The sequence below is a fragment of the Equus caballus genome, chromosome 5, assembly GCF_041296265.1.
Source record: "Equus caballus isolate H_3958 breed thoroughbred chromosome 5, TB-T2T, whole genome shotgun sequence".
NCBI lineage: Eukaryota > Metazoa > Chordata > Mammalia > Perissodactyla > Equidae > Equus > Equus caballus.
In genome coordinates this window covers 84,274,479-84,418,657 of record NC_091688.1, presented here as the reverse complement: position 1 = coordinate 84,418,657, position 144,179 = coordinate 84,274,479, and the positions used below count along the sequence as shown (strand labels likewise).

General features: G+C 42.0%; 1 protein-coding gene across 1 annotated transcript; it reads right to left on the bottom strand.

The window, feature by feature from the left end:
- Nucleotides 1-38,751: 38,751 nt before the first annotated feature.
- LPAR3 (lysophosphatidic acid receptor 3) lies at nucleotides 38,752-111,438 on the bottom strand. The gene is made up of 3 exons (XM_001917815.6): nucleotides 111,195-111,438; nucleotides 87,818-88,574; nucleotides 38,752-40,573 (listed from the first exon to the last, which is right to left on the bottom strand). Exons 2-3 carry the CDS (start codon nucleotides 88,551-88,553, stop codon nucleotides 40,248-40,250), a joined length of 1,062 nt encoding a protein of 353 aa, XP_001917850.3. The 5' UTR covers nucleotides 88,554-88,574; nucleotides 111,195-111,438; the 3' UTR covers nucleotides 38,752-40,247.
- Nucleotides 111,439-144,179: the final 32,741 nt, after the last annotated feature.

Sequence of the window (144,179 nt, the reverse complement as noted above, 5' to 3'; positions counted from 1 at the left end):
TGTTTGGGGCAGAGCCCATCAGAGGGAACAGCCGATGCTCAGTAGAAGGAAGAATCTGGCAGAGAGCACTATGGAGGCTAAAAACAGCCATTATTAAGTGCTTACTGTGTATGTATCAGGCACCTTGCATACCTTATGTGTTCCTTACGTACATCGTCTCATTTCATGGACATAACAGTCTGAGGACACAGGTACAATTATTCTCCCATCTTACATATGATGAACGGAGGCTGAAGGATGACCTAGATAGCCTCAGATCACAGAGTCAGGAAACGGTAGCGCTGAGGCTTGAGCCTGCGTCCAGTCTGAGTCCGAACCCCCAGCTTCCTAACCTCCAAGACCTAGAGCTCGGTGCTGCCGGGGCGGCGCGCACCCCAGGCCCACGGGGCTTTATAGGCAGGACGGAATTCTTCTGAGGCTGCGTGCGCCTGGAAGATGCTTTGCTCATCTCGTAAACTGCTTTCTTTTGTGACTGTTTTCTCTCTTACTTGGAAACATTGTCCAACCAAAGCTGCTTCTCAGGGCGGCTTCCTGAGTCTTTGCTGCTTCACTGTTTTACGAGGTAAATGTGGTTGCTACCAGCCTGCCCATGAATGCCGCCCTGGTCCACAGCTTTATTTCGGGGCTTCCCGGGGCTACCAAAAGTTACACAGCTCTTTCAAGAATCCGGCATCTGGGACTCACGTTTGTAAGGTTGCTTCATTCTTATGTTAGCCCTGAGGTCAGAAACGAGTATCAAAGTGTAGCCATCTTGGTGAATGCTTCATCCATTGGAAGCACGTGGACGCAGTGTGGTAGAGTAGAAAGAACAGCAATTTGGAATCAGTCCGTTTGCAGTTTTGCAGCGTCAGACAAAAAAAAAAAAAAAAAAAAAAAAAAAATCCAAACCACAACAATCTGCATTATTTTGAGCGGATTAATCAGGAGTCCTCTTTGAACCTCAGGGTCCTCATCTAAAAAATGGGAATAAGCATGGCAACTTCTTTCCACTGTTTTCAACAGTGACAACATCCCCACGAAAAGATGCTTCTCGTGAAGAACCTCCTTCACGAGAAGAGGAAACAAAGACTAAATGCCTGGGGCGGAGCCGGTTCCTGCCTCCTCCATGTGAAATGCCCGGATGCTATAAAATCGCCCTGGTAGCTATCCACGCGAAAACAGTTTTGTTTGTTGGCTCTTCTGCTGGCTTCAAGAGGCAAAGCAAGGTCACCTAAGGATGTCCCAGAAGGCAGAAGCAGCATGGAAAGCACCCTGAATCGAGACGAGTGGGAAACTATCTCCATAAAAATATTTTGGATTTGAAAAAACGACCCAAAATTCAAATGTACAAATGGGTGGCTGTAAATGTGATGAGTGGTTAAGTATAGCTTCTGAGCCAATCCCTTTGAGTTCAGATTGTGGCTGTGCCACTTACTAGCTGTGTGACCTTAAGTAACTTAATTGACATCTCTGGACCTTTATTTCACTCTTTGGAAAATAAAATAGGGATAATAATAACACCTACCCCAGAGTTATTGTGAGATTTAATAAGTAAATGTGTAGACACACACAAAAACACACGCACACAGAGTCCCTGACAAATTAAGCAACATTTACGTGTTGGCTGTTATTATAAGGAAAGGACTAGGTAAGTGCTTGTGCTTGATACTGGTTTCGAGAAAGAAAGAAAAGACAAACTTAAGGATCTTCCAGCTAAAACCACCTGGTTTAGGGGCAAAAAAAAAAAAAAAAAAAAAAAAAATCCAAGCCATGGCAAAGGTGCTATCAATTATGCAGGGAATGGCATGGTCTGGGACAAGCAGTCCAAGATGAGCCCAGGAACAGCAGCTCCTCTGCTGAAGACACGCGGCGGCTCTTGGTTGGTGCGGATTATAGTGCAGCTCCCGCCCCTCCAGTCGCAGAGGACGAGGAACGTTGGGCGTGCACTGCCTCGCCGATAATTAATTTCTCCGGGGCTGCAGTAATCGGGGGACTCGTTAACGTGGTTCAACCTGCCTGTCATCTGGAGAGCGAGCTGTACACGGGAATGCGGCCGCACTCAGAAGCCTTAAAAATCCTTCCGCGCGGCAGTAGGAGGGGAGAAACCAGACTGTCCCTAAGGAAGAGAAAAAACCCACAAGGGCTTCTTTAATCACATGAAAGAGGAGCGATTCTAACTCAACAGCAGCAGAGGCTCCCTGCGGCTTTGCAAAATATTGTCATGTGAACCCGGTTGTCCCTCTGCTCTAGTACAACGTTGAAAGATGCCGTGCTCCATCCGTATTGGTATTCGGCCCAGCAGGGAGCGTAATCCTGAAGGCAGGTTCGGGGCCCTTCCCCAGGGGCCGCCCCGAGGTCCTGGGGATGTGCGGCAGGAAAGGCCGCGGAGAGGAAGTGAGGCTCCCGAAGTCCCCCCTTCTGGAGGCTTGGCTGCCCGGCCAGGCTCGGGGCAGGGGCCGGTGGCTTCTCTAGTTCTTCAAGGTCAACCTCAGGGTTACACGCGCTCTCCTTCGCTCTCATCTTCACCTCCCGTGAGGAGGTGCTTGAAACCGCGCCCATTCCCTCTTCCCTGTGAAGTCGGCACGTTTCAGAGGATCCCTTTCGCAGGCCCAGACCTTTTCTGCCTGGCTGTTTCTATTCAACGAAGGTATAAAGTGCTTGGAACAGTACCTCGCTCGCTCGCGGTGAGCCCTCTGTGAGTGCTGATGGTTAACACTGGCAGACAGCGGCCCACGATTTGGGGCTTCTGTCCCTCCGGTTTTCCACACTGACAATTATTACTGTACAAGTCATCGCACAAGCAGTCATAGCATCTTGATTTGTGACTCAAACCTCCCTCCTCCTATTTGTCCATCCTCATCTTTGATCCACTTGGGTCAGTTAACACCTACTCTCATTTTTACCCTCCCCCAATGTGGGGGGGGGGGGAAGGGCTGGGCCTCAGTTTACACCCCGCCTCCAGAGTAGGACATGGCTCCAGTGGGGATGGAGATTAGCCCACAGAAGGCAGAGCTCCTTTCGGACTTGACAGGAATCTGTGACACACTCCTCCTCCGCGGGGAAAACAAACATTTCAGCCACTTAACGCAGGAACTGCCCCATTTGACCCTACCCTCATCTCTCCCAGGGGACCTTAAATAGGAGACCCTCCTATATGACCACAGGCAACCTTTCCTCTTAAGTTCAGTTCAACAAACATCTGCTGAGCACCTACCATGTGCCAAGCTCAATGCCAAGTGCCAGGAATACAAAATGAATAAGACGTGTCTCTCCTCTTAGGCAGCACAGTCTAGAGATTGTCACACCCAGAAACACAATTCCAATAAAGGGGAGCACAGAGGAGGGCGCGTCACCCAACCTAGGCTTCCTGGAGGAAATGGGAGCTGAGCTTGGTCTTTAAGGACACAGGTCCCAGGTCCTGGGGAATGGGTGGGCATTCCAGACACTGGCATGGGACATCGTGACATCTGCCTTCAAGGAAAGCACAGTGTGTGGCACCTGCTCACTGAGCTGGCCCATGGATTCGGGCTATGCTGGGAGACAGCACCCAGCAGGGGCTGAGGCTGGAAGCTGGTGCGCCTCGAGTGCCAGGCCATTATCCCCTAAGACCTTATGCTACAGGAGTTTGAGGCAAAAGGCTGACAAGGTGTCCATTTTGTATCTTATTTGCTGATTATTCCATGACCCAGAGGAAGCCTCTGGAGAACGCTGCAGAGTTGAGCTGTGAAGGTCGCAGTTTTAGACTCTGGTATTCCAAGGAGCTGTTCCTCAGCCATCTTAGAACCAAGCTGCTCCTTTGTTAAACAAATTTGATAACTGGATATTTAATCTTGACATACTTGGTCAAAAATTCATAGGGTGAAATTTTCAACTTCTACCTTAGTTCCTAATCTGTAGACAGAGCTTTTGACTTCTGTTGAAATGCTTTCTCCTCTATGAAGCTTTCCTGTTAGCAAGAGTTTGTTCCTGCATCCTGCCCTTAACCCCTTAGGATGCAGTGTCACGACTGGAACACAGCCCTGCACATCAGAGTACACAGTGCGATTTGCACACTTATGGGTCTGTATCACAATATGCCAGCCTGGGCCTGGATCAGCTTCTCAGAGACGATATGCTCCATGTCACAGCGTACGGAAGAATCTCACTTCCAGGCTTTGGCACAGGCTGGGCCAACACTGAAATTCTAAGGAGTGGTGTTTATTGCAATACCGAGTTTTAAACCTGAATCATACCTCACTCCTTAAGATTTTTGCTACGCTTCAATGATTTTTCTGAAGATTAATAGAATAATGGGGAAAGTGCTTACAAATGCTCTTCCTCTAGTAAGCCCTTGATGATGTTGTCTGTGCTCGTTATTAACAAGCATTGTTCTGCTGAAGAGTTAAGTCACTGACACCCCTGGGCGTAGACAGAAATTTACCTTCTGTGAGAAATGAGTTGGGCTTTTTAAAAAAATGTTGATTATTTTGGCTTCATTTAACTCGTATTGTTCTTTAACATTTGTGTTTATGTCTTGTCCCCCTAATTAGACTATAAGGACTCTGAGGACAGTGATCTTGTTAGATTTCTATCTTTATATTCCTCACAGTGCTTAGCACCCTTTCTTGTGTGTAATAGACACTCAATAAATATGTCTAGATTGACTAGATGCACACAGAGTTCTATAGGTGACTATTAAAGTGTTAATCACCACAACACTTGGGGATTGATTATCATCCGCTCCACAGTCCTTTTCTTTGCCGCTAGTCCTTGCCTCAAGAAAATGATCAGGATGCAGGTCCTGGGGTGGGTAACCAACCCAAAAGACTGTAAACTATGCCAGCTGACCGGTCCCCACACCCCAGCGTATCAGTAAGTCACTCTTCTTCACACTTTGCACTGGCCCAGCAGAACTTGTGACCTTCTCTGACCCCCAGGCTCAAGGGAACCATGTGCAGCACCAGTTCCCCAGGCTGTTTATGGTGCTAAGGAGCAAATGACTTCCACATTCAGGAGAAGCGCTGGGGGCCGGCCCTGTGGCCAAGTGGTTAAGTTCGCGGGCTCCGCTGTTGTGGCCCAGGGTTTCATCAGTTCAGATCCTGGGCACGGAGATGGCACTGCTCGTCAGGCCATGTCCCACATGCCACAACTAGAGGGACCTGCAACTAAGATATACAACTATGTACGGGGGGGATTGGGGAGATAAAGCAGAAAAAGAAAAGAAAAAGATTGGCAACAGTTGTTAGCTCAGGTGCCAATCTTTAAAAAAAAAAAGAAGGCAGGAGAAGTGCTGAAGAGGCAGCCGCTTTCCTAGGTCAGCCGCAGCAAGTTGGGGCAACTGAGTTGGCGCCATCCTCCCTTTAAAATAATAGGCCATTCAGTCTTGGGGAGAGAAATGAATCAGCAACCCCAGGGCCATTCCAGCAGCCCAAACAGCTGCCAGCTGGGCAGCCCATTGCAAACAACCAATTAGTATGAGTCCCACAAGCTGATTTGAGCAAATCCAGGCACCTCTCCCTGTAGAAACTAGCAAGGCACACATGTCTGCACGGAAAATGAAGTTGTTCCACCTTCCGTGGCGCCGTTCCACTCCAAGGAACAAGCTTTATTTCTCTCAAAACTTGGCTTCCCTTGACTTGCCAGATGAAAAATGATGAGAAGTGCCTGAAATCATCTGCTCCGGGAAATGAATCCAAGCTCAGCGAAAGACCGTTGGGCTGCTTTTTCAAAGCACATCCATCAGCCTGTCTTATACGTGAACTAGGATTTTGCTACCAGGTAAAGACAATAATTATTTCAATTAGCAATTGTATTCGATGTAAAAGATAATGAGGAATAAAGATGCTAGACCCAGCCCAATGACTCCCTCCGTATGTTTCTCTTTCCTGTTCTAGTTGAGCGAGCAAATAAATGCAGAGTGAATTCAGCTGTGCGATGACAGGGGCTTTCCCCTCAGATGGACTGAGTCATAATTCATCATTCACTGCCTGATGAAGAGGCTGCACAGCCCCGGAGACTACACAGGCATGAGATGCCAACAGTGCTTGGTCTACCCTCGGTCCAATACTGCCCTTGGTGCATGGGGACCCTTGTAGGAAATGGGACACAACAAGGTTGTATGGTAATTAGTGAAACAATAATGTAAGATATTTTCAGCTCCATTGCTGAAACGAAATAAGGAAATCCCAAGGATCTAAACTATTTTCACTCAACATCATCTTAGACCATTCTTTTGATGTTAAATATATGCATTTCTGGACCGGGAGGAAGGGAAAGAGAGGGAGTGGGAGATGGAGCGAGAGCAAAGGCCACCTTGTTCTGGGAAGACTTTGACCAAACTAGGCTAATACAGCAGAAAAGATAGGCAGCTGATAGTCTTTTTTGCACATGTAGCACATTTGAAGTTTCTGCTTTCATTAGTGCCTCTCTGTGTTATCTGAAAAGTCTATCACTAAGCAAAAACTGACAGCGCTTCAAGGAGTAATTGCCAAATCCGTGATCAGAGTGGGAGATTTAACATACTTTTCTCAGTAATTGAGAGATCAAACAGCCAAAAATAGTCAGTAAAGTTATAAAGATTTTGCACAACATGACTAACAAGTTTGACGTAAAGGACTTTTAGAGAGCGCTGCACTGAGCCACTGGGAAATACACATTCTTTCCAAAGTCACAGATTACATTTATGAAAACTGATGATGAATTAGGGCATAAAGCAAATTTAAAATCTCGACAAATGTCAAGGAATCAGTCTCAGAAGACTGCATCACAATTAAGTTAGAAAATAGTAAAAATTATAACTTAAAACCTCCATACATTTAAAAGCACACTTTTTAAAAATCCAGAGCCAGAAAGCCGATCATGATTGCCAGAGGCTGGGAGGAGAGAGGAATGTGGAGTGACTGCTCAGCGGGCTGGGGTTTTCTTTTGGGGTAATGAAACTGTGTTGGAACCAGATAGAGATGGTGGTTGCACAACCCTGTGAATGTCCTAAATGCTGCTGAATTGTGCACTTCCATGTGGTTAACTTTGTGTTATGTGAATTTCACCTCAATAAAAAAAGTGCTCATATCTCTGTGTGTTTAAATCCTAACTTGGGGATACGTGGGTGTGCACAGTTTGTGAAACTTTTTCAAGCTATACACTTAATTCCATGTACACTTTTCTGTGTCATATGTATGTGTTTATATTTTCTATATTATCCTTCTTCAATAAAGAGTTTAAAAATCACATTACTTAATAACTCCTAGGTTAAAAAGAAATCAGATAGTAGTACTTTTTATAAAGTAGAAGAAACAAGAACTGAATGATACTACACTCAAAATTCATGGTATATAGTGAATTCATTCAGATGGAGGTAAATCAGTGTGATGGAAGATGACATGAGTCCTCCAGAGCACCCATGAAAGAAAATTTATAGCTTTAAGTGTTTCTTTGGAAAAACTAGAAAGGTTGGGGCTGGCCAGGGGTGTAGTGGTTAAGTTCGTGTGCTCTGCTTTGGTCGCCTAGGGTTCGCAGGTTCAGATCCCCAGTGTGGACCTACACACCAAACAGAGGATGATTGACACAGATGTTAGCTCAGGGCCAATCTTTCTCACCAACCCTCCACCCGCCCCAAAAGAGAGAAAGGCTTAAAATTAATAAGCTAAGCATCAAACGAAAGAAGGGAGGGACAAAACAACAGAATATTCCCAAAGGAAGTAAAAAGAAGGAAATAACCTCCTTAAGTTAAAGAAACAGATAACAGATACAATAAAGACAATCGACAAAGCCAAAAATGGACTCTTTGAAGAGACCAACCCCTGGAAAAATTGAATAAGGAAACAAGAGATTATACATAGAGAGAGAGAGAAGGCATAAATAATATTAGGAATAAAAAAGGAAAATACACAAAGGTCAAAAAGATACTAGAAATATAAGATGGAAAACCTTATGCCAGTAAGTTGGAAAATGTGCATTTTAATTCAGAAAAATTCCTGAAAAAATATAACTTACTAAAGTTGACGAAAGAAGAAAGCACAATCAGCAGTAAAAATTTTCCCACAAAAGAAATCTTAGGCTTTGAGAGTTTTCTTTGTGAGTTCTACAAGACATTTCAATTATAGCCTCAGATTATAACCAGTATGTTAAATAAGCAGGATTCAAGGGATGTAATCAAGAAACTTATTATGCTGTTTTCTCCCGCTGTCCCTTTAAATCTTCTCAGTGAAGGTAATCCTCTGCCACTGGATGAAAACTCAGGGGAGCCCCTTGACTTTTACGGTTATTACTGAGTAATAGAAACGCCTATATTTACTTTTAGACATAAACTCAGAATCACATTAATAACTTAAAATGTCCAGTATAATATAATAAACTAGGCTTTCAATTTAAAAGTTCAGATTCTCTCCACTCCACCGTCTCTTCCCCCAACCAGGGGCTGTGACGGGCTCACCACTTGTTTTGGGGAAAGGAAACAGAATCAGTGTCTTCTCTTTCTCTCTCTCACCTTCTCAATCAGCCTCTCCCCTCTATCAGTCAGGGTCCAATCAGGAGACAGAAAAGAGACCAGTTATCTGAGGAAGAATTTAATATAAAGAATTATTAACGAAATGTAAGGTTGCTAACCGGGTAACTGAAGAAACAAGAAAACAATTCTAAGGTATCATAAATGTAGCAATTCCGAGAAGCAGCTACCACGCCCAGGGCTGAGTGAATAAAAGGAAGAGCTTAAAATTCTTAAAACTTCAAAGCACAGACAAGGAGTCTCGCAGAGCTGAAACTTGGGCTCCTGAGGAGGAAGTGCTGCTTAACCGGTGCTGGTGTCTCCGAGCTCAGAAGAAAGAGCCTGTGAGGCCAGGACCAGACTCTGAAGAGGAGGTGCTGGCCAGCGTGTAGGCATGTCTCGGGACGAGCGGTGGATGCAATGAGTCCGGTTTTGCCTGTTTTGTTGAAACTGTGGATTGAATCAGCTGCTGCTATGGAAGGAACTGCCACTGATGGGGTGAAGTGGTGGTGCAGGAGTGACAGTCACAGGGACCGTGAGCAGACTGGAAGTTCACAGGAGCAAAGCAGGGAGGGGCATATCTCTTCTGCTCCTTCAGTCTTCCAGTCTGTCTCTAGTACCCCATTTGGCAGAGCCCAACAGGGAATGATAGCTGGCAAAGCAGACATGTGGTTTGCAGAGTTGTGGCCCTAGCATCACAGAACAGAGAATAAAAGGACGGGGGCTTGATGCTGAAAGATGCCAACTTAATAACTGACACACCCCCTTCACTCACTGCTGCTCCTCATCGTCTCCAGGTTTGGGAGACAGGGAAGGAAGGGAGCAGAAAGTCTTCACTTGACTGGTACTGTTATCAGAGTGCTTTGCTCTTTCTGGACCTGCTGGGAATTTGAAGCTGATTCTTTCTCTCAGGGTGTGCTTTCATGTGAACTTTGGAGAACCTATTTTGTTACCCCATCACTGCTGATTTCCTTTGATCTGAATGAATGCACTGTATTCTGGAAGTTGCTTATTAACTCCCAATTAATGCCAGAAAAAGCTGCATCCACGTCCAGCTTCCCGTGTAATGAAACCTATTCACCTCTCCAATGACCTGACTCTATTTGAGACAGTCTAAGATGACCTCATGCCAGCTCTTTTGTGCATACCTTGCTGTATATGAGCCAAGGAAACGTTCACGCATTCTTTGCCCAGGCAAATTTTGGGAATGCAAGCAGATTCAAGCCCAACAGCACCTTTCTTTTGCTCCATCACCAAAGCAGCTAGCCAGGCCCATTCTTACCTTTTGTATTCAGAGGGGAGCCAGACCCAAGTCCATTGGAACTGCCTAACTGCAAAGGACACATATGGAGTTCTCCAAAGGGAACTGTTGAATGCCTTCTCAATTGGCTCAATTCATACCAGTAACACTTTCCAAAGAAATCTTGAAAAATCTCCATCTCCACTCTCTCAAGGCTTTTACATGCTTGAGAGGATGAGGAATTGATAATGTCAAGAAACTGATTCCTGGATCTCTCCTTTGAAAAGGCTATCTTGGCCTATCATCACGCTTCGGAAGTTTATGCCTTTTGAATCTTGGTGCTTCAATTGAAACAATTTAACATCCTCTTGCACTAATCTTAAATTCTTCCAATTTGTCCTATGAGATTAGTATAACATTGATCCTAAAATCAAACAAAAGAAGAGTAGAAAGGAAAATTATAGGTCAATCTTATTCATAACCAAAGTTGCAAAAAGAAACTATTCTAAACAAAGTCTTAGCAGTCAAATCCAGCAGAGTATGAAAAAGATAATTCATCATGCTAAGTTGGGTTTATCCCAGGAATGCAAAGTTGGGTTCACATTATAAAAATAATCAATGTAATTCATTACATTAATAGATTAGAGAAGAAACCCTTTGATCATCTCAAAGATCCAGAGGAAGCATTTGAGAAAAAGCAAACTAATTTGTGATAAAAATCTGAAACTTATAATTAAGAAGGTAAATTCTCAAACAGAATAAAAACCAAAAACAAAAACTTATGGCAGACATCATTCTTTTTTTTTTTTTTTTAAAGATTTTATTTTTTCCTCTTTCTCCCCAAAGCCCCCCGGTACATAGTTGTATATAATTCTTTGTGGGTCCTTCTAGTTGTGGCATGTGGGACGCTGCCTCAGCGTGGTTTGATGAGCAGTGCCATGTCCACGCCCAGGATTCGAACCAACGAAACACTGGGCCGCCTGCAGCGGAGCGCGCGAACTTAACCACTCGGCCACGGGGCCAGCCCCCGGCAGACATCATTCTTAACAGTAAAACTTACAAGTATTCCCTTTAAAATCAGGAACAAAATGAGATGCCCAATATCATCACTCTATTTGACATTATTCTAGTCATTCTCATGAGTAAAATTTAAAATTTAAAAATGAAAATAAATAAAAGGTATACAGATCAGAAAAAAGGAATAAAATAATCATAATTAGCAGATGATAAGATTGCCTATAGAGAATATCCAAAAGAATCTATAGTCAAATTATTAGAATTAAGAAGAGAATTTAGCAAAGTGGCTCAGGATACAAAAAACCAATTGCATTTCCATACAACAGCCATAAAAGTTATAGTAAGATGTTTTTAAAAGATACTATTACAACAGAAACAAAACTATAATAAAGTAAGGGCAAGACCTTTATGAAGAAAAACGTTAAAGAAGATCTAAACTAACAGAGAGATATACCATGTTCATAGGTAAAGAGATTCAATGTTATAAATATGTTAACTCTCCCCAAACTCAGTGCAATTCCAACCCATATCTTAATAGTTTATCATAGACCTTATCAATCTGGTTCCAAAATGTATGTGGAAGGGCAAAGGTCCACGAATAGTCAAGATACTTTTAAGGAATAAGAATAAGGTGCGTGTGTGTGATGGGGTTGAGGTGGGGCTTGCTCTGACAAATAGCAAGACTGATAAATTGATGTAAAGACAATGTGGTATTGGAACAGGGATAGACAATAGACCAAAAGAGGGAACAGTGAGTCCAGAAATGGATCCCTAAATATATGAAGACACCCACTGGCACTGTAGAGCAGTTGGGGGCAGACAGGATGGCAGGGAATAAATTGTGCCGCAAATAGTGTGGGAACAAGAGTTTATGTATATTGGGAAAAATGATATTGGATTCGTCCCTCACACGATATATAAAGTCCAGGTGAAATAAAGACTTAAGTGTGAAAGGAAAAAATCTTAAAAATTTTATATGTCAATTTAGAAGAATATTTTTGACTTGGGTAAGGAAGCATTTTCTAAAAAAGACCCTGAAGATACAAACCATAAAGGAAAAGATTAATAAATCAGAGAAGTTCAAATTATGAATTTACTTTTATCAAAAAACACCATAAAGAGAGTGAAAAGACATGCCAAATATTGAGAGGGCATATTTGCCATGCATATAATTAACAAAAGATCAATATTCAGAATCCATGAAGAACTCCTAAAAATCAGTAAGAAAAATACAAACAACCCAACAGAAGATGAGCAACAGGAATGCAAAGGCTTTTCCCAGAAGAGGAAGCATGAATAGCCAGGCAATATATAAAATGTAGCTTAATTTCAAGGAAAAGCAAAACGAAATCACAATGAGAGATATTTTCACACCCGCCAGGTTGGTACGTATTTAAAGTCTGACAATTTTAAGTGTTGGCAAGGCTACAGTACAATGGAGTCTTCTAAACAGTAGCCATGGGTGATACAATCACTTTGGAGAATAATTTGACATCATCTAGTACAGGTGAGACGGCACATCTCCTGACTTCTAGGAATATGCCTTAGAAAAACTCTTGCACGTGAGCACCACCTGATATGTTTAGGCGGCATTGTTCGTATTAACAAAAAATTGAACACTACTCAAATGTTCACCAACAGGAGAATTGTGGTATATTCATAAAATGGCTGTAACAGTGAAAATGAATCAACTAGATGACTGAATTTCAGAAACAGAATGTTGAGAGGAAAAGAATACATGAAATATGATATTTTAATAAGCTTGGAAAACAAGCAAAGCAAGCAATATTTTGTTTAGCGATATATATATATATATGTGTGTGTGTGTGTGGTAAACAATAAACAGCAGCAAAAGGATGATATAGCTGTATTTGAAGGCCATGGTTATCTGTTAGGGAGGGGCCACAGGCTGTGACTGGTGAGCATCTCGCAGATGGTACTGCCACATAAAATACAGGGGCTCAGACAACTTTGAATTTAAGCAATAAATAACTTTTTTAGTATAAGTATGTCCCAGATATTGCGTGGGACATACTTATACTAAAAATTATTTATTGTTTATCTGAAATTTAAAGTTAACTGGGCATCCTTTATCATTGTTGCTGTTTGTTTTTTACTAAATCTGGCAACCCTATTCACAGGAAGCTTCAAAGATACTTATAAAGTTCTTTTTCTTAAGTTGGGTGGTAGGCTCATGGCTGCTCAATTTATGGTCTCTTTTTTAAAAGCAAGTCTGTGACTGTTTGTAATTTTACTTGGTGGGTCCAAAGGTTTTGCTAAAAAATCAGCAGTAGTTATAGGCTGGGCTGGGTTGTCAGGTGCTGGTCATCCCTGGCCACCTACCTGGGGACACATCAGATTGCTTGTGGCTGGGCGTTCTCCTTATTGCTGTCTCTGTGCTTCTGTTGGTGACTACACCCTGCCCCACGACTAAAAAGCAGCTGTTGGAATCGGTTAAGTAGACTATCCCATCATCTTCCTTTCACAGCCTCTGGAAAAATGGGGTGCTATGCAATGTAGGATCCACTTTAAGCTCATGTTCTAAGCCATGAGAGATTTTTTAGCCATCAAAGAGCCTTCCTATCTCCTCAGCTAAAACATCAGAAAAGAGATCACAAAGAACAACCAGATTAAAGAGGCTGTTTGTTGCAAAAATCACTTGCCTAGTCCCATGGGAAGGAGCTTACCAGAGGAAGAAAAGGCTTCCATAAAGTTTAATTGATGAAGACTCAACATCTAAAGACTTTTCTTGAAGCAAGTGCATAAGCAAAGGGTAAAGACTTTGCAAAGAATACTAAGGACCCCAAAACAAGTCAGACATTCCAGCATCGCACAAACAGCATGGGGGTACGGTGTGGGGGCTGGTCAGGCCACACAGAAGAGATTCCAACCAGATGTGCCCTGAAAGAGCCCCAGGACAGTGAGCAGCTCTGTCCTGCTCATGTTGTACTCCCAGTGCTTAATCCAGTGACTGGCAGAGAGTTGTCCTCCATAAATGTTCGTGGGCGGAATGTATGAATGCGTAATGAATGAAAGAAGTAGCAAAGGGAGTATTAAAGGTTGTCATCACATCCTTAGAAAGGAGGCCTTCAAAGTCACATCAGAATCTGCTGATTCTCTTCTGTATTTCACTGGATACAGGTATGTAAACTGTTTATTGTTCTGATTACAAAGTGTGGGTTCATAAAGCTTGCATTCAAAGAACCCCTGGATGAAACTCACAAATCTATTCGGGTCGAGAACCTGGTATCCAGAGTGGACAGAACCAAAGCAGCAGCTATTCCTAACAGACGGTCCCAACGGTGTTCCTAACAGACACCAACCTAACCAGGCCTGCTTCGGCCTGGCTCTGCTTAGTCACCTGGCACCAGTGCTCTATACATCTCTGGTTCCTTCTGGAAGACCTCAAGGGATGATGGCCAAACTTCTGACACTTTTCCTTTTGACATAAGGTACTGATACACTGGCCTTCTCCATCAATTCTTGCATTTAATCATTCATTCAGTAAACATTTCTAAAGCATGTGCCAGGTACTGTGCTAAGCCCTGAAGACTTAGAGGTAGGATTTAAGAGCACTTACCAAGTCAGGCACAGTGGTTAGCCATTGCTCAAATTATCTAATTTGCGGCCCCACACAATAGGTACTATTATTATCCTATTTTACAGATGAGGAAGCTCAGAGATGAATAAGACATGGTCAATGGCTTCAAGAAGGGAAAGAGACATTTGCAATACACTGTTGTGAGGATTTCCCAGAATACCATAGGAACATAGTGTATATGTGACCTGAGATGCTGTCGTCCCTAACCACCTGTATTATTATCTATTGCTGTATAACAATATTACCACCCAATTAGCAGCTTAAAACAACACACATTTATTTTCTCACAGCATCTGTGGAGTCAGGAGTCCAGGTATGGTTTAGCTGGGTCCTCTGCTTCAAGGTCTCTCACGAGGCTGCAATCAAGGTATCAGCCAGGGCTGAATTCTCATCTGAAGGCTTGACTGTAGAAGGACACACTTCCAAGCTCCTGTAGTTGTTGACAGCATCCAGTTCCTTTGGGGCTGTGAGACTGAAGCCTCGGTTTCTTGCTGGCTGTCAGCTGTTGGCTGCCCTCAACTCCTTGCCATGTTGCCCCCTCCATAAGGAAGCTCACAACATGGCAGCCTGCTTCCTCAAAGCCAGCAAAAGAGAGGGACTCCTAGCGAGAGGAGCACTACAGTCTTATGTAACACAATCTAGAAGGGCCATCCTATCACCTTTTCCCTATTATATTAGTAAAGTGAAGTCACAGGTCTGGCCACACTCCAGGGGGGAGGGCTTACAGAAGGGTGTGAATCAGGAGACGGGAAGAACAGCAACCACATTAGAGTCTGCCCGCCACCACCCTTTGCTCTTCTTCATCTGCCCAGATTAGCTGCCTCTCCAATCAGCCTCCAGAGCCACCAAGGCTGCCACATGCGGCTATGCATTCACTTGACTGCAACATGAAAGACTCCCACCCCCACCTAGGGTTGCGCCCTACACAACCTGCATAGCCATACACAGCAGCCCTGCCACCTCCATCATAGTGTTTATAACACTGCACTGTGATTATCTGTTTACTTTTCTCTCTCTTCACTTCACTGAAAGCTCCTCGAAGTCAGAGACTGGAACTTTTATTTTTATATCCTCAGTATGGCAAGTGTCAAATAAATGGAAGAAAGAAGGTAGTACATCTACCTCACTTGGGGTTGTCGGGAGGAGGCGTGGGGAAGACTTCACAGAGAAGACACAGGTCTGCTCTTCCTTGTCACTCAGCTACAGCTGGACCCTGAACTTCCCTAAAGACACTTCAGGAACAATTTCCAAGGAGACATAATAAAAGTCTTGGTTTATTGTGCTTTGGTTTCCTATTATGTAATCTCCATGAAGATAAAAACAAAAACACCCTGTTGATTCAACCCAGCAAAAACCAGTGTCCTTGTTCTCTTTATTTGGTAGTGGAAGGTAGCAAGTGGGATGTTGCCTATTTTTCTGGAACTGGAAAGTAGAGCCCAGAATAGAGAAAGAGCACTAGGCTGCCTGCGGTCCAAGTCTGGACGACACCCAGCTCTGGGGCGCACCTCCCTGCAGGGCTTGCTGAGCGATGCCATCTGGGCAGTGCCAGCCACATGCTCCTCCTTGCCACCTCACTTCTCCCACTGCCCCAATGCAAGCCCCTGGAGCCCCCGAGAGCTCTGAAGTGAATGTGATGGAAGCAGGCAGAACTAAGGACAGTCTTAAAACTGGTTATATATTGTAAGGTCATTATCAAGTCTCCTTTCAGGTCTTTCTTCATATAAAATGATTTCTGTTTCTTTATGGTTTCCATGTCATAGGCCTTATGTCATCTGCTGTGATTCTGCTGAGGACTGATAATGGTAATGTTAAGACTGACACTGTGTCTCCCAGGTCACAACTGCACACACCCAGGCCTCTGTCACTTGGACCTGACCAATGGCCAACTTGGAAGCAACGGGAAATTTTAGGAGCAGCAGCCACATAAGGAAACCAATGATCCATGCAGCAGTGAAAGGAATTAAAGTACTAAGACCAGAAACGGTTACCACTTCAAAATGACCATTCTGTGGTTTTCTCTGTGGGGACAGAGTTGGTTCCTCAAATTAAACTAATAAAGAAACAAAAACTCAAACGCTTGCCTGAAGGCCACTCACCACCCTGTCTTGGGGAGGAGAGGCAGGGAGGAGCGGAGTCAAGCTTTGATGGAACTCATGTTATCTGTGCAGTCACGAGAGGCCTTTGGACCTGATGTTCCTCCGTGTGCCAAGGAACACTTTGACTCAGAACAAAGGTGCCGACCAGCGAAGTTCATGGCCTCTGCTGTTCCCCCACAGCACAGGTCACCTTCACACCGTCTGGACGCTGAGTTGCTTCTGCTGCCCGCTTCCCCTGGCGCTGTTCCTGAAGGATGGCATAGCTAGAAAGTTTCTTTTATGTGGCTTCTATGAAATGGGAGCTTTTTGGTGCCCTCGAGTGGTTTTGAGGCAGTAAAAACTATTCAGAGGTTAACGTTGCTTTTAAATATTAATAGTCAATTTATTAAAGTTACAGATCTAAGAAACGAATTTTTCCTGCAGCTTTTAAGTTCTGCATCAAATCTTATTGTTCTTTGTATGTTATATATAGCCTGTGATGTTTTTTTAAACTATATTAAAGGCCTTTGAATAAGATGTGATCCTACTTTTAAGCTTAGCTAAGTTAACACCTTCAAGCATTTCAAACTGCATTTATAAAATCAATGTGTTCTATTTCTTTTTTTCTATTACTTCAATGTTTTGATTGAACTAACAACTTTCCTGAGTACTCAAACGACACAGAACACTAATAAATCAACCTTATAAATGGGGTTAACCTTAACTTCTTTTAAATATTTCAATACTGTATATAAACTTAGTAAAATTATAACTTAAAAATCTAAAGCAGTTATTCACACATTATAAATTGGAGTTTAAAATCTGTTCATTTTAATATTAGTCAAAATTGTCTTAGACGTTACAGGCATATGAAATACCAAGTATATGCTTCTCCCTCACACAAAATATTAATACACGACAGGTTGATTTCCTTAAACACATGCGTAGTTAAATCTAAACCAGCCTAGGGATTGAAGGATGCTTACACTCTGTTTTCGTTTCTTAGGGCTGCCGGAACAAATTACCACAAACTGGTGGCTTCAAACGGCAGGAATTTATTCTCTCACGGTTCTGGGGGCTGGAAGTCTGAGATGAAGGTGTCAGCAGGGCCCTGCTCTCCAGCTCTGGCGGCTGTCGGCATTCCTTGGATTCCTTGGCTTGTGGCCACATCACTCTAATCTCTGCCTCCATCTTCCTGTCACCTTCTCTGTGTGTCTCCTCTTCTGTCTCTAAGGACACTTGTCATTGGATTTAGGGCCCACTTGGGTAATCCAGTCAGGATGATCTTATTTCAAGATTCTTAATTTTGTTACTTCCAGAAAAATCCTTTTACCAAGTAAGGTAAGATGTGCAGGTTCTAGGGACGTGGACATGGACATATCATTTTAGGGGCCACCATTAAACCCACTACACCTGCAAAGGAGCTGTCATTCCAGTGAATCACGGTAACAGCCAGAGGTGGCAGCCGGGTGCTTTTCTGGCGGCAACACTGCTGGAACATACTAGTTCTATTTATAGTATTGCTATCAATGCCCTTCAGATGTGGTTGTCTCATAGTTGGTGGCCCTGAGTTCACATCCTATTTTACTGAATTTTATTTTGTTACTTGTATTTATTTTTTTTATTGAGGTAACATTGGTTTTTAACATTGTATCAATTTCAGGTGTCCATCATTATATTTCAATTTCTGTGAAGACTACATTGTGTTCACCATCCAAAGTCTAATTGCCAACCATCACCATACACATGTGCCCTTCTACCCCTTTTGCCCTCCCCTTCCCCTCTGGTAACCACCAATCTATTTTCAGTGTCTATGTGTTTGTTTGTTATATCTGCCACATGTGACTGAATCATATGGTATTTGGCTTTCTCCGTCTGACTTATTTCACTTAGTATAATGCCCTCAAGGTCCATCTCTGTTGTTGCAAATGGCAAGATTTCATCTTTTTTATGGCTGAGTAGTATTCCATTATATCTATCTATCTATCTATCTATCTATCTATCTATCTATCTACCACATCTTCCTAATCCCTTCATTCATTGATGAGCACCTAGGTTGCTTCCAAGTCTTGGCTATTATGAATAATGCTGCAGTGAACATAGGGGTGCACAGATCTTTTCAGATTAGTGTTTTCATGTTCTTTGGATAAATACCCAGAAGCGGTATAGCTGGATCACCTGGTAGTTCTATTTTTAATTTTTTGTGTGTATGTGTGAGGAAGATTGGCCCTGAGCTAACATCTGTGCTAGTCTTCCTCTATTTTATGTGTGATGCCACCACAGCATGGCCTGATGAGTGGTGGTAGGTCCGTGCCTGGGATCCGAAACTGTGAACCCTGGGTGGCCAAAGCAGAGCGCATGAACCCAACCACTATGCTACCGGGCTGGCCCCTATTTTTAATTTTTTGAGAAATCTCCACACTGTTTTACATAGCAGCTTCACCAATTTACATTCTCACCAGGAGTGTATGAGGGTTCCATTTTCTCCACATCCTCTCCAACACTTGTTCTTTCTTATCTTTTTAATAATATGAGTAGAGTTTGAGAGAGAGAGGTCTCGACAATAGATATTAATTTGGGAGTTGTCAGTATGTGGATGGTATTTAGAGCCATGGGACTTGATGAGATGACCAAGAGAATGAAGATAGATAGAAAAGAGGACTGCACCAGTGGCAAAGCCCTCCAGCACTCAGAAGACAGGGAGAAGAGCAAGACCGGCAAGAGAGACTGAGAAGAGGCAACCAAGGGAATGTGGCCTCCTGGAAGCCAAGGAACTGTATCCTGTATGGTGCTGGGGTCTGCGCTTAAATTGAGAATGTTCTCCACGTGATGACAGGGAGCCCCTTGGCAGACCAGGTTACCCGTGTTGAAGCCCTCCAGCTTCCCCTAGCTCTTTCTCTCTAGCTGAACATCTTCCGCCTTTCTACATAGACTTCTGTAGGGGAATAAAATGGATTTTAATAATTAAAAAGTAATAAAGGGAATAAAAATCAAGAACTATACCGCAGGATAGTAACAATAATTTTTTAAAAGTATAGCTGTAACTAATTCACATAATCTACACAAAATGTGCACATCGCTTGCAAATGCCCTTGCAATCACTGGTTCTTAGGAAAATTCCAGTTGGCCCCATAACAATAGTGAATTTTATACCATACCCTGCAAGTTGTGCAAAGGCAATCCAAATGGCACTTTGTGGTAGTCATAAATGTGATCAGGCATTTTGGACAGTGTGGGTAACCACTGATGATTAGCCCCTTTCTTGCCCCATGAGTATCTTCTGGAAGAGCCTTAGTCACTAGTGTAAGCTCTTTCTGAGCTCAGGGTCCATTTTACTTCCCTTGGTATCTTTCTCAGTGCCCAGCACACTGTCTGACCCATGATATATATTCTATAAAAGTTTGCTCAGTTGAATGAATGAATGAATACTGTATGCTGCATTAATGAATGACTTGAACTAAAAAGCCTTTCTGGTTAAGAACTGAAATGCAGACAAGCATAACAATTATACTGAGAAGTTGCCTTGGGCCATCCAGTGGCAGAGTGGTTAAGTTCCCGTGCTCCACTTCACCAGCCCAGGGTTCATGGATTCAGATCCCAGAAGCAGACCTACACACCACTCAACAAGCCATGCTTGTGGAAGTGTCCCACATACAAAATAGAGGAAGACTGGCACAGATGTTAGCTCAGGGACAATCTTCCTCAAGCAAAAAGGGGGAAGATTGGCAACAGATCTTAACTCAGGGCCAATCTTCCAATCTTCCTCACCAAAAAAAAAAGAAGTTGACTTTTATATTGAATTTATTGCATACTTTTTGATTGGATCATTTATACTTTTTATTCTATAGCATAAAAACTCAAAAGAGTAGGCTTTCCACCCCAAGACAGGTAAGATCTTTCCAGCTTCTTTGAACCACATGTATTTCCAAAAGTAATAACTAGATAGAGGGAAGGGAGATTTAGCTTTCTAATTAGCACTACTGTTGAGGACAGATGCTATTTTATTTTTCACGTCTCTTTCTTTTGCCACCATTTTAGGAATTATGATTTTTTTTTTTTTTTTTTTTTTTTTTGCTGAGGAAGATTCACAGTGAGCTAACATCCATACCAGTCTTCCTCTATTTTTTAGTATGTAGGTTGCCAGCACAGTGTGGTCGCTAACAGAGTGGTGTAGGTCTGCACCCAGGAACCAAACCCGGGCCACAAAGTGGAGTACACCGAACTTAGCCACTAGGCCACTGGAATTATTTTTTGATACCCTTGACGTTAAAAAAAAATCTCTGTGAGAAGTCAACCAAGCAATGTCATCGCTGAGTACCCCACACAGGTGCATATGAGAAGCTCTATCACTGGCCAAAGGGGCATAAGATAGAGTTACTCTGCAAACCAATCAGAAGGACCATTTCCATGAGCAGCTGCCTTATTAGAGGCATAATCAAGTCTACCTAGGGCCTTTTTCCGTGGGAGAAGCGAGGGACATAAAGATTCATTTTGTCAGCATGTTCCAGTTTTTCATATGATTCTTTGCTGTCTCCAGGATTTTTTTCCAGCACTCAAACAGACAGCTACAAAATTGATAGGCTTAAAAGCCAAATAAAATAAAACACAGTAGCCTACTTTATCATTTATTATTAGCTATTTATTAGGAGCAGTGCTGTGTTGGGATATCGACCCTGAGATTAAAGCTAGAGAAATATAGGTTCTAAGATTCCGCAGACACATAAAGCTCCCCAGCCAAGGTGACGGATGATAATGAGATTATACTCAGAGGCCATCTTTTATCTCAGTAGAGCCCAACAGGTATCATTTTTTAAAAATAATGAATTGTACAAACACCGCAGGGAACATTTGCCTACAGTTCTGCAATGCAGCTTCCTCGGGCCCGAGTACATTGGCAGGCTGCCCAGCTGTGTGGCCACGAGGACAGACACTCCCTCGATTATTTATGTGTTGGCTGGTTGGTTGAATCATTTGTTCCTTCTTTTGCTTCAATCCACCTGGCCACAAGAGGTGCCCTTCTCCCTGAACGTTCCTTGTATTCATCGTGGTCTTCCTTGCATCCCTGCTTTTTTTCCCAGAGTATCCTTCCAACTGGGAATCTTTCTCGTGTCTCCAAAATCAAAACCCTACTCACCTTTAAAGCACAGGCCAAGTCTCACATCCTCCACAAAACCTTAAGCAAAAACTTTAGAGTAAATTGGCTCTGGATCTAAATCTTGGCTTTGCTGCTTATTAGTGATGGAGCTGAGGGCAACTGACATCACCTGTCTGAGTCCACTTATTTACTAGTAGGGATTAAAATTCTTATCTCCAAATTCTTATCTAATATTTCTCTTGTTCGGGGCTAAGCATATCAAGCGCAGAGCATGATTCCTAACCCACAGCAGGCACTCAATCAATGTTAGTTTCCTCTCTCTGGATCCTTTTCTCTGTTAAAGTCACAGCCGACACTTGGGTAATTCAATAGATGCTGAATTTTTCACAGCAGGATGTCCTGGGTCTCAGGCTCTTCTGTGAACCTTTCCTTTATCTTCACGCTTTGATCTGTGGTTCTGAACCCTGGCTGCACATGGCAGTCACTTCGGATATACCCATGGCTGCGCCCAAGCCCTGGAGATTCTGATTTAATTAGTTGGAATAGAGCCCAGACATTGCTTGAGAAAACAATTCAATTGTCTGTCTACACCACAGCTGCAGCCAGGCAACTGGATGGGCTGGAGGGAAACAGACAAATTTATTCAATGGTCTTAAATCTGTGCCCACCAGCCTCACTGCATTGCCTAGGTCTGGCAGTCCTTCTAAGCCCCTCATCTGCTCACTGTCCCCTGGACAGTGATTTCTCCCCTCCTCCTCTCTGCTCAAACCTCCAACTCCTCTTGCCATATTGCTACTCTCCACTAAGGATCTGGAGCACTCACTGGCTGACGACACAGGAGGGAAGAGTGAACGCATCCCTGTGGTACACCTTCCAGCTCCCTGCGTGCATCCCCTGCCTTCCCTCCTCCCCCTGTTGCTGTCAAAGACTAGGTCCTCCACTTATAGCCTGGAACCCACTCCTTCCAGCAATTATCACCCTGACTGTCCTGAAGCATCACTTATTCCCCCTTTACTGGATCATTCACATCAGCAACAAATATGCTATCATAATCCCCATCTTAAAATAAATCCCCCCCTTGACCTCACATGCCCTTCCAGCTACTGCCTCATTTCTATGGTCCTTTTTTAGGAAAAGAAAAAACAATCATTTGAAAATAGCTAGGGGCTGGCCTTGTGGCTGAGTGGTTAAAGTTCCGTGGGCTCTGCTTTGGCCGTGCTGGTTTGTGGGTTTGGATCCCAGGTGCAGACCTACTCCACTCACCAACCATGCTGTGGAGGTGTCCCACGTACAAAAAAATAGAGAAAGATTGGCACAGATGTTGGCTCATGGCTAATCTTCTTCAAGCAAAAAAAAAAGAGAGAAGGATTGCCAGCAGAGGTTAGCTCAGTGTGAATCTTCCTCACCAAAAAAAAAAAAAGCTAGTCCTCACTTGTCTCCAATCCTCTCCTTCCAATGTCCTTTGAACCCCCTCTAATCAGGCTTTCCTCCCCACCACTGCACTGACACAGCTTTGTCAAGGTCACCAAAAACCAAGGCCAAATCAACAGTCAATTCTCAAGCCTCAAGTTGCAGCATTTGACACAGCTGATCACCCCTGAGGCTCCACCCACTCTTGGTGCTCTCCCAACACCACTGGCTTCTCCTTCTCCGTCTCCTCAACTGACTCCCTTTTCTCTAACCTCAACCATTGCAAATCCCCAGGGGTCAGTTCTTGGACCTGTTATTAACTCTATCCACACTCACTGTCCATGTGATTTAGTCTAGCCCCATGGCTTTAAATACCATCATGTCCTGGTAACTCCAAGATTCACATCTCCAGGCCAGACCTCTCCCCTGAGCCACAGACTTGTTTTTTCAGCTGCCTTCTCAACATCTCCACTGGGCTGCGTCTCTGCAACATCCAATGTCACGCTAAAGTTGAATTCTTGATTCCCACCCCTACCCCCAAATCCGCTGCTTCTCTATCTCAGTAAAAATAAATCCTGCTTATGTAGTAATTTGAACCAAAACCCTTGAAGTTGCCTTAAGACGTCTCTCTTGCTACCACATCCAATCCATCAGTAAATCCTACATCTTACAAGTTTTTCAATATTATTAGGTTATCCATACCCATAATTTAAAATTGCCAAATAGCATTCCATCAAACTGCTTGACATAGAACACGTATACTCTCAACAACCACCCTATGAGATGGGCAGAACTACGATCCCCATTTTAAAGGTGAAAAACTAAGGCACAGAGAAACTTGCCCGAAGTCACACGGCTAAAAAAGCTGGGACATAAATCTAGGCAGTTTGCTTCCAGAGTCCATGTGCTTGACTACAGTGCTTTACGTTTATCACGTGCTTCAATATTGACATTGTTTAGAAGTTTCCAGTGTTACAAATCATGCTGTTTTGACTGCCTTTGTGTACAAAGCCTTTCTTAATTTAGAATCGTTTCTTTAGCATGCATTCTCAGAGGTTGAATTGCTCAGAGAGCACAAACATTCCTAATCCCTACAATGGCTAAACTATTAGTAGTAAACTCTGGCCCTTTGAAATCTGAAGTTCTATACAGTTATTAGGAAACTTTTTCTGAATAGAGGAGAAGCTGTAAAGAAGAACTTAGATGGCGAAGTTCGATCCTGATTTAGTCACTTAAATACTCATTCAATCCCAAGGTTTCAGTTTCCCCATTTGTAAAATCAACATAATCCCTATATTACAACTTCCTCACAAGGACGAGGCCTTTGTTTCTCTGGAGGCCTTCTAGCAAGAGGAAACTGTAGTGTTACTTTCCCCCAAACAAACCTCCAACTCTGAAACTTAGATCTATGACCGTTCCACTCTACAAAGGGGTTGATCCAGCGTCTTTTAGGATCACGGAACACTCAGCTCTGACTTTTAAGTGATTTTGCACATCTGCATTTTACACCTCCCTTGGCTCACTCCTGATTGCTTACAGACCCTCTTCCACTCACCATCTGGAAACCTAAAGGAAAGATTAAGTACAGCTCTATTTGCCTTGGTTGTATATCAGCTGTGACCACAAATATTTTATTTCTCATGCTCTAATCTTAACTTTGATATCACAGGTTTAGATAGTAAATAGCCAATAATAAGTGAACTGTGCTCTTAGGTCCTTTATTGTCTTATTCCCATTTATCCTTCAGAAGACCCACATACCATGATGTGGAAGCTGTAAATTACATGTACCAACACTTTATTTTTTAGAGAATTCTCACCCCTTACTCTAGAACTGGTTATATTATCTTCTACTCTCCATCAAGAAAAACTAAAGGACCCTTATCTCAGAAAGGGGACAATCTCAGAAGCCAAAAAGACCCCTCCCCTTCCTTTTTTATTTCTCTATGTGCTGGACTATCTGTTGGCAGTCAGCTGCATTGCTGATCCTTTCTATGGTCTCCCCTGAATCTGCAAGGTTGGAAGCCTGGGAACTACATTTCCCAGAATAGAAAGCCAGAAATATCCCAGTTTAGACTCTGCCAGTGCCAATTATGAGAGATGAGGAAGGCAGAGGGTAAGCAGAAGCCATATCCTTCCCTTAGCAGCAGATGTGAGATTTTGCAGCGGCCTCTGGGTGTCCCTCCACAAAGCACCTGCCTCAGGAGGCAGTTTCCAGAAGCTCCTGACTGGTGTGGCAACAATTCCCAAAAAGTTAGCTGCAAATCTGAGCGCTAACTATGGGCTTCTCTTCTCTTTGCTCCTCCAGCCTTTCCAACTGCTTTATAAGCACCTAATTGCCTATTTTATATCACTTCCTGCTTCAAGTACCCAGAATGATTTCTGTCTTTCTAACTGAAGACTGACTGATATGTCCCATCTCCTAATTTATATAAACCAGTGGTTGGGCACTCACCCAACTAAGAAAAACACAAATCTAGTTTAGATTATCAGAACCAGATCTCCAACTCATAAATTATAAACTGATTTTAACCCAAAAAGTATCCCCTGTGTGAGATTTCCTTTTCTTTTGCAAGGTCTTGGAGAATTCTATATCAAAATGGATTAAAGACTTGAAAGTAAGACCTGAAAGAAAACATAGGCAGTCAGCTCTTTGACAATCAAAGATAGCTCTTCGGTCTTGGCAATATTTTTTCAGAAATGTCTCCTCAGGCAAGGGCAACAAAAGAAAAATAAACAAGTGGGACTACATCAAACCAAAAAGCTTTTGCATGGTGAAGGAAACCATCGACAAAATGAAAAGGTAACCTACTGAATGGGAGAAGATATTTGCAAATCATATATCTGATAAGGGGTTAATATCCAAAATACATAAAGAACTCATACAACTTAACATTAAAAAAAAAACAAACAATTTGATTAAAAATGGGAAGAGGACCTCAAGAGACATTTTTCCAGAGAAGACATAGACGGCCAACAGGCACATGCAAAGATACTCAACATCACTACTCATTAAGGAAATGCAAATTAAAACCACAATGAGACCTCATATCTCACACCTGTCAGAATGGCTATTATCAAAAAGACAAAACATAACGTGTTGGTGAGGAAGGAGGGAAAAGGAAACTCTCACACACTGTTGGTGGGAATGTAAGTTGGTGCAGCCACTATGGAAAACAATATAGAGGTTCCTCAAAAAATTAAAAATAGAACTACTATATGATCCAGCAATGCCATTTCTGGATATTTACCCAAAGGAAACAAAAACACTAATTTGAAAAGATATGCACCCTTATGTTCAGTTCAGCATTATTTACAATAGCTAAGATATGGAAGCAACCAAAGTGTCTATCAATAGATGAATAGATGAAGAAGATGTGATACACACACACACACACACACACACACACACACACTGGAATATTACTCAGCCATAAAGAAGAATGAAGTCATGTCATTTTCTACAACATGGATGACCTAGAGGATATAATGCTAAGTAAAATAAGTCAGACAAAGACAAATACTATATGATTTCACTTATATGTGGAATCTAACAAACCAAACAAACAAACAAATAAAATAGAAACAGACTGAAGACGGTGGGACCAAGATGGTGGCCTGAGTAGTCTTCTTTGTCTCTCCCCCTTTGAATCTACAACTAATTGGACATTCATCGCTTAACAAAGGATATCTATATAGCATCTCAGGACGCTTGAGAGACCCATGCTGCTATACACTGGAAGGCGGACAGACTTCCCCCCAGGAGGAGGTGGAGACAGGTGAAAACTCTCCGACCCCGACCCCCGAACAGCCTAGTACCTGCAAGCGGCTTTCTTCCAGTGGATGCCCCCAGAACATTGCCACACACCAAGGGCAGGAGGGTGCGCACACCAGAGGAGTGACGGTGGAAACAGGTGACTACAGCCCTACCTTAGCCCCCCGTGATTACACCTAAGCCCAGGGGGAAACTCCAGAGTCCCACACCAGAGGCGGCAAGGAAAGCCTCTACTCGCCATTAGCGGAGAGGCCCTGCCCAGCATCCACAACGCTGGGAGCCTCCTGAAGAGAATCCTGAATGGGGTAGCAGCCCGCCAGCTGCCGCCACCGGTCTAACAGACTGCAGCTGTCACCAGGACAGGGCACGGGGCTACTGGAGATCTCCTGGGAGAGGACTGGGGCTGGGTGGAGTTCCAGCGGCCAGCTCTGCGGCCCAGGGGGAAACTCCAGGGTCCCATTCTGGCAGCAGACAAAGCCTTTACTTGCCATTAGCGGAGAGGCCCTTCCCAGCATCCAGAACGCTGGGAGGCTCCTGAAGAGAATCCCGAATGGGGCAGCAGCCCACCAGCTGCCGCCGCTGATCTCACAGACTGTAGCTGTCCCCTAGTCGGAACACGGGGCTACCAGAGAGCTCCTAGAAGAGGACTGGGGCTGGGTGGAGTTCCAGCGGCCAGCTCCACGGCCCAGGAGGAAACTCAGGGGTCCCGTTCTGGCAGCAGGGAAAGTCTCTACTCACCATTAATGGAGAGGCTCCGCCCACCATTCAGAATACCGGGAGGGTCCCGAAGAGGAGAATCCCAGGCAGGGCAGCAGCCCATCAGCCGCCACTGAACTCACGGTCTCTGGCTGTCCCCCAGACAGGGCAAGGGGCTCCCCGAGATCCTGGGGGAGAGGACTGGGGCTGGGTGGAGTTCCAGCAGCCCAGTTCTGTGGCCCAGGGGGAAACTCTACAGTCTCACAGCAGCCTCAGTGAAAGCTTCTGCACAGCACTAGTAGAGAGGCCCCGTCTGGCAACCACAAGGCTGGAAGACCCTGGGACAAAAGTAGCATAGCTAGGTGAGCTAACCACAGACTGCAGAAGATGCCCATAGCTCTGCTGTGACCTATAGTGGACAAGTGAGATTTTGTGGGCTCCAACAGTGACAGAGCTGCAAATATAGGTGATCCTGCCCCTGGCCACTGGGAAAGCCCATAACACCACTGCAGACCCTAAGGAGGGAGCACGTCTAGGTGGTCTGCAACAGTAGGCACCAGCAGCCTGAAGCCCCCTTGTGACTGCCCCCACAGCTGAAGAGGGACCCCACAGGACCACTGTGACTAAGAGGAGGGGCCCAGGCCCAGTTAGCAACAGCTGATAGGGTTCCTGGTTGGTGCAGTATAAACAGCTGTTCCCCCACCACACCAGTAGAAACAAGTGGAAGCAGTAACTAAACTCTATCTCTATGCAGAGGCACAAATCTATACCATCAAGCAATATGAAAAAATATATTAAATCTCCAGAACAGAAGGAAAATGACAAATACCCAGAAAACAATCCCAAAGACAATGAAATACATAACCTAAATGACGATGACTTCAAAACAGCCATCATTAAAAAACTCAATGAGTTAAAAGAGAATTCAGATAGACAACTCAATGAGTTCAGGAGCCATGTCACAAAAGAGTTTGATACTATAAAGAAGAACCAAACAGAAATACTGGAAATGAAGAACACAATAGAGGAGATTAAGAAAAATCTGGATGCACTGAACAATAGGGCTGATAATATGGAGGATAGAATTAGCAGTTTGGAAGATAGGAATATAGAAATGCTGCAGGCAGAGGAGGAGAGAGAACTAAGACTAAAAAGAAATGAAGAAACTCTCCGAGAATTATCTGACTCAATTAGGAGATGCAACATAAGGATTATAGGTATACCAGAGGGAAAAGAGAAGGAGAAGGGGGCAGAAAGCCTGTTCAAAGAAATAATGGCTGAGAACTTCCCAAACCTGGGGAGAGAGATGGAACTTCATGTGACAGAAGCCAATAGAGCTCCAAACTTTATCAATGCAAGAAGACCAACCCAAAGGCATATAGTAGTGAAGCTAGCAAAAGTCAACAACAAGGAGAAAATACTAAGGGCAGCCAGGCAGAAGAAAATAACCTACAAAGGAACTCCCATAAGGCTATCAGCAGATTTCTCAGCAGAAACTTTACAGGCTAGAAGAGAGTGGAATGATATATTCAAAACTCTAAAGGACAAAAACCTGCAGCCAAGAATACTTTACCCAGCGAAAATATCCTACAAATACGATGGAGAAATAAAAACTTTCCCAGATAAACAAAAATTAAGGGAGTTCATTGCCACAAAACCACCTCTTCAAGAAATGCTCAGGAAAACCCTCATACCTGAAAAATCAAAAAAAGGAAAGGGGCTACAAAACCAAGAGCAAAGGAGATAAGTAGAAGGACAATAACTGAAAGCAGCAGCTCTCCATCAGAACAGGTTAGCAAAAGTTAAATAAAACATTAAAGATAAAAGGAAGGGAAACACCAAGAATAAATATAACCCTGTCATTTTAACCACAAACTCACAACACAAGAAAGAAGGGGGAAAAAAAAATCTGACAATAGCAACCTAGAAGGGGAAGAGAAAGGGGATAGAAGGTTTTAATTTAAGGAAATAAGAGGCTATCAGAAAATGGACTATCTCATCTATGAGATGTTTTATACTAACCATCTGGTAACCACCAAACAAATAACAAGAATAAAGACACAAATTACAAATAAGAAGACACCCAATACAGAAATTTACATATCTGAATTAGTAATCCAAAAATCATGGGACGAGAAACAAAGGAAATGCAAGAGAATCGGAAAACAAGAGATAAAATGGCAGTGGTAGGCCCCCACATTTCAATAATCACTCTAAATGTAAATGGATTGAACTCTCCAATCAAAAGACACAGAGTGGCAGGATGGATCACAGAACAAGACCCAACAATATGCTGCCTCCAGGAAACACACCTCAGCCCCAAAGACAAACACAGACTCAGAGTGAAGGGATGGAAGATAATACTCCAAGCTAATAATGAACAAAAGAAAGCAGGCATTGCTATACTAGTATCAGACAAAGTAGACTTCAAAGCAAAACAGATAAAGAAAGACAAAGAGGGACAGTATATAATGATAAAAGGGACACTCCACCAAGATGACATAACACTTATAAATATATACGCACCCAACACAGGAGCACCAAAATTTGTAAAGCAACTCTTAACAGAACTAAAAGGAGACATCAACAACAATACAATAATAGTAGGGGACATCAACACACCATTAACACCAATGGATAGATCATCCAGACAGAAAATCAACAAGGAAATTATAGAATTAAATGAAAAATTAGACCAGATGGACTTAATAGATGTATATAGAACACTTCATCCAAAAACAGCAGGTTACACATTCTTCTCAAGTGCCCATGGAACATTCTCAAGGATAGACCATATCTTGGGAAACAAAGCAAGCATCAATAAATACAAGAGAGTTGAAATAATATCAAGCATCTTTTCTGATCATAATGCTATGAAACTAGAAATCAACTACAAGAATAAAGCAGGGAAAGGTGCAAAAATGTGGAGACTAAACAACATGCTACTGAACAAACAATGGATTATTGAAGAAATTAAAGGAGAAATCAAATATTATCTGGAGACAAATGAAAATGAAAACACGCCATACCAACTCATTTGGGACGCAGCAAAAGCAGTCCTAAGAGGGAAATTCATTGCAATACAGGCTCACCTCACTAAACAAGAAAAATCTCACATAAGCAACCTCAAACGGCACCTAACAGAATTAGAAAAAGAAGAACAAACAAAGCCCAAAGTCAGTAGAAGGAGGGAAATAATAAAAATTAGAGCAGAAATAAATGATATTGAAACAAAAAAGACAGCAGAAAGGATCAATAAAACAAAGAGTTGGTTCTTCGAAAAAATTAACAAAATCGACAAACCCTTAGCCAGACTCACTAAGAAAAGAAGAGAGAAATCTCAAATAAATAAAATTAGGAATGAGAGAGGAGAAATCACAACGGATACCAAAGAAATACAAGGGGTCATAAGAGAATACTATGAAAAACTATATGCCAACAAAGTGAACAACCTAGAAGAAATGGACAAATTCCTAGACTCTTACAACCTCCCCAAACGGAATCACGAAGAAATAGAGAATCTGAATAGACCAATCACAAGTAAAGAAATAGAAACAGTAATCAAAAACCTCCCCAAAAATAAGAGTCCAGGACCAGACGGCTTCTCTGGAGAATTCTACCAAACATTCAAAGAAGATTTAATACTTATCCTTCTCAAAATTTTCCAGAAAATTGAGGAAGATGGAGCACTCTCTAACACATTCTATGAAGCCAACATCACTCTGATCCCCAAACCTGACAAGGACAACACAAAGAAGGAAAACTACAGGCCAATATCACTGATGAACATAGATGCAAAAATCCTCAAGAAAATTCTGGCAAACTGAATACAGCAATACATCAAAAAGATTATACACCGTGATCAAGTGGGATTTATACCAGGGACACAGGGATGGTTCAACATCCACAAGTCAATCAACGTGATACACTACATTAACAAAATGAGAAACAAAAACCACATGATCATCTCAATAGATGCAGAGAAAGCATTCGACAAGATCCGACATCCATTTATGATAAAAACCCTCAATAAAATGGGTATAGAAGGAAAGTATCTCAACATAATAAAGGCCATATATGACAAACCCACAGCCAACATCATACTCAACGGACAAAAACTGAAACCCATCCCTCTGAGAACAGGAACAAGACAAGTGTGTCCACTTTCACCTCTCCTATTCAACATAGTACTGGAGGTGTTGGCCAGAGCAATTCAGCAGGAAAAAGAAATAAAAGGAATCCAAATAGGCAATGAAGAAGTAAAACTCTCACTGTTTGCAGACGACATGATCTTATATATAGAAAACCCCAAGGAGTCCATAGGAAAACTATTAGAAACAATCAACAGCTACAGCAAAGTTGCAGGGTATAAAATCAACATACATAAATCAGTAGCATTTCTATACACTAACAATAAACTAACAGAAAAAGAACTCAAGAACTCAATCCCATTCACAATCGCAACGAAAAGAGTAAAATACCTTGGGATAAGTTTAACCAAGGAAGTGAAAGATTTATACAATGAAAACTACAAGACTTTCTTGAAAGAAATTGATGATGACATAAAGAGATAGAAAGACATTCCATGCACGTGGATTGGAAGAATAAACATAGTTAAAATGTCCATACTACCTGAAGCAATCTACAGATTCAACACTATCCCAATCAGAATCCCAATGACATTCTTTACAGAAATTGAACAAAGAATCCTAAAATTCATGTGGGGCAACAAAAGACCCAGAATTGCTAAAGCAATCCTGAGTAAGTAAAACAAAGCCGGAGGCATCACAATCCCTGATTTCAAAACATACTACAAAGCTACAGTAATCAAAACAGCATGGTACTGGTACAAAAACAGGTGCACAGATCAATGGAACAGAATTGAAAGCCCAGAAATAAAACCACACATCTATGGACAGCTAATCTTCGACAAAGGAGCTGAGGGCCTACAATGGAGAAAAGAAAGTCTTTTTAACTAACGGTGCTGGAAAAACTGGACAGCCACATGTAAAAGATTGAAAATCGACCATTCTTTTTCACCATTTACTAAAATAAACTCAAAATGGATCAAAGACCTAGAGATTAGGCCTGAAACAATAAGTCTTCTAGAAGAGAATATAGGCAGTACACTCTTTGACATCAGTTTCAAAAGAATCTTTTCGGACACCATAACTCCTCAGATGAGGGAAACAATAGAAAGAATAAACAAATGGGACTTCATCAGACTAAAGAACTTCTTCAAGGCAAGGGAAAACAGGATTGAAACAAAAAAACAGCCCACTAATTGGGAAAAAATATTTACAAGCTACTTATCCGACAAAGGGTTAATCTCCATAATATATAAATAACTCACACAGCTCAACAACAAAAAATCAAACAACCTGATCAAAAAATGGGCAGAGGACATAAACAGACATTTCTCCAAAGAAGATATAAGGATGGCCAATAGACACATGAAAAGATGCTCATCATCACTAATCATCACAGAAATGCAAATCAAAACTACACTAAGATATCACCTTACACCCGTTAGATTGGCAAAAATATCCAAAACCAAGAGTGACAAATGTTGGAGAGGTTGTGGAGAAAAAGGAACCCTCATACACTGTGGGTGGGAATGCAAAGTGGTGCAGCCACTATGGAAAACAGTATGGAGATTTCTCAAAAAGTTAAAAATAGAAATACCTTATGACCCAGCCATCCAACTACTGGGTCTCTATCCTAAGAACCTGAAATCAGCAATCCCAAGAGTCCCACGCACCCCTATGTTCATCGCAGCATTATTTACAATAGCCAAGATGTGGAACCAACCTAAGTGCCCAGCAACTGATGATTGGATAAAGAAGATATGGTATATATATATACAATGGAATACTACTCAGCATAAAAAAGGACAAAATTGTCCCATTCGCATCAACATGGATGGACCTTGAGGGTATTATGTTAAGCGAAATAAGCCAGACAGAGAAAGACGAACTCTATGTGACTCCACTCATAGGTGGAAGTTAACATATAGACAAGGAGAACTGATCGCTGGTTACCAGGGGAAAGGGGGTGGGGGTTAGGGGACGGCACAAAGGGTGAAGTGGTGTACCCACAACATGACTAACAATGATGTACAACTGAAATCTCACAAGCTTGTAAACTATCATAATCTTAATAAAAAAAAAATGAGGGGCCGGCTCTGTGGCCGAGTGGTTAAGTTCGCGTGCTCCGTTGCCCAGGGTTCGGATCCTGGGCACAGACATGGCACCGCTCGTCAGGCCACGTTGAGGTGGTGTCCCATGTCCCACAACTAGAAGGACCTGCAACTAAGATATACAACTATGTACAGGGGGGGTTTGGGGAGATAAAGCAGAAAAAAAAAAAAAAAAGATTGGCAACACTTGTTAGCCCAGGTGCCAATCTTTAAAAAAAAAAAAAAGACACCAAGAGCATAAGCAACAAAAATAAATGTATAAATTGGACTTAATCAACTTAAAAACTTTTGTATGTCAAGACACTACCAAAAGAATGAAATGACAATCCACAGAAAGGGAGAAAATATTTGCAGAAGATATATCTGATAAGTGTCTAGTATCTGGAATATATAAAGAACATTTATAATTGAACAATAAAAGAAAAACAATCTAAAAATGGGTAAAGGACTTAAATAGACGTTTCTCCAAAGAAGATGTACAAATGGCCAGTAAACACATGAAAAGATTCTTAACATCATTAGTCATAAGGAAAATGTAAATCAAAACCACAGTGACATACTACTTCACACACACTAGAATGGCTATAATGTAAAAAAATTGAAAAATAAGAAGTATTGGCAAGAATGTGGAGAAATCAGAACCCTCATATATTGCCGGTAGGAATGTAAAATGGTGTGGCCACTGTGAAAAACAGTTTGGTAGTTCCTCAAAAGTTAAACATAGAGTTACCATATGACTCAGCATTTCCACTCCTGAGTATATACCCAACAGAACTGAAAACATAAAAACTTGTACACAAATGCTCATAGTGGTATTACTCATAATAGCCAAAAAGTAGAAACAACCCAAATGTCCATCAACTGATGAATGGATATGTATATCCATACAATGGAATGTTACTCCACCATAATAGGGAATGAAGTATGGACAGATGGTACAACATGGATGAACTTTGAAACCATTATGCTAAGAAAAGAAGCTGGACACTTCCATTTATACGAAATGTCCGGTAGAGGCAAATCTGTACAGACAGAAAGTAGAATTCTATTTGGATGGATGAGGGAAGAACTGAGGGGTATGGGTTTCTCTTTGGAGTGATAGAAATCTTTTGGAATTAGATAGTGGTGATGGTTGCACAACATTGTAAATATATTAAAAACCACTGGATTGTACTCTTCAACCTGGTTCAAATGATGAATTTTATGTTATCTGAATTTATTCTCAATAAAAGAAATTTAAGAAAAAAAAATAGAAACACACTCATAGACACAGAGAACAAATTTGTGGTTGCCAGACGGGGGGGGGGGATGCGGAGTTGGGTGAAATAGGTGGAGGGGATTAAGAGGTATAAACTTCCAGTCATGAAACAAATAAGCCATGGGGAATATAGAGCATAGAGAATATAGTCAATAATATTGTGACAACTTTATAGTGGGACAGATGGTTAAGTAGACTTATTGTGATGATCATTTAATAATGTTTATATGATGATCATTTAGTAATGTTTATAAATATCGAAACACTATGCTGTACCCTGAAACCCACATAATGTTGTATGTCAATAATATTTCAATTAAAAAAAAGAACATGCCCCTCCCAAGGACAGCTCAAAGGGCCTTTCCTCCCATACCCTCCACCCCCCAACTCCCTGGCAGGCCACCCAGATGGGACGTGGGATCCAACTCAAGTGATCCGGTCAGTCAGGGTCGCTCCCAATAACGTAACTGAGGAGACTCGCCATCTTGGGCAGTCAGTGAGAAAGCGCTGGACTTTACAGTCTTGAGGAGTCAAGGCCTGAGTCAGCTGATTCCCAGGAAAGCCAGAGTCACCCGGAGCAGAAGTTACGGGGGAGCAGGAACAATGTGCAGATGCTCAGAGAGGACAGAGGGGAGTAGCAGAGAAAAAGATGGGGACAGTTCCCGTGAAATCCAGCTGCACTTCCTGAACTTTGATCCCATCAAATTCCATTAACTCTTTTGATAAAACCCCTTTTCACTTGGGAAAAAACAAAAAAACCCAAAGAATTATACTACAGAGGCCAGATCTAAAAAATACACCACCGCTATCACCAATGTTCAGAGGTGATACTTCGAGGACGGCTGCATCCACACACGTCCATCCTTAGTATTTTCAGCTCCCTTTCACTTTATTTCCTGCGGATTACTTGTATATATGCTTGACTTACAATGTTGTTAATTCTCTTAAGGGCACGGACTAGGAAATGTTCAAACATGTCGGTAAAATGTAGAAATCAATGTGTGGGTTTCTATTTGCCTTGGTGGAGTAAGGAGCAGCTCACACATTTCGAATTGAAGCTCATTTGAGCCTCCATAAGCAGATAATCGTCTCTTAGCTTCTCCATGTTGATTAACAGTTCCATTCTATGCCAGAAATCCTTTCTCCCTATATCGATGATGGATTTACCATTACACGTCACATCTGCCCTAATCTCATAGATTTTAGATGGCCTCCCTGATTCTCACCCACACTTGAGAACCCCTGCAATAAATGAAAACAGAGCTCCTTTTCTTTAAAATCTCCACCCAAGGAGTGAAATCCAAAGAACCCAAAGACTTAGAGCTCCTTCCACAGTTCACACCTGGGAGGTGATGTATAGAATCACAGAATCCTGGAGCAGAAAAGGTCCTTAGAGATCATTTAAGCCCCTGATTTAGGAAATCAGCAATTGTATTTAAAGCTGCATAGACACTTTAAGGCACAACAGAAATCAGAACCCAGGTAGTCCGAATTTCCATCTAGTGCTGTCTTTAAGATGGTTGTCATGGACATTTGTGTGAGTGGTGAACTGAGCAACTCTACATGTGCCAGTCATACTGTGAACATGCATATGGATTAGTAGTTTTATGACTGTAAATATTAGTGTATTAGATGATTTTCCAAAAAATGCAAGTAAAGTGCCTTGAGGAGGGGATACCATTTTCTAATACGCACAAAGATGTAACACAGGCTTGTGATAGGCAGCCCCCCCCACCTTTTCTTCAATATAACCTTATGACTAACATAGAATGTGCAGACTCTAATCTCAGTAGCAAATACAATACAGATGCAGTTTACAGAAATTTGAATTACGCAAACTTGAAGTTGCTTGATATACAAAAATTTTATAAAGTTTTGCTGCATCAAATTGCAACTCTCTAAAGAGCTGCAAGAATTCCCAATTCTAAAACTGGCTGACCCAGTGAATTGCAAACTGTGTTTACGGACTGGCGTGCAGAAATGCTGCACTCTACAGTATCATGTGACCCACACTCATGTTGACCAGCACCAGAGCCTCCATATGTAATTCTAGTGAGCATTATGCTATTGTTTGCACTATAAACCTTTAGCTCCGAAGTTACATATGATAAAACACTCTGAACCTCTAACCACTGCCATTAATAGTTTGCCATCTGTTAATTTAGGAGAGAGCACACTCTAAAAAGCACTGGAGAGGATGCTGTAAAAATAAAATACAGCATTAGCCCCCACCCCCAAAAAACCCCAACACCACAGCAACAGCATCTCCCATCTTCACAGTATTCCTCTGTGAAAACTAGTCTTAAATTATGAATATTTTAAATTACGTGATGTGTTCAGGAGAGCATTCCTCACACAAAATGCAGCTTCCCTTACTTTAAAATATTTTCATGTCTGTAAGTGATTCTAGTGCCTGAAAGACAATGTGGAAAACTGGAAGGGGCCCTAGGGATTTCCAATTTAATATCACATTTAGTGATCCACCAAGGGCATATAATTCTCTTGTAAGCATCCTAGAAGTCAGACCTGTTTTTGCGTGTTTTTAATTCTTTTTGGTACCCAGATGCATCATAGTGTAGAATAACCCTTTGGCTATTTTTACTCCAGTTCCAACATGGCTTGAGTTTGTCACTAAGTCACCTTCATGGGTGTCTTCACAGGGCTTACCTTCATTATGCCTGTTCAATCAATTAAAAAAGAGGGCCAAGCGTCCTTGTTGCTCTCCTTCCCTGAATGATTACAGGATTAATGAGCTTGAAAGCACAAAACACTTTCAACCTCGTGGGGAAATTAGTCTACAAACACAGGCCATGGCACGCCTTGTAGTCTATGAGGAGCCACATCCGCAGATGAGCGGAGCTGCACCCTGAGGTACCCAGCCCCCCACCGCCTGATGCTGCTGCTGCTGACACCATGAGTCCTTGGTCCTGGGCCATCCAACTGCGGGCTACGCACAAGCTCAGGGTGCTGGTGAAGCAGGGGAGTTGAAATTTCTAAATTTTTTAGTATCTATAAAAAGCATCAAAGTGCAGATTATGAGGAAAACAAGAGCTCTGTGGGAGGCTTACATTTACTCTGTTGTTCAGTATTGTTCTTATTTGGAATTACACAAACGGGGGCAGGATGGTGTCATAATCATTCTAGGGCTTAGGGCTTCTATAGGTCACATTATGACCCCAAGTCTACAACCTACTTTATAAAAAAATTTCATCAAGAAATTTCAACAATTTATTTCTAAAAAATTCTTTCTTTCCAAGCAGGTAATTTTCATGGGAGACTAAATTCTCCCAGGAATACAGATTTATCAGATCCCTTTGGAGGGTGCTACAAATCTATGAAAATAAAAACTTACTCGGCTAGGGAGTAGCCCATGCTCTCAGGCAAGGGCTGTTCCGAAAAGGTCCAGTCAAATTTTTAGAACCAGCATCTCAATGACTTGCAGATAAACTTGGGGTCCTAGAATTTGAGGAGAAACATTCTTCCTTCATTTCTTTTCCCAACTAAGATGGGTTTGCCACGTTCTTGGTGAGGCCTGTGACCGCTGGCACTTGTCATTTCCAAAGATACATGACTTCTCTACTCTCGCACCATCGCTGAGATATGTGTGTGCATAAAAACAAAAGCTATATATTTCCACCTCGAGTTTCCACACTTGGATCCCCTTCAGAAACCATTCTGAATATGACACTCTGCTGAAGGGCACTAAAAACGGTGCTTTCCTCAAAATAAAACCTTTAAAGATCCCTTAGTGGCTATTCGGGGACTGGAATTCAATTTCAATTCTCCACCCTTTGGCCAGCTGTAGATTCGAAATGCTTACATAAAATATTGAGAGAATGTACTTCATGGCAAATCTGATTTTTCTTCTGCAACAGAAATGTGTGCTATAGTTACCACAAACTATATTTTTACTTAGACAATACACAAAGAAATAATGCACTTCAACAAGAGAGAACAGATTCTTTTTTTATTTTATTTTATAGGTAGCTTTGATATAAGCTTCAGGTAAACCCATTTACTACACAGAGTTTGTAAATTTACACCTTCAAATCATAATACTCTCTATTTTAGGCTATTACATCTAAAAGCATGACTTCTCAAATCCTTTTATTACAAGTAGTTCTTGCACATAAATGATACACCATAATAGCAAAAAAAATATGTAAACTTCTTTTGCAAACTACATAAATACTATAATACCTGCCTTAAAGTTCTTCTTATTTTAAAATCAGAATATACTCTAAAATGCTTTACACAGAAAACTTTGGTCAGTAGCCTATGTGTATGAAACATATTTTTTTTTTTTTTCTTACTGACTTGCCTTTCATGTTGCCTACTTAGGTCTTGGAAGGAGGAGAATTTAAAATAGAACCCAGATCAAAATTCAGTCCACAAGCCAGACAAGTACCACAGCATGTCGATAACTATGGGCAAAATATGAGACGTAAAAATTATTCCACACACTAACTCTGGCAAGCCACCAGTGATATGGAGGTAACTGAAAATAAGGACTCAAGTCAAGCGCATATTTGATCCTATATGGAAGGAATTCAGCCCACTTGTCAATATACCTTTTACTCTGCTGTACGTCTGTTTTCAAATGCATCACCTCTTTCTCTTTTATTTTGGAGCAAAACAGGTCATTTCTACGCCTATAGTCCTAGCCTCGAAAGTCTCAGTGGCCAGTGAAACTTATTTCACCATCACTGTCCTTGACGTCTTGAAACAGTAATTGAAAATGCATAAATATAAAGGTGCGTATACACATGCGTGCATGCTTGGAGGACCACATCAAGGCCTTCTTTTCCTTTTGGGCTTCAAGAGAAGTTTTTAACCTTTACCTTTTTTTGCTATTACACTTTAAATCTTTTTCCTCAGAATGTTCTTTCAGTTAAAAATCAAATTTTATCTGGAGCCCTTACTGATTTGTTATTCTGAGATTCCTATTGAACACCTAGCTACTCGCCGTGGTTTCTTTGAGGAAAACAGTATTGCTGAAGCATTTTTAAAAATTTTAAATGCACGCAGAAAGAACTACATAGGCTTTCTAAGCAGCTACATAAAATGGCTCAAGTAATAATGTTATTATTTATCTTGGCCTGAGCCCTTTGACAACATCATTTTAAAACACAAGGAGAATGGCTACAAGATGATGCGGAGCCCAGCGGGCCACCTGGCCGGGTGCTCCCAGCAGTACACGGGACATCCACCAGGAACCCACTGTGCTGTCTGCCCTCTTTTCTGTGAATTTTCTCTAAATGCCTTGTATCCTCTCTTTACTGCCCATCCTTTTAAACTATGTAACACAATTTTTTTAAATTGTCCAATGATTCATTCAGACCTCAAATAACACTGTACGTGGGCTTCATTAGAGACAGGTAACCATTCTCAACAGCTCTGCCCCCAGAGGGGCCGGGTGGGCGGCGGGAGGCGGTCCGCATCCTAGGAGCCGCTCTTGCAGACCGTGCCCTGGCTGATACTGTCTTCCATGTACTGGCTGCCCGTGTCGCTCCTGCTGAGCACCGTGGAGGGGATGCAGGAGGGGCGCCTCTCCGGGTTCTTCTCCTGAGAGAAGCAGCAGGTCATCTTCTTCATGGTGCTGTACATGTCCTCATCCTTGTAGGAGTAGATGATGGGGTTCATGACGGAGTTGAGCAGCGCCAGCAGCAGGAACCACTGCTTCACGTGCTGCACGCCGCACTGCCTGCAGTTCAGGCCGTCGAGCAGCAGAACCACCAGGCCCGGCGTCCAGCACACGACAAAGGCCCCTGGAGGGGGAGAGAAGGAAGCAACAGGCGCTCAGACCTCAGGCTGCTTACAGACGTTTCTTCTCGCCCAGCCTTCAGTCAGCGGCATCAAGGGACCTTAAGGATTGGTTTTGACAACTGCAAAGCAAGCTTCCACCCTTCCTCTGAGCATTGGAGACCTGGGCTTGTTAGAGGCAAACAGCTGAGAACCTCCTTGACTAATAGCCACCTTCTTATCTGTTTGCACACGTCTGTAATTAGGGGCTTACATTTACCTCCTGCTTACTAAGCACTACATAGACCTTACCTATGTTAGTTCTCTGATCTACAACAGCAGTTGGCTGTAGTCATTATCCACATTTTGCAGATGAGAAAGCCGAGGCCCGATTGTATATGGGGAGGCCCCACACACTTACCCCTACACTCTGCTGTTCTCTAAATCTGGTTTTCTAAATGCTTTCCTGAAAATAAGACACATTGCATCTATGACATTCTCCTAGTGTTTTAACTAAGACAACTGCTCAAAAATTTTATTCTGTATAAATCCATGTTGATGCTTAATAAGCACGATATTATTTTTGACATATTCATAGGCCATCTGCTTAATAATCTGCTCTAGATTGAACATTTTTTGTCTGAAATAAATCTTTGTCCTTCATAATGAGATAGAGATGTGCTTTTTAGCACATTTATTTAGCACAATTTTAGCACCAATTACACATGAAGGGTAGTCTCTTCTGAGTCTCTAGCCATCTGATCATACTTAGCTTACCTCCAAACTTTCTGACATGTTTTTCCTAAAATATGCAGCATAGCTTCAGTATTCTCCTTAGTCGTCATAACGTCAGATAACTGTGACAGGTAACATTTATATGGTGAGCCAGGTGCTGGTATAAACACTTTCCTTTATTAACTCATAGAACCACACTATGAGGTACACATCATTATCATTCCAGGAAACTGAGGCACAAGAGAAGGAACTTGCTCACAATCAAATAGCTTGTAAGGACATCTCATTTTGAACCTAGGCAGTCCTTCTCCACAGGCTGTGCTCTTGGCCACTATGTGACCTGTCTCCATACTGTGAAGTGGTTTCTTTCTCCACAGTCCTTCTCATTTCTAAATGTCCTTGTGCATCCCTTCAGCAAATATTCATTGCGATCTTACAATGTGCCGGGAGCTGTACTAGACAGTGAATGAGGCAAGGACTGCGCACACCGGGAGCTAAAGTGCTTACAGGGGAGACAGAATAAACAAGCAATCTGTAAACCACATCACCAACTAGTTACTCTTGCTGGTTAGAATTAGTCCTGGACAGTGTTTCCCTTGTTGCTTTATCTTCTTACTGAGAGATATAATAAGCAAGTCAAGAATTATAAAGAGGCAATGTGAGGCCGGGAAATGCCATGAGCTTGGGATCAGACAGGTACGCCCAGCTGCTCACCTTATGAGCTACATGAATGAGGCAAATCACTGCTCTGAGCCTTCACTCCCTCATTTATAAAATAGGGATAATAACCCCAACTGTGCGGGGTCGTCGTGAGGGTCAGAGGTAATGGAAAGTGGTACACAACACTAAGTTGGATTCGCTAAGCAGAGTTTATCATGAGATGCTTTATCAAAGACATCTGCCAAAATTAGATGTCTAGGAGATAACAGGAGGGTTTAATTCCCCATTTCATTATTACAGCTCACCAGTGGCTCCCTTTTTATTTCACCCTGTATTACTTATGGTCTGACTGACGTATAGGAATAAAGAACTGGAATTGGAGATAAGAGATCAGAGATTTGGGTCCTAACTCTTCACTTACTGTACACCTCTGGGTGACCCATGTCATCAGTCAGAGATTTGGCTTCCTAAGTTATAAATCGAGGACTTTAGGCAAGTTCTGAGTTTTTCAAACTGTGGGCCAGGACCCCTTAGTGGGTAAGCGATCAGTTTAATAGGTTTGGACAAGTTTTTGTTTTATTTCGTCTTTAAGGAAAGAATGGAATAGAATAGCTCAGGGGATATTACACGGACTAAGGAAGTATTGTTTCATGAAACTGTTCCAGTTTTACAGACTATATTTATGTATGTATTGGTTATGAAGTAAAATATTATTTCTTACTGTTGGGTTTAGTAAAAAAATTTGGAAAACACTAATGTAGATAATCTTTAAGGCCCCATCCAGCTCCGATGGTCTGTACTTCCCATAGCAGCAACACTTTTGTTCTCTCTGCTATTCCCAAGAGAGGGTTACTCTGTTGTCAAGAGGGAAGAACCAAACAAACCAGACAGCAAAAGCTGTAGCCACCACCTTTGATGTGAGGGGTCCCTTCTTGGGAAACTAAATAATTCCAAAGAGATCCCAGTGGAGCCTTCCAAGGTCCTCATGTTAATGGAAGGAGGGAAAAATATTAATTTTATTCTTTGTTAAATACTCATGTCAAAATTTAATAGAGTACATAACTTCCAAACCAATGGAAGGGAAAGAATGGAACTAAAGGGAAGAAAAAAAGCCTTCAAAACAAGAAAGGAGGGGGAAAGTGAAACATAGAAAAGTGGGTAAACAGAACAAAATAAGATCCCGGAAACGAAACCAACCATTCCAATAATCAAACTCAATGGTAATAGTGGTATAGTTTAGAAAAGAACAGGTGAAGCTAAACAATCTGATGTCTAACATTGCATCCACATGTAGTAAAACCATGAGGAAAAGCAAGATGATTAACCTGAAATTTACGACATGGTTATTTCTGCAGGAGAGAGAGGGTCCCGTGGTAGGGCTCACAGGAGGTTCCAGAGATACTGGAAATGTTCTATTAAATTGGGTGGCCAAGTAAACAAGTATTTGAAATTTTTTTTTATTCTTTTAAGTGATATTCTTTAAGTTGTCCATATATCTTACATAGTTTTGTTTGAATGATATATTTCAAATACACACACATACAACAAAAAAAGGATAAAAGTAAACAGTCAGTATGTTTTCCTAAAAGTTGTTTTTAAAATGAGATTGTTTTTTAAATCACGAAAGCTTTTTTCCCCAGCATGAAACTCTGGTTTGGATTAGTCAGGGGACCTAAACACTCTAAATAACTCTCCAATAAATAAATAAGTCCTGTTTCTTATAAGGTGGTAACTCATATACATGTTCCCTTGGTAGTGAATTACATAAAATAATTCATTCAACCAACACTTGGCAAACTTTTCATTGAGCCATGATTATATGCCAGGCACTGTTCTAAGCATTTAATGTGAATTAACCATTTAATCTGCATGGCAACCCTTGGAAAATAGGTACTAATACTACCCCAATTTTAAACTGAGGAAACCGAAGCACAGAGAAGTCAGGTAATATGCTCAAAGTCACACAGCTGATAAGTGGAAGAGCCAGGATTTGAATGCAGGCAGCCTGGCGCCAGAGCCTGGGCTCCTGTCCACAAGCTAGGCTGTTCAGCAGTGTGTCACAAAGGATCTTACTACTAAAGTGAGTGATATGGGGGTGTGGGGAGGGTACTTCTGGCCTTTAAAGTTCTGTTCATAGACTGTCATATCTGACTGTGAAGCTGCACATATCACAATCAAGTCATTTTTTGGTTTGCTACTAGAAAGATTTTCTGACCTAGGAAGGAAGGAAGGAAAGAAAGAAGGAAAGGGAAGAGGAGGAAAGAAGGGAGAAAGAATTCCAACAAAAATACAGGCTGGCTGTGGGAGTGAGAAGAGAAACAAAAATCTGCTGACCTTTTCTTTATATCCTTTCCAAGCACAACAAAAGGCAAGTCATCTTTGACAGCACAGCCCAGACAAACCACGCTGCTCAACCAGGGAAGGAGTGTTCAGCGGTGTTGTCTGAGGTGGGGATTACACTCGGGGCAGGAACTCTGGGACACGCTGCTCCACAACTCCTCCACCTGGCTGCCAAGCTCCCCCTCCAACAGACTGCAGAGGAGACGCATGGTTTATCTAACAGGTCATTCTTTGGGGGTTTGTACTGTATGTCAGCAGCTAGAGATAAGGCCCCCAAAAAATGTAAAAGGAGAAGGACATGTCAGGAATGGTTTTTGGCTTGGGAATCTGTAAACTTGGAGAATTCTTGGAGAATGTGGGAGATGTCAGAGACATACATTTGGGGAACTGGCCTATTTCCTAAAAGAGGGGCAGATAATGGATCCTGGGAAATATAGGAAATATATATCAGCCAGTTCCCTATCAATTTCCAATAAATTTTGGAAAAAACTAATACGAATGCTTTTTGGAGTATGTTGACTCAATGCTCAGACCATCACGGCTGGGAACAAGCAGAGTTTTCAAAGAGAGGTCATGCCAAGCCTGAATCGCTTAAAAAAAAAAAGCCAGCATCAACAAATAGGAGTGGATCCAAGGTGTCTATCTGGGAACCAGTGGAAGAAATCAGGTATGTTTCTCTTGGAGAAGAAAAGGCAAAGGAAAGACACAATGTGCTGTTAACTGTCTCCAAAAACCTGAAGGGCCACCACATAGAAAGAAGCAGCACTGGGGCCGGCCAGTGGTGCAACGGTTAAGTGCGCACGTTCCGCTTCGGCAGCCCGGGGTTTGCCGGTTCGGATCCCAGGTGCAGACATGGCACTGCTTGGCACGCCATGCTGTGGTAGGCATCCCACATATAAAGTAGAGGAAGATGGGCATGGATGTTAGCTCAGGGCCAGTCTTCCTCAGCAAAAAGAGGAGGATTGGCAGTAGTTAGCTCAGGGCTAATCTTCCTCAAAAAAAAAAGCAGCACAGACTTATCCTGGGCCATTCCAGAAGGTCACCCTGAAACAAATGGAAAGATCTAAGTGGTAGAATTTGGCTGTAAGAGTTCTTTTTAACTAACTGAAGCTATTTAGAGAGGAATTGGTTGTTCAGCAGGCAGAGAGCCTCCCCTGGCCAGAGTATTTCCTTTGCTTGGATCATCCTGAGATGCACAAAGGAAAGGGATTTTTCCTAAGTGAGAAATAGGGTTAAGTAGAAACTCTTTTCCAAGTAGAAAATTTCTAAATTCGACAAGACTAGGAGTTTCAACTCCCCATAAATTTCAAACAAATTTGACTCGTTTGTTTCCCAGACACGACTATAAGACAGTATGGCTACAACCTGATTAAAACGAATTCTCTGAGCTAGCAGTTCCCAAACTTGGCTGGCCATGCAAATTACCAGGGGAGGTTTTTAATAATGTAGATTCCCTGGTCCCACATCAGACTCAAGAGTCAGAACCTCTGGCGTGGGACTTGGAAATCTGTAGGACTAAAACATTCTCTGGGGGCCAGGCCATGGCCTAGTAGTTAAGTTCAGCATGCTCTGGTTCGGCAGCCCCGGTTCAGTTCCCGGGCACAGACCTACACCACTCATTGGTGTCTGCGCCGTGGCAGTGACCCACATACAAAATAGAGGAAGACTGGCACATATGTTAGCTCGGGGCTAATCTTCCTCACCAAAAATTAATTAATTAATTGATTAAAGTTCTCTTGGTGATTACGGTGCACAGCCAGTCTTGTAAACCATTTCTCTATATTGACCTGAAATGGTTTAATCAAACTGACCCTGTCAGCAAAACTGTAGACTCTGAATAGATTTATTGAAAAGTCATGGAAAAGAGAGAGAAAGCAGAATTCTTTAAAGTAAGAAAACAAGCATCTCTAGAGATCAATAACTTCAGCTTCCATTTGGAAAAATGTTTGTGCACATTATAAGCATAAATAAATATACAAACACAAGCAGTGAAACTAGTCTACAGGCAAGGCACACACAGCCCTCCTTGGGCCTTTGCTGGCCCTCTGGTTCGCTCTGCCAGGAATGCTTTCCCACCTCCTAATCTAAGGTCTACTTTTCTTTCTAAGCTTAGCTCCTATGCCGCCTCCTCCACTGGACCTCTCCCATCTGTCCAGCCCACAGTGACCATTCCCTCCTTTCACCTCCTATGGCACTTTCCACCTACAACAGCCACGTGGCACTGGGCATATTACCTGCTTGATTCCACTTAACATTTCCCGAGAGCTCTGGGCCAGGCAGTGTGCTCAGGCCTTTACACATACTGTCATTTAAAATTCACATGCCTATGAGGTTGCTACTCTTGTTATTATCCCAGTCTTACATACAGTGAATTTGAAATTTAGAGTGGCTCAAGAATTTGTCCTAGGTCTAGAGGCCAAAAAACGGAAGAGTCATAATTTGAACCCAGGCCTGACTCCCCCATGCAACCTCTTAAGCATTGTGCTATACTAGAGGGAGTGTTCAATACATGCGTCCTGTCTCTTAGGCCTGTTTATAAACTCCCTAAGCATGCAGGCAGTGCCTCATACCTGCCTGTATCCTTACAACTAAGGATAGAACTCCACGCTCAGCAGCAGAGGAGATGAGTCAGCTGTATGTAACTGAAGTTTATTAACAGCCCACATATGGCAAGGTACTGCACGAGCTGTGGCACCTGCTGATGGGAACGTGTACAGTCCTGCCCTTCAGGCTCCGACAGGCAAGGAATCCAGATGTGATGATTCTAACTCCTGTCAAAGAAGGTCTCAGGTGAAATGACACTCAGTCAAGCTCAGTGTTGACAGTCAAGAATGACTATGCAGAGGTGAGGAACAGCACACTGCATTTGGGGAATTTCAAATAGTTCAGGATGGTTTAACCCAGGTAGGGGACTGAGGAAGATGAAATCTGAGAGATGAACATGGGTCAGACCTGGAAGAGTTCTGTGGGCAATACTCAGGAGTTTGGGTTTATTTTGTAGATCAGACCCTGTAAGTCTTTGTCAACCAGAAGTTTATCAGGAGAATTAAGCCAGAATGCCCTCAGGCATCCGTTGTATGTAATGAATTAACCTCTTTCTCAAGCATCTAGGATGGTATGAATCATATACCATCTTTGGGCAGATTAAGAACATACTTCTGTGTTCCATAGTTCATAAAGGAATACCACCGAGAAAGCCTAGATCAGAGATTTTTCAGATTCTGTTGCACCTAATTAGTAGGTTGCAAAATCAGTTTAGCAGTTACAACCAGCAATTTTCTAAAGAATGAAATAGAACAGAACAGAAAACATCAGACAGTATCAAGTATAGTAAGGGTATGTTTCACGAGACTTGTTTCAGTTACACACAAAAATACGTATGTGTACGGGCCGTGATATAGAAGGTACACTATTTCTTACAGTGGGTCTCAATTTAAAAAAAAGTTTAAAATCCACTTCTATAGATCAGTGGTTTTTTAAATCACTTTTTTAAAAAAGTAGAGGAAGCCTTCCCAAAGGAAATCTCTTGTTAAACTTCACAATCAGAGCTGCTCTGACTAAAGAAAGAGATGGAGTGGGGGAGCCCGTTAAAGCAGAATTCACTCTTTTCACTCTTGTCTTCACACTACAACCCCCCCACTCCATACACATACACACACTAAAGAATCCTTGGGAACCCCACTGACCATGCTTTGAAAACTACTGCTACAGAATGGTAGTTCTTTGAAGATTTTTAATCAGGGGCATGGATAAGTCTCATACTTTAGAGCGAAGCTTTGAGTGCTCAGGATGGACAGGAGGTTTGTGAAGCTCAAAGTTGGCTCTCACCTACAGAAGAATCACCTGCACTGCCTACTTAAAATTCAGGTTTCTGGGCCCCACCCAGATCTACCAAATGAGAAACTGACGAAGATATGATCTGGCATCTCCAGGTTTAACCAGCTTCCTGGGGAATGCTTTAGTATAGTGAAGAGTGAGAAGCTCTGGCCTAGGCAGGGAGACTCATCTGAAGTCTGGCTAAAGTTCAAGTGGAAATGATAAGGATTTGGAAAAGCAGTGGTCATGAGATGGAGAGAAATAGATGGTTTAGAGAGGCAGGAAGGAGGAAAAACTGCAAGACTTGATGAAGAATTGGATCTAAGAAGTGAGGGAGAGGGAAGAATCCAGGGTAATGGGTAGCATATGGTTCTGATCACCAAGTGGGGGAGACAGAAGGGGCAGGGTTATGAGGAGGGGACAGTGGTTCCCTTTTAGGTGTCATGTACTTGGAGTATCTGTAGCTCCTCCAGACAGAGATGTGTAGACGGTAGTCAGAAACGGGGGTCGGCACTCTGAGAGCTCCAAACTGATATACTGACTTGGGAGTGACCAGCATTAAGTGAAGCCATATGTCTTTCCATTAATAAATATTTACTAAGCAATCACCCACCATGTGCCAGCTACTGAGAGGGAAGTCTTCATGATGATTGTATTTGGATAACAATTCTAACTTCCTTCGATTACCAAGTGACAGGTCAGTTATATTGGTAAGAAGCAATTATTTTTTATTTTAATGATGTTCTATGTTCTTTCACTACCTGTTTAAAAGACTCACTAATAGTCCAATTAGTCTATAAATGAGCTTTCCTCTAGTGATTAAATAAACTAGCTTCGGCACTATACTCAAAAACCACTATCAGGAGTTCGGTGCTAATTTTTAAAGTATAGTGAATCATAACTAGAATATTCAATTACAGTACTGAAATGATATTTAATGACTGCAATTTAAGGTAATCAGAAACATCAAATTAAGGAATATCTAACACTTTGGAAGACACAATTACAAATGAAAATATTTGTGACAAGTGAAATAAAAGATCTTTTTGAAAGTCCCTAGTTAATAATACGTTTAGATAATTTATAACAGCCTTCCTCCTTTATTTAGAAGTTTTCAAAATATCTCAAACAGTGCTCTGGTTAATACCTCGTCTCCATGTTACAGGAAGTAAGAAAGAAGAACAGCAGGCCATCTGGGAGAAGGGCCCCTCACTGGAATGTATTTAAGATAGCTTAGCATTCTTGGAGTTTGGGTAACAGACAGGATATGTAGAAGATCGAGACTTCATGTTCCATGAAATCTGTTCTTCGGGACTTAAACTTTTCTATTCCATCTAGTTAGACTTGTAGCCATATTTTCATCTGTTTAAAAATTCACACATTTAAAAAAATTCACAATTTAAAAAAAGCTTGACATGCGAGTGGCACGTAAATAAAACATCCCTAACAATAAAAGCAATCCCTCACACAGAATCGTCTTACTTTGGCACATGGACTACTCATTTCATCAAACAGGACGATGTATTTTAAATATGTTCACTCTGTTATTCTTTGTTTTTAGTCCAGGGAGAAGCAGCAGGGTGCAAGCAATAATGCTAACCTAGTAAGCCACAGGGCTGTCTGATTACTAAAATAGAAAATTACAACTCTACATAAAAATCAGGTTGTGAACCTCATCCTGGGGAAGCTCTCTTCTCATTTGAAAAGAAATTTTTAAAAGTAAAATTTTGAAGTAAATAGCTATTGGTTAGAAGCATTATAATGTGTAAGTTACACATTCGTAGACTATTTCAGTGAAAATGCTCTTATGATAAAGAATTTGTTCAATAATTTAAATAGAACGCCTCCAGATGTGGTGTGCATTCAAATTCATACACACTTACCACCAGTGTTTTAGGAGTCCAATAATCCAAAAAACAGACTGTCACATATGTGAAAGGAATGAAAATATATACCTTTAGTAAACCTGATTTATTTTTACTGCAGAAAACAAGAAAACACTAAGACACTTCAAATAGATGATGAGCAGTTAAGCATTCCACAAATGATTCATTTAACACTGCTGTTACTAGTGTTGAATCTTTTGACTCTAACAACTGGTTTTAGATACTTGTTTCATATTTGTGGCCAGCTTTGGAAAATTGAAAATCTTGGTGCCAAGGGGTTATGAGATAAAATTTAAAGCAGTAGACCAGCTAGAACCACAGCCTAGACCTAATTCTAGTGTTTAACTCTGGGCAACAGCTGGAAATCATAAACTGCACCAGCAAGAAAACACCATCTCCACCTCCAGATTCCTCTTTAAGCATTGTACGCATGGACCAACTGTACCTCAGTGCCTCACTAACTATTACATCAAGGGCTTTCCAGCAACTAAGAAAAGGTGCGAGGTCAGCTGCGGGTATTGGCAGAGTAGAAGCTATTTGCCTGGTATAATCTTAAAGACTGACAGATCCAAACTAGCCTGCCCAAGGATCTGAAATTCCTCCTGCCAGAGTTACTCCTTTGAATTAGGAGCGCCTTTGTTTGTACCTTACCTAGAAATGTAAACATATGAAGCTGTAGGCATGTAATATTTTATCACATAAACAGCCATTAGGACAGAGCAGGCTCCTGGGGCAATGTAAAAGATATCTTTGATAGGGTTGAAAAATTTGAAAAGGGTTGCAGCATGAGACACGGCACAGGGAAGTTGATCTGAATAGGAGACAAGATTCTGGATGCCTAGAGGCACAAAACACCATTCTGAGCTCAGAAGAAGGGAACAGGAAGTAGTAGGAGCTGGGGGACTTGACTTAGAGAGAGTTGGGCCTGGAAGAGTGACAGCATGGTGTAGCTCAGAAACTACAAAGTCCTCATATGAGGGATACCACTTTCCATCCTACGCCCAGGCCACCATCATCAATCCACCACATTACGTACTTCTGAGCCTAGATATGGCCTAGAATCCTTCACAGCACAGTGGCCCAAGCAGCCTCTAGAAATCAGTTGGAATTTGCCCTTCAGATGAAACCAGCTTACCATTCCTATTATAGTAAAAAGAGCACACGCTTGAGATCAAGCAGGCCCTGGGTTGAAATCTCGGTGTATGACCATAGGCAAATCAGTTCACCCTCCTGGGCCTTCCTCTATTTTCTCAGCTATGGAATCAGCACAATGATACTGATCTGACAGGGCTTCTGTGAGAATTTAATGAGATAATGTGTGGAGAGTGCCCAACACAGAAAATACTCAGAGAATGTTCCTTCTAACTGCCCAGAAAGTGTTGGTTACTTCCCCTGCTGCGCTTCCTTACGCAATTTATAAACACATCTGGTAGAGTGCTTTGGTTGTTGTCGTGCGCCCACACGAACATGCACTCACACACAGACACAGTTTATTACACTCTGTCCTATTTCTGTATGCATTTGGCTGCCTTGCTAGACTGGCATCCTCAAGGGAGATTCCTTTTTTATCTTATTGAACTTGAATACCCAGTGCTCAGCCAAGCACCATACACACAGTAGGTACTTCATAAAAGTTTGGCGAATGAAGGAGTAAGGGATCTTGATTCAAATCCAGACCCTGGACTAGAGTACGCTTTTTAAAAGGCCATTCTATTTCTCTGTTCCCAGATTCTTCATCGGTATATTAATGGGGTTGGACTGGAATGACCTGTAAGCTTCCTTCTGCTCTCACATTTGATGAGTCTGGGTTTCACTCATAGCTTCCTTCATGGCCAACGTATAGTCCAAATAACTGAAGAGAAAGGCAAAAATGGATGCTCCGGATGGTACCAAGTGAGAGAGAGGATTCTGTGGTAAATTTAAGATGCACATCACATGATTCCAGCAGAAACTGGTGTCTGAATGGGCAACCAGAATGCTCTGATAGTCACTATTTATTCAATAATACACAGTGAGCATCTAAGTGTCAGACATTGTGCTAATCACTGGGAATAGCAAGACCAAGGTGACAAAGGAGGAAATGATCACCATGCAGGGTGTACCCAAGACACTGTAAGAGCACACTGCCTAATGGTCTCCATGAGAGTTGGAATTACTGTCCTCTTCAGGGTCACCCTGGATTGAGTTTTTAAAGGGGTAGACATATTAAGAATACCTAAAGTAGTGTAGCTATTATTACACTCTTTTCAATATAAACAATATTTTTGAAATATTAAAAACAATAACACAAAATAATACTGAAACAATTCTAAGCAATAATATTGATGTAAAATAATAGTATTGAAAACAATAATAATATTGATTATTGTAAAGAATAATATTGATATAGAAGATGTTCATAATACATTGTTGAATTTACAAAAAACAGGTTATAAAACATTATGAATAGTATGATTCCATTCTGATTAAAAGGAATAAATTAAGCATGCATTTGTGTGTGAACATGTGTGCACCTAGAAAAGATCACAAAATATATATCCAAATACCCTAGCAGATAAAATCTCTAGGCAGCATGATCCAAGTAATTTTTACCTTCTTCTTTACCTCTTTCACTGTTGTCTTAATTTTTTGCCATGAGCATGTCTTCTTTGTTTTTGAATAATAAGCTCTCACAAAAGCTATTTCTGTTTCCATTTTGCAAACAAATATATTTGCATGTACTTGATGTTCACTGCAAGAAATGCCATAAGATTGATCCTATGTAGCTGAGAAACGAGAAGGTCAATGCCGCCTCTCCCAACAAATCTCTTAACGAGAGTTTCACTCCATTTCACCGACAGGTAGTTTACTAAATAGGAAAATGCAAAGCAGGAGTATGAGCAAGTCATTAAATGATAAAACCATGCCATAACCCTTGAAGTGGAACCAATAAAAATCAATTGTGTGAAATGTGAGGTTTGTTATTGCAGTATTGATTAAAAAAACATTTTCCATTAGTTTTACATTAGTCACGAAAAGTAAAGAAAGGGAGACATACTGTACCATACACTGAGCCAAAAGGACCCAAATGATCACTTCCCCCTCCTCCCAGGAGCAGAGCTATGGCTGGTCCCCACTTGAAAACAGAGGCTAGGGGAGCTGGAGGCCACCACAGATTACATGTTAGGCGTCGGGGCTTGCTGGCTTCCCTCATTTATCTATTACCGGAGAATGAGGGTCCACATAGTTCATCTTCCAGATAACTGAAGCTTCAAAACCTTTTAAACAGACCTATCCTCCCTTCCTCATGAAGCAGAGCCTTCTGACCACACCTCTGCCTTTTCCTGATAACTGTGTCACCCCCAGAATGGGTGACAGCACTCGACAGCCGCCCTTCCCTTGTCGCCTCATGATGGAGGCCATCAGGTATCCACAGCCAGCAGTCTCTGTGCCTCTGACAAACCTTTCTGCCCTTCACTTCGCTGCTTCTAATGTACTCTGGGCTTGGAAAGCAAATAACCACGCTGCGTAAGAACTTCAGCTGAATAAAGTCAACAGTGCCCTGAAGAATGACATCAGGAAGAAGCGGCATTGAAAAGCTTTGAGACAACTATTTGTGCTCAGAGGACATTTTCTACTATGGGTGTAGGTGTCAGAAGATTGTTTCATACATTAAATAAATTGAAGGACACCAAGAAAACACAATTCTTACCTATATGGGCTAATTTTAAGAATTTACTCTCTCTCCATGAACAGACATTTCTCCAAAGAAGATATACTGATGGCCAATAGGCACATGAAAAGATGCTCATCATCGCTGATCATCAGGGAAATGCAAATCAAAACTACACTAAGATATCACCTTACACCCGTTAGAATGACAAAAATATCTAAAACTAATAGCAACAAATGTTGGAGAGGTTGCGGAGAAAAAGGAACCCTCATACACTGCTGGTGGGAATGCAAACTGGTGCAGCCACTATGGAAAACAGTATGGAGATTCCTCAAAAAATTAAAAATAGAACTACCATACGATCCAGCCATCCCACTACTGGGTATTTATCCAAAGAGCTTGAAGTCAGCAATCCCAAAAGTCCTATGCACCCCAATGTTTATTGCAGCACTGTTTACAATAGCCAAGACGTGGAAGCAACCTAAGTGTCCAGCAACAGACAAATGGATAAAGAAGATGTGGTACATATATACAATGGAATACTACTCAGCTGCAAAACAGAACAAAATCATTCCATTTGCAATAACATGGATGGACCTTGAGAGAATTATGTTAAGTGAAATAAGCCAGCGAGAGAAGGATAATCTGTGTATGACTCCACTCATATGAGGAATTTAAAATTATGGACTAAGAACAGTTTAGTGGATACCAGGGGAAAGGTGGAGTGGGGGGTGGGCACAAAGGGTGAAGTGGTGCACCTACAACATGACTGACAAACATTAATGTACAACTGAAATTTCACAAGATTGTAACCTATCAATAACTCAATTAAAAAAAAAAAAAGAATTTACTCTCTCTCATGAAACATGAAAACTAACTCACCATCATATTTAGAAAAAAAACAGCTACAGGGGCCCGCCCATGGCCTAGTGGTTAAGTTCAGTGTGCTCCACTTTGGTGGCCTGGGTTTGGTTTGCAGGCGTAGACCCACACCACTCGTCAGTGGCCGTGCTGTGGCAGTGACCCATATATAAAATAAAGGAAGATTGGCATGGATGTTAGTTCAGGGTGAATCTTCCTCAACAAAAACAAAAAAAGCAAAACCAACCACGCAAACAAAAATGGTTATTAAGCAGGTAGTTTAGTGCTCAAAGTTTCATCTGAGATCTGGAAACTGGTACCAAGACACAGGAACACGGATTCACCTCTTTTGCCCCATTTCAAGGGCTCACAGTGAAAGCAGGATAAGCCAGCATTGGACATATACACGCAGATATGGAGATCATCTGTGGTCAAAACACCCTGATAATTCTTACATAAGCAGCTTCCCCAATAACTCCTTTTCCATTTTTTATGCTTTCTGCTACCAAAAGGGAGGAAAACAGAATCCAAGTGAGAAATGTATAGTTTTAACTTGGCAGCAGCATGAATCAGAGCACCATTCAAATTCTGTTGAAATATCTTCCACTTATTACTTCTGATCATACCTAACTTTCCCCTAAGCGAGTTGGAATTAACATTATCATAATTTGCTTTAAAGGAATGTAATGGAAAGGAATGGAAAGGAAAACCATCTTTGTTTTCTACAGACTTTTTAAAAATTTCCTTTGTAATATACAAAGCAATGCTAGTAGAGCACACTGCTCAGATCCGAAGAATATGGCAACAATTACTGATTAACCTTTTAACTAGCAGCATAGTAATGCTGGAGGTGCACACATGGACTTGTTTTCTTACCCTCTCTCTGCCTCAACTCCTTAGTGCCCTGCTGCCACTCTCCCCCTGCCCATGTCCCACTCATCTCACAGGCTCTCCTTTATCCACTTTTCTTCATTTTCTCTTTTTCTTTAGGAATTCTGCTTGTACTCTATTTGTGATAATAACCCCACCTAACTTAGCGACCCCCGTTAACTTAAACAGTACTCATTTGATTCCATTGTTCAGATCCCGGGTACGAACACTGCTAACCCAGGACTTCACGCATCATCCAACACAAATTTATTGAGCCCCACGAGGAGCCAACAATAGTGCTAATTACCCAGGACACAGAGGTAAACAAGAGAGACATGAGTGCTTTCCCAGTACCTGACTTCACCAGCTCCTTCTCGTAGTTTAGGTCTCAACTCCAAGTGTGCAATCGGAGAGGTCTTTCTTTGTGCCACGTAAATTAGCACCCAGCCTGGTCACTCCCTAAAATATTATTCTGCTTGATTTCCTTGTATCACTCTCTGCACTTATCTTGTTTATTGATTGACTTATTGATTGATTTACTAATTGCCCATCACCCCAACTGGAAAGTAAACATGAAAGTGGAGTCTTGGCCCATTCAATTCACCTACAGACACCTTCCAGGTATACAATACTTTCTAGTCCTCTCCTGGTGCTTCTGATTGCAGGAATCTGGAGAGGAGCCCAAGAATCTGAATGTTTAATAAATGCCCTAAGGGATTCTCATGCTCAGGGCTGGATTTTACAAAAACCCAGGTCTTAACTCTCATCTGCCAATCCAAAAGTTTAATGACCATATCTTATTCCAATCCCCTGAGACCCTGAGAGGATGGTTTCTTGGGGATCCTTCTGCTGGAAAGAAAAAGTCATCAACTCCAATATACTCTGTAGACACATGTGAAGTGCGATTTGGTAATAATGAATGGCATAGGCCTAAAGGACCTTATGAGAAACCATTATCAGTCAGGCTCATATTCAGGAAAAAGAAAATTATTAGTAAAGCACAACCTGGTTAATAACTTACCCTTGCTAATAATTGAAATAACTTCCAACAGTCTCCTCCCAGACCGTGAGCCTCACCTCACCTAAGGCCTGCCAGTGCCTGCAAAGGACGTCAGAGGTGCATCTCTGCTTCTTCTGGTTATTTCTTCAAGACCCCCTCAGTCCTTTCCCAGAATTTCATACACCTCTTACACCTCTGTATTTGAAAATAAACTAAATTAAACCTTAAAACACACAATTGCTCACTCTATTTACCCTATATAATATATATACGCACACAATACATGCACACATTAATACACACAGTTGCTTTACGTTACATACAAATATTTAATTCAGAGTTGATGAAATAGAGTATTGGTAGAAATTTCCTTTAGAGAAAGACTGAACATTCCAGGCCCTTGGGTGGGAACCCAGTTCCTTTTTTTTTTATTTTTGAGGAGTATTAGCCCTGAGCTAACATCTGCTACCAATCCTCCTCTTTTTGCTGAGGAAGACTGGCCCTGAGCTAACATTCATGCCCATCTTCCTCTATTTTATATGTGGGATGCCCACCACAGCATGGCATGCCAAGCGGTGCCATGTCCGTACCCGGGATCCAAACTGGCAAACCCCGGGCCGCCGAAGCGGAATGTGTGAACTTAACAGCTGCACTACCAGGCCAGCCCCCTCCCTGTTCCTTTTTAAGACATTGTTTCTACTGAAAATTAGATTGAACTTAGTTTCCATCACTTTATCCCGGAAAGCAAGCAGTAAATTGAAATATAAAGACTGCCTGTGCTATCAGTGTGGCAGTCATCACCTTCTCCCATGGGCAAGGATTATCATGGTTCCAATCTGTGTTGCCAACCATAAATATGCCCCCTCCTCATCTTAGAACACCGATACAAAATGCTAATTTTTTTCTTGTTTCTTCCCATAATCATCAACACATTTATTAATCTCTATAATAAGTGTTTGGAAAACAAGATGGTTCAAGAGATAATTCCTGCTCTCAAAGCGTTTGACCTCTAGTAGGGCAAAAAGAACACACACATAAAAATAACTATCATAAGGCAGTAAACGATGTATCAAATGAATGGAATGGGTGATTACTACAAGAACTTAGAGAAGAAATCTCCACAAGTTGGAGTGATTGAAGAATATCTGATGGAGAAGAAAGAATTTGAGGGGGGTCATGAAGGAAATGCAGGAACTGAATTATTAGGAAGGAAGAATGCTCTCAATTTGTCTCTCTATCTGCTGGCCAGATGCGTAACGTAAAAATAAACCAAACACTTTGAGATCCGGCACCATACCTTGGTGCTGTAATAGCAGGGAGCTGAGACGACTCCCAGCGCACTTCCCACCCAGAGGAACTGTCAACCATGTTCTCACAGGTACCTGGGAAGCCAGGGGCTCCTCCTCTGATTTGGGATGGTTTATTATAATCTAGAACAGAAGAGTCTGAACTTCTTCTTACAGGCAATGTGTTCCCACATCTGGGTTAATCAAACACATTTAAACCACATTACATCATAGCTTGAAGGAATCCTCTGTTTAAAAGTTACTTTTACTATCCCAGTAATCAAATGAGATTAGTAAGTCGAAATGTGTAAACAACAATAAATAATTTGTAAATTGTTAATCAGTGAAAAAGAAACATCTACACCACATAAATATAGATGCTGATGAAGACTGTTCAGAGTCTAAAGGAGTCTGTCTTTGAATCAGAGACAGTCTGTTTATGGTCCAGGATGTGGGACAAACTCCCTAAGTTCAATAAAGGGCAAAGAGTCTAGGCTACTGTCTCCTTTCAACTGTGAACTAAAGACATCATGATACTCAGATGACAAAAAACTCCTCTACTTATTCCCTAGCCCCAAGCCCCGGAGGAAAAACATTAAACCCTTCCTCTTTCAACACACTGTATACCTTTTTATTCTCCTGAAGCAAATGTGTTTATCATTGTGCACAATGACTAACTTGGTATTTTTACCAAATGATATACACACACTGAAGGATTTACTAGTTAGGTAAACTTGGGTAAGTTACTTGAAGTCTTGTTTCCTCATCTGTAAAACAGTCAATAAAATCCCACTCATGGGGTTGGTAAGGCCGAGGGAGAGGACAGATACAGGGCCCTTTGGTGCAGTGCTTAGCACAAGGCTGTCATCATGACGATCATCGGCATGATCATGATCTCTTATAATTATTCCAGGAAAGGGATATTTGGAAAACCTACAACAGCCTTGGTTAGAGGGGCAATATGCATAGTGTTTTCACAGCTTGGCCTCTGGAGCCAGACTGCTAGGTTCAAATCCCAGATCAACCACCTGCTTTGGGGTACCTTTGGGCAATTTTCATTTAACCTATTTAACCCCACTGTGTTTCAGTTACCTTGTCTGTAACATGGAGATAATAAGAATACCCACCTCCTGGGGTTGCCATAAGGGCTAAATGGCAGATCATACATAATGTGTCTGGATCAGTGCATGGCACAGCGGAAGCCCTGATGTGTTTGCCATTCAGGGTTAGCTGCTTAACCTGCTCTCCAGGTTTAAAGACAGTTGGAATCAAACTCGAGAGACTGGGAAGGATTCAAAAAATACTAAGAAACCAGAGTTACTTGAGATGCAGAAACTAGCTGTTTTTTTCTAAGTAATCCCAGAGGGATAGTATTTTTCAAAATAAATCTAGCCTTTGAGAACATAGCTGTACAGAAGGAACTAAGTGAAAAAGCCCTGGATGGCAGAAGTAGCAGGTGAGCCCTGGCCATTCAGCACATCTCTATTACAGCACTAGCAATGCTGCAAATATTCTTTATTTCCATGCCCATTTTCTCTACTACACCATATGTGCCTCAAGGATGAGGACCTTATATAGCTGGTTTACTTTTTGCATTCCCAGTTCTTATCGTAGCATCTGACATGAAGCAGGCACTAAATCAATATTTATTAATGAGTGAATGATCAAATAAGTGAATAAAAGAATGGTCTAAGGATACATGTAGATATTTGCCCCAGTGCAAGAAGACCTTTTAATACTATCAGAGAAGAATCTGACTCTTGAGTCATCAGGGAGGAGCCAATAGCAAACGAGGAGATCGATTAACAGGAGGGACGTTCCTGGAACCTGGAACCTCAATTTCACGGTTCCTAGTTTTTACGGTATGGAGGTGTTATTATGAATCATCTTGTTTGCTTGGCAATTTCTAATTAGCCCAGTTAGAGGTAATGTCTTGCACGGGGCCTTTGGCAAGATTGTTTTGCTTTTTGAAGATGATGTACACCCATGCAATTAAAGTATTTAATGCTTGTGCCCAGTTCAAATGGGATCAGGTCATCTTCCCATGCTTATAAAAAAAACGTTATTGATAAATCTAATGAAACATTTTTTGTAGAGCCACAGACTCTAAGACTTGCAAGAATCCTTACAGTCTACCCATCTTCTCACGCTGTGAAAGAATTCCTAAGTAGCACTATACGTGAGGGTCGTCTACCATCTACCAAACACCTCCAAGAAGGGGGAGCTCACCCATGTCACTAAGCAGCCAGCTCCACTGGAGAATAGCTCTAATTTTTTGAAAATTCTTCTGATAATGAGTTAAAATATCTTTCCTGTAATTTCTACCCCTTGATCCTAGTTACAACTTTCAAACTTCTGAAATATAATTCCTTTTCCAGGTAACAATTCTTAAAATGTTTTAAGATAATAGTTATATCCCCATTTCTTCTCTTCCCAAATTTCCGTCATCTGTTCTAGAGCCTTCAAAATCCCAGTCACCTCCTGCAGGTGGTGACTACACTGACAACATTCCTCTTAAAATGTGATGTCCACAACTGGCCTTACAGTGACACCATGTACTTACTTGTGTCCAGAGGAAGCAGGACAATTTCTTCTCTGACTCTAGATTCTTCTTGTTCCATTAATATGCCTCTGATCACGTTGCCCTTTTGGACAACCACACAGCCAGATGTCCTCTATACTACAGCACTTCTGGTCAGGAAAAACCATTAGGTCTTTTTTCCCTCCAAACATGCACTATTTTTAAGGTCTTCCTTATCTTTGCGGTTGTATAATTGTAATGACCATAGCTATTCTCATAAAATGCTCTTCTTGCTGGCTTTTGCATGCCGTTCTAGTCTGTTGGCAGCTGTTTGAGTCTGGAACCTCCTACCTAACACATTAGCTATTCTTCCCTCTTTTTGCCACCTACAAGCAATGTTTTTTACATCTTCTCTATAAGTCATCGCAATTTCGCTGGGAAATACAGACCAAATGCAGAGTTCTCTGGAAGTCCTTAGGACTCTTGCTAGGTTGACATCAATCCTGTCCCTAATCACCAGCCTTCAGGTGTAATTGTTCAGTGATTGGTGAATCTCCTGACTGTTCCATCAACCTGTCCCTGGCTCCTCTTATCACCAGAATATTCTCTCCAATTATCAAAGGCCCTCTTGACATCCACAGATATAGTGTCTATTACTTGCCTAGCAACCTTATCACAAAATGTAAATTGAGTTAATTTGTTGTTTAATTTATGTGGTGTCTTTTGACCCAGTGATTTTTTTCTTTTTCTCCCTGAAGCCCCAGTGCATGGTTGTATATCATAGTTATGGTTGTATATCATAGTTATAAGTCCTTCTAGTTCTTCTATGTGAGCCACCACCACAGCATGGCTAGTGACAGACGAGTGGTGTGGTTCTGCGACCCAGAAGCAAACCTGGGCCACTGAAGCAGGGACAGCGCTGAACTTTAACCACTAGGCCACGAGGGCTGGCTCCCATTTCTTATTTTTTCACTTAAAATCCATTATACAATTTGCTGAGTATATAAGATTCTTCAACAAACATTAAAATAGTTAAACAATATAAATTCATGACATTTTCTGACTTCATACCAAACTGCTCATATTTACAAAATATTCAAAAATCTTCTAATGGTGGTCAGAAAATGAAATTTAAAGTTCTAAAGTTCAAAACTGTTGTATTCCTTTTTTAAAAACATAAACTTTGTGAGGCCAGCCTGGTGGTGGAGCAGTTAAGTTCATATGTTCTGCTTCAGCAGCCTGGGGTTCACCAGTTTGGATCCTGGGTGCGGACCTATCCATCACTTGTCAAGCCATGCTGTGGCAGGCATCCCACATATAAAGTAGAGGAAGATGGGCAGAGATGTCAGCCCAGGGCCAGTCTTCCTCAGCAAAAAGAGGAGGATTGGCAGCAGATATTAGCTCAGGGCTAATCTTCCTCAAAAAAAACCAAAAATACACATTGTGTCCTGAGGAAGAATAATAACATTTCATTTTCAATCATAATAGCTCATTAGGGACTTAACATAGAAAATTAGAACAAAATCTGAAAACCATACATCTCAAAATTAACAGCCATTCTGTGCTTTCTAATTGCCTCAACTTATAGATGAGGAAACCGAGGCACAGAGGAGTTAAATAAATCTTACTAGCAAATAATACAATTATGGCTGATCTATCCTGCAAATTAAAAGCACTATACTCTTAAGAAAAAAATAATTCTATCACTGAAAGAAAAACACTTACTTTATCACTTATTAATTTTTTAAAAACTCACTTTAAATGCACAGAGCACTTAAATTATTTAAAGAAAGACTTCCCCTAGGCTGATTCCACAGTCAGCAGATTCAGTCCTGCAGGTTCTGAGCCACTTTGGGGCCAGAAAAAAAGAATTTAGGATCCTTTCCCATTCTAGGAAAAAACCAAGATGAAATCAACTCTGATGAAGTCAACAGAGGGTGTATCAAATGCCAAACTTAGGCAGGACTTTCTCATCATAAAACAGGGAAATATGGACTGTTAGCACCGTCTGTGCTATCTCTATATTACACACACATACACACAAATAATATTCCTATCAAGTTGTTGCCACTGAAAAGCAGGGCCGAAATGCTAATGGTGGTAATGAGATCCAGAAAGGGGAGGGTAGTGAGGCTGGGGAATTTGTGCAGACTGTAATCAAACTTCTCTTTCCTTTATACACCACTTCTTTTCTAGACTACAACAAAATTAAAGGGGATATGGTTTTCACCTCTAGGCAGAAACTTATGTGCTTATTTGCTCAAAAACTAGGGCGAAAAGAATATTATGTGGAGCCGGAGGGAAAACGATGTGATTCGGGAATGGTATGCTTACAATATGCGTAATTCAGCACTACCGCGTCTACTTGTGAAATATGCTCCAGGGATAACTGAAATATGCAGCCTCTAAGGTCCCTCCTGGTATAATAGGATGTGATTTTTAAAAGTCACTCTAGAACACCAGAGCTATGTAAACATAGGTCTAGCATGTTTTGGGGCATGAAGAGCATCAAGCCAAATCCCAGAGAAACAAGTTGTACTCATCTCCCACCAGGGCAGGCCCTGGAGGCTGGGGCACAAGCCAGGGATCCGTGGAGCAAAAGGTATCTGAGGATGAGGATCACTGTTGCCGACAGCCCTGTGCCAAGAGTTTGGTTACTAGCCTCTCTGCATGAATGATAAGAAATCTCTGCCACCCCGTATTCATGCCAGGTCCATGGTGGATTCCTTCACAGGTCACCCTCTCACTGTATACTCCACCATCTCTCATGGGCCCTTTCTCAATGATTCCAGAACCTGTACTCTCACTTATGGGTTACATGCCCTGAGTTACAGGGAACAAGATCACCGTCCACTCAGTTGTTCAGGACAGATATTAGGGTGTCATTGTTGACTTCTTCTTCTCCCACCCTCACATGGGAACAATTAGCAAGTACTGTTGATTCTACCTCCTAAATATCTCTGTAATCCATTCATTGCTTTCCAACCATCCTAACCTCTCCTTAGATCAGATCACCATCATCTCTAGCCTGGATTAATTTAATAGCCTTCCTGCCTCCAGTCTTACCCAATCTAATTCATTCTCCAAAGTGTGATTGGCCATCTCTCTATATGGCAAGTCTGACGAAGCTACCTCCCTGTTTAAAAGTCTTCAGGACAAGGCCAGAGTCCACAGCCTGGCAGGCAGGTCCTTCATGACCTGCCCCCGACTGACCCGCCAGCCTCCTTGCTCCCCTGACCCCTTCTTCCCGTAATCTGGGTTATCCTCAGTGCTCTGAACCGCCATGGCATATTTCATTTCTGGGTCTTTGTCCCTGCAGCTCCCTCTGCCTTCAACATGCTTTACAGATCCACAACCCAGTTCCTCACAAACTCGCCAGCGTCCAGTGCTCAGTTTAATAAAAATAGCAGCTTACACTTAATGTGAGGGGTTCTGTTCAGAGTATTTTCACGTATTCAGTCATTGAATCCTCACGTCAACCCTTTGAGGTAGGTATGATCAGAGTCCCCTTTTACAGATGAGCTTGCATGATCTCTCAAAGCTGGGTTACGTGCCTCTTCTAAGTGCTCCCAGAGCGCCCTGTGTTTATCATAAAACTTACAATTATCTACTTTCCCAATTGTCTCCAACACAGACCATAGGTCCTGAAAGGAAAAGACATGTCTGGTTTTTGGTGGTGTCCTAGATGAAGCTCAATAAACGCTTGCTGAATCAATAATGGATGACAATGCTTGGCAATATGGTGGTGTAAGGGTTAGAGGTACATCTAGAACCAATCTGCATTTAAATCTCAGCTCTTCAATTACTAACTGTGTGACCTTGAGCAAGTTATTTAACTTCCCTGCCTAGAATGGGGATAATGATAATATAAACTTCATATAAGTGTTAGATAAGTTAATATCGCAGAGGGCTTAGATGTGTTCCTGGCACAAATAAGGACCATATAAATGTTTGCTATTATTAGCATTAGTGCTAAAGAAGAAACTAAAAGCCCTTGTAAAATGGAATGAACATCATTAGCTCAATTTTACAGGCGGGAGGAACTAACTAAGATAAAATAACAATCCTACAATATACGCTGGTCCTAGAACTAAATATCATCACCCAAAGATCGTCACATAGCATCAAAGAAATAGTTTAAGGATTCCTTACAAAATATCTTATCAGTAGACTTTTAAAAAAAGCAACAGGAAAAAAACAGATAAATGAGTAGGCTCTAACATCCTCCAAAGAGGAAATGATGTAGAAGTTTCACAGCACACCACTGACTTACAGAAAAGATAAACTTCTACACAAGAAGACTAAATTTAAAAGAAAGTTACAAGGAAATGTTTCCTAAGACTAATAGGACAATCCCAGATTTGTGAGAAGGATTGGGGCCAAAAAGTTTCATTTCATGGGGAAAATTTCCTCAATAATTTACTCATAGACAGTGAAAAATATTTGCATCCTCAGACCTTGACAGGGAATTTAGTTGTGTGCTCTTAAAAACAAAGTAGATGTCTTGTTAAAACAAGAATTTTGTTCAAGAAAAGATATAACCAAAAGATACAACTGTGCCAGGATTTTGGGGGTAATTAAGTATCGCACCCCTTGTTAGGAACACTGTCTTTGCTCAGCGGTTCTTGGAATGGAGACCCCATTTGCTGAAAACAGTGGCTGCTTTTCACCAAAGGAAACACAGAAATGTGGAAAAGTTTTATTCAGAGTTTATCCTCTGCTCAGCAATCTAAGGCCCTGGTCCTCACATCTGTGACCCATTTAAGTGCTCACTGGAATTTCCTTGTGAAGAAACAGCAAGCACAATTACACTATAAATGCTATCCCTCAGTCCTCAGCAGTAATCCATCCTTTGGCAATGCTTGGCAATGAAAATATATTCACTGAGGTTCATATCTTTTCTTTCTAGATCACAGGTCAGCAATGAATGCCTGAAATTCCAGTTCCCATTTTTGTGATAGAGATTAAATCCTACTTAAAATATACCATAATCATGAAAATCCTTATTTTCCTGAGAGGTTTGCAAGGACAACCAATGGTGCCTTATGAAGAATAATGTTTGTTTTACTCACTAATTTAATTTAAAAAATTTGAAACAATAAAGTCACATTATAACTAAAAATCTGGAGAATCCTTGGATTTCACTGAAGTGGAGTTTGTCCCTTCGTGGAAAAGAAAAATGGATGAAGCCCCCATGAGATTCTAGAAAATTCTCAATGGCTCCTCTGCCATTCTCCAGGCTTCCACCTCTACACTTTCAGGTCATTCATGTCTTGAGATTAAAATGGACACCTACAAGTCAGATTCCCTCTTCTCTGGTGACTGCTTTTCTGCACACTCCTCTCAATTAATCTGTGTCTCAGATTTGGAGTAATTAAGTATTGCATCCTTTGTCTCTGTCTGTTTCTCTTTGTCTGTCTCTGTCTCTCTGTCACACACATACACCCCCCTCCAGTCACATGGTTACAGAGGCAAGGCTCCTGGCACACCTGAGTCCACTCCTGACCAAAATTGGTTCCTTTAAAGCACCTGACCCAGAACAGGCGAATCAAAATCCCCTCCCTAGACCCCAGCTCTGGACAGACTTGAATGGCCTAAGGGCTGGCATCTGATTCCAGGCTGGGCCAGTTGAGTCCCTTCCCAGAGAATTTGTAAATGGGAAAAAGAGAGAGATCTTGTTATACCCACTTAGGAGCTACTGGCTGCCACACTGCAGAGGGAGATGATAAAATAAGCACATGGGAAAAACTCAGGTGGACAGTTAACAGAATTTCCTGGATAACACGGGGCTTTCCAGCTCCCGGTTCCAGGCTCTTCCTTAGGCATGGTGATAACACACACCTGGGTTCTACCATACTCCTGTTTGTCTCCTTTTTCACTTAAGCAACATGAGTTGGTTCCTGTTTTTGCAATCAAAAGTATAGTTAACACATGAATGGGACTCTAAGTATAGGGCCAAAAACTGAAATACATAGTTTCTTCCCCAAATGTCATAGCCATCACTATCAGATCAATCATTTGGTGTAATTTTAGAGTCTCAGACAAAAGAAGTTAAGTCACTGGTCAAAAGCCAAAAAGTTCCCAGAGAGCTGGAAAAAAACCAGCCACCCATAATATACAGCCATACAAGTGATTTTAATGATGTACATGAACTAGCAGAAATCCTTTTCCTTACGTTCCCTTTAGCTTCATAAGTTAGAGTTTTAAAGAAATGCACTTAAGTAGATTAGTTTTCATTTTGATAAAATGAAAAGTATTCATGCAGATTATAAACTTCATCAGTCTGTTTATCTATAACACTTAAAAAATTGTCATTTAAAAAAATTATCTGTTAAAGTGCTTATGAGTAAGCACATTTTTTATGTAGGTAAATGAGGCTAGACTTGGGAGTTCCTTTTAGAAGCAGGAGATAATAACAACAGTTCTGTGTTTGAATTTCAAGTTCAATATCACACTTGGCATGAATTTCAAAGTCTTCCAGGGGTGCTGTTTTGTTCACAAGGAGGTTTTTCTTGTTTGAGCCCTCTTGCATAAGACTCTTGGAGGAGAGCAAAGAAAAAATAGACTACATGTTAGGACACGGAGAGATTGGTGCGCAGGAAACATAAGACACCCAAATGCAATGCTTCAGCCTCAATGAGCTTTATATCAAGACAATGTCATCCTTGCCTTAAAAGGTGAGGTCTAAAAGGAGGGGATCAAGGACTAAAGAGAAAGTAAACCCCTGTATTGGACTTCACATCGCTAAAAGTAAGTCAAGCCTAGGTGGGTCACAGAGCTGAGCCAAAAGTCCAGTGCCTGTGGAGGCTGCGGCCTGCAGGACATTCTAACTCCCATCTGCCTCCTCATGTTTATAACTGCCTTTTTTCTTTCACCGTGTCCTCTTTTCCACTCCACACAGTTACCCCTCAGTATGGCTGCTGCTCGCAGCCTGTGCTGGAGTCTGAGTTGGGGTGGTGGAGAAGTTAAGTGGTGATCCATCCTCAGACAGAGGAGTAACTACTCAGGCCTGGTGAGTGGAAGCTTCTCTCTGTGATCACCTTCCAACAAACTTCATTTTTAATTGTGATTTCTTCTCTCCGGTTGTGTTAAAACACATTTAATAGTGAACTGGGTTCTTACAAAGCAAAGAAGTGGGAAGAAGGACCCAGCAGTCATCAGAGTGTGTTGGTCTAAACTCCTCCACGCTGGAGGCGCAGAAGGTCTGTTTTATACTTTTATAAATTTCAGTATACGCTAGGGAGAGAGGCTGTGTGAAACTCCACCTCTGCTGGACACTGGCAGAGACTTGCTGGTGGATTTTTGTGGTTAAAGTTCTAGTCTACACTAATAGCATTGCTCTTCTAAGAGACGTTATTAGCATTTCACAAGTTCATTCACCTGAACATGGCCTTCCACAAAGAAAGAAAGTAGCCCAATTCCCCTTTTCTGGCAGATTAAAAGTCAGGGAAGCTTTGGGGCTATTGCTGGAAACTGCCAAATTGACTCCTTTCTCAGGGCTTTGCTCTTGCTATTGTTAGCTCCGCCTAATGGAACTTCACCCCACTGTCACTGGGCTCAGGCCTCATGGCACCTGGGCTCTATTCAGATGTCACATCAGCAGGGAAACTTCCAGGACCACCCAATCTAAAGCAGCTTCCGCTTCCCCCAGCTCTGCCCTGTCCCTCATCATCCCTTCCCCTACTTTATTCTTCATCACAGATCTTAACACTCCTTGACATTACATTCTAATTTATTTGTTTATGGTTCACCCGCACTAGAATTGTGAGCCCATAAAGGCAGGGAATTTATCTTGTTTCTCATTCTATTCCCAGGGCCTAAGTAGAGTCTGGCCCATAACGGCCCTCAGTAAACGCTATTTAAATGAATGAAAAGGAATAGAAGCCAAATAGCTCAACTTCCAGCTTAACGTACGCTCACCTCCTTGTCAGCTTTAATTCACTCCTCTATGCTTTCTGCCCTTGGTTTTCTGGCAGGGGTGATAGACGGAGAGCGCTCACCCTTTCAAACGTCTTGTGCTAAAGCAGAAATGCTTCATTTAAAGGTATGTGAATTATAAGAACCTAGTGTTGATGGAAAGCATAAGGAGAAAGAGCACTGAGTGAAGACTGGCACAATCTACTGGAGGACAACTTAGAAATACCCAACAAAATTTCAAATAGAGATTTTCTTGACCTACTAATTCTCCTGTAATATAGTCCATAAAAATAGTGCCACAAGTGCTCAGAGGTGCAGATACAAGGATGCTTATTGCAGCATTATTTCCAAGGGTGAAAACCTAGAAGCAGCCCATAAAATACCAACATTTCATGCGGAATACAAGGTAATCTCACACAGTCACTGAAGAGAATTAGACAGATATGTTGGTAAGGACATGAAAAAAAATTCAAGATATATTGTCAAGTGAAAGAAGCTGGAGAACATTATGAATATTAAGAACACATTTCCACACAAAAATCATTACTCTGTGCGTGTGAGCAGAACACACACAGTCTTAGCAACTGCAGGGACAGTGTCTACAAGACGACACATCAAACTTTTAACAGTGGTTCTGATCTCTCTAGAGAGAGGGCTGAGGGGGACTTCCACTTTCTAAATCATACATTTCTGTAACGCACCAATTTTAGCAACAAGCAAGTATTACACTCATAATAACAAAAATAATAAAGGTTTTTAAACATCATTTAAATTCTGGAGCCAAAACACTTTCATATTTATAAAACTATTTACATTCTGAGCTCTAGTCTCCAAGTTCAGAGTAACAAGTTCTGTCACCTCTCTACGTTTTATTTATTCCTGATGCATAAAACGAGGTTAGGAATTCTTGTCCTGTCTACTGCTTGGGCTTATTGGGGGGCTAAATCAAATTCATGGGATGAATTTTAAAGACATTTAAAAGTTACTAAGCAAATTGCAAGAAGCCATTATGTATATTGTTTAAGCTTCTTATTAGCATTATATTTCATTTACTCCTAAGAATACACTTGAGGAGGGATCCGTGTCAGGACTTCTACAGGTGAGGAAACTCGGGCGGAGAGAAATTAAACTTTTTCCTTGGAAAGCAGAACTAGAATCAAATACTGTGACTTTAAACCCTCATTCCATCCCATGCATTACCCAGAGAGAAGGCAGGTGAGAAGGCTCTGTAAACTCGGAGCCCTCCAAGATGAAAGAGAAGGGGTAGAGTCAGGAGTAGTACTCAGCACCCTTGGAACTACAAAATAAAACAAAACTACAGTGAAAAAACCGTATGTTTCTTATCCTGCAAAGTGTGTTGCTCCATCATCATCAAGGCCAATTAATCCTTTTAATTATGCTCAAATAGACGATTCTATGCACCCCGAACAAGAACAGTTCAGGAAAACCTCTTCAGAATAAGTATTCAAGATTTAAAAGAGGAAGAGAAAATGTAGATTTTGGTAAAAACAAAACAAAACAAAAGACATGTCTTTACTTGGAGGAAAAATGAGACTTTTAGAAAAAAGCAGGGGCAGTGATTCCACAGAACTGTGGAAAGGGATACTCTATCCACTGGAAGTTTCTAAAGGTTTGCTTGTTATGGCAATGCTACCGTTATACACAAACAAAGTGTACAAACAAGCGGGGAGGACATGTTTGACCAGTTCCATGCAGCCGTAATGCTAAAAGGTATTACTCTCGCCAAGGTTTCAGAGAAGAGGGCTCATTTCTAAAAGGGGGGTGGGGGACTCCAATTCCTTCAGCTTCGAGCCAACAAATTTTAGTCCAATATTACAAAGTTCTAGCAATTTCCCAACACTAGCAAGGATCTAGTAAGAAAGCAAACAAATTCAAGGCAGTAAATTTATTGATCATAAAAGACTGTCACAAAGACTTCCTAGATAAACTTTCCTAAATATTAAAAAAGGCATTTTAAATATGTTTCAGCTATGAAACTGAAACAGTAGACAACTACCAATTACACAGCCTCTAGATGTTACTTTTTAAATAATAATTATTATTCTCTCTTCCTTGGGAGCATCATCCAGAGATGTTTCACAGCAATAAAAGACTGTCTTTACTTAAAGATTTCTTTGCTTAGATAATTGAACAAACATTTCTTGAGCCCTATATGTACAACACAATGTGCAATATATAGACGCATGAGATGCATCAGTCCCTACCTCAAAGAGGTTCACCTAACACAGAGAATGAAAGTTAGGAACCCTATGCCAAATTTGCACTTCTTTGATAGCTGCAGTCCTAGTAGAGAATCTCAAAACACAGTATTGCAGAACCTCCTGCCATTTTTATTTTCAAGATGCTACAGCAACAGGCTCCTGTGCCCAGTTCATACACACTGGTGTTGAAGACATACTGCTCGAAACTAGTAAACCCTGTCAGCAGGTTCATTTTAGAAGTCCCTTCTCCTCTCTCATTTATAGCTACTTATATTTCTCTGCCTTTTTTTTAATGACTTTTCCACATGAAGCATTCTCTAAAATATTTTTGGGCAAGATTTCAACCCACATTTCCTCAAGAGTGCGATAATATCGGAAGCCACAGTTTGCAGGTCATTGCGAGAGGTCAGCAAGATGTCCCCTGGTGTTAATAGCTTGAGTAATATCGTTTTCTCCTTCAGATCACACCATTAAATTGTTTGCATTACCCACAGAGGGATTATTTGTGTCAGAGCAAATGAGACCTGATACAAATTCAAACTGGCTAATTTCAGCCTAACAAAAGAACAAGACAATGACAAAAATTTGTTAAGTCTCTTTATGCTATACAGGCAGAAGAGAAGAAATGTATTAAATAGATGGGTCCTATCAGAGAAAATTAGACAGCTTCAGTGTGCTAATGTGCATATTTTGAGGGACCACCCTGTAGTTTAGTCTCCTTTAGACTGGAGTTGAGGGGGTATTTTCCAAAGGTTTTAAAAGAAATGATATATTATGTTCTAGAAGTATCAGAGATTCCGCTTTGGGCCTCTCTATTCATTGAATTTCTTCCAATTCTAAGCCACCATTTTCTTTGGTCTTTCAGCCATACAAAATGCAATACTCCGAAGCTGGGTTCCTCCTTTGGCTGCTCCCCTTGTGCCTGATCTGTCTCCACCTCCCAAGGCATTTATCATTTTAATGTCTTTTAAATCCATTTTCCTTTTATCTTCTCACTGCCATCATAGTAACTCTTGCCTCTGAAGTGTCTCCACATGGGAAGAGGGCACTCAGAATACCCTGGTAGTTTCTTCAAATATGCACGTCAGGGCTCTCCCAGCAGACCATTGAATTAGAAAAGTGTATATGTGTGTAAAAGGGGAGGGAGAAGTCGTGCATATGTTGAAAATGTTCCCTGGTTGATCTTGATACAATGCACCACATTGCATCCTGAAATCACGTGTCTATAATGATGGTCTGGGCCCTCTTTCTGCAGCCCTCCTGCAAAGCATGTGGAGCCAGTGGGAGCCCACCTCTGATCAGGAGGAATCTGAGGAGAGACCAGCCTCAGTTCAGCCTTAATCCTGGCGCCTGCTTTATATCCTGCCCCACTAATTGGGTCTCCACGATAACCTGACTGGTACTCCAGGTCTGCCAAGGCTGGGCCTCTTCCAGGCTCCTGTCAGCCTCTCAGGGACTTGTGGGCCCTCAGGGGTGCATCCACCCCTGCTGATCCCCACCTGACCCAGGTCAATGACTGGCTTCCATCACCTGCAGTCAGGCTTCCCTAACCCTGACGTTCAACTGCTGATCCCAAAGTGGCTTCTCACACCTGATTGTTGGAAGAAGTGGCACCTGCTATCCCAGCTCTTCTGCCTGGTCCCAACCCTTCCTTGGTGGCTCCTCTCCTGGGCACTATTCTAGGGCCCTTGCTGCTCTGCTGTCATCTAGGACCTGCCACTTTACACTGATCTGTCTGGGGCACTCCCTCAGCACTGCCTTATGTGGCAGGCACAGCCTTTGTGAGCCTGCCCAGATCCAGCCAGCTCCTTCCCTCCACTGCATCCTCCAACATCCCCGGCCCCAGGCTGGCAGCTGCTCCAGCCTTTCACCTGCCGCAGAGTTCGGACAGAGGCAGCTTGAGGGGAACAAGTGCTTTCTATTTGAAGGTGGCCAGCCTCCACCTGTACTGCTTCCTTAACCCTAACCAGGGGCCCTGCCATCACCACGTGACCCTTTCCTGGTCTGGAGGTGTTGGAGAAGCTCCAACGAAGGACCCTAGGGGGTGATTTGCCCTCCCATGTCAATGGAATGCTTAGAATGCTCTCCAGGAAACTCAAGAGGAGCCCAGAGATGCTGGAGAACTTACCTCCTGTGGAGACAGGGCTGTGAGCTTCGTGTCCAGCCTTTCCCGCTCGCCGGGTGAAGGGTTGCTTCAGCCTCCTGCTCCCTGACTGGTAACTATGGCACAGGCATTAGAGTGCCCCACTGCCCTAGGAGGTCTGTAAGGGACCTAAAAAGAACGCAGCCTCCCTTACAGACCCCTTGGACTCTAGTCCACTGTCTTTTCCATTGTCCAAGGCTGCCTCTGGCTCATGAGCCGCACACACCCTGGCTCAGCTGTGCTCTCTGAACGTCCAATGCCTAGTTAAGCCAGTCTCCAAAGGACCTCAGAAGGCTGCTCTCTCCAGAGGCCCTGGAGCCTTTGAGGCCGCCGCCCTTAAGTCTCCCGTCCCCAGAGCCTAGTCCTAGGGGCTACAAAGAAGATGTGCAGCCAGGTCCCAGCGAACTCTTCTGTTTAGAGACCGCCACCCTTCTTTGCCAGATCCTGAAGGCCACAGCCCCTTCACTCCACAATCCCTGAGACCTCTCAGGCTGAGCCCAACCATTGCTTTTCCACCTGGGGCAAGGCTAGGCCTGACTCTCCCCCTGCCCCAGCACTGAAGTCTCTTACGTTACCTCATTCTGAGCTTAAGGGACTCCAAGAAAGCCCTCAACTTAAGAACTTCCAGATTGTCCCTGTGGGGCCCCCCAGGCTGGCCACTGTCCCTCTCATATTATAGAAGTCCAGAATCAGTGGCTAGTTCTTGGCATTGTCCCTGAGGACCACATTCAATGACACTCCCTCAGTTAGAAGGGTCTGCATGACCCCTGATTATATAGAAGCCAGCAAAGAAGAATCAGGAAGTCGAGAGATTCTCCAGTCTCATGCCAATGCCAACCTCCCTGAACTGCAAATCACCATAAAGCAATAGAACAATATTTCCCTTCAAGTTAGAACAAATGGAGGAGAGTCCAGTTATTACCCCATGAATTAGCATTAACCTCTTGTACGACCACCTCTATGTCCTTCTGAGGGTCTGTTCGATGCTACTGAAGAGACATAGTTTTGGCTTCTAAGCTGTATAGAGATTCAGTTAGAGAGCCCAGGATGATTCAGGTCTGCTGTGCCACCTCTGCGTCCTTACTCCCCTGGCCCCAGCAGAGAGCACTGAACTCCACTCCAAGACAGCGTTCATGTTTGCTGTGCATCCCTGGCATAGTAGCCAGACATCCAAATGGCCATGCACATCCTAGGAACTTTGCTACATGTTTTCCGGCATCCAAACCCTCAGAAGTAAACTCAGTATAACTCCTCTGGAGCCCAGAGCCTTTGACGGAACATCAGGCCTAACTATATGGAGCCCCAGAACCCAGGAGCTTGGAACACATCCTGGGGAGGAAAATATCGACCTTCCAAGGGAAGAATTGTTCAAGTCACGGAAATGTCCTGACCTTTCCTACGAGGCTCGTTTGCAGCATTCCTGAGGTGAGCCCAGTCGCAGGGGCACTGTTCTGGATACAACACTTATCTCATAAGCCTTATCCTGGACCCAGACAGGCAGGCTCAGAACAGACACAGAGCAGGAACAGACTGTTCCCTGACTCATCAGTGAGTCCAGTTCTGGAAGCCCAGTAATATATACACTCTAAGTAGAAGCCCTGGAACTGTCTCAGCCACACAGCCCATCTACTTCCTGTTAGTGCTTGAGGCTCAGGAGAAGGAGCCTTGCCCTGGAGATGGGCACCCGCCCCGGAGAAGACAAGGAAGCCTCTAAGAAAATACCTCTCGCAATCGAGGAGACTGATCATGAGACGATGCACATGGCTGGCCCCTGTAGTCCTAAGGGGGAAAATTCAATGAGATCTAAGTCTTCCAAAGTACCCTGGATCACAGTAGCTTGGTCCTGGGCTAGATAAGGCCAAGGCGCTCAACTCAGCAGCCAGCGACAGCCTCGGGGGAGTTTGGCCTCCACTCACATGGGCTCTGTGCTTAGCATAAAGCTCTGCTGTCACCATCTTGAAATCTTCAATAATTTTATCTTTGAACTTATTTTTTGTAAGTGAACTTTGATAGGACAATGGAGGAGTGTGAGCAGATGAGATGTGGAAAAAAGGAAAGAGCTTTATATTTTAGTGACAATTTTTTTCCTCCCTTTTTTACAAGGGGCCCACAAATTATGTAGCCAGTCCTGTCAGTGGCTCTGATGTAACTGCCTCCCAAGTGACCAGCCAACCTGCAAAGGAGGGAATTAAAGACAGAAAACTCACCAGGTACTCTCTGGAGACCCCACAACCTCTAGTCCCAAGCCTACCAAGGAAACCCCCTTGTACGCCTTCGGGTCACTCACACAAGTCAACTTCAGCCCTGGGATTACTTGGTAGCCTCTTCCAACTCCCCCTACCTCAAAAAAGACTATTCATGAGAACCAAAACATAGAGGGCCCACAATCCTGGGAGCAAATCGTGTTATGACACCATAGGGTTAGGAAGAAGAATCATGAGTGGCTGTAGGCCCATCCCTACAGTTATGATCAGGACAAGGACAGAGGCTGGGGCAGCTGCTCAGTTCCTGTACCAGGACCCACCCAGTGAATGTGTTAGTTCATTATATAAACATCTGTTGAGAACCTACTGTGCACCGGGAACTGCAGAGATGAAGACAGACACAGTCCTGCTTTGACAAGTTCACAGTCTAGTAAGACACACAGGTATATAATGAATAAATTATAATAAAATGGGCTAACTAGTTTTATGCATATAAATAGTGTGCTATAGAAGCACTGGATAATTAACTCTGCCAGGAGTCAGAAAATATCACAGAGAAGGATTATGAAAGATGAATAGGAGTTTGCCATGCTAAGAAAAACCAAGGGGGGTATCAAGCAGTCTGGTGAGCAGCTTGGCACGACAGAAGCCTAGGCTACACTAAGCCTAGGACTGGGGGTGGGTGGGTGGGGGGTGCTGTGTTTGAAAAAGAAGGCTGGAAACGGGACTATGAAAGGGCCTTGTCATCCCAGCTAAGGAATCTGGGCTTTATCTAGTATGCAAGAGGATCCAAGAAAAGATTAGGCAGAGTTAATTGTGCTTTTCAGGAAGATGCCTCAGCTGGTGATATGGAGGAAGGCTTGAGGCAGGAAAAGGTGGGAGGAGGGAATCCAGACAGAGATAACAGTAAGCAACAGAAAGGCAAGGCAGGGTCTAAGGGCATGTGGCAGGACCTGAGACATCACTCAAGTAGATTTGGTGACTAATTGGATATAGATGATGAAAGAGATATCCATACCACGCTTTCCAGCTTGGAAGGCAAGGCAGGTGGGACCTCCATTACACACATCCAATACAACATGTGGAATAAATGAAGTTTGCAGTACCTAGTGCAGGACATCTAGGTGTGCGTGTGCAACAGGCAGATGGACATAGAGATTTGGATCTTGTGAGACAGGCTGAGGATAGAAACACTGCTTTGGGGGATATTCACATAGAGGTTGGTCCACACCACAGGAGTGAGTAAGATCACCTTGAGAGAACTTGGGGAATGAAAGGGGACAGGAACAAAGGGCATTTCAGCAATGGTCAGAGATAGGAAAGACTGGACAAGAGACAGAAGGAACACAAGAGGGAAGAAACCATCAAATGGTAGCCACGCAACAGGGAGTCAAGCCAGATCACTAAATTCAGCAACTAGGAGGCAATGGTGGCTTCATCAGCACAGTCTTAGCAGAGTGGTGGGGGCAGGGTTAGCGGTATCAAGAAAATACTATAATAAAGAGAAAGAGAGAGAGAAGTAGTCAGAAAGGAGAGATAAGGTCACAGGTTATATTTTAATGGTCAAATATACAGGAGAGCAAAAATAAAGATGAGAGTAGGCTCCTGGGGAGGTTGGAAGCAGTGAGCTCTAGGAGAAAGCCTGAAAAGAAGGATGGGGGCCTTTGCAGGTTGACTAAGATGGTGAAGGAAGGGAAATTAGGGGAATTCACGCTAGATGACTTCTATCTTCTCAATTAGAAGGAAGCAAGAAAGGTGAGGTCAGCTGGGGGTTGAGAAAGGGCAAAGTTCAAAGGCCTTAAGGAATCTTAGTTTCCAGGACGAATTCCTACCCTTGAATCTTAGTTTCTAGGATGGATCCCTGCTTCCTGCTTTCAGGTCTCTCTGACCTTGGCTACCTGCTTTTTACACCTCTGCCTCTTGCCAGAGTTCCGAAAGCTCATGTTCCACTGACCTGCTCCCCTCCTGCTCCCTTGCAGCCACGGCTGGGCCTCCCTGGCTGCTCCTCCCTCCCCATGTTGACTGGCCTGCTGTGACTGATGGACTTTCCTCCAGCATTTACTATGATGGGCAGCTCAGCCTCTCTCGGGCATCTTGGCTACCTACCACCCACAGAGCCCTGGGCCAATCCCAGCAGGCTCCTAACTGACCTCTCCCTCTCCAACCCACTTCCCATCTTTGTAAAGCTCTGCTTTGCATTTAGCAACTCCCACCTTCCTCTCAACCCAAGATCCTATGACGGCTCTCCATTGCCAGATGTGGCAGTTTAGCTGTGGGCTGAAGACTGGCCACAGATCTATTAACTGGCCTGCAGGCCTTTTAACAAAAGTTGAACCTGTCCAGTTGGCCACAGGTGCCACCCGTCCCTATTGCCTTACACCTACCCCAGGCCCAATACACATACCAACGTTACCTGCCTAGTCTCTGTAAACATGCGACAATAAAGTCCACATGACCTTAGGATTCAAGACCTTCCATTCTCTGGCTCCAGTATGCCCCTAAAACCAGACTCTCATTACTATGCAAAGCCCTTATTACAGAAATCGGTCTGCCCTGTCCTCCCTTCCCACTCCTGGCCCTGGCATGGTCTTTCTAGATATGTGTGTACCTATCTCCCACCCTGCCTTTCCTCTTATCTGCAATGCTTTGCCCTCTCCTCTCCACTTGTCATACTGAGATCTGGCTCATATCCTACCCCTTCAAGGATGCCTCCATAGACTATCCAAACCCACAGTGTTTGGGGGGCCTCACTTGGCCCTTGCATATATTTCTTTGTTCCTTTAGTTATCTTTCTTTGGATAAGCTTCCCATTTCCTCAGACAAGCCTATGAATAAGGTTCCCTGTAAGTTGTACACAGGAAATATAAATATAAGCTGCACAGAGCACATCTGCCTCTGTGTCATCCATCATGCCCATGACCCAACTGTTGACTCATAAGCCTTGGTCATCTTCCGACAACCATAAAACATCAGAGCACTCAAAGATTCATAGTGCCTTCAGGGGAGAGGTCATGTCTAATAGGATACTGCTTAAAACCTAGTAGGTACTCAATAAATGTTTATGATGAGAAAGTTTAAAAAGCAGAAATCTCTTCTTGTTCAGAAAACATAAAGGACAAAACAGGCCCACTGCTGGGTGGTGAACTGTCTGGCTTGATAAAAGCAAACAAGCCTTCTTGTGTATCATTGTTGCTTAGGCATCCAGGGCCGGGTATATTTCACCAAGGCAAGAAGAGACCCACTGGAAGCAGCAGGAACTAGGAAGTCCCGAGCTCTGGCTGTACACTAGCCATGATTTACAAGGTGAACTTGGACAAATCTCTCAACAGATATTGATTCTTCAAGGTAATGGGATCTTTCCTTCTCGCACTCTGCAGAGCTAGAACAATCTGGAAGGGAGGGAGAGCGGATGGCTGGACTAGAAGGACAATTGTCAGAGCAGGGGGAAGGGCTGCTCACATCCTCCTCCCAACACTTCCTGGTCTGCCTGCCCTTTATCCCAGCCTCTACAGTGATCCCTAGGCCTGTGACAGGCTGTGATACCAGCAAACACCCTTTACTCCCAATTCCCACCCAAAATGTTTGCTTTAGCTGCACTGAATACAGTCCTCAGCTGATATTTTAAAAATACAAACAGGGTCTGGCCCCAAGCCTGTGTGGTTAAGTTCACGTGCTCTGCTTCGGCGGCCCAGGGTTTCGCTGGTTCAGATCCTGTGCAAGGACCTAGCACCGCTCATCAGGCCATGCTGAGGTGGCGTCCTATATAGCACAACTAGAAGGACCCACAACTAGAATCTACAACTATGTACCGGCGGGCTTTGGGGAGAAGAAGAAGAAAAAGATTGGCAGCAGATGTTAGCTCAGGGCCAATCTTTAAATAAATAAATAAATAAATAAATAAAAATACAAATGTTAACACAAATTTGATAAAATTCTACTATGAGTCCGCACACACCATACAATTCCAGGTGTTAAATGAGCCAAGTGCTGTGACAGATAATAACCACATTCATCACTGGGAGAAATCAAGGCCCCAAGAGAGGGCATGACTGGGTTCCGGGACTCTACACCTACCAGGAGACTGGGTGTTGGCAGGAGGGTTGTATGTAGTTGCATGATGGAACTTCTCTACTAAGTGAAATAAGCCAGACAGAGACAGACAAATACTGTACAGTACCGTTTATATGTGGAATCAAAAAAAAAAAAGAGAGAGAGAATAGAATGGTGTTTGCCCAGGGCAGGGGGAAGGGCAATGGGGAGATGTAAGTCAAAGGGCACAAATTTTCAGTTATAAGAAATATAAGTTCCGAGGATCTAATGTGCAGCACGATGACTATAGTTAACAATAAGGTATCGTATGCTTGAAAGTTGCTGAGAGGACATCTTAAGTCTTCTCACCACAAATAAAACGAGTTAACTATGTCAGGTGATGGATGTGTTAATTATCCTGATCTTGGCAATCATTCCACAATGTATATGTATATCAAATCATGTTGTACACCTTAAATATATACAATTATATTTGTCAATTATTTCTCAATAAAGTTGGGGGGAAAAACAAAGAGGTAGAATTTGAGAAGTATTTCTGTACCTCGCACTCAGGAAATATTCAATAACTGTTTGTTCTGGCTTAAGAGGACGGTTTCAGGTTTCTGAAACGAAGAAAAGCCAGAAACAAAAGTTCTGAAGGAGAGAGTGTGATAAGGGCATAGAGAAGCTGAGTGGATTTAAATTAACAGAACTGAAGGAGTATGCGGAGGAAATGGAAAAATAAGAAAGCAGAGCAGTGATGACACTGGAAATGAGGACAACGATTTGGAAAAATGACTTTTGAACCGACTGAGGCATCTGAAATAACGAAGCAGGAAAAAAAATGAACCCAGAGCCAAACTTGAGATAACAAAGGGCTGCACAGAGCAGAGGCAGAAGGGAGGCACAGACACTAAAAACGTTGTAGTGGAGGAGGTGTCAAGAAGCGGAGACCATCTGAAAATGTGGGATGGAATGGCAGACAGCGATGGGGTTCTTTTTTTTTTTTGAATTTGAAACAGTCTTCCTTCTCACATCAGACACGGAGGTTTTCTCAGCCTCCGCGTTCCTCCTCAGAATGGAGGGGTTTGTCAAACTGTGCTGTTGGGGGCAGCAACTGGGAGGCAATGACATGTTTGCACACACTCAGTGACAGCTCGCCCTGGAAGCAAACGCCTCTCTCCTGGAAGGCCCCTGTTGCAATGTCAAGAAGCATATAGGAAAAGCATCTGCGACAGAGGTGCTCCTGTGATAAGCCATTTTGAGACAAAAGGACAAACGCCATTGGACTCAGTGTACTAAGGATTGGTGCCTGGGTGTCTTGACTCTGAAAAGAATTAGTCATTCTCTGTCTGATATGAGTGCACAGCAGCAAGAGAGCTCCTGAGGGCCAACGATCTGATCATTTCACTCAGCATTCTTAAAGGCAAAGCTTTAACTTTTTTTTTTAGACAGATATTTGATTACTAAGGCATGCAAGGCTTTCAAACATTGAAAGCAGGCTTCTGTGATGTAGCAGCCACTGCAAGGCCACAAAAGCTGAAAACAAATGTTTCAGAATTACTGGGGACTCTGATTAGCTTCTCTTGACTCCTGGTTCCTGTGTGTGTGTGTGTGTGTGTGTGTGTGTGTGTGTGTGTGTGTGTGCATGCTTTTTTTTTTTAATGGAGCAAGGACATTTCACTGATGAAGCCCATAAGCAATATTAAAAGGCCTGGGTTCTGGTCCTAGTTCTTTTCAGACAAAGGGCAAATTTCCCAATCCTAGTAAAGGTGGTAACAGTACTTACTAATAGTAACGACTAACAAGTACTGGTAGGATGCGTTACCAAGGTGGGGACAGTTTCTTAAGAGGAATGTCTTAATAGATCTACACACACAAGATGTTGGTGCTGTATTATAGGATTCTTATTAAGCTAACACTTGATGATCAGGGTCTCACTTATAATGTTTTCTATAGTAATGTTGCACAAGTGAAATGAATTATTAATGCAAAGATCATCTGTCAGAGACAGAAATCATTAACAGAACTTCACGGCGGGGAGTGTTTATAGGGACTAGCAATGCGAGCGCAGGACTTTTCATTTCTTTGGTGATCATGTGTTCAGATTGGCCTGGGTCTGCAGAAACTGAGCTGGTGCCATTTGCCAGCTGTCAGGCAGCCTCTGCAAAGCACACCCAGGCAGCTTCCTCCTGACTACTTGTCCACATCGCAAAACCTGCCATCATGATGGCACCAACAGGGGGCCTCTAGTCTCCGTCTCCACAGTTCCTGTAACATTACTGGGAACAAAAAGGCACTCTGCTTGAATACAGGGTAAGGCTCTTCAGACGCAAACCAAGGCCCAAAACGAGTAGTTAATATTTACTTAGTACTTACTATCTGCCAAGCACTATGCTCAGTGCTTTACGGGCATTATTTCACTGTATCCTCCAAACCTCACCATGCCAGAGGTACTGATATTATCCCCATCTTACAGCTGGGGAGACTAAGTCACAGAGAGGTTAGGTAAATTGTTCAGGGTCACACAACTCGGAAGCCGCAAAGCCAGGATTTAAGTCTGTTTCCCTCCCCATTCCAAAGTCCCTACTCTTGCCATATACTTTAATGAGCATGAAGTTTGAAGACTAGAGCTGTCATTCCCCAGGAGATTGTGTCTTCACTTTCACCACCACGCTGCAAAATCTTTAGAACAAATCAAGAGCGAGCTCAACATTGAGAGATTAAGTGACTTCACAGAAGTAATCTTAACTAGATATCAAGGGAAATACAAGCCTCATTACTTGGGTCAACGTCATCCCAGCTCTATCACTTACAAGAAGCTGCTAACTAACCTTGAAGAGTCGGGGCCTGGAGTCAATCTGCCTGGATTTTAATCTCAGCTCTGCTACTAATCTTGGGCAAGACACTGAGTCTCTCTGGGCCTCAGTTTACTCATCTGGTAACAACAACAGAACCTCCCTCATAGGTTCTCATGATGATTACATGAAATAAAACATGTAAAGCTCTCAGAACCATGTACATATGGCACACAATATTAACTATTCTTATTTTTGCCAATATGGATCTATGAGCAAGATGCTTAAGTCCACCGGAGCTGCCTCATCTACAAAACAGACCTGCAGAGACTTGTTATGAGGGTGAAGTGAAATAAAATCCTAAACGCATGTAACACGTGGACCTCCTCATAGCAGGCACTAGAAAAACACTCACTTGTTTTTCTCCTCCCAAAACAGCACTATCACTTACCCTTCTGGGACCTCAGTTTCCCATATTATAAAATGGGATACCCACCAAGTCCTCTGCCATTTTCTCCCTCACAGGCATGTCAGCCAGAGCCTGCCAAAGGCCAGGCTGGATGTGAGGAAACCTGGGTTCTACTTTTAGTTCCAGCTTTTGAAAAGCCACTTAACTTCCCTGAACCTTGATTTGCTCACTTATTCATTCTATTGTAATCTCAACAAGTGTCTTCCAGACACCATGCTACACATTAGCTATGCAAAGATAGATACAGTACAGTCCCTGACTTTAAAGATTACACAGCCTAGTTCAAAATAAAGGCATGTAAACAGTTAAATGCATTGATTAATGTATGGACAAAACAAAGAGGTGGCCCAAAGGGGCTAGTAATCAGATTTACCCAGATAGGGTAAGGAAAGACTCAGAGAAGATAGGCCCTTGAGTCTTACAAAATGAATGGGAGTTTTCCAGGCAGAAGAAGAGGAAAGGTATTCCTACACGTGCAAAGGTTTAGCGATGAAAAGGAGGAACTAAATAATTAATTACAGCTGAGTACAGGGTGCATCGAGGCGGGTGGCAGGAAAAGAGGATACTAATATCTTCCTCACTTCCCTTGCAGGACTTCCATGAGACCAAATGAGAACTATGTCTTAAAACACTGAAAAAAAAGGTAAGGCTGCAGAAACGCCACGTAGATTATTAGTAGTACTCTAGCAAGGCTCATTATGGTACTTAATTTTCACCCATTTCCTAGTGTGAGAACTCTGGGTATTGTTTTTCTTCTTTTACCATCCTTTCCTCCTTCCTCTCTCCCCTGAGAAAAGGCAAGGAGGATTTAGCACTGATCTAAGTGGAGGGGTGGGAGAGAGAAATGAGAAGGAAAACATCTAGCTCTTTGTTTCAATTACTACAAACCTTTTCAAAGTCCCTTAACTACAATACTTCCCTTATTTTAAAAGAGTTCAGATGTGATCGGCCAAACAAGAAACCTTGATGCTAAGACCATGGCTCTTCAAACATTCTTGATGATAACCCATACTAAAAATACATTTTATATTACAATCCAGTACACACACACACACACACAGATTTTGAAACAATACTTATACTGATTACATGCAATGCACTCTACTTTCTCTTCTTTTTTTTTAAAGATTTTATTTTTCCTTTTTCTCCCCAAAGCACCCCCCAGCCCCGCCGCCGTACATAGCTGTGCACCTTTAGCTGTGGGTCCCTCCAGCTGCGGCACAAGGGACGCCGCCTCAGCATGGCTCGACAAGCGGCGCCACATCCGCACCCAGGACTCCAACCGGCAAAACCCTGGGCCGCAGAAGCAGAGCCCACGAACCCAACCACTTGGCCACCGGGCTGGCCCCCGATACTTTCTCTTCTTATCTATTGTATGTTATTTAAAAAGTGTCACTTACAACCTCCTAATTGATTTCACTACTTGCTAGTGGGTCACAACCTACAGTTTGAAAAACACCACCCGAAGAGACAAGAAGGTTCATGGAAGACTTCGAAAGTATGGTTCACAAATCCCTTCAACCTTTCTTTTCTTCTGCATCTCAAGACATCGCAAAATAAAAGAAGTCGAGACCATTTCCTGGGAAACAAAACATCCATGTATGTAGAGTTCACCTTGTGTGTTGTTTGACAATAAATGAGAAGTTTCCACGTGGGTTTCTTGTGTGTTTGGTTGCGGCAGCTGATAAGGCTTGTTGACAAGTAGGATTTCAAAATACAGGACTCTCTCTAGGCAGGGCTTTGGTGCCCTGTGGAAAGTAGGATCATATGTCCCCAATGTCTTTTCAATGAGAACATTCAATAAGCAATTTCTTTCACATAAAGGGTCCATCACACATCAGAACCCAGAGGTGAGCAAGCATTCTGCCTCAGGGCTGCTGAAATGGGAACACAATGCCTACATGCCTTTCCAATCATGCACAGATTTAAAATTCACACCATCATCATCACTACCAGCACCCCTCAACAAGGAAAGAATCTCCCCATCCAGCTCTGTAAGCTTTTGTGTTCAACCAAAATCCCAGATCTGGAAAGAAACCCAAAGGTCATCTCGTCTACCTCACTCCTTCCAAAGAGGATGGCCAACTAAACTTTTTTGGCTCACAGTTGAGCTCTTTCTCGTTGTACCACAACATGTACCTGTGCTTCCCAGGGCCTATCTTGTGGTACTGCACAAGCTTTAGATATTCTACCGTCACACTTTTGACTATGCTGTTTCTCCTACTTAGAATGTCTTTCCCTCCTGCCAGTACAAATGCCACTCATCCTTCCAGATCACACCCCAAGCCCTCTAAGAAGCCTTCCCCAAACTCTCCAGCTCCTGTCCATCCTTCTTTCTTCTCTGAAATTAAGCTCAGTGAATTCATGCAACTCTTTGCCTCTTAGATGCTATTTAACAAACAGCTAACATATACTGATTGACTCTCTAATATTTAAAAAAAGGTATGTTTATAAGAAACCTTAATCTTGTTAACCTTTCCTACAACATATGTATCAATGAGTAAATATAAATATTTAGCACTTTATCATGAAGATATTTAAATCAGGTAATCACTATAGAAATAAGCATTAAGCTATTAATTTACACATACTCAGAACCAGTGACTACAATAATGGTAGATGCCAGCACTGTTGATTTTTCTAATACAGTGTCATATGGTAGAGACTTGTTTTAGGGAACTGAATTGTCACATGCATCAGATAAGAGCAACTGAGGGGCTTCCTCCCTAGAGATACTGTGGCAGACGTTCTCACGGAGGAGACTCCGTGCTTCGATACACAGTCAATCCATGAACTCTGTGTGGCTTTGGTTACTTATTGTTATAAGAGGATCACTGAATTTTATAACTTAGAAAGAACTTAAAGATTGTCTATTCCACCTCAGATGAGGAAATTAAACCAAGAAAAGTTGAGTTAATGTGCTTCAGATCACCCTTGTAGAAAATGAAAAAGTTAGGGCTAAAATCCAAATCTTCTCTTATCCAAAGAAATCAGGAGCTGGAAGTCAAAAACCCTCATACCATCTCGCTCTTCAGTTTCATTTCCCCTGTCCTCAAGCTTCCTGTCTTCCACCAGATCCCTCTGTCTCACCACTTAGGAACTTCCCCAGGTGCTTGATGCCAAACTGTCTTCCTGCCACTAACCAATTCCCCAATGTTGTTCCATCTCAATGCCACCACTTCTCTTATCCTACTGGGCAATTCCACTGTTTATTCTGGTTTTTCCTTATCCAATACCACACCTGCCAAAACCACACAGCTCCTTTATTTTAAACCCTTCCATATGTTCCAGACAACATTACACACGAAACTGAAGCTAGTGACCACAACTGTCTCTCAGAATTCTATTCTCTGTACCTGGGATTACAGAAGCCTTTTTTATCTCATGCTGTGTATGGTGTATAATATGCTAAAAAAAGAAAGTTTTCCCTTTAATCAGGTAGGTAATTTCTCAAGACACATAGCCAAACAAACGATTATGTTTGCAAGTTAACCAGGGAAAGTAGCAGAGTTCATTGACACTACCAATAAATACCAAACTTTACTCTTTACCAAAAACATCAATATCCTTCTAGCTCAAGGGCAGAAAAATTGATTAATGTCACTCCTCCCTTTCTTACTCTTGTCTCTGTTCTTGTCAAGACAGTAAAAGAAGAACAAGGTGGCAAAGCAGAAAAGACAAAGAGGAGACCAGCAACAAGTCCAAATAAACCAATACTAGCTGCAGAGTGTGGTGTGAAACACGTGGACTCCAAAGGCCCCTGGTCAGTGTTGGTTTCCCCAATAACAGCTGAGTGACCTTGGGCATACTACTTGAACTCTCTGCTCAGTTTCTTCATCGGTAAATGAAGATAATAGTAGCGCCTACCTCACAGGGTTGCCATGAGGATTAAGTAAGTCAATATGTGTAAAACACTGAGGACAATGCTTGACGCATATTAAACACTACATAATTATTTGTTAACTAAAATAAATCCTCAGTTTGAAATTATTTTAACAATCATGCTATGCCTCTGCTGACCTCCAAATCTGACCAGCAGTTTCAGCACCTAGAGACATTGTGATGGTTCCCAGTCCACACCCCATACACCCTGCATCCTCTAATAGGAATTATTTCCCAAGAATTCATTTTAAAATCCCTTCGCATTGGGCCTTGATGGGAATATATTTCTGGATATCCCTCAATAACAGTCCTCATTGCTGCAGCCACCACACATGGTGAGAAAGGGCCTCTCTGACAGAGAAGACAAAGCCTGTGAAACCAAAAAAGTTCTTGTTTGCCCACACATCACCAATTCTACCTGTAACCCAGGACTGGAACAGGCCACCTACCATAGGGAGAACAAAACAAAGGGAAAATTCTTCACACGAAATGTGTCTTCTTGGTATGGGGCTCATAGTACAGAGCAAAACTCCTCAGAGCTGTCCGAACTCACTGTCCTAAAGCTTCTCCCATTCTTTCTTCATTTTATTTTGACCAGGCTCTTGGCTACACCAAATCTGATCTTCTCAAGGTCACCAAAAAACTACCACTTTGTCAAACCCAGTAAGACTTCGTCTTACTCCACCTCTCAAGAGTATTAACACTGCTGATAGTTCCTTCCTTCTGGTGGCTTCTAGGCCACCATATTCTCCTGGGTTTCTGGCTACCCCTTCTGGAGCTCCTGTGCTGGTTGCCCCTTGCCTTCCCACCCTCCTTACTGGAGTACCTTGAGGCTCGTTCCTTGGTCTTCTGTCCTCCATCCACATCCAGCTCCATGGTGAGCTCACCCAGTCTTGTGGTTTAAAACACCGTTTCTTCCCCTAATGACTCTCAAATACAGATCTCCAGCCTGGACCTAAATCCTGAACTCCTGATTCAATAACTCACTTGGATGTCTCATAGGATCCTAAACTTCGCTTGTCCTAAACCAAACTCCCGACCTTCACCGCGAACCTCCTCCGGTTCAGTCTTGCCCATCTCGGTGATTGGCACTCCCCATCTTCCCTCCTCCTCTCACCTCCCTTCGTATCTCACCAGTCAGCAAATCTCATCAACCTTCCATTTAAAAAACCTCCAGAATCTGACCACACCTCCTCACCTCCAAACTGCCCTGTGGTCCCTGTCACTGTCATCCCCACCAAGTACTGAAATGCCCTCTTAGGCAATTCTTTTACTTCGCCCTTGCCCTATCACAGTATTTTCTCAAAACAGCAGCCAGGAAGATGCCCTTAAAATGTAGGTCAGATCATGTCATTCCCTTGTTCAAAACCTTCCAATGGCTTCTCATCTCACTCAGAAAAGCCAAATAATTCCTTATGATAACTGTGCAGCCCCATATAATCTGAGTTGCCCCACCCCCATGCCATCAGCCTTCTGACCTTATCTCCTCCTCCTCTCCCCTTGCTCACTCCACTCCAGACACCCAGCCTCCTCGCTGCTCAGCGCTCCTATGCTTATTGCATCTTCTGCCTGGAACCCCCTTCCCCAGACACCCACATGGCCCACTCCCTACCACCTTCACGTCTCTGCTCAAAAGTCATCTTCTAGATGAAGCTGTCTCTCACAACACTTTTTAAAATTACAAACTATACCTGCTCTCCTTATCTCGCTCCCCTGCTTCATTTTTCCCTGAGGACTTATCAATATCTTATTTTATAAACTTTATAATAACATTTATTATAAAATTATTTTGTTTATCCCCATGAGAACACTTAGCTTGTCTTCCCCTATTAGAGTATAAGTTCCAGGTAGGTGGGGCTTTGCATCTGATCTTGTTCACTGCTGCATTCCTACTACCTAGTAAGTGCCTTGTATACAGTAGGTACTCAATAAATATTTGCTGAAGGGATGGGAATAATGGCTCACTTGGTTCCTCTTACCTAAGACAGTCATCACCGTCTTCATTAGCTTCATGGGTGTCTTCCGGCGGCTGATGGACCCACTTGTATGTGGAGATAAGACATTGGTTTTCCTCTTGACGTACATGTAGATCCGCAGATATACCACAACCATGATGAAGAAGGCCACGAGGTTGGACACAGCCCAGAAAATGAGGTAACTCCTGCTGTAAATGGGGGCCAGGGAAGAGCAGGCAGAGACGTCACAGAGGCAATTCCAGCCCAGTGTGGGGACCGCCCCCATAAAGATGGCAATGGCCCAGACGAACAAAATGAGCAGCGTCACCCTCTTTTTGGTCAGGTTGCTGTGGACCCGCATCCTCATGATTGACATGTGCCTCTCCACAGCAATAACCAGCAAATTGGTCAGGGAGGCGGTCAAGCTAGTATCCAGAAGTCCCTGGCGGAGAAACCAGCGGTTGACTGTCAAAGTTTTCGAAACTGGGCCAGTGTTAAACATCAGGAATACATAGGCAATTCCAGCAAAGAAATCTGCAGCAGCTAGGTTAGCCAACAGGTAGTAGAAGGGGAAATGAAACTTTCTGTTTTTGATCACTGCTGCGATGACCAGAGAATTAGAAAAAAAAATAAACAGGCAGAAAAACGTTCCAACACACAAAACAATCACAAGCTTCGTTCCTGTCCACTCATCGACAGTGTCACTGTTGCTCCTATTATAAAAAAAGTCCATCTGCTTATCATAGTGACACTCATTCATTGTGGAGAAGAACCAAACATCCTAGAAAGAAATTTAAAGAAGAAACAAATATCACTCTTTGCAAAATCAATCACTAGCCCACCAATTGCCACTGCTAAGCCTCTTGTTCTAGTCAACTCCTGTTAATCCTTCAGATCTCAGTGTGAATGTCCCTTGCTCCAGGACCCCAGCCCCTGACCTCCTATCACAGCATTCATCTCTCATCAGTAAGTGTTGTCCATTTCCCAGGCTAGGCCATAAGCTCAGTGAGGGAGGGTCTCTGTCTGTTTCGTTTACCATTATAACCCCAGGACCCATCTGCCCTGGCTGCCGCATGACAGATATTTGCTGAATGGCTGGCTGACTGGCTGGCTGAATGAATGAATGATCATTGAGGCAGCAGTAGGTCAAATATTCTGAGGCCTGAAAAATGCACTCTGCCTTGGTAACGGTTAAACGCAGCACAATTAATGCTTCCTCCTGGTGATTTCCAGCTCAGTTCTTATGTGTGGGTTCAGTTCATTAATCAAGGGCAGGTTGGTAATGTCTGGCACCTTCTTGCCAAGATAATTGGGGTTGAATTACTCTTCACACGACCAAATGGCTTCCCCAAGAGATTAGTTTTCCACCACTTCCGATTCTACTCCTGATCCTCCTTTTGCCATCTTTTGGTTTCCAGCTACAACGACAGCACTCACTTGTTAAGCCTGCGGTGCAGGGCTGGGGACTTTGGTCTCAATACCCCTTCCTGACCTTCTTGTTCATTTCTTCCTCATATTCTCCTAATCCACACCGTACAAATGTGAATTTGTTTACTGAATTTTCCAACTCAATCACTTCAAGTCAGTTTCCTTCCCTGGGCTCTCTTGAACACAGCAAGTGGTGGAAGAGCAGGCCTCCATGGGCAAAACTGAGATGTGGAATTTGGGAAGATGTCCAACCCCATGCGGATGTGAGGACATGCCTGCCAAGTGAGGGCAAGTCTTCAGGACACATGTCTGAAAGTAATCTCCAAACCAGGGTATCAGGCAGACAGAGAAGGTACTAATCTCAGGTCAAGATCTTTTGGACCCCAAAAGTGAGGGATTCCAGGCAAGGAGGAGCTGGGATGAAGCTCTAAGGATGCCCATCCATCTATGCTTGGTGGAAAGACCAGGTGTTCTGCCTTGCAGTGGTCTGGCCACGGCCATGAAGGGTCCAATCAAAGAAGACTGGGATTGAAGGCCTGGAAATCTATCTTCTGGGGAGAATGACTGTGGGCTCCCTCACAAGGAATGAGGCTGCAATTTACTTGCTGGAGAACCAGAGATCCAGTAGGCCCAGGCACAGAGCCGTCCACTGGTGAGAACAAAGCGGCTCTAACAGCAAAAGCTTAATAGAAATCCCCAGCTATTACAGTTCTTACAAATTCTGCAATTTGGATATAAATTCTGCAATATATGGATATAATACCATATCCAGAATCAGGATAAGTAGATCAGATATCAGTTTGAAGCAGTACAAAACAGAAGTGTATCTCAGACAGTCTTCTTTTTAATTATATTCTAATAGGGTAATGATCCTTGTAAATGAATTAGATACTTCCTTCTCTATCATGGCAAATGGAAGGTAAAATGTCATTTTATATGCTTAAACTGGGAGTGGTCTCAAGAGACAAATGGTTCTAGTGCCTTTCAACTACAAAGGAGGGGGACGCAGTTTTAACAATGACAAAACAAAAATTGCTCCCTTTGGCAGATATTCACCAATATTTAACTGCCAATATCAGATAACCCCATAAAACAGGCCAAAATATCTACACTATACCATAATTTTCCCAAATTAAAAATACAGATACATACAGCTTTATAATATTCCAGTATATGAATATAGCACATTTCACTCAACCAATCCCTAAATGTTGGACATTTAGGTTGTTTCCAATATTTCACTTTTATAAGCAAGGCTACATTCTTGTGGATTAATCTTTACATATTTGGTCAATTATTTCCTTAGAATTAACCCAAAGGTTTCAAATTGATGAAGTAAAGGATATAAATTTATTTAAAGGCTGCTGATACATATATCAAACTGCCCTTGAGACAGATTCTATTTCTAATCCCACCAGTAGCAGATGAGAGTTGAATAGAAGATACTAATCTAGTGAAATCCAATTTAAATATCCAAGGAGGAAATTCAGCTTTCAACAGTGTTGAAAGTATACAGAAATTCAAGACAATCTAAGAACCACATAAGAAATTTTAATGATGCAATTTTATGTGTCCTTTCACTAATAAAAAATAATTTATGTATTTTATTTTGTTACATGCCCTAGAGAGCTAAGAGAAACACGTTTCTAATTTAAAAGTTACATTATCCTTGATTAATTCATCAGTAATATCAAGATTAATATGTCGGAAAGATGTTGGAATTAAGATACTACCAAAAACTGGTTAAAATTATGCTAATATCCTTTTGAAGGGGTCTTAAAATTTTAACTTTGGTTCATAAATTTGGTTGAGTTTATAATTACAGGATGCTCTAAAACCTCAATGATTTTCACTTTAAAATTTTCAAATTCAACATTCTCCCATCAAAGTCAAAATGGCACATTCTTAGACATGTTTTAACAAAAACTGTCCTGAGACTGAGAAGTACTGTTGTCTTACAAAGTTGAGAAACCACAGAAAACCCATGACTAAACAGAACTTCCACCAAGTAGCTCCTTACCTCCCAGGCCAGAATTCTACTTTGGGGAGAAGCAGGCAATGAGAGAAAAAAAGTTCATATAGGGAATTGATGAAAAAGATCCCACAGGACGGAATATTATAGAACCACTGAAACTCATGTTTATCGTGAAGCTGTGTTAACATGAGAAAAACCACGAGCCATTATTTTCATTGCCAATAACTACATACGTATGTATTCATACATATATGTATTTGTGTGTATATATATATACACACATGTATATATTTGTGTGTGTTGGCTATTTTTAAAAGACATAGAAAAAGATAAGGAAAACAATCTCAAAATAGTAAATAGTTAATTAAGAATAGCAGAATTTTTAAAAAATTGTTTCCAGTTTTTCCTATGTTCTACATTTCTGTAATAAACAAATAGGCTTTTAAATATTGCTTTACAAATTCTTTCTTAGGAGCACACATTCTACTTAATGTATTTTACCTTCCTTTGACAACTACAGCTCTGAAAAATCAAAATTAATGTTCAAAGGAAAAGCCTCAAGGATTTGCTTATGTTCATTATTACTACTCTTACCAGCACAGCACATTTTAGAGTTTTTCAGTGATAATGAAAATAAAATGGTTTCCTATTTAAAACTTCATGTAACTATATAACCCTATATGCTGACAACTAAGCACATCAGGATGTCACTCTCTCCAGCTCTCCTATAGATGTTTCCTAACGTAATCACCTCAGAGTTCCAAAAGTGAATAAGTGGATGTTCTATGAATGAGTACTTTTGATTTTTCCTCCTCTGCCATATGTTGCTAAGCTTGTTGACAGGCTCTAATACATATTAACTACAGATCACCATATTTCCTTAGCTAGAAATTACCAAAAACTTTAGTCAGCTTATAAGAAACGATGGATTTATCATCTTGACCTCTCTCAAGCCTTCAAATATGATTCTGTGATCCTGGCTTAAACATCCCCTCCACTGAGAAATCTTCTCTGAGCAATCCAAAGAAACTCCACAGCGCTCACTATGAGAGAGCCCTGTTTTATCTTCATCAGAGCACTTGTCATTCATCACATATTCTCTTTGTGTTTATGCCTTTAATGTCCAACCCCCTCCACTACACTGTTCTGTTCGAGCAGAGGAGGGACCTTGCCTTTTGAGGTCATGTCTATAGTATCAGCACTGGTAGAATAAATGAATGAATCTACATCCTACACTCTCTCTTCCCCCACTAAAATGAAAAGGTTTAGTTAAATGCCTTTGCTGACTTACACATCACCTCCTAACTAGGACAATTAGAGAACTCCTTCACTTATTAACTCTGTGTTCTTGGGTGAGTTACTTAATATCTCCACTTCATTATTACTATTTTTAATTGCTAATATTTGAGTGATCACTTGGTGCCAGGTGCTGGACTAAGCATTTCACATGGGTCATCTTCTGTAATCCTCCCAAGAATGATATAGATACTATTATTCCATCCATTCTGCAGATGAGGAAACAGAAGCACCCTTCCTGATGGTCACACAACTAGAAAGGGGAAGACCCTGGATTCTACTCTGGCAGCTGTGCTCCCATGCTAATCTACAACACTATACCTTCTCCCCACCACCCAAAACACCAGACAACCAAGAACTACAGTGATACTGACAATAATATAGAATTACCAAAATAGAACGGTCTGATCAAATCACCTTCAAGGACTGTTTTGCACTATAAAAAAAATGGGGCATTCTAAATAGCCTTTCGTTTTTGTTTTTTGTTTTACTAGCCCTGAAAAGTGTAGAAAAGACAATTTTCTGAAAATATGTTTTCAAATGTTACGCTAAGTGAGGCCACACAATATGGTCAATTTCAAGACTAGTTAAATGTTGCTAAACTTTAATTCTGCCAAATCCCAAGCTGTTTTTTTCTTTTCTCTCTTTTTTTTATACTAAAGGTTTAAAGGATTTGAATAGTTCTGACCCAGAAACAAAAGATGTTAAACTTTGGAGCTATTACCGCAACTTCAAACTTCAGTAATTTAAGACTTCATAAAGTGATGGTTTAGAAAGTCTATATGTGGAATCCAAATGAAAACTTCATGAGCAAAGCTTTCATTTAGACTCTCCCAACTGGATTCTCTGAAAAAACGTCCAGCCAGTCCATAATGTGGAAACAATTATGAAAATTAAGACATCTGAAAACCACTCAAGCAGCTTGTATTTCTAGATGCATCTTACAAGACAAGTTGCTGCTGGCCTTTCAGCTGGCTTTCAACAGCACTCCCCTCCTCCTCCCAGGAAGAATCAGAGTGCATCAAAATCAAGGTCACTCGGTGCTGGGCATATTTTCTTTCCTCTGGTCCACAAATGCAGAAGAGGCCTCTCCTGTCTGGAAACCCCAGCCAAATGGGACTTGAAGGTTAGGCTAACAGGTAGCTAACAGCCGGAAAAGAGACCACTTCTGCATAAGCAATTACCTTTGCTCACTAAATTCTTTTTAATAATTCATTTTAATGGCAAAACTGGGATAGCATGGGAGGTTCAGATCCATATATGATCCCTGAGGTTCATTTCAGCTCTTGGTTTCAAGGCGTCTAGACTTGCTGTTCCTTCTGCCCCGAACCTCTTCCCCCACATACTCACAGACTCCTTTCTCCACCTCATTCTGGCTCAAATGTCACTTCACCAGAGATCCCTTCCCTGTCACTCTCTAAAAGAACACCTCACCCTACCCTCCTGCACTTTCACCCTGTAACTCTGCTCTATTTTTCTTTACAGAGTTTCTCACTACCTGACTCTAACGTCTTGGGGCTATGGTCTGTCTCCCCATGCACTTAGGAGTCAGGGACTTTGTGTTCTTATGACACATCCCCAGGGCCTGGAAAAATGCCCTGCACATAGTAGGAACTCAGTAAATACTTGTTAAATGAAGTATCCTTGTGCACACATACATGCCCGCATGAACTCTAGCCATTTACCCAAACTGAGCATTATTACTTTCTTCTTCTTCTGCATACTCTCTAATTTGGGTCTCATGACTCTTTCATTTCCCTCTATAGACTTGGCTCCAAGCCCTGCTGGCTGAGAGGTGCGAGGAGTAGGGTTTGCCACCCTTGAACAGCAGGTTCACCACAGCAGACAAGACAGGGTGGTCTAAAGGGCAGTCCCACAACAGGGACCTGTCCCCTATCAGTATGGACATGAGAAACCAGGATTCCTCTTTGAACATAACTTCAAAAGAGAGGGCAACCCAAAGGCCAACGCTGGAACAGTCTGAGTGACAGTAAATGAAGTAGTATTGGCTCATAACTCAAAGTATAAAATAAACATCCGTGAGTCCATACTGATACAAATAAATGATGGAATAAAATAATAAATGAGAAAGAAGAGACAAATCTGCCATGCAGAAGAATTCCAAATAAAGTATGCAGATATTCCACCCTAAAGGAGGATAACATAACTCCCCACTCCTTACTGCGGGCTGTGCATGACTTCCTCTCAAAGAGGACAGTGTGGGGGCCTGGGGGGGGGTCACTTTTCAGTGGAGAAACTTGACTAATGCAACTTCAGCCAGGTGATCAAGGTCAATATCAACAGCGTTAAGTCATGTTGCTAGTCCGTAATCTCGATATATGGTAAGAACGGCACTTTACTCTGTGATGCTCCTCCCAAAAACCCATAACCCCAGTCTGATCACAAGAAAAACCTCAGACAAATCCCAACTGGGAGACAGTCTACAAAATTCCTGATCAGGATGCCTCAAAAACCTTCAGGGTCATCAAAAACAAGGAAAACCTGAGAAACTGTCACAGCTAAGAGAAACCTAAGGAGACGTAACAACTAAATATAATGTGGATCCTGGAAAAGAACAAGGACATTAGGTAAAAACTAAAGAAATCTGAACAAAGTATGGACTTCAGTTAATAATCATGTATCTACATCAGCTCATTAATTATAACAAATGTATGATATTAATGTGAATGTTAATAATAAGGGAAATCGCACGCAGGAGAGGGATATAAGATGGGAACTCTACACTATCTGCTCAATTTCTCTGTAAACATAAAACTGTTGTATAAATACATATTTAAAAAAATTTTTTAAACGAGAGTGGGGAGAGGGTGTTATCAACTCTACTATAATGCAATAATTTCAAAATAAAGTCCACATGCTTCATGAGCAGTTACTTTACTCTTTGCTATGGTAATACACACAGAGGAGTAGCAAGTTGTTCGAGATTCAGTTTAAACAGACATTGTCTAGAATAGAGTACTGGAGGCCCCTGATACTCTTGGGGAAAGCTAATATTTAGGAGTACCTGTTAACTGCAGGGCTGTTACAAATCTGCTCCCCTAGCTTAAAACAGTAGATCATTTCTCCTAAGAAAGCTAAATTCAACTTTGCTAAAGTTTCATTGTTCTGTTGCTTAACAATGAATGGTAAACTCAGGCACATAAAATTGTTGGGATTTAGATCCTCTGTTCTCCACATGGCAGCCAGGTCACCACAATACACCTCAGCACCTCTACTGTTAGTAAAGGTCCCAAGAGCACAGCCACACAGAGGAGGGGCAGGCACACCCTGGGTGCGCTTGGGAAATGAGAAACTTCCGTGCCTCAAGTCATCTTCTGCTCAGAGGGAGTGACACGCAGGGGAGAGCTGCAGCCTGAGCCGAGCAGAACAAATAGGTCACTGTGCCAGTGCATGTTTATGTAGGGAGGACCGGCCTGTTGTATGTCAGTTGGTCCAACTACTGCTTTCTCTCTCTCTCCATCGAGTGGGTAGACTTCCAAGATGCCATGGTATATACACACGGCCTCTACTCTATGCCTTGTTTAGTAAAGAACTATAATCAAAAGCATTGTTCCCCAAATGTCACTAATGACTGCAGACTGTCTTAAACCTCTTGATTAAACAGGAAAGCAAATTTGGAAACATACAGAACTAAACCAAATAAAAGAGGTGAGACAGAATTTACAGGATCAGCAAATTCCCCGACTTAGCTTATCCAAATGTAATGTAAATCTTTAATGGTGTTTGTTTTATCTATTATACAATTTTAATCTCATCTAATTCATTAGAGTAGAAAGAGAACAAACACACTTTGTCCTTTGACCCTCTTAAAAGGAAAGACACTAATCAAAATGCTTAAAATTGATAATATTTATACATAATATAACTCCATATGTTCTATTACATAGCAAATAATCCTTAGAGCATTGTATAGTCACATGTCAGTAGCTTTACTTTTTGAAGGAGGAGAGAATGCCAAAATTTAAAGTGTGGGCATTCATAGCTGAAAGAGATAGTCTTCTTGTACAAAGAATTTTCTCACTCTGAAAATACATGTTGAGAAATTCTGAAGTTCCTGCTTACAGCAAACGACTTCCTATGAGAAGAAAATTCGATTTATGTTGTAAAATTCGCAACAGAAAACTTTTCGTGCAAACTGTCGGTCCTAACCTCACTGTGGTACTGCATTCCCTTGCTCTCACTCCATTTGTGACCCATCTCCTGCCTCCTGTTCTGAGAACGATATTCAAGAGTCTCTTGCTCTATGTGGTTTGTTCCAAATAATCCCCCCTGTTACCAGTGACAAGTCAACAGTGATGGGCAGTGACCCTGCCATGCGTCTGGAGACCACACCAGCCCAGGTTAGTGCCTGACTGCATCCTGAAACTCTCTAGGGAAAGGAAAATCGTATTTTCAAAGCATGTGGCTGTAGTGGGAAACAGTTGCTTAATCAAGGCTTCAGAGCTTCTAAAAGAGAGAACTGCTACTGCTAAACCAACCAGAGTCTCCTCCAGGACTGCCAGCTTTAGTCAGGAAGTAGCATTCATCACCGAGGCAGGAAGCTCATGGCCTCGCCCTCCTGCCTCCCTCTCCCTCCCCGTGCCCATCTGGTGGTAAAATAGCACATCTGCTGCTAGCCCATAGAAATGCATAGAAAAGGCATCTGAATGCTGTGCCTGATCTCATCCATTGGCCCCTCCAGCTCCCCTCTCCAACCTTCTCTTTACCCTGAGGGACCACATCAACAGGCTCCCTTGCCCTCCAGCTCCTGCCAACGAGAGGGACAGCAAGAGATGGGGAGGAGGAAGGAGTTTGAGGCTGAGATACTGGTTTCCCCCGCTCCTTCCCTGCCAGGTTGCTGTGGGTTGGCTGGGGTAGCTCCCATCAGGCAGCCTCTCCATACTGGAAACTCCCCTTCTCCCTTTCCTTGGCTGTCAGGTTGAGGGATGTTAACTGCTACTCTGGGGCACTGCGCCATCTCTCGCTGGTTTCCATGAACTCTGCCCTCCCCCAGTTACCAGTTTAACTGGATCATCTGTTTCCTGTAAAACTCTGAATAATACAGAAGTCATTTAAAGCATATTATAATACAAACAAAATTTGCAAGGTTTTACTATATTATGGTTTTTCTTAAATCTTTTAGCAAGATCTAGTACATACAACATTTCCTAGTTATAAATATAACAACTCTCAGAGAAGGAAAGAGGAATAAATCATATCCCAAAGGGCATGGACCGGTGTCATCATTCTTCTGATGCCCTCAATGTCCCCTTATGCATACCAGAACCTTAGTAAATTTCTCTACATATAGTAAGTGATTCAGTAAATGAGTGATTTACCCTCGCTTATAAGGGTTACACAAAATAAAGACAACTATATTGTATTCCAACAGATCCCTGCATACTGGAGTCCACCTCATAGATGTCCTTCTTGTAATCCAAGATCAGTTCCAATTCTATCTGTGCTTCTGGTCTTGTAAACCTTGGAAATAAATGACATGGAATAAAAATAATTTTGGCCTAAAAATAAACCAGATTTGAAACTAGATACTGCAGAGAATGAAGCAGTAGACTTTTCCTTATGATGCGTGTTAGGAAGACAAGTTGGGGGGTGGGGGGGACAACCTGAGCCCGGGGGCACTCATCCTGATGCGAGGCAACGCAGACACAGCTACAAGGGCTGCATTGTGGTGGGCACCACTGACCCATCCTCCCCAGTGACACTTCCAGTGGCGGGGGCCAGCCATGGGGGCTGCTGGATAAGTGCTGCTCTCCCACAAGTTCAGTAGCCTGCAGCCTTGGTGAAGATGCTATAATGACAGAGGATCTTTGGACCCTGGGAACATAATAGAGACAAAGTCCATGAGTAGACGAAGAACTCTGGGGCCTCAAGGCACTGAGAGGGGAGCTCAGGAATAAGCTCGTCCCTGTTCCATCAGTAGCCTCCTCTTATTCTAGCGCTCTTCACCTCTATTCTTCCACGTACTCCTTCCACTGAGAATACGAACATGGCTGGGGGTGATGAGAGGCAGTCCTTGACTCTGGAACTATACAAACCCATACAACTGGCACTTTCATACATGTATACATTGATTCTCCTAAAATGACTTTGTATTTACTAGATTCAGACTCTCTTTTAGCCACTGGGGGAAAAATCACCTGATATTGTACCGTAGAAGCATTCTCTGCCTCAGAGTCAGCCTTTGCCACCAGACTGTGGGCTTCATAAGGGCTAGAACAGGTTCTTACTTAGGTTCGTGCACCTGCTGCCCAACACAGCATCATGTAGTAGATGCACACAAATGTCTGGTTCATGCATTGGTTAGTTTCAGTCAGCTGGTTGGAAGGAGAGGAGATAGAAACCTGATCACACTGTGTTGAATAATACTTAGGGGATACAGAAGTAGAAAAAAAGTATAGGTTATTCTTTCAAGAAATTTGGTTGAGAAATACTTGGTACCTCTCCTGTGGCATTTAGCACACTTTATTAAATATTTATTTGTCTTAATCTCCCTTCCAAATCTGTTGAGAGCAGAGCTGGTATCTTTCTGTCTCCCTGTTCTTTGAAGCACAAACACAGAACCTTGATTGTAATCAGAACAAAATAAAAATGTGTTCAATTTTATTGAATAATTCCCAAATCCTGTTTCCAATATTCTTTTTCTTTGGATTCACTGTGGAATTTGACAAATCGTTGGTTATTCCCTTCTTGAAACTCCCCTCCCATGCCTCTGTGACTCGACTTTTCCCGGTTCTTTGCCCACTGTCCTCGGTATTTCTGTCTCCTGATCTTCCATCAGCCTTGAAGTGTACGTACCCTAGACTTGGTTCTCAGCCTTCTCTTCTTCCCCTTTAACCTTTCTTCCACCACAGCTACTATGGCTTAAATTATTTTCTCTATGTGGATGATTCCAAAATAACTATCTCAAATGCAGACACCTCTCACGCTCTCTCTCTCTCTCATGATGAGGCCACAATAAGGAATAAAGTTTCAAGTTTAAACCCCAGGTTTTTAATGTAGGGGCTTAAAATGCTGGTGGCCTCAGGTCTCACTAGCTGCTCATAGAATAGCAGTCACAGACTGACAGAGAGGTTTGGAGCTGGAGAGGCTTCGCCCCACTCACACTGGCCAGGACCTCTGGCTCCCCCCATCTCTGGCACTTTGCATGATCTTGAGATAGATTATTGGAGCCCCCTTCCCTGATGCTCCACAGGGTCCTGACCACCATCATGTTCAGGGGCCTTTGGATCTGCTCCTGCCCCAGCACTCTGGACACAGCCTTGTGGATTCTAACTCAGTTTCAAACCTGGATGTTTGGTTTCTAGACTTCCTCCCAGAAAACAGTTCTCAGTTTCTTCTCATGTGAACTTCCCCTTGTTAGCCTCACCACACAACAGGCCTCTGCCCCTCGGGTTGAATAAGAGGACCAGTAGGACCCCAGGTTCCATTTCTAAGAATTTCTGTTCTGCATGGTGTGACGCTGAACTCCTAGCTCATTTTTGCAACTCATTTGCCCGTAATTGTATATTGGCCTGCGACTTCTCTCATAATTATTTTTTTGTATCATTATTTAGCTTTCCACTCTGTGGCAGAGACTGCTAAATTGTGTTTTCATTTTATTACATAGTAACAAACTCGATTTTCCAGCCTCCTTGAAGCTAGGGGAGCCACACGACTAAGTTCTTGCCATTGGAACACGAACATAAATGAAGCGTGCGACTTCCAGGCTAGCCCCCGAAACATTGAGTGTGTGCTCCTCCGTGCTCTTCCAGCTTCCTGCTGGTTGGAACACAAGCAGGCCTGTGATCCAGCACTGAATATTCAGACCAGGGTAAAGCCCTAGACAACCTTGACTCAAAGTTGTCCATGGACCGGTTTCCATCAATGAAGAGATAAGTATAGAAATTGCAAATGAACACTTAGGAACGTTGACAGCAATTTGACATTGCTTGAAATACAACTGCATAATCAGTGGAGTATAAACCAAAAGTATTGGTCTTTGGCAAATTGGAAATAAAGAAAACCAGTCTTTCCACATAGAGAGTTTGAGAAGCACCGCCCCAGTGGACAGCAGAGAGACAAGATGAAACCTCTCATGGTTCAAAGCTGAACCACTCACCTCAGGACTGTTAACAAGAGAGAAAAAGAAACTTCCATTTTCTTCACATCATTGTATTTCGGGGCCTCTTTGCCTAAGAAGCCTGTAGCCCTAGGTGAAGGTGCTGGAAAGGAACAGAACGTGAGCATGCTGCTCCTTGCAGCTTTTCGCAAGGCAACACAAGAAAGAGACGAGCCCAGGCAAGAACTGTAAATTTGTAAGCAAAGGTGGAAAAGAACAGACAGCATCTGGAACCTGGGGGCCTTGGAGGATCAGAAAAATTAACTGCTTCTGTAACCCCAAAGAGCAGAAAATAGTGTCACCCCTCACTGCCTGTCCCAAATGCCTCTCAATAAGATATTTGCAGTGGAACAAAGGGAGACAGGCTGACAGTAAAGATCAGAGCACCGGTGCATCTTCCCACCCAAGTGCACGTTTTAGAGGAGCTCTGGGTAGACACCACTAAAGAGAGGAAGAGAGAGGTGGGCCAAGCACAGAAGTTGGGAAATAAGGCATCCTTAAGAACTTGGTCCAGGACAGAATTTAGATGTCGTAACTGGAAAGTGGAACTGACTAGAAGAAAAGAGACCAGAAACATATGGACTAATTTTTAAGGAATTATATTGCCAGGGAAGCCACAGCTTGACCTGGAAAGGCGAGTGTTCCTTCTCTGCCAAGGAGCACAAACTTTGCATCACCCAATTCAGTTATGGCCACAGAGGGTGACGGACAAGGAAGAACTTCTCAGGGGACAGAGTCAAAGTCAGGGCCCCCAGGAGGCCTCTCCCAAAGAGCAGAAGCAGGGACCAACCACAGAACTTATTCTACTGCCAGCGCAGGGAGGTCTTAAGAATTCCTGCCCAGTGGGGCTGCATCATTTTTATGCACCTGTGGCAGCTACATGTCTCCCATTCTTCTGAGTGGGAGTTGTTTGTTTTGTGTGTGTGTGTGCACTTTTCTCATTTCCACTCCTCCATTGTATAATGGATGTTTGTTGATCAAAGAAAGAAATGAACACTTTAGCATGGGTATTTAAAACGGAGTTTAGAGAAGGGAAGGCCAGACCTGTGGAGTTCTTGTAAACTAAACCCTTTCAGGGAAAGCATGCAGGCTGTGACATGTAGGAGTGGCAGGGTCATGAGGGGAAAGGAGCAGAAGCTTTGGCATCAGCTGGACCTGAGTCAGATGTAAGCTCATCACTTTCAGCAATGGCTCTCACCTGGCACAGTGCTGATCCAGCCTTTTACTTCCTCTCTAAAAATGGCATAATAACTACACCAACCATAAAGGATCGTTGAAAAGATTAAATAAAAGCAAAGTTTATAAAGTGCTTAGCAAGATGCTTAGCATATAGGAAGTACTCAGTAAATGGTAGATAATACTTCCCAAGAAACTTAGATAACTCAAAATTTCTAAAAAATTCAATGGAATATACAATCGGCATTCTGGGAGTTTAACTGTTCATGATCTGACACTTCAGTTTAACAAGGAGCAATGACAAAGTCATCCTACACCTATAGTAAAAATTTCCCCTGCCTGAGTATGGGCACAGTGCCACAGTGATTATTCTTATGCCTCTGCCACTTCCTTCTTCTGCTGCCTGAAACTGAGCAGGGAGGCAGGAGTGGAGGAGGGGGTGATGAGGAGAGGAGAGACAACAGGGTGTGGCAGAAGAACACAGGCTTCAGGTTCTGGGTTCAAATAGTAGCAGATAACGTCTCTGTGCCTTGACTTCCTCATCTATAAAATGGGGATAAGAATAGCACCTGTCTAGGCTGTGGGGAGATTTAAATAAAGTACTTAGAAGAGCCTCTGAGACATCGTGTTCATTTCATTACCGTTATCATCAGTGGAGCCTGAGGAAAGTTACTTCACCTCTTTGAATCTCCAGTTCCTCTGTTGTAGAAGGGAGGTGAGCTCTAACTTGTTGGGTCATTGGGTTATTGGGACAAAGTGAATGAAGTAGCCAGTGTAACGCTACTTCCAAGTCCAGAGGAGTCAGACAAGACCAGAAATCAAGGGGTGAGCCTGTTCCTAATAGGTGGGGGGGAGGGTCCCAAAACAGATTACTGGGCAGGGGAGACCAAAGGGGGAAACCCCTCCCTCAGACCAGGTGGGTCACCAGCATAAGAAACCTAAAGCCAAGTCCTTCTCTCCTCTCCCACCCTGTCCAGCGTCACTAGCTAGTGTTTTTTACTACCACTGAGAACAGGTAGTCCCAGATGAATATATATAGAAAGAATTTAGCCAGCTGGGTTGAAAATCTGACATTTAGGCTTCCAACTACATTACCATGCTTCCTCTAGGCCACTCTATCCGGATCTTAGAGCAATCCATCAAAATACATTCAGTGATACAGCACCGAACAGTTTTCAAAGTGAGTTCACATCTCTTTTCCCACTTGATCCCATGGTGAGATGGGCAATGTAGCATTCTCCACTTTGCAGAGATGAAAACTAAAACTGGGAGAGGCTGCTGCACTCTGCCCAGCTCCATCCTTCTGGCCCAGGGCTCTTCTCATCACACTGACCATTACAGCCTTTTCTCAGTAGTTAATTCTACGCCCCATGAGAAATGAAATATGCAGATTTGTTCTGCATAATGACATTAAATGCCTTTTGCAAACATTTACTGATTCCATAAGAAATATAATACGATTGTGGTAAATGTCAACAAAAATTTGTAAGTGAATTTCTACTTGGAATTTTTGATAAGAGTTCACGGGGAAGAGTCCATATAATCAAATGAAAATGACAGAATTAAACTCTAAATACATCATATAAAACAGCAATGATTAGTCAGTTTGCCTGTTCAGAGAAATCTCAGAAGAGAAAGCACCTTGGTTTACTTCTAACATATTGAACAACGTAACTTAAGAAACACCTTCTCCTAAAGCATTTTGCTTTCCCCACCAACAAAATAGAGTCCACTGGTTGAACTAGGCCACAGACTTCAATTATCTGACTGTAAGAAATTAGACTGGGGGGCCGGCCCAGTGGCACAGCGGTTAGCTTGCACATTCTGCTTCTTGGTGGCCTGGGGTTCACCAGTTCGGATCCTGGGTGAGGACATGTCACCGCCTGGCAAAAGCCATGCTGTGATAGGTGTCCCACATATAAAGTAGAGGAAGATGGGCATGAATATTAGCTCAGGGCCAGTCTTCCTCAGCAAAAAGAGGAGGATTGGCAATAGTTAGCTCAGGGCTAATCTTCCTCAAAAAAAAAAAAAAGAAAGAAAGAAAGAAAGAAATTAGACTGGAAATTAACTGAGAAAGACTAGTAATGACCTAGTAGCAATCCATGGAAATCTAACCTTGTTGACATTCCTTTTCCTTCCCCTCTGTTGGATGTTAATGGAATTTGCATACATGTAATGGGCAAGTTTCATTGGTCCTGTTATAGTGGATCTACCCAACCACTGATTCCTCTCATCCCTGTACAGATAAAATTTCCTCACTGTTCACTACATCCAAGAGAAAGACAGAGATGTACAAAAACATGTACAAAGATATAAAATGCCCTCAGGAAGCTCATAATCTATAGTAGTGGGTGCTCAGCCAGAGCTAATCCTCCGCTCCCCCCAGGGACATCTGGCAATATCTGGAGACATTTGTGATAGACATGACTGGGGGGTGCTCCTGCCATCTAGTGGGTGGAGGCCAGGGATGCCACTACGTATGGAACAATGCACAGGATAGCTTCCACAACAAAGAATTATCCAGCCAAAAATGTCATTAGTTCCAAGGATGAGAAACTCTGATCTAAAGGGTGAGATGAGACACAGAAGTATAATGCAGGGTTGAGTACAGCATGAGCTGTAATAGAGACAAAAGTGAAGTGCTATCAGATTGACATTTAAACAGATGAATAAAACTCAGTGTTGGCATGGGTATAAGGAAAATGGCACCCTTATAACAAGTTGGTGAGAATGTAAATCAATACAACTTTTTGGGAGAGCAATTTGGCAATATGTCTCAAAAGGCTTAAAAAATGTCTATACTATTTCTATGTTTGCTTTCTTTCCATTCCCATCTTCTTCTATCTTCCTTTGCCTTCTCTCTTCTTCCCTTCCCAGAACTGAGGGGTCAGTGTGTGGCTGAGAATGCAATATGATGAGAGAGGCATGGGCCATGGTTGGGGAGCCACACAGAGCAGTGAGCTGGAGGGACTGGAGGCTGATAATGAAGCTGCAGACACACACAGATGAGCAGGCCTGGCAGTCAAGAGGTGATGGGAAGAGAGGGGGGCACAGAGGAAGCAGGATGGCCTTTGTGGTTGGGAGATGTGCTACTTAGAGCAAATAAGTCAAAGTACTAAGACAAAGGGAGTCAAGTTTCTAACTTCCAGAGAAGATATGTACAAAGATACAAAGGGGGAAGAATAGAAAGACCTCTGAGTATGGGATTGGAATGGGAGGTATTAGTATGAACTCATGATTTTATAATACATAGCCTAATGTAGAAAAATTTGTAAATGTGTATGTGTATATACATATATTTCCTAGCTCTGCCCTCTGAGAGATCTAAAGCAATGACATCCCAGTAACATGGGCACATCAACCTTCCATATCTTAGTTTCTAAGTACTATTCTCTACCAAAAGGGAGGTCTAACTAGATCAGGGAAAGTACAGGATGAGACTGGAATATCTCGCGGTGCCAGGAAATTTTAAAATGCTCAATGAATGACAGGGATGTCAAAAGGACACAGGAGCCAGCTCAAAGGGACTCCTACTAGCCAAACCGAGGACAGTTTTAACATCAAAATAGATGATAGTAACAGATTTCAATGTATTAAGTACAAAAGGAATCCATGAAAACTTCCTAATACCAATGAATAAATATACGAGGTAGAAAGAAAGTTCTTCCTTATAGTAGAATGACAATGAATAAATGTAAGAGTGATGGAAATAAAAAATCACCATTTGGCAATCTTCCTAGAGGTGGCTGATTCAGGCAGAAGTCATCAATGAGTGGTAAGGCTGTAGGTGAGGTTTAATGAGGAACAGGCTATTTGTGTAACCTCAGAATACCTTCCCACAAACACCAATAAATTTCGAAGGGGCAACTGGTGAACTTAAGGTAAGGAGATCTGGCAAACACCAACATAGCCAGGTGATCAAGGCTACCATTCCAGATATTCCAGTGGTGGGACAGGTTGACATCGTGTACTTTCTAAGTGATATGATGAGAAGTTCTGCCAAGAACACACGACCTGAGTCTGGTTCTGAAGAAATACCTGCTAGGCTCTGGTTGAGAGTCATTCTACAGAATGTAAGACCTGTACAACTGCAAAGACTTTAGGAACAGGGAAAGTCTGAGGAACAATTCCAGAAGGGACATGACAAGTAAATTAACATGGATCCTAGATCAGACAGGAAAAAGAGACATATGGGAGACAATGGATGCAATATGAAAGGGCTCTGTCGATTGGATAGTAGGGTAGTACCAATGTGAACTTCCTGATTTGGTGGTGTAATGATTCATTTTATGTGTCAATTTGACTGGGTTAAGGGATGCCCAGATAGCTGGTAAAACATTATTTGGGCATGTCCATGAGGGTGTTTCCAGAAAAGATTCACATTTGAATCACAGACTGAGTAGAGAGGATCACCCTGACTAAGGCAGGTGGGCATCATCCAACCCGTGGAGGGCCCGAATAGAACAAAAAGGTGGAGGAAGGGCAACTCTGCCCTGTTGCTTGAGCTGGAACATCCATCTTTTCCTGCCCTCGGACATCAGTGTTCCTGGTTCTCATGCCTTCAGACTCGGACTGAATCACACCACCCTGGCTTTCCTGGCTCTCCAGCTTGGGGATGGCAGATTGTAGGACTCCTCAGCCTCCATGATCCCATGAGCCAGCTTCTATAATAAATCTCCTCTTATATATATATCTACATATATCCCTTTGGAGAACCCTGACTAACCCAAATGCTGTGGGACATAAAAAACGATTATACTTATTTTCTCTCTGCCAGTCCCAAGTGACAGTTTAGTCCAGGAAAAGGGCCCTCATTCAAAGGACTAACCTATTAAAATCAAGCAGGGCAGGAGGCAAATGATTCAGTGATGTTCTATACCTGATCCCCTGCTTTGGTCTTCAGTAACTAGTTACTCTCAAGGGCTCTGAGCCTCAACTTTGGATTTCTAGCTCTCCTTGGGGAGCGAATGCCTCTGACTCCACTGCCCACCTTTACCTTACATGGTCTGAGTCCATCTGGGGGCAGCTCTAGAATTTCTATAGAGGAGGAGCTTTGGGGCAGCCTGGCTGAAAGGGGAGATCAGGGGGCTTGCCTTAAGGCTGCATTTACAAAGCAAGCACACTGCTTTTATTTGGAGTGCTTGTTTGCTTGGAGGGCCTCTGGGAAAACTGGTGGAGCTTACGGAGGAGCTAAAGTCCCCTCCAACCCATCCCTGCCACCTGCCAACCATCCCTTGATGACACCGCTGAATCTGCACATGGCTGAGTCAAGGCCAGGGCTAGTAGAACCTCCAGCCCAATGTCCCAGGACCTAGGACTAGCTGAAGAGTAATTAGCGGGGCGGACTGCTATACTTAGGAAGGGGTGAGGCAGGCTGTACTGGCCTGGGCAGGTTGTTTTCCAGCATGACACCCAGTCCGGCTTAGCCTAAGGTGTACGAGTGATTCACATCTGAGGAAGGGAGGCAAGGTCCCTGGGAGCAGGGAGGTGGCAGGGGTCACAGACAAAGGAGGAGTTCAAAGCAGTAAGCAGACAGGACAGGAGGCTAGGGGTCAGGTGCTGCCTGACCAGGCCTGGCCAGGCCAGGAGAGGAAGAAGGAAGACGAATAAGGAGGAGGACATCAGCCCAGCGAGTGAAGAGGGGGTGAGTACAACCTAGGAAGTCAGAACCTTCCTCTCACTGGGTACTACCCTCCTGGCTCAGCAGGCAGGTCAAGCAGAGAGCAACACACATCTTTCAGATGGAATTAAATAATTAGGTTCATTCCTTGAATCAGTTTAGTGCTATGCAGAGTGAACCTCAGAGACTCAAGTCAGCAAGAAGGCACAGGGCAGTGAGGATGGCCCAGGGCACCCCAATTCAATGTCTGATGAAGGCCATGACCACTCCTCTCTGACTCATTGGCTGGTTAGCCAGCTCTTTGTTCTTGTCCACTAACTGAGATGAGCAGACAGTACAGGTAATTCTAAGAGGGAAGTGAAGCTTCTTCGGAACTTTGCCCTGTGCCTTCGATCATGCAGTGTTAGGTTATCTCAGTCCTGAAATTTATCTTCCTCTCATAAACACATGGAGCAGTTTCTCAACCTTTGGCAGGATTTCCTCCTCGAAGTCTCCTTCGACATCAGAGGGCAGGAGAGAGGGGCATGGAGGGACTGCAGCAACGTCCACTTAGAATATCCAACACCCATAGAGAGATTCTCCCACCTCCATACAGCCTGCCTGGGGTGGCCCACATCTGGAGGCCCTGCCTCTTGAATTCCAAAGTTTACGTGGCCCTCATGGAGTGCAGAGCTCTTTCACATCATGACTTAAAGGGCCCCAACAACAGTGCATGCAGGTAGGTAATAAAGGAATTATTATCCCCATTGCATAAATGAGAAAACTGATTCAAGGATGCTAAGTGACTTATTCAAAGTCACAAGAGCTCATGAAAGTAGGGCTGGAATTAGAACCCAGACCCCACTGTCTCCTACCCAGGACTGTAAAAACACAAACTCTCCGACTAACTTTGCAGACAGCTCCCCACCCCTCACCTCCACCTCCCCCATCCATGGCTGGACTAAGTTCTCGGGGACTCCTCCACATACATACAGAACCCAGGACAAGGGACAAAGGATCAGCAAGGCTGGAGAGGAGGTAGTTCAGGACCTGCAGGAGGATGATGGAGGGAAGATCAAAAGGACCACGGTGAGGGAAGAGGAAAGCAAGTAAGGAAAGCGTGTGGGACGTCGCTAAGTCACCTACGGCTTGGGAAGCCATCTTTGCACTCTTGCTGGAACAGCGTACAGGTATACCTCGTTTGATTGCACTTTGTTTGATTGTGCTTCACAGATATTGTATTTTTACAAGTCCCTCCCCCAGCAAAAAAGAATACAACTTGCTGAGGGCTCAGATGATGATTAGCATTTTTTAGTAATAAAGTATTTTTTAAATTAAGGTATGTACATTTTTAAAGACATAACGCTATTGTGAACTTAGACTGTAGTGTAAACACAACTTTTATATGTACTGGGAAACCAAGAAATTCTTGTGACTTGCTTGACTTCAATATTTGCTTTATTGCAGTGGTCTGGAATGGAACCCACACTGTCTCTGTGGTATGTCTGTACACTTGCACCCATGTTTACAGAAATGTCAATAGTTTAATGTTTATCTAGGAGGAAAGAGGGCAACCAGCATTTAAGGAGTACTTCCTGTATATCAGAGACCCTGCTAAGTGCTTTTCTCTTTTAATCTTGGGCGGTGGATATAATCTTCATTTTTACAGACGAGGAAATAAAGGGTTAGAGAGGTGGAGCAAGTACCCAAGGTCACAAAGCCTGGCCTGGAACAAAGGCTGGTCTGATTGCAAAGCTCTGCTCTTCTCCTTATGCCACATTAGTAATGCCTTGAGCCTGGGCTTTGCCATTGAGAAGCTTGCAATCAGACTTAACCACTCTGTTAGGTATAATCACAGACCATAAAGCATTCTGAACTAATGTATACTCCAAGGAGAATGGCTAATGGGTAATCTGAGTTATAGCAATTCCCATCCGAGTTACAGTGATTCTCCTTGCCCCAGCCCACAGAAATAAGAGGTTGGGCTGAAGTTATGGTGGCTTTCTGCTCCTCAGGAGGAAGCTGGAAAACTTGCGGGAGAAGCAGCCAGCCCGAGGCACGTGTGCAGGACTTCGAGAGTGTGGGCCTTGGTTGCTGCCTAGCTCCAATCTTGTGTGTGCATTTGTTCCTCTGCATGCGTGTGTTTTGGAACAATGAGAGAATTAACATGTTGCAGACTCTCAAATAAGTTCTGATGAACATCCATGAGAAATGATCACATATTTTAACATTTTCCTTTCAGTCCTCATTCACAGAAACATGCAGATCTGCCCTATCAAACCTCTTGTTAAACAGCCAGGTACCTAAAACAGACCTAATATAAAGAGGCTAGTAGTCGACTTATGCACTTGCCAGATTCATAAAAGAGGATGTGTCATTTGTAGTTAAAGCTACAAAGTTTTGAATGCTAAAGAAGAAAAGAAAAATGTGCCAAAATGATCTATTTTTCTAGTTATATGGTAGTGACAATCAATCTATGTCCCAATGGTTAGCCGTCCAGATCCCTACACGATACTAGGTCCATCCCTACCTGACACAAGCACAACTCCGGAAGCTTATCTCAAGTACATAAGCCCCATGGCAGGGTTTGCTTGCTAGTCTTTTTAGAACGGCCCAGTTTGTTTAGACAAACATGGTGTTAACAGGGCCAAGGTTGGGTGTTTCTAACTGTATCACTTCTGGGCAAAAAAGAGGAAAATTCTACTCACTGGACTCGACCACACAAAACTGGATCCAATATCTCCTGAGAAGCAGAGTTAGCAACTATTGATGGATAGTTCACTGGAAAACCCAACACGTCTCCTGAGTAATACCACAGTTCGTGCGTTAGTCGGACACTGTGCAGTGCACGGAATAACCCACTTATAAAGAAGGGACCCTCTGTGTGTGCCTGACATCTACTTCATTCTCGGACTTATAAAAAACAAGTAGGAACCGTGAAGAGCTAAGCTGCCCTAAATTCTAAAGTAACATTCCAAGACCAGGTAACACTCTAGGCGGCAAAGTAGTGAGAAGGCAGAAATGTGTTGCAATAGACAATAACGAATTAAGGAGGAAACATTTCGTGGAAATTATTCAGTTAAAAACTGACCTACAAATGCTTTTGAGGGCCGTTTTAATGATTACCTTAATAAGACTAAATTGTTTCCAATATTCACAGTTACTCCTCAAATTACATGCTTGAGAAACTTCTAAGCAATTCTGAGTAGTTGCAACTTGCTGAGGGAAAGCAATAAAGTAACAGTGCTATAGAACAAAGCACTTCTGTCTGCCTGTGGCGAGGGGACCACGGACCTTCACTTACAAGGCACAACCCCCAACCGCGTTACTAGTTAGTTAATAAGCATTTTCCGAATCTTTAGATGCCTTGCATATTTCGAGCTGTTCTCTCACTGACACACCATCGTACCGGGCGTAACTGAAGGCTGAAAAATGTTCTATCCCTAGGCTCCATGGAGAACGTCAGCTCACCATCGATAGCTGTAAGATCGAGTTTGGCAAAAAAGCACCTGTGCAAAAGCGGAGCCGAGTCCGCCCCGTGCTCTCCTTGCCTCCGCGCGCAGCCCACCTGCCCACAGCAGCGGCGGACGCAACACGGGTTTTGCAGCTCGATTGCTCTTTACGCTAGAAAAAAGTGGGAAAGGGCAAGATGCGCCACACACCCGCCTGGAGAGTCCTGTCCCAGGTGTTTGGAGTGGGTTTGGGGCCCGGGCTGGAAGCCGGGCAACCCCGAAAGGCTGGGCCCGCGGAGGTGCGCCCCGGCCGGCCGCGGCCCCGGAACCCTCCCCGCGCCCGGCGCCCCACTCACCGCTCACGCTCGCCCGCGCCGCCGAGCCCAGAAGCGGGGGCCCCGGCGGCTGCCGCATGCCCTCGGGGCCGAGCGCGACGGGGCGGCCGGGGGCCGGGCTCCTGCCGGGCGCGGAGCAGCGCAGGACGCGGCGGGCGGGCGGACCGGCAGGCGGCGGCGCGCCTCCCCTCCAGCGACCGCTGCGACGCGCCCGGAGCCGAGGAAAGTTCGGAGGCGCGAGGGCGGGCGCTGAGGGGCGGAGGGGCCGCGTCCCCGCTCTGCCCCGCCCTGCCCTGCCCTCCCCTCCCCCGGGCGTCGGACCGGTCCCACGGAGAGCGCCCCCCACCGGCGAGGCACGATCAGTGCGCAGGGCTCTTCTGTAGATGCTCTCCTGTCCCGAGTGGTCCCCAGGAGCGTGGCCGGCCTGGAAGAGGAGAGGGCCCCCAACTGAAGGACCGCTGGCCCCCACAGGCTTTACAGAGCCGTCCCTCGGGGCCCCGTATTAAAGCGCTGTCCCTCTGTCTTTCTCTCCTCACTCTGCGGGAGAGATTCGTTTGAAGCGGCTGCGGGGAAGCACAGCCCACAGCCACCCGCGCCGTCCCGTGGGAAGCAGGCTCACTGCCAGACCAACGCTCGCTCTAAAACTCAACCCCAAAGCTGCCCGGGGGTGCAGGCAGCCCCCAGAGGCCAAGGATGTGCACATACGTCCGGCCTGGGGCCTTCCCTAGGCACCTTGTCATTGAAACAGGAAACAAAAAAATATTTAAAGTTCTTCTAAGAGGCTTCTTGGCTTCCTGGGGTGAATACTCCCGGATACGTTATTTTTCAAAGCTGAAATATAAAGCCTACTCTGACCCACCTTTGGTAAAGAAGAAAGATGCAAAGTAAAACAGCTCACCAGCGATGTTGTTCTCTCTGAACTATGCAAAGCAAAACGAGGTCACAGACATGCTGAAAGCTGGGCCTTCCTGGTGACCACAGGAGGGAAATACTGTGAGGTGAAGTCCTTCCTAGCCACGCTTCAAAACCTTGGGAAACAGAGAGCATGCGCCCAGAGGTCTTCCTGTAGCCCTTTGCCCTTCATTCATTCATTCATTGTTCATTCACCTTGACTGATATCGGGCCTTTCTGGATGCCAGCTAGGAACCATATCCCAAGAAACGACCTCTAGGGTAACCTGTCCCCTACCATCAAAGAAATTCTGCTCTCTCTGAAGATAATGTTTTATTCCTTATGCAATGGACCTCATCCCATCAGCCATGAGAGCCTGGTGTGCCTCAAAACCTTCACAGAGATATGGCTAAATTTTGATCAATGTGTGAAAATTATTGTCGCTTCGCCTGGGTGTTCAGAAAATGACTGCAGTGTCTTATAGGTGAACTGTGTAGAGAGGGCTACAACTTGTAAAGCTAGTGCTAAAGAAAGATCGTGTTTACCAGAACAACCAAAAACTTTGCATGTGATATATGAGAAGGGGTCATCGGAGTGAGCAGCTCAACTCAAACGGCACAGTGCAGGAGGGCAAACTGGTGAACACAAGAATTCTCAGCCACCAGCACTTAGCAAATGCTTAACTCAACAAATGTATAGTATGTGCAGTGAGCAAGTTGTTGTAGGCTGGCTTGGGAACCGTAAACACCAGTTAGAGCCTTCTTTTGCTAGAGAATTTGTTCCAAGTTCCAAACTTATTAGCAAAGGCACTTTGCAAACACATTATGTTGTAACTTGGGAACTTCCTGAACTTAAGCAATGCAAAAGGGAACGGGGATTCTGTAAAGCCAGATGTAATTACAGTTAATGTATGAATCCTAAGAAAAGGAGAAAGGAGAAGAGAATATGGTGAGCTGTGTTGCAAAAGGAAATAGACATTCTAGCTAGATGGTTTTTGACAAATGTGGGTCAGATCAAAGCAAAAGGCAAGAAAGTGATCTAGGAAAGAAATGCAGAGCGGAGGGAGCAGGGAGAGCATCCAGCTTTTGGACCTACAGGTAAGAACAGGAAAAGAGGGACAAAAGGCAAAAGACAAGAAGAAAGAAAGGTGTGATCGCAAATCCTAGTTTTTAGAAAGAAGCTCAGGGATTACCCACCAGAACCTTCTTTTAAGTCCTCGTATGGTCTATGATGTCTTGCTTCTCTACCAAGATAGTTTTTATTAGTAAAACTAAATTAAAACTAAAATAAAAAATGGCAAACACAGAGCTAGCCCTGATAGCCTAGTGGTTAAAGTTCAGTGCACTCTGCTTCAGTGGCCTGAGTTGGGCTCTCAGGCACAGAACCACACCACTCATCTGTCAGTAGCCATGCTGTGGTGGCAACTCACATACAAGAACTAAAAGGACTTACAACTAGAATATACAACTAGGCACTGGGGCTTTGGGGAGGAAAAAAAAAGAAAGGGAGATTAGCAACAGATGTTAGCTCAGGGCAAATCTTTTCCGGGGGGAAAAATTTTATCTTAAAAAATAAAAAAAGGCAAACACAAAGCCTGAGGGTATACTTTGTCTTACAGATGACAAGCTGGAAAATCATTCAAAACTTTTTCAACAAACATTTGCAGATCAGCTTCCTGTATACAACGTGTTGTGTTTTGTGTTCCTGGAGACAAAGATTTCTAACATCGTTTCCACAGGAGGAAAACAGGAGCATTTCACAGTACTTGATGGAAAGGAATTGTGATGGCTGGAGGATCAGTTATGACCTTGGAGTACCTGTGTCAGCCAGCATTTACTTGGCATGGAATAAATAAATAAATAAACAAATTAAATTTAAAACAGGCTCGTCTCCTGCCACAGTGTGGGACAATGTGGGACTCAGGCAAGACTTCTCCCTAACTGGGTTTATGGAAAGAGGCCCATGCTCCTCTGCTCCCAACTTGGCTTGGACCTTCAATCATAAGAGCAGGAATTCATAAATTTGGCCTTCTTAACTTTGGAAAGTGTCTGAACTAAATTTCTGTTAAATTTTGTTCATCTATACTAATGAGTAATGAAGATGCCTATGGCAGGTAAACAGTGTGAGAAAGTAAAATGGCAGCTATAAAGTGAGAGATGTAAGTGGTATCAGAAATAATAGCTAGAAGGTTCTAAGGAAAGACTGAGCAAAAGGTTAACCCTATGGAAATGAAAGAAGAGAGATGGCATAAGCCATTTGATAGCCCTGTAGACTGTCTCTCAGCTGCATGTAACTTCAAGTGGAAAGCAACAGGAAGTCACAGAAATAGTCAACAAATACCAAAAAATCAAAAATCAAAATCAGCTTAAGTTCCTTTAAACTGAGCAAACCATCTCATATGAAACGTGTGAATCATTCAAAAATACTTCTTAGATATTCATCCCACCACTACTTAATTCTACATGTTATTATGCTTGAGAAAAGGATGACCAGTGTTGAAAATAAATGTCATGACGGGAATCTTGCTCTATTAGGCATGAAAGTACATTATAAAATCACAATAACCAGAGCCCAAATTTTTGCCTGTCATCCTAGCATAATTCACGTGAAAAGCAGCTTAGTTTGGTTGATAAATTACTTGATGAATTTAATTAATAATTAAAACAACATGAAACTGGTGTAAAACTAAAGAGACAAAACATTAGACCAGAATATCTCATATACAGATCGTAGGAAATAGAAAATGTGAATATTTGAAGAAGTTAGCATCTTAAATCAGTAGGAAAGGGAAGGCTTACTCAATCAGTGACCCTGGTACAATTCGTTGACTTTTGGGGAGAAGTAAGGCTAGATGCTTACCAAAGTAATTTTCATATACATTAAAGAGTTAATTTATTAAAAAGGAGAAACAACCAGAAAACAATTTGAAGAAAATAAAGGTTAATATTTATTTGATTTCAAGTTTGGGGTGAACTTTTTTAAACATAAGAGCAAGGGAAGAACTCACAGAAGAAAATATTAATTAACCTGGCTGCATGCAAATTAGATTCTGCACATAATAAAAACAATCTTATAAATTTAAATAAAAAATCAAATTAAAAACTAGGGGAGAAAATTATTTGCAACATATGGTAGATGAAAGATCAACATCCTTCCTACATTACTTAAAGAGGCATGTAGAGAACTCTTTATAGTTAAAGATTAACATCAAAACAGAAAAATAAGCCAAGTATATGAACAATTGGCAAAAAAAGAAATACAAATAACCAAAATATATGAAAATAAACTTCAACTGATCTAATAGTAAAACAAGCGTAAATTAAAATGAGATACTACTTGTCACCTATAAAATTGGCAAAGGTTTTTGACTGTAGAGATTCCCGATATTGACTAAGGTTTAAGGGAAATGAGTAACTTCACGTGGGAATACAAATCGGTAAAACTTTTCTTGTGGACAATTTGCGATATATCATATTTTATCCATTCTTAGAAGGACTTTTTTTCACATTTTAATATCTCTAAATTGAGATAGGTTTTATGATCAGTGTCAGCCAGGCAGCAGTTGTGACTTCATGACCATTGCCTGCCCATGTGCACTAAATTTTGAAGAATGGATGTCAGCTGTTGGAAGAAAATGGTGGAGCACATTTTTTTAAAATGCTGCATCCAAATGTTTCTGATGGCACTCAAGCCACAGAGTCAAAAAGTGACTCCGAAGAATGAGGAAGTTTAGGAGTGAATACCTTAGCAGGGGTTTTTGTTTCTCCTTGATGAATACACAAGAGTAAAGTAAAAGCTACTTGTATGCTTAAAGTCTTCCAGAAAGCTCTTTCAAGAATTTAAAATAAAACGTATGATATGAAAGATTATATTTTTTTGGCATCATTTTCTTTCTTAGTATTACATAAAATAATGTAGCATCTTTCAATTTATGACATCTTGGGTAGGATGAACTATGATATGTCAAGAACACTAAAAGTGTTCACACCATTTGCCCCAGTAAATTCACATCTAGAAAGGTATCCTAAAGACACCATTGGAGGCACACAAAGATTTTAAAACAAATATAAACATATCAGTACTACTTATACAATTGAAATGTTAAAAACAACTTAAAAATCCAATAGGAAATTGATCATAGTATCATAGATCCATAGGATTAAATGTTATGCTCCATTAACAATCATGTTTTCAAAGAATACGTAATGACACGGGAACGTACCCATCATTTCACATTAAATTTTTATAAAAAGCAGAATACAAAACCATATAACTAAAGCTGTCTCCTTTTGTTTTAAACAGTGTTTGCTTATATGAAAGAAAAAATACCGCAAACAAATACCCCAGTATTTAACTGTAGATATTATGGGAAGGTGGGGTTATGCGTATTTTTATTTTTTATATACTTTTCTATATTTTCAAAATTTTCTGCAATGACTATGTATAATAGTTATAACCCAGATTTTCTAAAAATAATATTTTAAGTAGTGAGCTCCTACAAATAAATAGTCACGTGGATCACATGCCCTTCCAAACAAATAGTTACAGATAAAGAAAATGAATAGAGTCAAATTGAGATTTGAGGATTTCTTGAATTTCGTATTGTCCAAGCAAACAGAACCCAAGCGGAGAGGATCAGCTTCCTGTTTTTCTCATTTTCTGCTTGACTCATTTTCATGGTGATTCACTCAAATGTTGATTTCTCACCCATTAGCTTAGCTAGTGAGCTACCAGGGCCCAATATTGTATTTCTCAAAGGAAAGGTTTCAAGCAAAAGCTGGGAAGCTAACATTGTAAATCCTTCACAATGAGCCTTGGAGATCATGGGGTGGGAAATGGTAATCTACCACCAGCAAGGAGAGCATGCTGGGATATTCACTCAGGATGGCAACATCCTAAATCTCTCCCCCAAGCAGGCTTTACTTTAGCAACCACTTCACTCTCTTTACAACTATGATGTAATTGCATTTGGAGATAATAATTGAGGTTTTCTTTTACTCCCTTTCCTTAGCGCCCCTCTGACCCCTCAGCATTCATTGTTTCCGGGAGCATTTGATAAAGGAGGACACAAAACAAACAACAAATCTTTAAAAGAAAAAAAAATGAAAGAACGAAAGAAAGTTGTTCTCAGCTCCTGGGTTCCCAAATAGATTTTCTCAAACTCATAGCAGGAAAAATAATCTTAAACACCAAGGTTGGTGATTTATGAAAGATGGGTCCTCTTGAGCTTCAAAGGGTTAAATGCTGAAAGAAGCTGAACATAAACTTTTCTCCCCCATAAACAATCAACTAGAAGAAAACAGATGAAGAACCAGATCACCCTCCCAGAAGAGGAGATAAGCTGTCCTGACAGGGGAGGAGAATTTGAGCTCAGGAGAAGGAACACTGATAGCCATGGGCATGAATTTCTGACCCCTCGCCACTCCCCAGGCTAAGTTATTTGGGAAACATAGATCCTCCCCTAAGTTAGGAACCCAAGAACAGTGTGGTAGATTGTATTATTTAAAACATAAGCCAATCCTCCCTAGGGGAGAATTATACTTCTCTGCTTATCCATTTGACTTGCTTTAGCCAATAAAGTGTGAGCTGTACCAGCCAGCACAAAAAGTTCACTCTGTTCTATTTTCCTCTACCCTGATATCAGCTATGTCTCAGATAGAGGCAGCTCTATCAGCCTGGATCCAGGAATGAAGAGGGCATGGAACAGCCCCGTGGCTGACCGAGAAATGACATGCTAGTGAGAAATAAACCTTTGTCTTTCTCAGCCACTGAGATTTGGGGAGGATTTGTCTCCACAGCATAACTTAGCCTAACCTGACTAACCCAAATAGAGAGTACTGTGTCCTGCTGTCCATCTGAGACTTGGATAGGAAACATTCATGCATATGTGTTCCACAGTGATATGGGAACAGCAATATTAAAGTGGTAGCACGGCATTATTCATAGGAGGAACTGAATCCACTGTTGGGGTTTTCTGTGAGCCCCAGAGTGGTGCAGAACACCACTAAAGTCAGTTCTTCTTGGAAAAGTACCTAAAAGAAACATCGGAAGGGGATGCAGCTGGGATGGAGGCCAGCATGGTTAGGAGGGGGAATCATTTCTCAAAAGGATGTAGTGAGCTGGGTGTTCATTACCCAGCCACTCCACCCCAACCCCAGAACACTGCTCAGAACTTAGATCCCACAAGAGGAGGAAAACAGGAGGGGCAGAAGCCTGAGAGTAAACTTCAAATGACCAAGTCTGCTGAATTTGTCTGAGTTTACCTGGAAAGTAACATGATTAAATTCTCCGTCAGTGGAGAAGAAGGAGGTTCAAGATAGAATTTTATAAAAATAGTTATATGTTTGCCTGCAAAGTTTTCAGCCTGAGAAATGTGTACGTACCGCACCAAGATGCTTTAAGAGAGCATCACGGAGGTTGCATGTATTCATCAGTGTGGGGTGCTGAGGGTCCACTCAGGCAAAGTTGCAGCCATGTGTGGACAATGATAAAACCTTATATAATCGGCTAACTTCTCCCAAACCCAATCTCAAGCTATTACCAGATATTTACCTAACCCAAGGCAGCCACCAAGAACCTGCTACTAGCAACACTTTCAGCTGCACAAATATTTACTCTGGTAAACCTGATAAAGAAAAAGGAAATAGCTGTAAAGAAATCTTGTTAGCATTTTCTGCATTCTATGTGCTAAACATTTTTTCTCGTTTTGCAAAAGAAAGCCATAATATGACACTAACATTCTCATCTCCAGAACTGATTTTTTTCAATTGGATTTGATGGATACTGGCCGGATAAATATTTAATGTTTTTGTATAATTTGAATAGCAACACAGTAGACTAAGAAACGAACGCACCGTATGAACGATCTGAGCTGTTAACATTTAGTCCATTTAAAACAGAGGATTGATTCATTTAAAATGGAAGATCAAGAGCTGAGAAGTTTTCAGTCTTTTTTTAATGCAAAGATTGAAACCAAAAAATACAATATAAAATAGGATTCTTCAATTTCATGAAAGAAGCACATTATAATAATTACGTGACATAATTTTGTACTTGGCTTTGCAATCATTAATATATATTTTACTTACAAGCAAGAAAACACGTCATGATAAATTATCTTGCTATAAAAGAAGATTTTTAGGAGGCTCAAATCTCAGTTTCCTTTTAATTGCTGGAACATAGCTTACTTTAATTATGTTGCTGAGGTGGGAATGGATATTTTGGAGGCAAATAAAAATGAAGGGGAAAAAGTATGAGTACTAGTAAGGAGGATAATGGCCCTTTGTGTAGGAATAAACATTCAAGTCAAAGGTTGTGAAAACCAAAAGGATAAAAATAAGACATATTATAGGACCTTATCAAAGAAGATTGTATTAATTAAAGTACCTATGCCTTCTTTTTTTTTTTTTTTTTTTTTGAGGAGTATTAGCCCTGAGCTAACATCTGCTGCCAATCCTCCTCTTTTTGCTGAGGAAGACTGGCCCTGAGCTAACATCTGTGACCATCTTCCTCTACTTTATATGTGGGATGCCTACCACAGCGTGGCTTGACAAGGGCTGACCATGTCCGCACCTAGGATCCGAACCGGCGAACACTGGGCCGCCAAAGCAGAATGCGTGCACTTAAACGCTGCGCCACCCAGCTGGCCCCCAAAGTACCTATGACTTCTAAGACTTGCTGTCAAGTTCAAAAACTTTAGTATGCTCTACCATATTTATTACTCATGAAACTTTGCCCAGTTTTACTCAGTCTCTACAACTATAAATGGAATAAAAGTACTTAGCTCCAAATGTAGTGAGAATTAAAAAGATATAGTATACTATATTAATTGTTTTTTTTTGAAAATTGTCACTTGAGCTAACATCTGTTGCCAATCGTTTTTCTTCTTCTTCTTCTCCGCAAAGCCCCCCAGTACATAGTTGTATATTCTTGGTTGTAGGTCCTTCTGTTGTGTTACGTGGGATGCCACCTCAACATGGCTTGATGAGTGGTGCCATGTCCACTCCCAGGATCTGAACAAGCAAAACCCTGGGCTGCTGAAGCAGAGTATGCAAACTTAACCACTTTGCCATGGGGCCAGCCTCTACAGTAATTTTTAAAATGAGTTTATTACTAGAAAAAAGAGGGTTAGTTCATGATGAGTCAACTCATTGAATGATAGACCTTCAAAATGCATGTAATAAAGTTTAACAGAACTAAAGGGAGAAATAGACAATTCCACACTCATCGTTGGAGATTTTAACATCTGTTTCTCATAATTTATAAGATAGGTAGACAAAAAATTAGATTCTAGATGATTTGAACAACACTATCAACCAACTTGACCTAACTGGCATTTATGCCATCAACTCCAAAATACATATGTCTTTAAGTGCACATGTAATAATCAAAAGATAGACCATATTCTGAATCATAAAACAAGTTTCAATACATCTAAGAGGACTGAAATTGTTCTCTGGCCAAAATTGTAATGAACTAGAAGCTAACAAGAAAAAGATATATAGAAAATCTCCAAATATCTGCAAATTAAGCAACATACATAAAAATAACCTATGGGTCAAAGAAGACATCCCAAGAGAATTTAGAAAATATGTTGAACTGAATGATAATGAAAACATTACGTATCAAAATTTATGGGCTGCAGCCAAAGCGTACCTAGAGGGACGTTTATAGCTTTAAATGCTGATGTTAGGAAATAAGGTTTAAAAATCAATGATCTACATTTGTACCTTAAGAAGCTAGAAAATGAAGAGCAAAATAAACCTAAAGTAGAAAAAGGAAGTATAAAGATAAGAATGGAAACAATGACATAGAAAGCAAACAATAGAGAAAATGAAGGGAAATAAAAGCTGATCTGTTGGACAGACAATAAAACTGATAACCCCATAGTAGATTGGTCAAGATAAGGAAGAAAAAAATACAAATTGCCAATATCAAGAATGAAAGAGGGATATCACTATCAATCCTACACACATCTAAAAGATAATAAAATAATATTAAAGCAACTTTATGCTGATAAATTTCATATCTTAGATTAAAAAGGACAAATCCCTTAAAAAAACATGACTTACCAAATCTGACAGAAAAAGCAATAGGAAGACTAATTAGCACCATGCTTAGCAAAGAAATTGAGTACATAATTAAAAACCTCCACAAAAACAAAACTCCGGGTCCAGATGGTTTCACTGGTGAATTCTATCAAATATTTAAGGAGAAAATAATATTCATCTTAACAAAACTTGTTAAGAAAATAGAGGAGGACGGAAAACTTTCTTACCTATTTTATAAAGCCTGTATAGCTTTAATAGCAAAACCTGACAAGAAGGTTATAAGAAAGGAAAATTACAGACTATTATCATTCATGAACATATGAAGGAAATCCTCAAAAAATTAGCAAATCAAATCTAGCAACATATACAGATAATACATCATAACCAAGTGAGATTTATCTCTTGAATGCAAGGTTGGTTTGACATTTGAAAAATCAATCAAAGTAATTCACCATATCAACAAAATAAGAAGAAAAATATATACAATCATTTCAGTTAATGCAGAAAAAGCACTCAATAAAAGTTAACATCCATTTATAATAAAAAAAAAAAACTTTTATCAAACTAGAAATAAAAAGGAATTTCCTCAATCTATAAAGAGCATCTATGAAACACCTACTGCTAACACAATACTTAATGGCAAAATATTGAACACTTTACCCCTAAGTTCAGGAACAAAGCAAGGATGTTCATTTTCACCACTTCTATTCAATATTCTACAGGAAATTCCGGTGCAAAAAGGCAATGAAATGAAATAAAAAGCCATCCAGATTAGAAATAGATGGAGAGCTATACCATGTTGATGGATTGTTAAGATTTTAATTCTCCCAATTCAATCTCTATAATCAATACTATCTCAATCAAGATCCTACCAAGCTTTTTGTTTTTTTTAAGAAATTGACAAGCTGATTCTCAAAACAATTTTTAAAAAGATCAAAGTTGAAGGATTTATACCACTTGATTTCAAGACTATAAAATTACAGTAAAACAAGACAGGGTGACGTTGATGCAGGGTTAGACAAGTAAATCAATGGGACAGAGTTGAGTCCAGAAATAGTCCTTTACATATATGGTCAAGTGATTTTCAACAAAGGAGCCAAGGTAATCCGATGGAGAAAGCATAGTCTTTTAACAAATCGTACCAGAACAATGAATATTTATATAGAACAAAAAAAAGAACCTCCACCTCAACCTCATACCAAAAATTATTTTGAAATGAATCATAACTTATGCATAAAAGCTAAAATTATAAAGCTTCTAGAAGGAAATATAGGAGACTGTAATGATATAGGCAAGATTTTATTAGACAGGAAACAAAGAGCACTAACAGAAAAGAAAAAATTAACAAATTGGACTTCAAAATTATAAGCTTCTGCTCCTCAAAAGATATGATTAAGAAAATGAAAATGTGGGGCTGGCCCCGTGGCCGAGTGGTTAAGTTCGTGCGCTCTGCTGCAGGCAGCCCAGTGTTTCGTTGGTTCGAATCCTGGGCGCGGACATGGCACTGCTCATCAGACCACGCTGAGGCAGCGTCCCACATGCCACAACTAGAAGGACCCACAACGAAGAATATACAACTATGTACCGGGGGTCTTTGGGGAGAAAAAGGAAAAAAAATTTAAAAAATCTTTAAAAAAAAAAAGAAAGAAAATGAAAATATAATCCATAGACCAGAGAAAAAAATATTTGTTCCACATGCACTTGACAAAGGACTTGTATCCGAAATACACAAAGATCTACAAATCAATAATAAAAAGACAACCTAATTTAAAAATGGGCAAAATACTTGAACAGATAAATGAATGGCTCATAAGCACACGAAAAGATGATCAAAAGCCATCAGGGAAACACAAATTAAAAACTGTGGTGAGATACCAGTCCCCTCACACTATAATGATTGAAATTAAAATGACTAAGAATACCGAATGTTGACTAAAAGTGAACCAACTGGGAGTCTCATATATTGCCAATAGGAGTATAAAATGGTACAACAATTTTGAAAACCTACTTGACTGTTTATTATGCACTTAAACCTATCCCTGCTCTATCACTCAGCAATTTCATTCGAAGCTATTTACTCAAGAAAAATGAGAATACATGTCCACAAAAAGATGTGTTTAACAATATCCAGAGCAGTTTTATTTGTAATAGCTAAAAACTAGAAAAAACACAAATATCCACCAACAGATGAATGGGTAACTTTTTGTATATTTACACAATGGAATACTACTCAACAATAAAAAAAAAAGTAATGAACTGATACAGACTTTGATGAATATCAAAAGCATTCAGTTGAATTAAAGAAGCCAGAAATAGTATACGATTCTTTTTATATGAAGTTCCAGAACAAACAAAACTAAATATAGTGATAGAAATCAGAGAGTCAGGGATTCACTGGAAGGGGCCCAAGAGAACTTCTGGGCGTGATAGAAACGTTCTATATCATTGTTTTTCAAAACTCATTGATCTTCACACTTAAAATCTGTATTAATTATGATTCTCTCATCTTCTGGGTATATTTTTTAATTTCCATAACAATTTCTTTTTAGCTCAGGGTCAATCATTTTTTTTATTTGAATTCATAATAGTTTACATCAATGTGAGGTTTCAGTTGTACATTATTTCCTGTCTGTCACCACATAAGTGCACCCTTTCACCCCCTGTGCCCATCCCCCACCCCCCTTCCCCTGGTAACCACTGAACTGTTTTCTTTATCCATGTGTTTGTTCATATTCTACATATCAGTGAAATCATCTGGTGTTTGTCTTCCTCAGACTGGCTTATTTCACTTAGCATAATTCCCTCCAGGTCCAGCCATGTTGTTGCAAGTGGGATGACTATGTCTTTTTTTTTATAGCTGAGTAGTATTCATTGTATATAAATACCTTGTCTTCTTTATCCAATCATCAGTCATCAGTCGATGGGCGCTTGGATTGTTCCCATGTCTTGGCTATTGTGAATAGTGCTGCAGTGAACATAGGGGTGCATATGTTACTTTGGATTGTTGATTTCAAGTTGTTTGGTAGATACTCAATAGTGGGATAGCTGGGTCATATGGTAGTTCTATTTTTAGTTTTTTGAGGAGTCTCCGTACTGTTTTCCATAGTGGCTGCCCCAGTTTGCAATCCCACCAGCAGTGTACAAGGGTTCCCTTTTCTCCACACCCTCTCCAACATTTCTTATTTTTAGTCTTAGTGATTAGAACCATTTTAACAGGCATAAGATGGTATCTTAGTGTAGTTTTGATTTGCATTTTCCTGATGATTAGTGATGTTGAACATTTTTTCATGTATTTAGGGGTCATCTGTATATCTTCTCTGGAAAAATGTCTGTTCATATCCTCTACCCATTTTTGATCAGGCTGTTTGTGTTTTTATTGTTCAGTTGTGTGACTTTCTTATATATTATGGAGATTAACCCCTTGTCAGATATATGATTTGCAAATATTTTCTCCCAGTTGGTGGATTGTCTCTGTGTTTTGATCCTAGTGTCTTTTGCCTTGCAGAAGCTCTTTAGTCTGATGAACTCCCACTTGTTTATTTTTTCTTTTGTTTCCCTTGCCTGAAAAGACATGGCATTCGCAAAGATCCTTTTCAGTTCAATGTCAAAGAGTGTACTCCCTATATTATCTTCCCGGTATATGGTTTCAGGACTTATCTTCAAGTATGTGATCCATTCTGAGTTTCTTTTTGTGTATGGCATGAGATAATGGTCTACTTTCATTCTTTTGCATGTGGCTGTCCAGTTTTCCCAACACCATTTATTGAAGAGACTGTTTTTTCTCCTTTGTTTGTTATTGGCACCTTTATCAAAGATTATCTGTAGTAGATATGGGGCTTTATTTCTGGGCTTTCAGTTCTGTTCCATTGATCTGTGTGTCTGTTTTTGTACCAGTGTCATGCTGTTTTGATCACTATGGCTTTGCAGTACATTTTGAAGTCAAAGATTGTGATGCCTCCAGCTTTGTTCTTTTTTCTCAGTATTGCTTTAGCAATTCAGGGTCTTTGGTTGCCCCATATGAATTTTAGGATTCTTTGTTTTATTTTCATGAAAAATGTCATTGGGATTCTGATAGAGATTGCATTGGATCTTTAGATTGCTTTGGGTGGTATGGACATTTTAACTATGTTTGTTCTTCCAATCCATGTGCATGGGATCTCTTTCCATCTCTTTATGTCATTATCTATTTCTTTCAATAATGTCTTATTGTTTTTGTTGTATAAGTCTTTTACCTCCTTAGTTAAATTTATTCCTAGGTACTGTATTCTTTTAGTTGTGATTGTAAATGGAATTGTATTCTTGAGTTCTCTTTCTGTAAGTTTGTTATTAGAGTATAGAAAAGCAACTGATTTTTTTTAAGTTGATTTTGTACCCTGCAACTTTACCGTAGTTCTTAATTATTTCTAATAGTTTTCCGATGGATTCTTTAGGATTTTCTATATATAAGATCATGTCGTCTTCAAACAGAGAGAGTTTCACTTCTTCACTCCATAATTGGATTCCTTTTATTCCTTTCTCTTGCCTAATCGCTCTGGCCAAAACCTCCAGTATAATGTTGAATAAGAGTGGTGATAGTGGGCATCCTTGTCTTGTTCCCGTTCTCATAGGGATGGCATTCAGTTTTTGCCCATTGAGTATGATGTTGGCTGTGGGTTTATCATGTATGGTTTTTATTATGTGGAGGTAATTTTCTTCTATCCCCATTTTGTTAAGAGTTTTTATCATAAATGGCCATTGGATCTTGTCAAATGCTTTCTCTGCATCTATTGAGATGATCATGTGGTTTTTATTCCTCAGTTTGTTGATGTGGTGTATCACATTGATTGATTTGTGGATGTTGAACTGTCCTGTGCCCCTGGTATAAATCCCAGTGGATCATGATGTGTGATCCTTTTGATGTATTGCTGAATTCGGGTTGCCAATATTTTGTTGAGGATTTTTGCATCAATGTTCATCAGCAATATTGGCACGTAGTTTTCCTTTTTTGTGGTGTCCTTGTCAGGCTTTGGTATCAGAGTGATGTTGGCCGAGTAGCATGTGTTAGGAAGTGTCCCATCTTCCCTAATTTTTTGAAATACCTTGAGAAGGATAGGTATTAAATCCTCTCTGAAAGTTTGGTAGGATTCCTCAGGGAAGCCGTCTGGTCCTGGGCTTTTATTCTTTGGGATGCTTTCCATTACTGTTCCAATCTCTTTTGATGTGATTGGTCTATTCAGACTATCTGTTTCTTCTTGATTCAGCTTTGGGAGGTTGTTAGGATCTAAGAATTTATCCATTTCCTCTAGGTTATCCATTTTGTTGGCATATAGTTTTTCGTAGCATTCTCCAATAATCTGTTGTATTTTTGTGGTGTCTGTTGTTATTTCTCCCCTTTCATTTCTAATTTTGTTTATCGGAGCTTTCTCCCTTTTTTCTTTCTAAGTCTGGCTAAGGGTTTGTCAATTTTATTTATTTTCTCAAAGAACCAGCTTTTGTTTCATTGATCCTTTATACTGCCTTTTTTGTTTCAATAGCATTATTTCTGCTTTGATTTTTATTATTTCTCTCCTTCTGATGACTTTGGACTTTGTTCTTCTTTTTCTAATTCATTTAGGTGTAATTTGAGCTTGCTTATTTGGGATTTTTCTTCTTTGTTAAGGTGTGCCTGTGTTGTGGTGAATTTCCCTCTTAATACAGCTTTTGCTGCATCCCATATGAGTTGGTATGGTATGTTTTCATTTTCACTTGTCTCCAGATATTTTTTGATTTCTCCTTTAATTTCTTCAATGATCTATTGCTTGTTCAATAACATGTTGTTTAGTCTCCACATCTTTGTCCCTTTCTCAGCCTTTTTCTTGTGATTAATTTCTCACTTTATAGCATCATGATATGAAATGATGCTTGTTATGATTTCAATCTTCTTAAATTTATTGAGGCTTGCCTTGTTTCCCAACATATGGTCTATCCTTGAGAATGTTCTGTGTACACTTGAGAAGAATGTGTATTCTGCTGTTATTAGATGGAGAGTTCTATATCTGTCTATTAAGTCCCACTGGTTTAGTTTTCATTTAATTCCACTGTTTCCTTCTTGATTTTCTGTCTGGATGATCCATCCATTGATGTGAGTGGAGTGTTGAGGTCCCCTACTATTATTGTGTTAATAGTAATGTCTTTTTTTAGGTTTGTTAATAGTTGTTTTATGTACTTTGGTGCTCCTGTGTTGGGTGCATAGATATTTATAAGTGTTATTTCTTCTTGATGGACTATCCCTTTGATCATTATATACTGCCCCTCTTTGTCTCTCTTTATCTGTCTTATTTTGAAGTCTACTTTGTCTGATATAAATATTGCAAGACCTGCTTTCTTTTGTGTGCCATTAGCTTGGAGTATCATCTTCCATCCCATCACTCTGAGCCTGTGTTTGTCATTGGAGCTGAGATGTGTTTCCTGGAGGCAGCATATTGTTGGGTCCTGTTCTTTAATCCATCTAGGCACTCTCTTTCTTTTTACTGGAGAATTCAATCCATTTACATTTAGGGTGATTATCAATACATGAGGGCTTAATGCTGTCATTTTATCACTCGTTTTCTGGTTCTCCTGCATTTCCTTTGTTTTTTATCTTGTGTGTTTTGGTCTACCCATTGAATGACATAGTTTTTTATGATGTGTCTCTGTTTTTTTCTTATTTATTACTTTTTTCTCTGTTCTGCTTTTTTGTTTAGTGGTTACTGTGAGGTTTGTATTCACAATCTTGCATATAAGATAGTCCATTTTCTGATGGCCTCTTATTTCCTTAGTCTAAACCAATTCAGTCCCTTTCCTCCTCCCTTCCTAAGTTGTTTTTCTCACATATTATTCCATCTTGTTTTGTGAGTTTGTGTTTAGACAAGGTTATCCTTGTTTTTGGTGTTTTCCTTCCTTTTGTCTTTAGTGCTATACTTATTTGCTATCCGATTCTGATTCTATCTATCTATTTATCTCTTTACTCTGTGCTTTGTAACCCCATTCTCTCCACCCCCTTTTTTTTCAGGTATGAGGGCCTTCTTGAAGATTTCTTGTGTGTGTCGGGGGGGGGGTCTCATGGCTATGAATTCCCTTAGCTTTTGTTTGTCTGGGAAAGATTTTATTTCTCTATCATATCTGAAGAATATTTTTGCTGGATAGAGTATTCTTGGCTGAAAATTTTTGTCTTTCAAAGATTTGAATATGTCATTCCATTCTCTCCTAGCTTGTAAGGTTTCTGCAGAGAAGTCCACTGAAATCCTGATAGAAGTTCCTTTGTATGTTATTTTCTTCTGCCTTGCTGCCCTTAGTATTCTTTCTTTGTCATTCATTTTTGCCAGTTTTACTACTGTATGCTTTGCAGTAGGTCTTTTTACATTTACATATCTAGGAGATCTGGAAGCGTCACCCACACAGATCTCCCTCTCTTTCCCTAGGTTTGTTAAGTTCTCTGCTATTATTTCTTTGAACGTGCTTTCTGCTCCCTTCTCTTTCTCTTCTCCTTCTTGAATATCTATCATTCTTACGTTGCATTTCCTAATTGAGTTAGATATTTCTCGGAGACTTTCTTCATTTCTTTTTAGTCTTAATTCTCTCTCCTCCTCTGTCTGGAGCATTTCGATATATCTATCTTTGATTATGCTGATACATTCTTCTATGATGTCCACTCAAGCGTTCAGGGAATCCATATTTTGTTTTATCTCTTCCATTGTATATTTAATCTCTAATATTTCTGATTGATTCTTCTTTATAGTTTCGATCATTTTTGTAAAATAACTCCTGAACTCTTTGAATTGTTTCCCTACAATCTCTTTTACCTCATTGAGTTTTTTGATGGCAACTATTTTGAATTCATTGCCATTTAGATTACGTATTTCTGGGGCTGGCCCTGTGGCCCAGTGGTTAAGTTCGTGCGCTCTGCTGCAGGTGGCCCAGTGTTTCGTTGGTTCAAATCCTGGGCACGGACATGGCACTGCTCATCAAACCAGGCTGAGGCAGCATCCCACATGCCACAACTAGAAGGACCCACAATGAAGAATATACAACTATGTACTGGGGGGCTTTGGGGAGAAAAAGGAAAAAAAATAAAATCTTAGATTATGTATTTCTGTGTCCTTAGGATTGAATTCTGGGTATTTGTCATTTTCTCTCTGGTCTGGAGATTTGATATAGGGTTTGATATTGCTAAAGGGGATGGCTCTGTTTTTATGCATCCTGATATTATTTGATTGTGGTTACCACCTATAGCTGCTGGGTGGCAGCCAAGAGCCACTTAATCTGAGCCCTTCTACCTTCAGCTGAGAACCCAGTGAGTGGAGTGGGCACCGGGTGGGTAGGAGGGGGGGCACTTTCTCCTGCATGCTCTTGGGGCTTTCTCACTCTGTTCTCAATATCTGCTCTCCTGGGGTGTTGGCTTGATGAGGTTATGCCCCACAGAAGATCTTGCCTCTGTAGAGGCCTTCCCTCTAGGCTGCACAGGCCCTTGATGACCTTGATGTTCCCACAAATGAATGTCCCCTTCCCCATTCCTTCCCTCTCGGAGGCCTCCTGAGGTCAAGAATTGCAGTCTTTAGGGGAGGGAGTGAAGTTTTCTCTTACTCTGTCCCAGTTTCTCCAATGGGGGCTCCAGCCTCTCCGCCCTCTGTCATATGGGTGCATGTGTCTCTCTGACATTTTTGTATTGTGTTAGGATGTCCTCTGTTGCAGTATGAATGTCCCTTTTTGTTGTATGTTCGAGGGGAGAGAATCCTGGGCAAGTTCACCCCACCATGATGCTGATGTCACTCTCCATAATAAAATTTTTATGTTAATAAAAAATAAAATATTCAAATAAGTTGTTTTAATGGCTTTCTTTCCTTTTCAGATATGACTGAAACCCCAAAGGCCTAGAACAAAATAGACACCAGGACCTTGTATTCTAAGATGACCTGCCCCTACTTATACAAGATATGATTAGTGATTGTGAAACTGTATCTTCCAGCACTGGCAATCTCTCCCCTCCAGCCTTCAAAAGGGTGGGAGTAGATGAGGTTGAGCAAGGGAATTCCTTTTGAAAACGTTATTAAAATACTGAGATGTTTTATCTCCCTCATCCTCAGGTAAAAGAGAAAGGTTCTTTCCTCTCATCCCAAGCAAATGAGAACACCATTCAAGGAACTTGACAAATATGCCCTAGAACCTTGAAGTGTGGTCCATGGACCAGCAGCATAGACACCATCTGGGTGTTTGTTCGAAATGAAGAATCTTAGTCCCTAACCCAGACTAACTGAACCAGAATCTGCCTTTTAACAATATTCCCAAGGTGACTGGTATGTGCATTAAAGTTCGAGAGGCACTGTCCTGGAGTTTGGGTAGGCATAAGGACTGGAATGAGGAGCTGTGCCTAAGTCACTCTGCAAGCAAAGCAGAGAAGGAAAGAGGGTCACCCTGGGAGCACACTGTACCTCCACTCATGGCAGCATAGAGGTTGTTAGTGGTTTCATGAACCAAATGAGATCTACACAATGTACCATCAGCCTGCAGCTGGTTTAAAGGAGGTTTGCTACAGAGACTTTCTTGAGAGCAAAGCAGCCCATGGGGGACACTACAAGTGACTGGGGGCCAAGACTGGAGAAGGAAGCAGTTGGCTACAAGGGGGGCTTTGCTCACTCATAGAAATTGCAGCTATAATTTCCTAAAGGTGGTGGTGGGGTGGGGATGGGGAATCTCTGAGAAACCCAGAAAAGTGTCCTGTGAGACAAGGAGACAGCTGCTGAATATTTGCTATCCAGAGAGTCTCAAAGCCAGACCAAGATAGCAGCAGCCATATGAGAGTGTGCCCTTTCTTCTGTTTCCCTTACCTCCTGGGCTAGATCCTGGAGAGGTTAGAACTAAGACAATTGAGTAGAGGGGCACAGAAAGGAGAAAGAAAACTGACAACAGACTCCCCTCTCCCACTTCAGATTTCCCAGTTGGATAAATTCAAGCCTTGGAAGGAGAGAAATTTTAACTTTGAAGGATATTTAGAAATTTAACTTTTATACCAGGGAGGACGTTACAATTACCGAAATAAGACTATTCTTCTTTCTAAAATTAATCACAAGATGCCTAATTATCTAAGAATAACTGGAATATTTATGTTACATGGCTAAGATTTCACCCCAAAGGCAAGAAAAAGGCCAAATCATATATTGGGTTTAAATGGGAAGTTAGGGGAAAGAGTAAATTTACATTCTGTTCACATCTTACTGAGTCCGGCTCATGTAACAAAGTGAAAATATAGCAAGACACTTGAAAAAGAAAAGAGGTCAGTATAAAAAGAGAACCAAAAAGAACTTCCAGAAATGAAAAATTGTCATTGAAATAAAATAAAATCTCATGAACCACTTAAAAATTTAAAATCAGCTGAAGAGAGAATTAATGAACTGAAAGATATGTCTAAAGAAATTCATTTGACTCTGTAGGAAGGGAAAAGAGGACTGAAAATATGAAAGAGATTAAGAGATACGGAAAAGAGATTGAGAACATTCAACATGTTTCCAATCAGAGTTTCAGAAAGCAAGACAAGAGAGAATGAACAGAAGGATATAATATTTCTAGAAAACTAATGCTTCAGCATTTTTCAGAATTGAAGAAAGACATGAGTTTTCTCATTCAAGTACCACAACTACCTCAAACAATTAAATTTTTAAAACATGCACACACAATGAAGTATTAAAGATGAATAATAAATCTTAAAAGCAACCAGTGAGAAAACACAGATTACTTAGACTGATAACACTTCTCAACAGCAATAGAGACCAGTAGGAAATTAAATATTATTTCCAAAATTGCGAAGGAAAATAGCGGGCAACCTCAGATTTAATTTTCAGTTAAAGATTTATTGAAAACTGAAGGTAAAATAAAGACGTTTTTCAGGTGAAGACTGAGCCTCAACAAAAGAGCTACTAAAGAAAGAAGGAAATTGAACCAGAAAGAAGAAGTGGTCTGCAAAAAGTATTTTTACTATGGAAAGCGGTAAAAACCTGAGTAAATCTGAGTAACCATTGCCAGTAGCAGATATTAAGTAAAAATAGCAATTAATGAGGGAAGGGAGAGAAAAAAGGAACTAAAATACTAGAAAAGAAAGTCTGTAAGACAGAGCGTAAATGGAGAATGAAGGTGCCTGGAGGTAAAAAGCTCTAAGTTTCTTAAATTATTGAAGAGACCATTGAGATGTTGGTTAACTTTAGATCTTTCTAAACCAGGTAAAAACTTTAAAAGTTAAAAATAAATACTGAAAGAAAAGAAATAAAAGGAAATCAAGAAAAACTCCATTAATCCAACAGAAGGAAAGGGTGGAGAAAAAAACTAGAACAAAAGAGCATGATTTATAGACAACACAAACTAGAATGGTAGAAATAAGTCCACATACATCTGTCATCACAAGAATGTAAACAAAATAAATTATTGGGTTCAAACAGTGATATTGTAATTGAGCCAGCAAATGCAGCTACATGCTATCTGAATGAGATATATTTAAGTCATGATGATAAGAAATATATGCTAAGCAAATATTAACCAAAAGAAAGCCTGTGTAACTCTACTAATATCAAACAAAAGAGATCTTAAGGCAAAAAGTGTTGTTTAGGATAAAGAGAGTCATCACGTATACAAAAGAAATAATTCTCCAAGAAGCTACTTTGCTAAAACGCAAAGTTTTGTCTATAAAACTGTTTTCTCACACCTTCCATCACAACCTTTAAAGAAGTATTCCTCCTGGAAAAAAAAATACACTTTCCTATCCCACCACCCAAAAAATCAGATCTAGAATTACTAAATTGGTTCTTTTCTCTCTGCTTTTTAATTAAGCTCACAGCAATCTGAAAGGTTTAAAACTGCTTAAAATTTCAGCAATATCAAAGGAAAAGTATTCATGTTGAGTGCTCATATTATTTAATTTATTAAATCCTAATTGCAAAGAGCAGCAGAAAAAATTATAGATTTAAGTAAGGGCTTTCTGCAGGTTGGGAACACTGAGTCTAGTGTATTAGCAATTATATTAAATATTAAATATTATAAAAGAAATCAAAGTTTCCAGGCAGAACAGTAGGTAGTTTCAGAAACTGAGTTCCTCTTATGCCAGGTTTCAGACACATTTTCTGTAATGCATGGGCATTTCAATTTTCTTTCTTTAGTTTTTCCTTTGTGAAAGAATATAATTTCCCATATATAAAATAGGGATAATAATACTTCTTCCACCTAATGCAAGGTTATTAAGAGGATAAAACTAAATAATATATGTGAAAGCCCTTTGTAAACCTTTTAGTACTACGTAAATGTAACATATTATTATAAATTCGTGGTCCTATGATGGATTGTTAGTAGAAAAAGCTTTATCCACCAATCTTGAACATGCCTGCAGAATCTCAATTATCTGTAATTGTGCTTTGTCTAACCTTTAAGAATAAAACTACTGCCATTTATCTATTTACACAAGTATAAACAAATAGTGGCCCATAAACCAGTTCTAGACACTCACCTCTCTCTCCCTGGACACACACACAACTAGAGCTACGTGTCTACCCAAAGAGAAGGAAAACTTCTTTCAGTGTTTAGTGCAAAGAAATGTTTTTCTTAGCCATGGATTTTGTAGCTCTTGTCAGCATGGCTAGACTGTCTTGTCATGTCTTGCTGCCATTCGATACGTTACTCTTATTTAGGTAACCCTGAATTCTGGAGACAGATAACATGAACCTGGACAAAAAAATTTCAGTCAAAATTGCAGTGAAGAAGGATGAGATGGAATGCACAGTGGGTATGACACTCCCTCCCAAGGCCAGGGCTCTCTTCTCCTTCCATAGAGCCCATGGATCCACACAGACATATCTGCAGAAAGAGTAAGGGCCCTGAAGGTAGGCAGACTTGTCAAAAAGCTGGTTGAATAAAGGCAAGTTACTTCATCTCTCAGAACCTCCATTTTCTCATATGTAAAATAGGGGAGAGAAAGTCTACTAATCAGGGTCATCAGGCTGCTGCCTGATGCTGACAGATGCTGCTCAGTCTGTCTGCTCTTGCACTGCAGGAGATCAGGGCCTCTTGTAGGCTACCATCAAGACCTCTGGCTCTTACACTTGGCCTTTAACTACTTGCTCTCAGCCCTCAGTTTCTCATCCCTCTGCAGAGTGTCAATCAACTTAGAAGTAATGAGCCAACTCTACTGTATTTGGAAGCATGCCATTCCCCACAACTTTTAAATGCCTGAATCATCACAGCTGCAATGGCATTCCCCGCCACCAGGATATCGTCTCAGGTCACCACCAGTGGAATCTTTGGCAACTGGGCACCGCCTTGTATCAGGGACTATCTGTGCCCCATCTACCACTCAGACTGACATCCTCTTCACCCACCAGCAGTGGGTACACCAGTCCCAAATCTCCATCTTACCTGCTTTTTCTCACCTCTTTTGGTATGACTTTGTGTTAGTTCAGACTCTCCAAGAGGCAGATGCCAGGCAGGACAGGGTTGGAAATGCAAGAGAATTTGGAAGGGAGTAGGGGGCGAGGAGGGGAGGCGGTGGCTCCTGAGAGGAAAAAAGGGGAGTGGGTCAGAGGAGGCAGGGAGAGCTGTGAAGAAGACAGGGGAAAATGGGGCACTGGATAGGAGAGCCTTAGATGCAGCCTGGTTCTAAGAGAGATTCAGCCAGGCTGATGGAGAGTCCATTAGATGGACCCCCTGTCCGGCGGGAATGGGCCTGCCTTAGGATCGTTGTGTTCACTCATTGACCAGAACAGTTAGTGGAAAGCATGGTCTTCACGCAGGTGGCTCCCGAGCACAGAAGCCAGGGCAGCCATCAATTATGCTCCTCACAGCAGGAGCTCTGAGTCACACATTTTTACGGCCACCACATGATGGAGAAACCGGACAACATCTTGCCTGAGTGATCACAATAAAGGGCAGACCAGTAACACTTGCCTCTGGATGTGATCCCTGGAGGGGGACACCACAATGCTCCTGTGGTATTCTTGCTAAAAATGCATAACCTGAATCCAATTACGAAGAAACATCAATAAACCCAAATTAGGGTCTGTATGTAAAATAATGACCAGTATTTTTCAAAAATCTCAGTGTCATGAAAGACAAAGAAAGGCTGAGGAAGTGTTCCAGATGAAAGGAAACTAAGGAGGTAGGACAACTAATTTCAGCAGTGACCCTGGATCAGATCCGGTACCATAAGGGAAAGAACACTATAAAGAGAATCATTGGGACAATTGATGAAATTGGATTAGGGACTGTAGATTTGACAAAAGCATTGTATCAATATCAAATTTTCCTGAATTTGATCATTGTGCTATGATTATATAAGAAACTATTCTTGGGAAATACACACTGAAATATTAAGGCAAAAAGGGGCATAATATGTACAACCTTCTCTCAAATGGTTCAGAAAAATAAATTATATAAATTAGAGAGGCAGAGAACATAAAGGCCATTTTCCAAAAGCCACACTAATTGAGATGCACATATGACTGCTGACTTAGCCAATGATCAAATTCTGCACCAAGATATGAAATGTACATGAGCAATATTAAAATACGATATTAACACTAATTCTTCTGGCTTCTGGCCATGAGATAGAAGAGGCGCGGAGTTGAGGTTTATGGGGTGGCTATCTCTTTTCAACCACAACTATTTGGTGACTCATTGCACGTGCCAGAAACTCCACCACAGTGGATGCAATTATCTGTTTTATTTTCCTTTTTTTTTTTTTTAAGAAGCTAGTTGAATAAGATTCTAATTTTGGGCATGTTGACTTTGATCCATTAATCGGTACTACCATAGTGGTTTAGGTAAAGGGGGTGGGAGGGAGGGCATGATCAGTCTGCCAGCACACGTTTTAAGCTGTAGAAATTTAAAAATAGATACTAGGTCAAGAGGAACACACCCAGATGCCTCAGATACCCCTATCAAGCTCTGATTTTCCCAATTCTTGCACACAAAAAAACAGGCTTATAACATTAAGTTTTATGTCCCTTTACCCAACGTGTCTAGTTTATCCTTACATCCGATATCTCCTGGACATTACATCAACCTTGTGAAGTATCCAGCTCTGAAGATGGGCAGCCTGGGTCTGAGTCCCAGCTCTTGTGGGTACTACGTGTGACCTTGGACAAGTTACTTAACCTCTCTGTACTCTCAATTTTACTATCCCTGTATTAAAGACAAGGATTCCGAGGCTTGGAGCAGGTTAACAACTTGCCTAAATCACTCGGCCACTTAGTGTTATTGCTGGGAACTTCCACGGAGCTTTCAACTCCCCCACAGAGATACAGATTATTTTCTATTAGCACCGGCATTGTGTGAGTTCAAGGAATGTTGCTTAACAAGGTGTTGTTTGAAAATAGAAGTCACATTTATCATTAAGTAGGTTAAACATTCTTTTTCTGCCAGTCAGTTCTATTCAGTAAGCATTATTTAGAAGGCAGGCAGCAGAAAGGGAAGAGGGGAGAGGATTTCGGGGCAGAAGCAGCTTTGGATTTGAAGCCCGGCTTAGGGCTCGGTTTTCCCTTTGGTAAAACAGAAATCCTGACACATAAGCTGTAGGTTTGTTGAGATGAGCAGCAATAATACATGCATATGGTAGGCATTCAACCAAATATAGCTTTTAAAAAATGTACTATTTTTTGAGTGCTTGCTACTCGCCAGAAACCTTGCTACGTGTGTGAAATACAGAGACACAGAAAATCTAGTCCTTGCATTGGGGACTCACCCAATGGTGATGGTCACAATGGTTCTTCATACAGTAAGGATACTAAGCCAGTCATATTTTCCGCAATTGTTTTTTTCCTGGTGTGCTTTTCAAATTTTGTTTACATTCCTAATTCTCTGAATTTTTTCATTTTTATGTATTAAATCTCTCCGATTTTTCCTTTATGGTTTATTTGCAGCCTTAAACTCAGAAAGCCCTTCTCTGCTTCTTGGATGAGATCAACATTCGTCTATATTTTTTCCTAGTTCTTTTACAGGTATAGTTTTCACATTTAAATCTTTAACTCATCTGGAATTTATTTGGCTACATGATTGTAAGGGCCTGAATAGTTATCTGTTCAAGGCACATTCCTGATGATACTGGTTGATGATACTAGTTCATTTGGCTTGTACCCATTTCTGCCTAAATAACTTACCCTCTGAGCCGTCTGCTCTGAACATGAGTTGCCATTCTTTGAAAAGGCCAAGGGGGAAGAATTATATATCTATGGGTTTTACCCTATTTAGTTGCTTCATTTTTAATGCAGAACAATAAATGTCAACTGTTTTGTCTCAGACATATAAATGTGGAAAGTTTGACAGAATATTTTGGCTAAAGCCTAGAGAAGAGTGTGAGAGAAGCCATCACCCTATTGACACAGCCACACCTACCCCCAAACTTCCCCATCTGCCTGTCACCTCTTCCCCTCATGCTTGTCTTTTCCAGATGGAACATGGAGCCATTTATGCAAGGGAGATAAAAGTCCAGGAGAAGAATCATCACGGATCCGCCCACCTGTTCCTTGGTCCATTACTATGATTCCTTAAAGCTGTTTCAGGAACTTGACCTTCTCAAGAAAATATATGAGAAGGAGTCTCCATGTTAGGCTGTCTGGAAGCTCAAAGGCATTTCCCCAGAGATCAGACGTGGCCTGGGCAGCCTCACTGTGCAGGAATGATTGTGGACACAATAGTTTCCTCGCATAGTGTCTTGCTGGTCATCGAGGGTCACGGTGCTGGTATGGATCACCTTAAGGCCATGGCTTGGCCCCCTGAGCACACTGAGAGGGTGAACCTCCAGAGGCCTGCGCCAGGCTGTCCACCGTCCACCAGATCGGTTCCCTGCTCTGTGGTCAGCCTGCAGAGCTTCAAGAGTTCTCTCTCACCACCATGCTCAGCTTGGCTCCCCTGACCTCCTGCTCTGAGAGGTGAGGAGACCCCTGAGGGGTGAGGTTTCCCACCCCCTACCCCCTCACATGTTGCCCATATTAACGAGGTGGTAAGAGTTTACCACCTCTAATCCTCACAGGGAGGGTTCACTGGAGGCAGGCAGAGCTTAAAAGGAGGCATCGCTGGGGTTGGTTTCTACACAAACCACTGTCCTTCTCTGCGGGATCTGGAAAGAAAGAGGTGGAGCAGCTCCATGTGCTCTCGGGCATGTGTGCAACTCCACATTTGCTTCGTTTGTGAGGTGGGGGCTGTGCCACTCTCTCTGCCCCGTCCCTGCAGTCTCAGGCTACCTTGGCCCAGGAACATTCCTCTAACACAAACACGTTCACCACCATCCTCCAAATCAAGACAGTAGGGGTGGGCCCGACACAGTGCTTTCTCAGAGTCCCTCAACCAGCTCACCTCCCTGTCCCCTGACCCTCAATCTCCCCGCACTGGCCCCCCACCCCCCACCCCACTGCCCCAGCCTAAGGGGGCATAAGGGCAAAGCACCCCTGAGCACTGACTTGTACCACCCTACCTCCCCAGGCAACCAGTCAGTCCTGAACCTTTGTGATCCCACATCTTGGTGGTGGTCATGGGCAGGGGGCAGGGCGGGGGGAGTCTTCAAGTCTCTGCAATCTGCAAGCTTCAGACTGGAGAGGTCTGGCTGGCTTCATTATCAGTTACACCCACCAGTCTTGCCACATTTATAGACACAAACTGTGGCTGGCCAAGGTCAGAGTACCTCAGAGTGTGTGTGTGTCTGTGTGTGTGTGTAAGGTAGGAGGGGAAGAATGATGCAGAAATAGGAAGTCTTGGATAAGCTTCTTTTAAATACATGGGAAGGAGAAATACCCACGTGATAGAAATACACATTCAACCCATTCATCCTAATAAATATATTTCTCAATAATGGAAGCTGTGAAACGACATCCTCACCTCTAAATGCATAGTCCAAAAGCATGAACTCCCAAGAAAATGACAGGATATTTAGTAGAAAAGTCTTTTGATAAAATATCTATATAGATAGATATAGATAGATATAGATAAAACATATATATGAGATCTAGTGTGTTCCTTAGAGACAGTTTTCAGGCAAATTTCTCGTTGTGTTTGTTATTGTGTTTAATTACAGGGTAATAGCATCACTTTTTTTTCTTTTCTTTAATCTGGATGATTGCAGCGGCTTTGTAATTAATTCCCCTGCTTATCTCACTCCACCCCCATCCATCCTTCATAGTTCTGCCTCTTCTGGTCATGTAGCTCCCAGGTCTAAATCCCTCTCGTGGCAATCACAGTCCTTGTGGCCTTGTCACTTCCCTAGTCTCGTCTTCTAACATTTCCCCCAATATATAACCTACATTCTGACCACTCCAAAACATAGTTTTTCTAACTGGCTGGGTTCTCTCTCAGATGTCCAAGTCTTTGCCATACTATTCCCTTGATCCAGAAACCCCACCTCACACCGTGGCCATCTAGTCACATACAATGTATTACTCAAGTTTCAGTTCTAGCATCGTCTGGTTCTTCTCAAGAGGTCTTAATTTACACTTCGGGCAGGCAGGAGCTACAGCCATTCTGCTCTCACATAGTACCTTGGGTGACCTTGACTTATCCTTGCTTTGTATGTGGTTGCCTCCCCCACTAGACACCAAACTTCTTGAGGGAAGGGACCATGTCATTCATTCCTTGTGTCCTTAGTCCTTAGGAAATCGACAAATATGTGTTGAATTAATGGGCTTTAATAGCATCACCATTTTCCATCTACACATCATGTCTCTACCTAGTGTCTCCCCAAATTAGTGGTGCTTATCACTTCCCTTGCTTAACTTGTCATCTAGGAAACTCCGACGCTTATTAGCTAAGTCTACCTTTCAAATGCCCCAGCTGGAAAAGATTAAATATTGACAGCAGCTCCTTGATTTTTCCCCAAAGGCAACTAAGAGCTATAACCCTACTCACCGTCCTGTTATCACAGATAACACATGCAGGAGGGCACAAACGCATGGTGCGAGGTCCGACGGGCATTGTTAATACCCTCTCCTTCTGCAGACCGAGCATGGCAGGCTCACAAGTGAGGATGTAAATTCACTTTGTCAGAGCAAACATTCCTCTTGGGGGACATCTGCTCGACCTCAAGGAGACAGTAATGACCACAGCCCACAGGCAGCGGGGGATGAGTAATCTACTGCTGCTAGGCAATTAGTGTTGCTAGAAAAAAAATTACTTTCATTTAACATTCTCTTTAAACCATATGTATCATGGCTCATGGGATAATTTATGTATCATTAGAAACTAAGAAACATACATCATGCTAATAAATTGTCTCTCCCATTCACCACAGCCAATAGCTCCCAGAGGTCTTTAAGAAGTCAGAGTTTTGTTGTCCTTGTTATGTAAGGTTGGGTGGAAATGTTTGTATGGAACTCATTTAGCTTCTCATTCACTCCCTGGTTCTCTGGCAGAGGCAGATGGAAGAGAAACATTTGCCATCATTTTTACCTACTGGTTTGCAGCAGCATTTGCTATAAATGAGCCCATGGTGGAACAGCCCTGAGTTGTATTGTTTTCCCTAACAACTTGAGTGTCTATTTTGAGATTTGGTTCATCTTTAAGACTTCCCAGTGCCAATATGTTATTTTCTCCAATACACAGCATGTGTAACAATTCTCCAGCTTCCCATTCAAAGATAGGCCCTCCATTCTAAAAGCAAATGGCTGCAAAGAGCTTGGAGAGAGTATCTGAATGTCCAGTGTCTGAAGCAGGTTCCAAAGGACTTTGCTGAGCAAGGCCAGAGGTCATATGGTAACTGGGCAAACATGTTTGGGTTTAGAAGATGAACCACCCTAAGCTGATTCTCTATCAAGGGAAAAACGTGAAACAAAATGTCAAAAATAAGGCTCTTCATCGATGGAGGATGGGGCGTGGGGAAAAAGGCGAGCAGCCCAGCATCGACCTCCCAGGGCGACATGGATACGACATTGACCACTATCACCAACCACTGAAGTTTAATCTCCATCTTTGTGAGAGAAGCAGCAGCCCCACAGCCACTTATCTGAGAGAACAGATTGAGAAAAGTGGTGCAAACAAATGTCTGTTAAAAAGCCATTCCTACTTAGGTTCGCTCTTTCCTTTTATTACATCTAAATTGTTTTGAAGAAAAAGTACAATGCTGGGTTCCTAGCCTCTTCCTAAAAGGCCATGATTTAATGACTGAGTTACACAGTCCTGTCATCAGAATTTGATATATCACTTGTGGGGCCCCTGCGTCAAAAAATACTGAAAATTGCAAGACTGTGAAGGCAGAGCATTAAACCACGCGTGGGGGCCTTTGCAAATGCACAGCTCACACACCACAAAGCTGTAATCATCAAGATGCAGAGCCCAGAGCATCTCAAGGGGAACAAAAAGGGAAAGCAGAGGCGTTCAGCACTTGCTCCTTCCTAATCCTGTGCCTACTGCTCACCATCCTTTCTAAAGTGTCCAAGATCTGAACATTGTGCTCGGGGTTTCATCTGTGAGGTCCTCAACCACCCCTTTCCTGAGTGTTTTACAAGTAGCGCGAAATCTAGATGTTTGGCAGAGAAAGACAGCGTCATTGCGTTACAGTGGTAGAAATGTTCAAACTTCAAGTCAGGAATAGCACAATGAAATTTGCTCAAGTTACGTGAAAGTAAAGGTGGAACTGATTAGAAGTAAAAGGGGGTCTAGTTGTTCAGAGTCACTGGAATAAATGGGGGCCACAGGTGAATTGTTTGGATATCTGGAACTGGATCTCTAACCATCACAGCTCTTTATATTGACAGGAGCAATCCAGGCTATGACCACTGCAGCAGCTCATTGAACAGACTTCCCCAAAGACTCTGGGGCCCCTGGACACACCGACAGTGCTGGGGTATTTTCACAGGGATGGTGATCAGCTATTTGGCTCTGGATGAAAAGGCTGGGCTGCTGTGCTTTTGTAAACCTTGAGAAGCTGATTCTAGGCCTCTACTGGGTCAGGCACCCCTGCCACCATTGTTATGAAATGGGTCCTCAGCAGGGGTTGAAGGGCGGTGACTGGAATCTCAACAAGAGCTTTTCCTAAACACTGTCTCTCACACTTTTGCATTTACCACCTTAGATCAGCAAGAGGCCCCGTGGTGTAGTGGTTAAGTTGGGTGCTCCGCTTCAGCGGCCCAGGTTCGCAGGTTCAGATCTGGGGCACGGACCTACACCACTTGTCAGCTATGCTGTGGTGGTGACCCACATATAAACTGGAGGAAGACTGGTGCAGATGTTAGCTGAGGGCTAATCTTCCTCGAGCAAAAAAAGAGGCAGATTGACAACAGATGTTAGCTCAGGGCTAATCTTCCTCAGCAAAAAAAAAACACGAATCAGTAGAAAGCAAGCTGAGCCATATTTCACACATTCTGACAAATTTGGTTAAGGTAGCAGGCTCCTAGCAGAGGATGGAGGGTCTCACCCAGGGTGAAGGACTGGGGGTTTGTGACAGTGCCCCCTGGGGACCTTAACCCTCCCTTCAGGGCTGATGTCTTTGCCCTAACAGCAGGGCAAAGGCTGCTGCCATCCACACCACTCCTCCATAGCTAAGTGTGAGCTTCTCTTGGCTGAAATGATCCTTGCCTCCAGGACTGGGCTGGATGTGCAACATTTGCACACTGAAAGTCCTAATCAGCACAGAGTCCACTGAAAGTGTGTGTTAGCTCACTACAAAATAAAGATCTTCTTGGCCCGCCCAGGAGAATAGATTTATACATTTGTAGACCATGCAAGAAAAGCTTTTGGAAGATCTAACAGTCACTGAGCACTTGTGGCTCATGCCCTGTTCTACTCACTTTATGTCCTGACATTTAATCCTCACAATCCCCATTTTACAGATGAGGAAATCGAGGCCTGGTGTGACCTGTCCAAGGAGACTCAGTCAGTAGGAGGATGACAGGAGCCCAGGCTGATGGGCTGCAGATTACACGTCTTAACATCTTCACTATTCCCATGAAACCTACATACTAACATGGCAGAGAACTGAAAGGAAAGAACGGCTCAGGTTTCATTCCAATGCCAGCTTTGCATGAGGTCGCTGACTTAAATGCCAACCCCAGAGTTTGTTGAGGCTCCTAATCATCACTGAGAAGCAGAAAGTCACTCGCTCAGGGCCACACAGCCACAGGGTGAGCTGCGATTTTATCTCAGGTCTGTCTAGCTGGCTCCCACATCCATGCTCTTTCTACCACCTCAAGGCAACAAGCTCAAGGATGCTGCATCTGGCTTTGAGGCTGTCACTACAAGCCAAGGACTCACATTCTACAAGAGTTGGGGATCCCAGAATGAAGCCAGCACAGGAAGAACGTGTCTCCTAACTTTCACAGGCAACTCTCCAAGGGGAGGCCTGGGTAGGAGAGAACATGGTTTGTCCCAGGTGTGTCTATTAGCAGAGTTATGAGAACAACATTGTTCAATAAAATCTAAACAGACAGTACAGTTGGTAAAGCGACAATCATTTAAAATTGTTAAAAAGAGAGAAAACAATGTTTCCACAGATTCAGGGTGACCTTGAAAAAAGATTGTTCTTCCTGAAGGTGTTTTATCCAGCTGGAAGGAAAAGTATTTAATAAAAAGAAACATGAAAGCCAATGAAAAAAACACATGAGCATGAGACTGTCATGACTCCTCTATTAAAACGCCAGTCACAGCCACAGATACGCAAAAGACCGTGAGGGCCATTCTGTTCAGAGACAAGCTAAGCGTTGGGGTACCCGCAGAAGTGAGTAAGTGCTGTCACTGCACGCGATTCTGGACTCATCCCACTGACCCCAGAAACGCCAGTTACATGGTCCTTAGTTTAAAAGTCAAATATAACTCTTGACATTTTTTGTAAGAAAAAAGGTAACTAAAATGAGAATTTTAGCAAAGTATTCTGTGTGTAGACATGAATCACTCACAAACTTTAATGGTATTAACTGGATGAGCTTCCTGGCCTAGACTTGGTGTGAGCACACGAAGATAGCGTGAAGAAAAGGTGAGAAGAGGGGGGCAGAAGAAGGAAAATCTGGCAGGGGTGTGGCCAGGAGAGGCAGGGGAAAAAAAGGAGAGTCCCAGGATGAGGGTCGCGCTTAATTCAAATTCTACTCTTCATCAATAAATTTAAAATAGTTGATCCCTGAGA

Excerpts from the sequence above, each read along its gene's own strand:
- LPAR3 (XM_001917815.6), bottom strand. The coding sequence starts at position 88,553 with ATGAATGAGTGTCACTATGATAAGCAGATGGACTTTTTTTATAATAGG. Across the intron at positions 40,574-87,817 it reads GACGGTGATGACTGTCTTAG|GGGCCTTTGTCGTGTGCTGG; the intron begins GTAAGAGGAACC and ends CTCCCCCTCCAG.